Source organism: Theropithecus gelada, chromosome 5 (genome assembly GCF_003255815.1).
Source record: "Theropithecus gelada isolate Dixy chromosome 5, Tgel_1.0, whole genome shotgun sequence".
Lineage (NCBI taxonomy): Eukaryota > Metazoa > Chordata > Mammalia > Primates > Cercopithecidae > Theropithecus > Theropithecus gelada.
Window position 1 is genome coordinate 58,425,272 of NC_037672.1, and position 140,996 is coordinate 58,566,267.

A 140,996-nucleotide genomic window follows, 5' to 3' on the forward strand; every position below is an offset into this window, starting at 1 on the left:
GAGAGACTCGGTCTCGAAAAAATAAAAAATAAAATAAATTCGTATGCCTTTTTCTTCTCTTCATCTTTTCTTTTATTTCACTACAGTGAACCTTCAGAGGGCAGAGCTTTCCCTTCACCGCTACAAAATGAAGGCAAGAAACTCAATTTTAGGGAAAAATATATAATCATTAATTATATACGTATGTACTGTGAGTTATGCAGCCACAGACAACTGCTGGACAACAAAACCCACAAATGTGCCACACTAATTCAGTAGTCTGTTATTACACTTTCAGTCATGTGAAAAACATAGGTTTACGTGTGCGTGTGTGTAAAATATATTTGCTAAGCCCTGGTCCACTCACCTTACCATTTACATTAAATGAAGCAGCACACTATGATTATGTCCATCATTAAACTGTCAGAACATTAAAAATCCATGTATTGTTTAAATTAGGCTTAAGTTTTCTAAAAGCAAGGGACCACACACACGCACGCACACACACACATACACACACAAAGAGCATGGCTTCAGAGTTCTAGCAGAGACAATACCCAAATGGTTATTAGTATTCTAGAAGTTTCAGTGAGTGAAGGGCGCTAAAATGCAGTTTGAAAACCAAAACCGTGGCATATCCAATGTGGTATCGTAATGTTGCTCCTCAACTCTTTAAATCTTGTAATCATTGCTGGTCTTAAAACGATCCTGTCAACCGTGTTCATTTTGATAGCGTTGCGTCTTTGTGAAAAGTCGCTCAGCAGCCGCAGGCCACCAAAAGGCAATTCGCGGCCCTCTGCAGTAGTACCTACACTGAGCGGCCTTCCGGGAGAGGTAGGCAGCAGACTTGAAGGAGGAGCCGAGAGCGCGGCTGGGGACCCGCCCACGCTAGCCCTCAGCCCCCTCGCCCGGCCCCTCCGCGGAGCGTGCAGCAGCCCGTGCGCCGGCGCAGGCCCCGCCTCCTCGCTGGGCCCCGCCTCGCCGCCACCACGGGATCCGGGCCCCGGGCACCCCGCCCTCGTCCTCTCGTGGAGCCGGAGGCGACGGTAGGATGGAGGGGGAGAGTACGTCGGCAGTGCTCTCGGGCTTTGTGCTCGGCGCACTCGCCTTCCAGCACCTCAACACGGACTCGGACACGGTGAGCCGAGGGACGGGGCGGGGTCCGGCGTGGCCTGGGAAGAGCCCTGCGCGCGGCCTGCCTCCCCGCTGTTGCCCCGGTCCCCCGCCCGCTCCCCCGACGCCGCCGCGCCTCCTCCCTGCCGTCGCGGCTCTGCCTTCTCTCCCCCTCAGCGGTCCCTAAGGTGCCTCGTGCCCACGAAGTCTTTTCTCCAGCATTAGCCCTCCCTCTGCTATCCTACGTTGATTTCCCTTTTCCGACCAGTGTCCCACACGCTCCCATCTTTCCTCGGCGCCCCTTTCGCTGTGGAAACTTGGGCGTGAAAAGATGGAAAGTTCACGGAGCGTCTTCCCGCTGCTCTGCGGAGCCTGCGGTAAACTTTCCGTTTCTCGCGACGTCCGAGAGGCGTTTGCAAAGCCAGGCGGACTTTGTCAGGCAGAGCAGCGCCTGTGCGTGTTTGTTGAGATGGTAGGATGGTAAGGGAATAAAAATAGATGTTAGTGGATGAAACAGCTTAATCTGGTATGTCAGATATCTTTTTATTTGCGTTATTAAATTTGTAAAACAGTTTTTAAAAGTACGTTGCCTATTTTCTAAAAGTTCTATGAAATTAAAGAAACACAAGGCCGGGCGCGGTGGCTCAAGCCTGTAATCCCAGCACTTTGGGAGGCCGAGATGGGTGGATCACGAGGTCAGGAGATCGAGACCATCCTGGCTAACACGGTGAAACACCATCTCTACTAAAAAATACAAAAAACTAGCCGGGCGAGGTGGCGGGCGCCTGTAGTCCCAGCTACTCGGGAGGCTGAGGCAGGAGAATGGCGTGAACCTGGGAGGCGGAGCTTGCAGTGAGCCGAGATCCGGCCACTGCACTCCAGCCTGGGCGACAGAGCGAGACTCCGTCTCAAAAAAAAAAAAAAAGAAATTAAAGAAACACTGTAAAACGTTGAGCTCGGAAGTAGTTAATGTCCTGTAGTACTTTGAGTAACTTGCAGAAAGAACGTCTAAGCATCTAAAATAACCTCCCTGCTGTGTGGTACAATTAGGAGAATACCCTGCTGAACAATGCCTAGTAATTTCTGCTAAGTACATTTTAAGATAACAACACCTGTTTTACTCTCAAAATTGCCTTAATATAGGCCGGGCACGGTGGCTCACGCCTGTAATTCCAGCACTTTGGGAGGCCGAGGTGGGTAGATCACCTGAACCCACGAGTTGGAGACCATCCGGGGGACAACCTAGTGAGACCCGGTCTCTACGAAATCTAAACATTACAAAATTGCTTTTTAGCACAATCCTAATAAAGGTTGGAATTGATATGTTTTATGTATATAATTTCAGATAACCTTACACATTAATACCTAATAAAAACAAATATATGACCATTTAAAATATATGTGTAGCCGTGGAAATTATTTTGGAATGTCTTTAGTGTAGATAGAGTGGAAACTTAATTCCTCGGTAGCTGAAAGGATTAGCCCTTGGGAAATACCTGGGTGCTAGGGAGGCCCCTGTTTCTCAGATCTTTTTCCTAAAGTCTTTAAAGGGTGCACTTGGGTTGCCCCTGCTTCCCTTCCCTGAGTTCGTCTTTGGGAGTATCAAAATCAAGTACACTAGATTCTGGATATCCCCCCGCGTGATTCCAGTAAAGACTCACATTATGGAAAAATCCTTTTTTACTTTTAGGGGAAAACATTATTAATTATTAAGAATATAAAATATTCCTGTAATCCCAGCAGTTTGGGAGGTGGAGGTAGGAGGATCATTTGAGCCCAGGAGTTCAAGACCGGCCTGGGCAACATAAGGAGACCTCATGTCTACAAAAATTTTTAAAAATTAGCCCGGTGTGGTGGCACATGCCTGTAGACCCAGCTACTTGGAAGGCTGAGGCGGGAGGATTGCTTTGAGCCCGGAAGGTCAAAGGAGCAGTGAGCAGTGATTGCACCACTGCACTCCAGCCTGGGTGACGACAGAGCTAGACCTCTTCTCAAAAATAAAAAAAAAAAAGATATAAAATCTTCATTGTCAAGCACATTGGGTCTTTAAGTGTACCTAGAGAAACTGAATTCTCCAAAACTCAGATGAATTACCACTGGGGTGGCAGAATACAAGTAGATTAAAAGAATTGGGCTCACAGCACTCCTTTTAGAAAGGAGACTCTGAAATTGAATTTTAATCTTTCATATTGTGCATGAGTTTTAATCAGAAAACACTAATCATGTCATTTCGTACCTTAGAAGCTTTCTGTAACTCCCAGAAGCACATGTGGTTAAATCCAGAGTAGTCATTCAGGGTGTCCCATTATTGGCTCGCTCTGATTTACCTTTGATTTCCTTCTGCTCCAAGGCATAGTGCTTTACTCATTCCTCGGTGTGTGCTCATTTCTGGCTTTAAGTCTTGTATGCTTCCAAGTGTGCCGAGTTCTCCATGCTCTGCTTACACAAATACTGCCCACCGCTTTAGTCTAATCTGTACTTGCCTCCCCAGGGCCAACTCTAATTATTTCAGGCCAGGCTAATCTCTCCCTTCCTCTCCTCTTTATTTCTACTTTTTTTCTTTTGAGGCAGAGTTTCACTCTATGGCCTGGGTTGGAGTGCAGTGGCATGATCACAGCTCACTGCAGCCTCAACCTCCTGGGTTCAGGTGATCCCAAGTAGCTGGGACTACAGGCATGTGGCACCATGCCTAACTAATTTTTCTCGTATTTTTTGTACAAACGGAGTTTTACCCTGTTGCCCAGGCTAGTACTGAACTCCTGGGCTCAAACCATCTGCCCAGCTTAGCCTCCCAGTGCTAGGATTACAGGTGTGAGCCACCGTGCCTGGCCTCTTCTCATTTTTATTTAACTCTTCATCTTTCCCAAGTAAACTAGAAGCATCTCAGATCTTTCATGTGCCCCCGACTGGTAGCACATACTTGTATACATAGTAAAATACTCAGAAAATGCTGGTTAGTTAAGTGTCTGAACAGTAATTCTATCAGTGTATTCTATATACTGCCTCTTTATCTTCATAGGAAGGTTTTCTTCTTGGGGAAGTAAAAGGTGAAGCCAAGAATAGCATTACCGATTCCCAAATGGATGATGTTGAAGTTGTTTATACAATTGGTGAGTTATTTATTTCTCCTATATTTGAGTCATTTGTGTCTCCCATATTTGATAGTGTATGCTGAAAGGGGTCAGCATAAGTTATTGTTTTTAAATTAAGAAATATAGATGCTGGCCAAGGTGGCTCACACCTGTAATCCCAGCACTTTGGGAGGCTGAGGTGGATTACCTGAGGTCGGGAGTTCGAGACCAGCCTCGCCAACATGGTGAAACCCGTCTCTACTAAAAATATAAAAATTAGCCAAGTGTAGTGGTACATGCCTATAATCCCAGTTACTTGGGAGGCTGAGGCCCAAGAATTGCTTGAACCCGAGAGGCAGAAGTTGCAGTGAGCCAAGATCATGCCACTGCACTCCAGCCTGGGCAACAGAGCGAGACTCTGTCTCAAAAAAGAAAAATAAATTAAGAAATATATATTGATTTTAAAATAATTTAAAAGGATATGTTGTACTCATTTTGCAGTTAAAATTATGGCCATGGACTGGTCTAAAGTAAGAAATAGTATGAGAGTTAGGAAGCAGATAAGATTACTGCCAGGGAAACAAGGATGAAACACTTGCTGTTTAGTTGGCAGGAAGATGACCCAGCAATAGGAAGACCAAGGAAAAAGATAAAATGTTAAATGCTGCAGAAAAGCTGGAAGATGAGAACTGAGAAAATGCGGTAATTGGATTATTAGATGACTGAAAACCCTCAGTAATTTCTGGAGTGTAATGGGGAAGAGACCAGGCTGCAAAGGGTTTGAGGGGTGGGTGGTAAAGCAGTTACAGCTGGTGGCAGCTTTTCTGTCAGGGAAAAGCAGGGGAGAACCTTTAAAATGTATAGGGAAAAAATGTTTAAAAGAAATAAAATGTATAGGGAGTTTTCTGATTGTCTAACATAGTTTTTCTCTATATGTGTATATATATTTTTAAACAAAATTGGTAGTGTACCTTATAAAAGGTTTAGCATCATATTGTGTCATGTTCACTTTCCAGTGTTGCATAATGCATAATCCTCTACAATATCATTTTTCTTTTTTTTTTTTTTTTTTTTTGAGGCAGAGTCTCACTCTGTTTCCCAGCCTGGAGTGCAGTGGTGCTATCTCAGCTCACTGCAACCTCTGCCTCCCGGGTTCAAGTGATTCTCCTGCTTCAGCCTCCTGAGTATCTGGGATTACAGACGTGCACCACCATGCCCAGCTAATTTTTTGTATTTTTATTAGAGATGAGGTTTCATCATGTCTCAAATTCCTAGGCTCAAGCAGTCCTCCTGTCATGGCCTCCCAAAGTGTTGGGATTACAGGCATGAGCCACTGTACTGGGCCCATCATTCTTTCTGCTGGCTGCATATATCCTATTGTATAGACGTACCATAATTTATAATTTATTTAACCGTCTAAGAATGATTTTCCGTGTTTTTGTTAAACAGTATTACCATGAACATTTAGTATTGTATGTATCTTTGTGCCTTTGAGTGTATATTTAAAAGTCACATTCCTGGAGGTAGACTAGCTGATTGCCTTTTGGAAAACTTAGGCCATTTTAGGCTTCTCCACAGTATCTAAAAGTGCCTAGGTCCCCATACTCCTTATTTTTTTTGAAATGGAGTCTCACTCTGTCGCCCAGGCTGGAGTGCAGTGGTGGGATCCCAGCTCACTGCAACCTCTGCTTCCCAGGTTCAAGTGATTCTCCCTGCCTCAGCCTCCTGAGTAGCTGGAATTACAGGTGACTGCCACCATACCCAGCTAATGTTTGTATTTTTAGTAGAGACAGGATTTCACCATGTTGGCCAAGCTGGTCTCGAACTCCTGACCTCAGGTGATCCGCCCGCACCGGCCTCCCAAAGTGCTGGGATTACAGGCCTGAGCCACCATGCCCGGCCCCCATGCTCTTGCCAACACTAGGTATTATCAAATTTTTTAATCGTTGCCAATTTGATAAGTGAAAAAGTAGCATTTTAATTTGCGTTTCGTAATTACAAAAGAGGTTAAGTATTTTTTCACACTTTTTACTTTTTTTCTTGGCCTTTTTATTTGAAAAGGATAGGCCTATCCTATTCTTTGGCTGCATTTGTACTATTTTGCTTTTAGTGATTTGTAATCACATTACTTAAGGAAACTGGGCTTTTGTCATATGTTTTATACATATGCTAATGCAGTTATAATTTTTTTTCTGCCAATAAATACTTTAATGAGAACCGAGGTCTATAACATATATAGCAGTAACCACCCTGGCCTATGCCTTCTGCTCTAGCCCAAGTCTGGGTCCCAACCAATTACATTTAACCCACATTTGGAAAGCAGGCCATTTTCAGTGTCATCTGTCAGTATCCATCTTCATAGAACGTACCAGTCTGAGGCTAGAGTCTCAATGTTAACACTTTCTCTCAGGGAAAAGTTAACATGGTAACCCAAACATATAAATAACTTTGAACCATCCTACTGTTCTTCCATCAGGAGGCCCTTAGGAGACCAACAGTTTGGTAAACACTTAAAACTTTGCCAAAATACATTAGAACACAGGAAAAGGGAAAAGCAGTAGAAAGGCTGGCAGGGCTGGGCTCACGTATAATTCAGTCCTTAGAGTTAAAGCCTCTTGAGCTGCTCATATGTAATTTAGAAAATAATGTTCCAGGGTCCAAGCCGAAGCCACTTTGGCCAAAATCCTTTATAGAGTGCAAAAAAGCCCTCATGTTTCCACATCTTTAAAATACCATCCAAAGTACACCTACAGAGATCCATATATCCCACGATTGCCCTCTGGTTCATCATACGAGTGCCTACCACATCACCCGGATTAGAGGCAAGAGGTCCAGCTAAACTACATGTAAAGCTGGAAACAAAGCAAGTTAAAGTTGTGTCTTCCATCATTCCTGACAATATTAAATACTTCTTAGTAATATCATAGACTGTAGCTCTACTCCCACAACGATGGCAGCATGCTGAACAGTTGGAACCACGCCCCTCCACAGACCCCTGGTGCCTTTCTGTTGGTACATATCAATGAAGCTGCCAATCATGTTCCCTTGGAACAAACTTCCTTGAGCCTGCATTCGAATCTTTAGAACATCGGTGGGATTGGCTATAGTGGAAAATACCACTCCTGACACCACCCCATAGATCATGTTAATTGAAAGAGTTTCATCTTCTAAACGTTCTACAAATAATTGCTTCAAGCTTTGGTAAATCCCAATTTTAATGGTGCCATATGATGCTTGTCTTCGCAAACAGAAGCAATTCCTTAATACAGAGCCAATACACCTTCCTCTTTGTAGATCCAAAACAAAGCTTGAAACATCCGTCTATATTTTATTTCTTTGAAACAGACATCAGTGCTTTGGCCTTGAACCTACCTGAAGTGTGTTTTGGTAAGGTCCATGGGGAATGTTCCAAACTCAGCAATGATAGAGGCAAGGCCGCCATATACAAAGGGTTTCCAATTCAGACCAGACATCTGTTGGCTGTGGTACTTTGCTGCTGCTGTTCAGGCTCATCGGGGGACTGGGAAACTGAGGCTCCCACAGTCAGAAATGCCACTGCAGTGCCAACCCGGAAGCATTGAAACCCTGTAGTTTATAATTTTACTGTAGTTTTTTTTTTTTTTGGTTCAGACACTTGAGTTTTAAAAGCAAGCCCTTTATAGCAATACAAGATTATTTTTTAAAAATTAAAAAATAAAAGCAAGCCCTTAGAGCGTATTTTTTTCCCCTAATTGAAATTAGCGTGCCACCCAAAGTATCTAACATAGTTCTAGGCATTCGATTTACTTAAGCAAATGTTTGCTGAGCAACTACATTGTGGTATTAGGTACAGTGCTAAGCTCTAAGGTATTTGCTCAAATTATTTTAAATGTTGGATTATCACAGATGTTTAAACACATAAAATCCAACATCAACATATTATTCCATTGCTTTGGTTAAGAAGATTTTCATCATTTTAAATTCCTTTAACAGGTGATTTTATTAATTGGGTAAATTTAGAGCACAGCGTTTTTAGAACTCAGTGAAAATGTGGCAACTTTGAATTTATCTTTTGTGTTGGACTTGTTAGACCATTATTTAGAGGAAATATAGCATTGTGGTTCCAGGTGAGGTTCTGGGTTTTGAACTCTGGCCCTACCACTGGATTGGGCAAGCCACTTGTCTCTCTTTGCCTGTTATATCATCTTTGAAAGGGGAATAATGATAGTATATGTCTCAGATTTGTTGTGAGGATAAACATCAGATGATCATTGGTAAGATACTTCCTGGCATGAGGTAAAGGTTCAATATACAGTATTCAAATGATTGTGAATTGAATTAATGTAATCATAACTAAAAAATCCTTTTCTTCCAGACATTCAGAAATATATTCCATGCTATCAGCTTTTTAGGTAAGTAGTAGTGCTGGTAAGTAAATGATCCATTGTGAAAATTACTCTCTGCAAGTGAAATAGTTTTTAAAACTAACAGATTATCTTAGTTATCACCTATACATGGTGGTACTGAGTAGAATGGAAAGTTTTTTTTAAATAGCTGAAAAAAATCACTTGTGTATTGTCTACCCTAGTAGTTCTTTCTCTGTATTTATATTACTTTAAGCTGATCTTCTTTACCTTTCCCAAGCACCAGTTTACCTTGAGAATTGCTTTTCCTTCTCACACCCAGTCACCTCATTGCATATTATAAACTCAGTAAATGAAGTGTTATTATACATCATCAATAGCAGCCCTTTTTTCTACCCTTTTATTTCAGCATATTTTAGCAACTGGTTCCTTATTTATATTTTTTAGTGTTATCTTTTATCTGTTAGCTGGTCATGTTCTTTGTTTTTCTTTTTGAGACAGGGTCTCACTCTGTCACTGAGGCTGGAGTGCAGTGGCGTGAACACAACTCACTGTAGCCTTCATCTTCTGCGCTCAGGTGACCCTCTCCACCTCAGCCTCCCAAGTAGCTGGGACCACAGGCACCAGCCACCACACTCGGCTGATTTTTGTATTTTGGTAGAGACAGGGTTTTGTCATGTTGCTCAGGCTGGTCTCAAACTCCTGGACTCAAGCCATCCTCCTTCCTCGGCTTCCCAAAGTACTGGGATTACAGGCGTGAGCCACTGCACTCAGCTGGTTATGTTCTTTAACCTGTTTCCTATTGCTTTTCTAGGATGAACGCTTGCACTCAGTCCTACAGATAGTCATAGTACTGTTAACTCTAATACATTGTGTATTTTTTAGCTTTTTATTGAGTATAGCATACACATAGAAAAGTATACAAATAAATGAATTTTCACAAAGCAAACATATGTAATCATGTAACCATAGCAATGTGTAATTTTAATGAAATAGTTTTATGATTTATATAAACTATGCAAGAAAAATCAGCATAAACAGCCTGGGCAACGTGGTGAAACACTGTCTCCACTAAAAATACAAAAATTAGCCAGGAGTGATGGCATGCGTCTGTAGTCCCAGCTACTGGGGAGGCTGAGGCAGGAGGATCACTTGAACTCAGGAGACAGAGGCTGCAGTGAGCTGAGGTCATGCCACTGCACTTCAGCCTGGGTGACAGAGCAAGACCCTGTCTCCAAAAAAAAAAAAAAAAAGAAAACGATCAGCATAACTATCTTACAGACTACGTACTATACACATCTTTAAAGTTATGTAAGAATTACAGTGGAGCATATGGTTAAGGTGAGAAATAACTGTAGGAGGAGAGCAGAAAAAAGGAGCTTAGCGTGGTCTTAAACTGCTATACCAAGAAAAGGTATAGCTTCTACACTGCCTTATGTGTAATGGATATGCAAAAATATTTGTTAGATAACAGAGGAACTCTTAGTGGAGACTCACAAAAAGGACTTTATTGAAGGATCTTCTGGACCAACAAAGGATTTAGAGGAGGAGCAAAAAGTGATTCAGTACCTTTTTCAACCACATTAATAATTAGACTAACTTAATAGAGGCTGAGACGTGAAGAAACCATCTATTTCAGTGATGAGAAACCAATGCCTGAGTCTTTTAGCTCTTACAGGATTAAAGCAGAGTGGAAAGGCATTAGGAGAGGCACGTGAAATACTTCTCATTCAGAGGGTAACTACATACGTCATTAAACAACACAATAATAGGCCTGAAAAGTTCATGATTTAACCAAGGCCACAGATCTAGTTAATGGCAGGGCAAAAATTAGAAGAATAAGGATTTCTTGAGCTCTAATCCAGCATCATACTATGCAGTTTCTTCCTCTTCCTGCTCTGATACAGAGGTTGCTAAAATAGAGCCCCATGATGTATTTTTATATAGCCCTCAATCTGAGACTGTTTACTACTGTTTTTTTTTTTTTTTTTTTGGGAGACAGAGTCTTGCTCTGTCGCCAGGCTGGAGTGCAGTGGCGCAGTCTTGGCTCACTGCAACCTCTGCCTCCTGGGTCCAAGTGATTCTCCTGCCTCAGCCTCCAAGTAGCTGGGACTATAGGCGGGTGCCACCACGCCTGGCTAATTTTTTTGTATTTTTAGTATAGACAAAGTTTCACCATGTTGGCCAGGATGGTCTTGATCTTTTGACCTCGTGATCTGCCCGCCTCGGCCTCCCAAAGTGCTAGGATTACAGGTGTGAGACACCCATGCCTGGCCTTGTTTACTACATTTTTTAAGGGTTGTAAAAAAAAGGAGGAAAAATATGCAATAGAGACTGGATGTGGCTGTCAAAGCCTGAAATATTTTCTATACAATCCTTTACAGAAAGTGTGTTAACCCTGCACTAAATACATTGTGATGCAGACTTTTCCACTGAAATACACTGATTTGGTTACCTCAGAAATCTGGAGGAAGTACCTCCGAAATAGCCTACTGAAACTTAGTGTATGGATGGATAGATAGAGTTTTTTTTTTTTCTTTCTTTTTTTTTAGACAAGGTCTCTGTTGCCCAGGCTGGAATGCAGTGCCGTGATCTCAGTTCACTGCAACCTCCCAACTCCAAGGTTCAAGCGATTCTCCCACTTCAGCCTCATGAGTAGCTGGGACCACAGGTGTGCACCGCCATGCCTGGCTTTTTTTTTCTTTTTTGTATTTGTAGAGATGGGGGTTTGCCATGTTGGCCAGGCTGGTTTCAAACTCCTGACCTCAAGTGATCCACCCACCTCAGCCTCCCAAAGTGCTGGGATTATAGGCGTGAGCCACTGTGCCCGGCTTCTGAAACTTAAAGTCACTTTTTAAAAAATTATGCAGGTGGGTCACATCTATAATTCCAGCACTTTGGAAGGTGAGGTGGCTGAATCACTTGAGCTCAGGGAGTTGGAGACCAGCCTGGGTAACATGGTGAAACTGCCTCTCTACAAAAAATACAAAACAATTAGCGGGGTGTGTTGGCGTGCCTGTAGTCTCAGTTTCTAGGGAGGGTGAGGTGAAAGGATTGCTTGTGAGCCGAGATCCAGCCCAGGTGACAGAGCGAGACCATGTCTCAAAAAAAATTATGCAGTTTGACGTGACTTCTGCATGATATATCAGTTTCTACATAAAATGCCACCCCATTCATCTTCTCCCCAGAAACTTCACATAAACCTAGTGCTTCCACAGATGATGTGCACTGTTATCCTGTTGCTAATCTTACCCTAATATACTGCTTTATGCTCCGATTTGAGCTCAGAAGTGGACCATTCTAGGGAAATATAGGAATAAATTCTTGTATTTAGAGAATAATTTCTTGTATTTTGATATTGGAACTGTAAGTAGGCAAATACTGGAAATACAACTAGACGACAGAGTCTGCTCTGTTGCCCAGGCTGGAGTGCAGTAGAGCCATCTCATCTCACTGGAAACTCTGCCTCCCAGGCTCAAGTGATCCTCCCACCTCGCTCCCTCTAGAAACTGGGGCTACAGGCACACACCACCACGCCCCAGCTAATTTTTGTATTTTTTTGTAGACAGGGTTTTGCCACATTGCCCAGGTTGGTCTTGAACTTCTGGGCTTGAGCCATCCACCCCCCTCAGCCTCCCAAAGTGCTGGGATTACAAGTGTGAGCCACTGTGCCCTGGCAAAAATTATTTATAAAGGATTTTGTATAACATATTTAACCATCATAGAAAATATTGTTGATCTTAATGAATGGTAAAAAGAAGAAAATATTATTTGCAGTCTCTGTTATTGGGAGAGAAAGAAAGCTGGAAGTAGAATCTTTTAGAATTATCTTTTAATTCTTCCTACATCTTGGATATTCCAACTCCTGAACAAAGACTACTATTCTAAACCAAACAAAACCTATTCCCTTCCCCCAGCCCAAAAAACCCAGCCACCTCCTAAAATACATAGCTTTTGTAACTAGCAGTGAATAATAAATTGACCTTTTGTTATTGTGCTTCATTACTGGTTATACATTCTTTCATATGTATCGATGTTGTAAAAAATATAAATGAGTAAACTGAATGAATTGTGAACCGGCTATGTGAACTTACATTATAATACCTATATTTCATGGATAGTTTATTGTTTTAGGTTCAAAAAAAACGATTCCCAAAACTTGTCTCTTAAGTTACACCTTTTTCCTTTTCATTGCTTTATGGACTTTATGTTTCTACCACTTTAAGTCAGTTAATTTGAGAATTTTCTCTACTATTTGTTTTAAGACTTCATCTGACGAGCAAATAGGTATATGGGCTTTGGGTATTGGGTTAGGAATAACTAAACTTTAAAATACTAATAAAATTATTTATATTTTTAGCATATTTGAAATATCTTTAATTTTGGCTTTTACAGCTTTTATAATTCTTCAGGTGAAGTAAACGAGCAAGCACTGAAGAAAATATTATCAAATGTCAAAAAGGTATTCTCTAATTTATCTTTCCTTTTTTTGGTATTACTTGCATTGTTTTTGGTTCTTAAAAACACACAGTACTTTGACAGAATTTTTAAGCAGTGTTTGACACCATGGTATCCTGTAAAGTAGGTAAGAAAAGGTTTGTTCTTCCCAGAAATTCAAAGCGGTTGCTCTGAAAATAAAATTAGTAATTAAAAATATTAATTTTGTTCTCATCCTTTGACTAATATAATTAACATTTATCTCTTTCTCTTGTGTTTCCACCATACCCCTTCCTGCTACCATTTATTCTGTGACCTAATCAGTTCTGTTATTTTACTTGGCTGTAGTTTTTTGGGTTTTTTGCTTTGTTTTTTTGAGATGGAGTCTTGGCTTTGTCACCCAGGCTGTAGTGCAGTGGCATGATCTCGGCTCACTACAACCTCTGCCTCCTGTGTTCAAGCGATTCTCCTGCCTCAGCCTCCCAAGTAGCTGGGATTACAGGCACCCGCCACCACACACCGTGCCTGGCCTCAGTTATTATTTTTGATAGATGCTGCAGGGATGTTTCCTATATAGCACTGAATTTGGATCCTCTACAACATACTTCGTGTTTGGTTAAAAGTTGTTGAATGATCAAAATGGATTTTTCCCCCAAATACAAAATTTTTTCAAGGCACTACTTTTTCTCTTAAAACTTTGATTTGAAAATAAAAATAGATTAATTGAAAGATGTTTCTTGGCTGGGCACGGTGGCTCACGCCTTTAATCCCAATACTTTGGTTGGCTGAGGAGGGTAGATCACAAGGTCAGGAGTTCCAGACCAGCCTGACCAACGTGGTGAAACCCCGTCTCTACTAAAAATAGAAAAAAAAAAAAAAAGGCTGGGTGTGGTGGCGCATGCCTGTAATCCCAGCTACTCATCGGAGGCAGAGGCAGGAGAATCAGTTGAACCCGGGAGGCAGAGGTTGCAGAGCTGAGATCATGCCATTGCACTCCAGCCTGGGCAACAGAGCCAGACTCTGTCTCAAAAAACGAAAAAAAAAAGATGTTTCTTTCAAAAAATGTGTTTGGCTGAAAATGATTGTTCCCCCCCCAATCAATTTGAGTATTTAAAAATGTACCTATAAAAATACCTTATTTTTAAAAACTAATTTTAATTTCCTCAATTTAAATGTGCAGATATAAAATTTAGTTGCTGAAACCCATAGATCTGTAAGCAAAGTGGTTGGTTTTCTCTTTGTCTTAAGTAAAGGAGAATTATTTTCCGAGTTAAAAAAAGGTCTAGTAATATAAACACATTTGCTTAGTATGTTGTAGTTTACAAAACCCTTTAATCTGATCTTAATCGTGAAACCAATTTTGTCAGGTAGGTGATATCATTCCCATATAAATTTTAGGTAAAAGCTGTAGGGTTCAGTTTAACTTATTTAACAACCAAGTGTCCATACAGGCAATTAATTTGTTTTCAGGGAGTGATTGCCTTTTAAGTGAATCATTGGCATTGATATTTTTTTCATTTAAATTTTGACTAAAGATTAAGATTGCCAGATAGCAAATGCCATAAAAGAAACTACAGGAAGTCAAGAATTTACTTCTCCCTTTTAATCTATATTGATCAAAATTATACGCTTTTAAATGAATGGAAAGTAAGTCAGTTTGTATATTTTTTTAAGCATATGATTAAGTGTATTCTTTGTTTATATATGCCCAAAATCTTTCTAAATATTAAGAAAACCATTTTAAGTTTGTTTATTTTATTTAATTATAGTAGTAAGACATATTGTAACTATTAAGATGTACATTCTTTTTTTTCTGTATTTCAGAATGTGGTAGGTTGGTACAAATTCCGTCGTCATTCAGATCAGATCATGACGTTTAGAGAGAGGCTGCTTCACAAAAACTTGCAGGAGCATTTTTCAAACCAAGACCTTGTTTTTCTGCTATTAACACCAAGTGTAGTAACAGAAAGCTGCTCTACTCATCGACTGGAACATTCCTTATATAAACCTCAAAAAGGGTAAATGTTGGCCAGTCACTGGCTGTATTAAACTAATAGAAAAATACAGTATTTAGTAGTTTTTGCAGCTTACAAAGTGTTCTCATATATTGTCGCATCAGATTGTCACAATAACCCTCAGAAGTAGCTCTTACCATCTGTTACTTTATAGGTGGGAAAATAATGGTCAGATAAGGAAATGAGAAGCCTAGTGTGGAATGATGACTTGTATTCTGGCACTGAAGATTTGCTCTTATTTACTATTTAAGGTGGAAAAAAACTTTATATTGATTGATAAAGGGTATAATTTAGAATTTAAGCCTAGATACTTGAGTAGCTTTTCTATAACTGAGCAAAGAAACAAAGTAGCTTTTGATGGTCCACTAAAATGAGTCTAACCAGGGACTCCCTACAGGTTGTATATAGTAAACTACATTTTCATAGAATATGAGAATTACGTTAAAAGAGTACCAACTAAGAATAATTTTATTGTTCATGGAAGATAGGGTAAATCTCAATGTTAATACTGCCTTATTTACACATGTACTAATCCAAGGAGCCATTAAACTGCTTTTCCACACCATTATACTAAGCACATTTCACAGTTTTACATGTCACGTGGGCCTAGTGTGGTGACTCACACCTGTAATCCCAGCACTTGGGAGGCCAAGGCAGGAGGATCACTGAGCAACATAAGGAGACCTCATCTCTACAAAAAACTTAAAAATTAGTCGGGTGTGGTGATGGGCACCTGTAGTCCCAGCTACTTGGGAGGCTGATGCAAGAGGATTGCTTGAGCCCGGGAGGTTGAAGCTGCATTATTGAGCCATGATTGCACCACTCCATTGCAGCCTGGGAGACAGAGTGAGACGCTGTCTCAAAAAAAAAAAAAAAACAGTTGTCTCAAGTCAGTAAATTCTATTTTGGATAAGCAGTAAAGAATGGGTTTGGGGGAGCATATTTTTTAAATCTTGTAGGGGACAAGTAGTCTATTCTGGCAGGTAGATACTAATCTTTCTTTTCATTCTAAATTTATAAAGTTTTATTTTGTCAGACTTTTTCACAGGGTACCTTTAGTGGTTGCCAATCTGGGCATGTCTGAACAACTAGGTTATAAAACTGTATCAGGTTCCTGTATGTCCACTGGTTTTAGCCGAGCAGTACAAACACACAGGTAAGATTCAACTGCTTTTTCACAAAACTTCTATTCACCTTTGAAATTAATTTTCTTATTTCTCAAACAACAGCAGAATAAAAATGAAAGGGAAAACTAATCCATTACTCAAGTAAACTAGGCGGTTTTTTTTTTTTTTGAGACGGAGTCTCGCTCTGTCGCCCAGGCTGGAGTGCAGTGGCACAATCTCGGCTCACTGCAAGCTCCGCCTCCCGGGCTCACGCCATTCTCCTGCCTCAGCCTCCTGAGTAGCTGGGACTACAGGCGCCCGCCACTACGCCCGGCTAATTTTTATTTATTTTTATTCTTTATTTTTTTTGTATTTTTTTTTAGTAGAGACGGGGTTTCACTGTGTTAGCCAGGATGGTCTTGATCTCCTGACCTCGTGATCCGCCCACCTCGGCCTCCCAAAGTGCTGGGATTACAGGTGTGAGCCACCACACCTGGCCAACTAGGCTGTTTTTACCTTCCTCATCCCCTCCTGTTAGTGCTTGTCTACTTACAAGATACAAAAAAGGTGGTGGTTAGTCCAGGCATGGTGGCTCACACCTGCAATCCCAGCACTTTGGGAGGCTGAGGCAGGAGGATCTCTTGAGCTTAGGAGTTGGAGACTAGCCTGGGCAACACAGCAAAACCCCATCTCTACAAAAGAAATTAAAAAAAAAAAGTACTGGGAGGAGCTTGTTGCATATCCTGTTAATTTTAGCATATCTATTCTAGGTGAGAATAAGTATATAGCCTAAAAATTACAATTTTCTAAGGCAGTGGTTCAGATTAAAGGCTTCGAAATTAGATATTTGTAAAAATCAGACTTTAGCCAAGACTCACTCATACTGTAGGCTGCTTAGATATAACTTTCTTTGTGGCCATTAAGGAAGTAATGTCAAAAACAGCAACACTGGTAGTATAGGATACCTACTAGAGTGTAAACTTTAAGGGGTTAGGTTTTACTTACTTACTTTTGTGTCCCCACAGTGCTACCAGTTTAAAAACTGAATACCATATTTCTTTGATTCTGAGGTGCACATTTTCCTGTTTTTTTTGTTTTTTTTTTAAGACGGAGTTTTGCTCTTGTTGCCCAGGCTGAGGTGTGATGGCATGATTTCAGCTCACTGCAGTCTCTGCCTCCCAGGTTCAAGCGATTCTCCTGCCTCAGCCTCCTGAGTAGCTGGGATTACAGGCATGCACCACCATGCCCAGCTAATTTTGTATTTTTTTAGTAGAGATGGGGTTTCTCCATGTTGGTCAGGCTGGTCTCAAACTCCCGACCTCAGGTGATCCGCCTGCCTCGGCCTCCCAAAGTGTTGGGATTACAGGCGTGAGCCACCACACCTGGCGAGATGCACATTTTTCATATTTATCTCTGACATTGGGATGTCTTACGAGTCATGCCTTCTTAGAATTACTTTTTTCCTTATTTCATGGATAATAAAATAATGATGTCTCTTTCAAGTAAAGGTAACTTGAATTCAGTAAAATATTTAAAAAATTGACTCCAGTTCCCATTGCCAATAGAGACCTTTTTTCCTTCCTTCAATTTTTATCTATTTTTATGCAATCTTCCCCCATCCCCTGCCCATCCTCGCCTTTTTGGGAGACCTGTCAGTAGTACTTAGGAGGCTAAAATGTTTGCTAATGTGAAGATCAATGAAGTAGGTTTTGTGGTTGGTTTTTCTGCATACACATAGATTGACAAAATTATGGTTCCTACAAAACCAGTAAAAAGAATCTTCCATTGCTCTTTGACAATAAGTTTTTCACCTTATCATGAAAATGAGTTTTGTGTATTTGCCTGAGGAAATGGTAATTTTTTACAGCTCTAAATTTTTTGAAGAAGATGGATCCTTAAGGGAAGTACATAAGATAAATGAAATGTATGCTTCATTACAAGAGGAATTAAAGGTAAGTTAACATATCAAACACTTCAACCACTTCTAGATAGAGTTCATATCGAGTTAATGACTGACATTTTTTAGGGATAACCTGACATCTTGATTAGATTTATACAGTTATGCGTTGCTTAATGAGGGCTATACCTTCTGAGAAATGTATCATTAGGCAATTTCATCATTGTGCAAACATATACTTACACAAACCTGTATTTTTACTTTTTAGTTTTCACAGGGAAAACCAAATGTCCCCAAATTATTGAATATCAATCATTTCCCCTATTTGATCTGTAATGCCAATATCACGTGCTGTATATCAGCTTTCTGTATGTGCTCCATTATAATCTCGTGAGACCCCATCATAGATGTTGTCCCTTGTTGAACAAGATGTTGTTATTCCTTTAGCTTCATTGACTGAGACGTATTTCTTTAGCTGTAGTAACAAAGATTGCAATCTCAGTGCTTACAACAACCATGGTGTGGTCTTGCTCACATTATATTTTGGCTGTAGCTCTATTCCTTTTCTGAATGTCACCTTCATCCAGGATCCAGGCTGAAGGAGCAGCCCTTATTTGGGACATGTTCTCATGGCATAAGGCAAACAGTAAGAAAGGTAGTGGAGCCAGGCATGGTGGCTGACGCTTGTAATCCCAGCACTTTGGGAGGCTGAGGTGGGCAGATCACGAGGTCAGGAGATCAAGAGCATCCTGGCTAACACAGTGAAACCCCATCTCTATTAAAAATACAAAAAAAATTAACCGTGCATGGCGGCGGGCGCCTGTAGTCCCAGCTACTCGGGAGGCTGAGGCAGGAGAATGGTGTGAACCCGGGAGGTGGAGCTTGCAGTGAGCCAAGATCGTGCCACTGCACTCCAGCCTGGGTGATAGAGCGAGACTCCATCTCAAAAAAAAAAAAAAAAAAAAAGCTAATGGAAATTCACAACAGCTCTGAAAACTTTGCTTAAAATGGCCATGTCACTTCCACTCACATTTCATTGACCTGAACACATCACATGGTAATAGGCAGGGATATATAATCCTTCTTACAGAATAGAGGGACGTATATTTGATAACAGTATATACTTCCCTCTACTTCATGTGTCAGTTCTACTTCATGTGTCAGTTCAGGTCCTTTGAGAACTAGATGTCAAGATGGGATTATAAGTGCAGGAGATTTACTGGACCTGAGAAGGATAAAGAAGAGGAAGCAATAACAGGCATGAAGAGCCTTCAGACAACACTGCAAGTCTGACCCCTGCGAAAGGAGAGGGGGTAAGAGGACAAGTGGTTAGGAAGAGCCTCAGACTGCAGTGCCATTTTAAGGAAGTTCCACTAGGCTGATGGGGAGTGTTTGAGCAAAGTTGCCCAAAAATTGTTCTATAGGCATGGACTTGCACTAATATCTGCACTGTGCTTAGTCAATGGCTAGGAACAGCCCAGGGGAAGTGTGGCTTAAGAGCAAACACACTGGTAGATCCAAAGCTGGGGCTGTTAAGTCAACTATGCTTTCCCCAGTTGGAAATCTTAGTAAGGAGTATATTTCCATGGCCACCATACTCATCAGTAGAGCACACTAACAGAAAAGCAGTTAAAATATTTTGATTCGTATTACACTACTTTTTTCATATGAAACAGGAATTTTAGATGGTGAAAACATCCAGAATCTCACCCTTTTATTTATTTTTTAGAGACAGTGTCTTGCTCTGTTACCCAGGCTGGAGTGCAATGGCATGATCTCAGCTCACTACAACCGCCACCTCTTGGGCTCAAGTGATCCTCCTCTCTCAGCCTCCAGAGTAGCTGAGACCACAGGTGTGCACCACTATGCCCAGCTTTTTTTTGTATTTTGTGTAGAGACAGGGTTTCACTATGTTTACAGGCTGGTCTCCAACCCCTGAGCTCAAGCAAGCCACCCTCCTTGGCCTCCCAAGGTACTGAAGTACTGGGATTACAGGTGTGAGCCACCACATCCAGCCTGGACTCTCACTATTTTAACATAACTATTTTCACTCTGCCATGTGCTCCAGTTTTTCCTTAATATATGTATACTTTGATATAGTTGATAGTCACAGTGACATAAATTTGTGTCATGATTTTTAAAAAATTTGATACATCAAACATTGTTCCTGTTGCTACATATTCTTTAGCTGTTTTGTTTTTGCATTTGTTTTTTTGTTTTTTTTGAGACGGAGTGTCAGTATGTTGCCTGGACTGGAGTGCAATGGCGCGATCTTGGCTCACTGCAACCTCTGCCTCCCAGGTTCAAGCGATTCTCTTGCCTCAGCTTCCCAAGTAGCTGAGATTACACACACCCACCACTATGCCAGGCTAATTTTTGCATTTTTAGTAGAGACGGGGTTTTGCCATGTTGCCCGGGCTGGTCTCTAACCCCAGACCTCAGGTGATCCACCTGCCTCGGCCTCCCAAAGTACACAGGTGTGAGCCACCGCGCCTGGCCTCTTTATTTTTAATGGCAATATATTTCATAGAGCAATGTTATGGAAAAATATCAACTTGGGCTAAAATAGGGAATGTAACGTAGAGGTATATCATAAGAACTGTAGGCAGAAAGCAGCTGAACTTTAGGAAGGAATTGTAACCAGGAGCTAGAAAGCCAATAGAACTTTCTCTGTCTGCACATTGTTATCCTTCCAGACCTTTTTGTTTCTTCATCCACTGGCAGGCCAGAAAACAGCCAACCTATAGCTCCTGCATTTAGATGTCTTCTAGAGCATAAGATTTGCCAATTGGCTATGTAATACCTCCAGATTGCCAGGCAAGAATCTAATTGGTTCTGTTTGGGTCAGCTCGGGTGAAAGATGGGTACAGGGGTAACCGGCAAAACTCTTATGTCAGGGCGAAAAGTTTGTAAAAAGTAGGCTTGGCAGACATCCTAAAAAGTGTCCACTAAAACTGGCAAAACAACTATTAGCCTACAATTGGAAATTAGTTTTTTTTTTTTAAATGTTCTCCCCTCCCCCAGTTGTTTTATGTTATACTAAGAAACATCATCTTATATTTTTGTTGTTATTAAGATATATTCCCAAATGGAATTATGGCATCAAAAGTTATTGGTATTCATACTTTTAAAACTAAAGACACACAGAACTGATCTGCTTTTCAAAAGTAGTGTGTCTTACAGGAAAAACTCTTCAATAGTATCCTTTCATAATAGTAAAAGTCACTTTGTTTTCACTTATTGTGAGTTTCTTAGTGTTAAATGTATGCAGTAACTCTGCATCTGTATTTTTTGTTTCAAAGTTTTTTTTTTTTTTTTTTTTTTTGAGACAGGGTCTCACTGTATTGCCCAGGCTGGAGTACAGTGGTGTGATTTCGGCTCGCTGCAACCTCTGCTTCCTGGGCTCAAGCAATTCACGTGCCTCAGCCTCCCGAGTAGCTGGGACTACAGGCATGCATCACCACACCTGGATAATTTTTTATATTTTTAGTAGAGACGGGGTTTCACCATGTTGCCCAGGCTGGTCTCAAACTCATGAGCTCAGGTAGTCTGCCCGCCTCACCCTCCCAAAGTGTTAGGATTACAGGCGTGAGCCACTGCAGCCTGGCCCATGAGTTCATATTTATTTCTGTGTATTTTCAATGAAATTAACTGGCATGATAAAAACTGTATAAATGAGTACTTACTACCTCTGAAAAAGCATTTTATAACATATAAGGCTTATTTATAACCTACAAGTGCTTGTTACTGAGGTCCTCCAGAAAATAAATAAAATGCATATAAAAGGCAAATAGTTTTCGGTATTATATACCACCAATGATTTTATATTATTTGTGAATCCAGGCTATATTAGTACCGAGCTTGAAATCTTAACCTATGCCCTTAAATTATTTTATTTTGCAGAGTATATGCAAAAAGGTAGAAGACAGTGAACAAGCAGTAGATAAACTAGTAAAGGATGTAAACAGATTAAAACGAGAAATTGAGAAAAGGAAACGAGCACAGATTCAGGCAGCACGTAAGTAAACAACATGTCTCTACTTTCTGTGCTAAAAATTTTTATTTTTTATTTTTTTGAGATAGAGTGTCGCTCTGTCACCCAGGTTGGAGTACAGTGGTGTGATCTCAGCTCACTGCAACCTCTGCCTCCTGGGTTCAAGCAATTCTTCTGCCTCAGCCTCCCAAAAAGCTGGGATTCCAGGTGCCTGCCACCATGCCTAGCTAATTTTTTTGTATTTTTAATAGAGACAGGGTTTCACCATGTTGGCCAGGCTGATCTTCAACTGCTGACCTCAAGTGATCCACCCGCCTCAGCCTCCCAAAGTGCTGGGATTATAGGCGTGAGCCACTACGCTCGGCCCTTCCTGTGCTTTTAAAGAACATAATACTACAGTAGCTATATTGCTGACATGAAAGAACACAACTTTAATTTTGTCTTAGAATACTGTGGCATATAAATTAGAATTCAGAATTATGTATGTTATTCTCACTTTAGATAATAAAACTGTTAAAATCTTTTTGACTTAATTTTACAATAGTTAATTATAAAAGCTTTGTAGAAGAAATGTTGTATGTTGAACTGTTACTCTATTTTGTTTAGGAGAGAAGAACATCCAAAAAGACCCTCAGGAGAATATTTTTCTTTGCCAAGCATTACGGACCTTTTTTCCAAATTCTGAATTTCTTCATTCATGTGTTATGTCTTTAAAAAGTAGACATGTTTCTAAAAGTAGCTGTAACATCAACCACCACCTCGACATAGTAGACAATCTGACCTTAATGGTAGAACACACTGACATTCCTGAAGCTAGTTCAGCTAGTACACCACAAATCATTAAGCATAAAGCCTTAGACTTAGATGACAGATGGCAATTTAAGAGATCACGGTTGTTAGATACACAAGATAAACGATCTAAAGCAGATACTGATAGTAGTAACGAAGATAAAGCGTCCAAAATGAGCAGCCCAGAAACGGATGAAGAAATTGAGAAGATGAAGGGTTTTGGTGAATGTTCACGGTCTCCTACATTTTGATCCTTTTAACCTTAAAAGGAGATTTTTTTTATTTGGCTGATGGGTAAAGCCAAACATTTCTATTGTTTTTACTATGTTGAGCTACTTGCAGTAAGTTCATTTGTTTTTACTGTGTTCACCTGTTTGCAGTAGTACACAGATAAGTCTTAGTGCATTTATTTCACAAAGTGCTTTTTCAAACATGAGATGCTTTTATTTCCAAACCTTTTTTTCACCTTTCACTAAGTTGTTGAGGGGAAGGCTTACACAGAAACATCCTTTAGAATTGGAAAAGTGAGACCAGGCACAGTGGCTCACACCTGTAATCCCAGCACTTAGGGAAGACAAGGCAGGAGGATTGAGGCCAGGAGTTAGAGACCAGCCTGGGCAACGTATTGAGACCCATCTCTATTAAAAAAGAAAAAATTGGAAAATCAAGAATAGCTTTATTTTCACAATATGGAAGGAAATTTATATGAAAAAAGTACGTTATGGCTAGAGTTGCCAGATAAAATGCTGGATACCATGCAATAAATTTGCAAAACATCATCTAAAATTTAAATTTGTCCTACATTTGTACTTGCTAAATCTGGCGGCCTTAATTATTACACAACTATAATGCAACACAAACAGTAATCTCTCCCCTAGAGTCCTTTGCACGAAATTTAGCAAATCCATCATTTTGAATACAGTACAAGCCTGGTAATCCAGTGTATTTGGGATAGGCCAGTGGAACTCAGAATTGGTACATATATACATACATGTCTATCATATTCAATGTCTATTAGGTGTAAATCATCTTTATGTAAAAGACACTACTGGTTTGAGGATAGACTTGTCTAGGAATATTTTGTCCTCCTGTGACAACACCACTATCCATCCCAATGTAACATTTCTACAAAGGGAAGATACCTTAACCAGGCATACTTACATTTGCTAGTTGGAAAATCATTCTGAGCAGTTTTAATTCCATTCAATTGAATGGATTATTGTATGAGCTATTTGGGAATCAGATATAAATGAAAATCACACAGAACCACTTTTATTCAACATATGTAAAATGTGATGAGTGTTAACATTTTAAATAAGCAATCTGCTTAATGGACATTGGTATGAAGGGAAGTGTCATTCTTTACCTCACTCCTCAAACACTTTTCTATCCAAAGTTTGGTTTGAGTCAATATTGGCATCATACAACCACTTACTGTAAAATAAGTTTATTGGTGGAAATGTGATATAATTTATTCTCCATATCTGATGTTACAAACTTTAGGGTCCTTGAGATATGCAGGATCCTTGTATGTAACTGGCATAAACCCTGTAAAGAGATAATTAAAGTTCTTGAGAAAACATAATGAACAAAACTTCAGCTAGCTCAATTCAGTTGTTGAGGTGTTCTTTCTTACCCAGTATTTGAGCTCTCTTAATTGCTTTTGTGATTTCTTTCTGTTTCTTCCCACAAAGACCTGTAAAATAAAAAGCTTTCTTATTCATAAAAAATGTCAATATTTAAAGTTTGCAATTTTTTTTTTTGAGACAGAGTCTCGCTGGAGTACAGTGAGGCGCACTCTCGCCTCACTGCAACCTCTGCCACCCAGACTCAAGCAATTATCTTGCCTCAGCCTCCTCAGTAACTGGGATTACAGGTGTGCACCACCACACCCGGCTAATTTTTTTGTATTTGTAGTAGAGACAGGGTTTCACCATATTGGCCAGGCTAGTCCTGAACTCCTCACCTCAGGTGTTCCGCCCACCTCAGCCTCCCAAAGTGCTGGGATTACAGGCATGAACCACCACACCCAGCCTCAACAAGTTTTTAAGTCAAGGGTTGGTAAATCATTTTTGTCAAGTGCTAGAATAATAATATTCTAGGATTTCTGGGCCATAGTCTCCATCACCACCACTCAACTCTGCTGTTGTAGCTCGAAAACAACCATATGGCACTATGTAAACAAAACTGCAAAAACAAGTGGGGCTGGGCACAGTGGCTCATGCCTGTAATCTCAGCACTTTGGGAGGCCTAGGTGGGCGGATCACCTGAGGTCAGGAGTTCAAGACCAGCCTGGCCAACATGGAGAAACCCCATCTCTACTAAAAATACAAAAATTAGCCAGGCATGGTGGTGCATGCCTGTAATCCCAGCTACTCGGGGAGGCTGAGGCATGAGAATCGCTGCAACCCAGGAGGCAGAGGTTGCAGTGAGCCGAGATTGTGCCAGTGCACTCCAGCCTAGGTGACAGAGTGAGATTCCATCTCAAAAAAAAAAAGTGGCATTTGTATATGATGAACCTGATCAAGATAAAAAGGGGGCAGGTCGGATTTGACCTATGGGCCATAGTTTGCTGACAGCAAGTTTAAGTATCAATCTAGGAATGATTATAGGATCTTCCAAAACACCAACAACAGTTTTATAAAGCCCAAGTTTTCTATATAGTCAACTCTGCATAAGACAGCAAAATAATAATCCCCTTGGCCTAGGAGGCTTTTTCATTGTAACTAGCTCTAGTCCCTGTAGTATCTGATCTAGTAGTAATTTATAGCACAATTTGAAAATTTGACAGTTTTCTTAAATGACAGAAATACATTGATATAATTCTTATCTACATATATATTCCCATGATAAAAAACAAAATACCTGTAATGTGCCTTCCATAAATGCATCCAGTAAATGGAGAAACAAACTGGGACAAAAGCTGTTTTGGAGTTTTATTCGGAGGGGGAAAAAAAGTATTTGTTATTTATTTCTGAATATGTAAATTTCAAAAAACAACCTTCAAGTTATATAAAGCTTTACTACATTTCAGACATTTCATGAAATATGAGAAAAAATATTGTTATCCATCCTGTTACCTTTTAAATATTTTCTAGTGTGTCAAAAGTCTATATATAATTAAATAGCAGATTAATCAGCATATTCATTCAATGTTAAATCTGTTTTCTTGACCTCCACAGATACTTTTCTAAAATATTGCTTGAAACAAGCTACTAAAAAACTTCATCTATCATGACAAGCTATCACATTACCCTCTGATAATAATCATTAAGATAAATTATCAGAGGGTAATGAGATTTTCCAGAGGTACAAGTACACCAGGCATTTGCTATAATTTATGCTTTATTTAAATACTTATTTAGAACTTTCTAGGTGCCAGTCATTATTCTTGGCACTTTGCATAATCTTCCTAGTATGTGTGTTTCTGTAATTTCTTGGTTCTCTCTCAAAGGCAGCTATCACCTTATACTATTGTCAATATACAGAATTTTTTTTTTTTTTTTTGACAGTTTCGCTCTTGTCACCCAGGCTGGAGTGCAACGGCACGATCTCGGCTCACTGCAACCTCCGCCTTCTGGGTTCAAGCAATTCTCCTGCCTCAGCCTCCCAAGTAGCTGGGATTACAGGCATGCACCACCACACTCAGCTAATTTTTGTATTTTTAATAGAGACGGGGTTTCACCATGTTGGCCAGGCTGGTCTCAAAATCCTGACCTCAGGTGATCCGCCCGCCTTGGTCTCCCAAAGTGCTAGGATTACAGGCGTAAGCCACCGCGCCCGGCCAACATACAGAACTGTAGCGCTATTCATTTGCCCCAAATTTGCAACTTCTAACTTGCTGAGAGTTAGACAAGAGATAAGTAACATGTGAATCAGTGATATGGGTGGTGAGGTAAAGAGATCAGCTTCACCAGATGAGCTTTTTCCAAAGTTCTGACTCTCCCCAATTGAGAATTTTGACAGAATTTTAACTGTCAAAAAAAAAAAAAAATTACAGTGAGCTATTATGTTTGGTGTAGTGAAAAAAACAGAGTGGAAATAATAGTAAGTGGGGAGAGCCAAGGTGCTTTTACTTGAATAAAACAGAGATATGCTTATACATAGAATTATAACCAAATTTGAAATTATGAAGTTGCTAAAACAGTTACCTCTACAAAAGCCTGCTATAAACTGACTTCTCTTTAAGCAGATCTATCAGAAGAAAAACCTTAAAATATAGTGAAGTAAAACCAGATCTCACCTGTACATTCTTATAATCTACACGCTTTCCACACAAGATACATTTCTTAAGAGGTTCTTTATAAGGATTTTCCATTGTAATGGGCTAGGGAAAAAAACGAAAAGTGTGATAATAGGATGTGTTAATTCTGAATTTTAAAAGGTTACTATTCTACATTCAAATCCATTCAAAGGATTAGTTATACCTTTCTTACTGTGTACATATTTTATATAAGCACTTTATTTTGTTTCAGTTTAGCCTACAAATGAACTCATGGGAAGATTCTGGAATAAAGTACAATCTTTGTAGAATAAGAGAGTTTATGGCAGAACAAAAATGATGTCTGATAAGAAAGTGATTGCTGCAATGCTTTGCTCAGATTGTAGATAATGAAAAAATTTTTAGATTTAAGAAAACTTGTAACACAATAGATAACATACGGCATTCTTAAATGAGTGCAATCCCTAATTTATCCATCTCCATGTCTCTATCAAGTATTTTTTCACTATTTTTATACATAATGGCCCATGACTTACTGTAATAAAAGGTTGTTTGACTTTATCACCCCAGGCTACTATATAAGTTTGCATTAGCCTTTTTGGCTTTTCTGTTACCACCATTGCCCTAATGCTTCTGCCACAGTGCCTCCCTCCTACCGTCAGTATGGCTGTCTCCAGGATAGAGGTTCTTAATCTAGAAATGGCTCTGAAGCCCATGACTCCCTGTAATCGTATGCAAAACTTCAAATGAATGGAACTTTGTGCCTTTTTCTGTGGAGAGGGTCCATAACTTTGATTAGAGACAAAGTGGGATTTATGAACTAAAAAAGGAATAATGTCCCTTTACTTTCTTAAAGTGTGGTGCATGGATTAGATTACCAAGACAGATGCTCAGAGAAACTAGACAAGTTCTTTTGTTTTTTCCAATTCTTCAAACTTTCCATTTTACATTCAGCTCACGTGACTACTCTTCAGCTCTGTGCCAAGTGCTTTGTATGTTCTGATTAGTGTCAAAGTACCTTTGCATGTAGTAAGAACCTGTGCTTTCAAGTCCATGCTAATACTATAGCCAACCTATAGCTAAGCTTTGTACAGTCTCTTTTCAGTTATCTAAAATTCTACTCACCCAAACTACCTTTTAAAATTGCCAAATCATTTGCTTATAAAGGGCTATGTAAAAAAACCGATTCCCAAATCACATATCCTGAAATTTAAGATCTAGGAAGAAAAATATGGTATTATAGCAGCTTTGCTTCTAATCTAGGAATTCCCCTAGTTCAAAACTCAACTGACTACAATCAATTCATCATCATTTCTGAACTCAGAGTAATTATCTAATTGTTTTGTCCTACAGCAGAACTCTATTCAAGTAGCTAAAATAAAAGATGTTAGAGTCTAATACCAGTTCTCGTTTTAAAAAGAAAAAAACATTTGGTCATATTTGCAAATGCCTTACTAATAGAAAAAAAAATTCTTACCAGGTCCTCGTTGCTGGATACCTGTTTATATTGTGAACAACCTCTTCTCCAAAGCACTGTGATTAAACAGAAACAGCAATTAACTATTTATTTTTCATAGCTGAATAGCTAAATATTTTTGTTTTTATGGAGACAGGATGAACTAAGGGACACGATATTAAAGGTTTTGTATTCATTATATTCAGAATGACTGGTTAAAAACCTTTATATTTGGGACAGAGTAAGACTCAACATGGGTGTGCTTTCCAGGGCTTTGGGGGGAAAGCACGTATTTTCCCACCCATACCTGCTCTCTTTCTGACATTGATTTTCCCTTCATTCCATGGTTAGAGAAAATTCTTAATGCAAATTCTTACAGGAGAAGCAACAGGCACTATCATACAAAAAGAAAATGAGTAACAGACCCGTCCCAGAGAGAATTTATAGAGAAACACAGAGGAGATAAAATGGCAAAAATTACACAATTTTGTTCTGTTTGGGGACCTTAGACAACTGGAATTTGCTGCTGGGCGACTCTGGAAATGCCCCTTCCTCACTAAGATTATCCGGAGATCTTAGGAAAGTCTCTGCTTTTTAATTAAGAACCACTCTAGCTTCCTCATAGGTTTAAAGAAAGGTGTGGATTAGACGACTCTAAAACAGTCAAAGGCGATTACAGATTCCCAACCATCTTGGAGAAACTTAATTGCTTAGAAACTAGAGTCGTTTTGCTAACAGGGACGACTCCACCAACCATTAGGACTAAGGTTAATGCCTGCAACGCTACAACGCAGCATAGAATATGGAGACTTTACCCGTGTGAGTCCCGGGATGTGTAAGGCTGACAGCAGCCGTTACCAAGCGTGTCAACTTCTTCCTCCCTAGACCACCGCAAACAGCAACCATAGCGGCCATGGTTCCGCGTTTGTTCCACTTCCTTTCGCTCCGAATCGTTCCGAAAGGCCCCTTCCGCTGCTTTTCCCCTGTGGGCTCGAGTACGCGGTTCAAAGGTTCCGCAGGAGAACGCTGAGGACCCGCGAGAGTAGGTGAGGTTTTTCAATACGCATGCGCAGCACCTTTCTGTTCTAGCCCTCGCTACGCTGCAGGTCACGTGAGGCTTATGATTGGAGAAGGAGAGCGTAGAAGTTTATGCTTGCTTCCGGTCCGCGAGCCCAGAGCACTAACTTGGGGTCTTTTCCGAAGGTGGATGTAGAAGCGGGCGCTGGCCTCCCACTCTCTTTTCCATTTGGGCTTAGCGTCTGGGTCACTGAGAACGACGTCTGAATAGGGCCCTGGATCCTTGCCATGGATGAAGGTGGTTCCCGCATCCGCCGGCGGGTGTCTCTCCCCAAAAGGAACCGTCCAAGCCTGGGGTGCATTTTTGTCGCTCCCACCGCGGCCGAGCTCGAGCCCGGAGATGAGGGGAAAGAGGAGGAGGAAATGGTGGCTGAGAACAGGAGGCGGAAAACCGCGGGCGTACTGCCGGTCGAGGTACAGCCCCTTCTACTCTCAGATTCCCCCGAATGTCTCGTCCTTGGAGGTGGTGATACAAACCCGGACCTCCTACGTCGCATGCCCACTGACAGAGGGGTGGGAGACCAGGTACGAAGGGCTTGGAACTTGGAACTGCAAAGTTTTGGCATCCTTCCCAGATGCAAAGGGTTGACCAGTTTTATCGCCTTCGTTTATTTTTCTCTTCTTTACCACTGTTAATCGGCACTTAGGAGGTATTGATTGCCTCTATATAAATATGAAATGTAAACCCCGAGACATAAAAGTTGTACACGCAGCAAATAAGTGGCTGACGGAAACACAAATCTAGGCTTCCAAATAACTGCAGCTCCTACTGTACAAATAAAATCTGCTGTTTATTGAAGACCCATTATGTTAAACTAGTTACATTGTCTAGATTTTACAACAGTAATCAGGCCCTGAAAAGTTGAGATACTACAGTTCTTGCTCCAAATCCTGTTGTCGTAATCACTTTACTATATTGCTGCCTCCAGGTTTGTTTTTCTAATGTGTAGTAGACCACTCCAAGTCAGTATTCAGATTATCAGTCTCAATTCCAAATTCCTAGGAACTCCTTGGAGTGTCTAGGGGTACAACCATGTTTCTGTTACAGGCCAGTTTCTGTAGATTGTAGTCTGGGAGGGAAGCACTGCAGTTATCAGAAACTTCGAATGCGCTGACATTTCAGTAGATGTCTACCAGTCTTCCTGCTGTTTTAGTATAGCTTTAACAATTAGAATCTGGCCAAGTGCGGTGTCTCATGCCTATAATCCCAGTGCTTTAGGAGGCCGAGATAGGAGGATCACTTAAGCCCAGAAGTTCGAGTTCAAAACCAGCCTAGGCAACAGAGACCCAGTCTCTGTTTAAAAAAAAAAAAAAAAAAAAATTTTTTTTAATTAGCCGGGTGTGGTGGCCTGCACCTGTAGTCCTAGCCTTGGGAGGCTGAGGCAGGAGGATCGCTTGAGCCCAGGATGTCAAGGCTGCAGTGAGCTGTGATCGTGCAGTGGCTGCCACTGCACTCCAGCCTGGGTGACAGAGCCAGACCCTGTCTCAAAAATTAGAATCTCAGTGTCATTGTAACACTCGTAAACCTGCTGTTTAGCCAAGTAGTTTAACCTCTTTGGGCCTCCATTTCGTCAGCTGTAAATTGGTGATATCTGTTTACATATAGGTCTGTGATCCATATGTGACCATATAATTATATACTTGGTACAGCCCTAGGCTGAAGTGTTTTTGGGTTTTTTTTTTTTTTTTTTTGAGAAAGAGTCCCACTCTGTTGCCCAGGCTGGAGTACAGTGGCGCAATCTCGGCTCACCGCAACCTCCGCTTCCCAGCAATTCTCATGCCTCAGCCTCCAAGTGGCTGGGGCTACTGGAGCGTGCCACTGTGCCCAGCTAGTTTTTGTATTTTCTGTAGAGACTAAGTTTGACCATGTTGGCCAGGCTGGTGAAGCTTTTCTTCTTAATGAAACTGGAATTGACCATAAGCGTTTTTGTTCTCTTTGCAGCATAATGACAGTGAAGAGGACATGTTTGGTGACTATGATAGCTTTACTGAAAACTCTTTTATAGCTCAAGTTGACGACCTGGAACAAAAATATATGCAACTTCCTGAACATAAGAAACATGCTACAGACTTTGCCACTGAAAATCTTTACTCAGAAAGTATCAAAAACAAACTCAGCATTACTACCATAGGCAACCTTACTGAATTACAAACTGATAAGCACACAGAGAACCAGAGTGGATATGAAGGTGTCACTGTTGAACCTGGAGCTGATCTTTTGTATGATGTACCTTCCTCACAGGCTATATACTTTGAAAATTTACAGAAGTCTTCAAATGATTTGGGCAATTGTTCTATGAAAGAAAGGGATTGGAAGTCATCCTCTCACAACACTGTGAATGAGGAACTGCCCCATAATTGCATAGAGCAACCCCAGCAAAATGATGAGACCTCTTCCAAAGTCAGAATTAGTTCAGATATGAACAGGAGAAAAAGTATTAAAGATCATCTAAAAAGTGCCATGACTGGAAATGCCAAGGCCCAGACACCAATATTTTCTAGAAGTAAACAGCTCAAAGACACTCTCCTATCTGAGGAAATTAATGTTGCTAAGAAAACAATTGAGTCATCATCAAATGACCTTGGTCCTTTTTATTCATTACCCAGCAAAGTGAGAGACCTTTATGCCCAGTTCAAGGGAATTGAAAAATTATATGGTAATGCTTTTTGCTGGAATAAAATTTTTTTTCCTATCATTACCATAATATTAGTGCAAGTCAATGGAAGCGAATGCTTTCATGGTCCATACTAGTTCTCATTTTGAAAACAAAATATTAGTGATCTCTCAACCCCTTCCGTTCCTACCTATCCTGCTACCACTGAACCTCTTTCCTTCCCTCACAGTCACGCTTACCAAACCAGTTATCCTTTCTGTCTGTTTCCTTACCTCACATAATTCCTCTAATTCCTCATCTATAAGATAGGGATAGTAAATTGTTAGGCAAGTTAGATTCTGGTTCAAAGACATGCCAAATTAGATATTGGTAATGATTTTCAATAATTATATTGGTAGCCTCTAAGTAAGAACTTTAGTAAATTACCCCACTCTAATTCTGGGTTCTGTGCTCTCACTTAAGATCTGATGACTAAGATCTGACGTCTAAACACAATGTTACTTTTAATATTTACCTTACCTGACTTCTCAATAACTTACCTGATGCTGTGACTACACCCTTCGTGAAATTCTTGTTTCTGGATGTCCTTACACCCACTCCTGTTTTTTGACTCTGATTGTCTAGTAGATCCTCAGTTTTCTTAGCTTGTATTTCCTTGGCTGGCTCTGTCTTCTCTACTAAAACTTAGCTGTTGCAGTATGTCTTGGACACTCACATGTCTTGAGTGAAAGAAATCCATATTAGTAATACTGTTGATTAAACCAAACATCTTTCCCCCCTCACCAGCAGCCGCAGCCACCTCTCTCCACGGGCACATCCCCACCACCACCCAGGTGCTCTGCTTTGTGCTGCCTCTCCCAAAACTAGACATCTTTAAAGACAGCTGCAATTAAGTTTTAAGTCAGTGATGTCCAATCTTTTGGCTTCCTTGGGCCACATTGGAAAAAGTATTGTCTTGAGCCACAGTAAAATACACTAACGATAGCTGATGAGCTAAGAAAAAAAAATTGGAAAAATAAAATCTCATAATGTTTTACAAAAGTTTACAAATTTGTGTTGGGACACATTCAAAGCCATTCTGGGCCTCATGAGGGCTGTGGGTTGGACAGGCTTGTATTAAGTGCAAAGAAACAGTAATATTAAGAAGGTATCTTGTAATGTTTTTAAAAAATCCAGGGTCCTTGCATGTATTTCAGAAACGTGTCATTTCAGACAAATAAGGGACAGTTGCTGCCATACTGGAAAGTCAGCCCATCAACCTTCCACTTCATGAGTTTTCTGGAACTCCTGTTGGGATCTTATGAATGATATGAAAACTTGGGTTCTTAGGGAGAAGACAGTCAGGTTGGAGCAGAACTACAGGAAACAAAGTCTGATAAAAGACTCTACAAGAATCTAAATTGTGAGGTTCATGGTTTAAGAGCTAATGGTGTGTATTACCCTGGAAGTAGATGTTAACTTTCTTCTCTGCTTTTCTCCTAGCACCTTGCTTTTTGTTTAGTCTGCCAGAATGAACACCCTGAGGACAGGGCTCTATCTAACTCACCTTTTTCTTAACTAGCACTGTGCCTGGTACACTCTGGTAGGTTCTCAGCTGCTGGGGGTTGTCACTTAACAATGCAACTTTAGCACTCTGGGCCTAGTTCCTTGTCTATAAAAAGGGATAAATTTTTTGCAAGTTAGAGGCTGTGTTAAGGACATGCCAAATTAGATGCTGGTAATGATTGTCAGTAATTATATTGGTAGCTTCTAAGTAAGAACTTCAGTAAATAACAACTTTTAAAATCTTTTTACCTTTAAATCTGGCTTAATAACATGACAGATTAAAGCATAAATACATGTGCTGCTTTTTATTAAGCTAAAGCAGTGGTTCTCAAGTGTGGTTCCTGGAGTGCAGCATCAGTGTCACCTGGAAATTTGTTGAAGCGCGTGTTCTCAGACACTTCCCCAGACCTACTGCATCAGAACCTCTAGGAGTACGACCTCGCAGTCTATGATCATGGCTCACTACAGCGTCAACCTCCCAGGCTCAAGCAATCCTCCCACTTCAGCCTCCGAAGTTGTGGGGACTATAGGCATGTGCCATCCTAGCCGGCTAATTTTTTTGTATTTTGTAGAGATAGGGTATCATTTTGTTGCCTAGGCTGGCCCTGAACTCCTCTCAGCCTCCCAAAGCGTTGGAATTACAGATATGAGCCATTGTACCTGGCTAATTTATTTTTTTGATGTGAAGATTATATTCATATATATTATTTTGTCATGTTATACTTAAAAATCTGAATTGGATAAAATGTGGCTATGGTTACATTATATTTTGGCATAAACATCTAATTTGATAACTCGGGTGATACCAATCGGAAGTATTTTTCAATATTTATTCAGTATTAAATTTAAGTATTTTTGAAATATTTTTAAAGAAAACATATTCACAGTCACTTGTAGTATTTGGGAATCACCAAAAGCACAATAAGTTAAAGTCACTTGTAACTGTCTTTCAGATATAACTTTTTTTTTTTTTTTTTAATAGAGATGGGCTCATCTTGAAATCCTGGTTGCAAGTGATCCTCCTGCCTTAGGTTCCCAAAGTGCTGGGATTACAGACGTGATCCACCACTCCGGGCCAATGATCTGCTTTTTTTTTTATATATATATACTTACCTGTATATTGAACATACATAGATCCATCTACAGTTCATTTTTAAACTGCAAAGAATCACATTGGATGATTGTACAATAATTTATTCAGCCTTTACCCCTGCCACCATGGCACTTTGTCACCTACCAACAATGCTGTGTGAACATCCTGCAAATAATCTTTATATGCTTTGGCTTCCGTTCTGTAGATGTAGAATCCCAAAAGTAATACTGCCAGATCAAAGGCAATGTGCAGTTCTATTTTTAATACTAGGTTACTTTCCACAAGGATTCTAGCAGTTTGTGTTCTCACAACCACACATGAGATTGGCTGTTTTTCCCCCACGTTAGTCAGCTCTGGATTTTACATGTGTGGGGCTTTTTCTTTTTTGGTAGTTACTTGTTTTTTATTTTAAAAATTAATTTTGCCAACCCAGTAGAGAACAGTTGAGCATCTTCTCATGTATTTATTGGCCACTTGCATTTCTGCTGTTTATTGACCATCTATTTATTGGCCATTTGCCATCTGCTGTGAAATGTCTTAAATTTTTTGCTCATTTTTCTAGTGATAAAACACTGAAGCACATCTTTAAAGACTTTTGATGATTTTTATTGTCAAATTATCCTACAGAGTAATTAATACTAGTTTTCACATAATATCTTGGATCTGATCTATTTTCATGAATCCCGCCTTGCCTAATTGTGGGAATCCTAGATGTGCCAGTTAATAATTCTAGTCTTTTGTGGTTTAAACAGTCTTAACCGTTTAAAATGGTTTTGGACCCATTCAAAATTCAGGTCTCCATGAGAGCTAGTTAAAGTTTTTATTGGTTTGTGTAAAACCTAATAGGTTTGTTTCCCTCTTCCCCCTACACTTCTCTCTGAGATGGCTTTTGGCTGAATGAGGAAGGGAAGCTTACATAATCTCCTTGCAGAACATAAGAGGAAGACATTAGAATTCACATAGGTCCTTGTACTGTCCCTTTGTTCCTCTGATATCCCAGATGGCACTCCTTGTCCACAAGGCTGCTACCTGCCCTGCTGTAATATTGGACCCATGTCTGCAGCTGGTGAATAAATGGGCTGGTTGCCCACCTTGTTGCCTAGGCCTGAACTAGGCTCACTGGCTGTACTACTTGCACATTTGGGATTTTTGACATGTGCCATTGGTTATAATTACATTTATCTTTATGAGAAGATTGCCCCACAGGAAGGGATTTTATTTTTTTCTTAGAAAACTTTTGAGTTTCAAAGGTTGGAAGGAGAAAATAATGCCTTTTTTTTTAAATTCCACAGAATGGCAACATACTTGTTTAACATTGAATTCTGTGCAAGAAAGAAAAAATTTAATATATTCATTGCCAACAAGTGGTGGAAAAACCCTCGTAGCTGAGATTTTAATGCTACAAGAACTGCTTTGCTGTCGGAAAGATGTTTTAATGATTCTTCCATATGTGGCAATTGTCCAAGAAAAGGTGTGTGTGTGTGTGTGTGTGCGCGTGTGTGTTTTAAAACAAATGTTATTTGCTGATACTTTGACATTAAGATCTGAAAACTAGCCTAAATGTAGTAATTTTGTATTGTTGGGAAGTACCTCTTTTTTAAAAATTTTATTTATTTATTTATTTATTTATTTATTTATTTATTTATTTATTTTTTGGGATGGAGTCTTGCTGTGTCACCCAGGCTGGAGTGCAGTGGCACGATCTTGGCTCACTGCAACCTCCGCCTCCCAAGTTCAAGCAATTCTCCTGCCTCAGCCTCCCGAGTAACTGGGATTACAGGCCTGTGCCACCATGCCCAGCTAATTTTTGTATTTTTAGTACAGATGGGGTTTCACCATGTTGGCCAGGCTGGTCTCAAACTCCTCATCTCCAGTGATCCGCCCACCTCAGCCTCCCAAAGTGCTAGGATTACAGGCATGAGCCACTGCGCCTGGTGAGAAGTATCTCTTGATGGAGAATTAATATTTTTAGGATACATAAAAGTAGTATACACTACTTAAAATCTCTTCAAATACTAATTACCTGTTGCTGAAAGTTTTACATTTTCTGAACTATTGGATTAAACATCATCTTAAATGTTCTATTACTATTTACCCTGCTTTTTCTTTTTTGAGATGGAGTCTCCCTTTGTTGCCCCAGCTGGAGTGCAGTGGCACAATCTCTGCTCACTGTAACCTCTGCCTCTTGGGTTCAAGTGATTCTCCTGCCTCAGCCTCCCAGGTAGCTGGGATTGCAGACGTGCGCCACCGCACTGGGCTACTTTTTGTATTTTTAGTAGAGATGGGGTTTCATCATGTTGAATGGGCTGGTCTCGAACTTCTGACCTGAAGTGATCCTCCCACTCTGGCCTCCCAAAGTGCTGGGATTACAGGTGTGAGCCACTGTGCCCGGCCTTACCTTGCTTTTTCAAGCAGAAACTATTATTAAAATGAGTTATTCTGATCTTTTTTTTTTTTTTTTTTTTTTTTTTTTCAGAACGGAGTTTTGCTCTGCCCCCCAGGCTGCAGTACAATGGTGTGATCTAAGCTTACTGCAACCTCTGCCTTCCAGACTCAAGCAATTCTCATGCCCCACCCCCCACCCAGCAGCCAGAATCGCAGGCACACGCCACCACACCCGGCTAATTTTTATATTTTTAGTTGAGATGGTGTCTCACCATGTTAGCCAGGCTGATCTAAAACTCCTGACCTCAAGTGATCCACCTGTCTCAGCCTCCTAAAATGCTGAGATTACAGGCATGAGCCACCATGCCCCTGATGCTTTTTGACATCAAAGGAGACAGTTGAAATTTATTTTCACATGTATTTTAGGAGTTGCATTTGTTTTGCAAAGATCAAGACATTACAGCATTTCTTATGTATGTCTTACCTGTGACCTTGTTCCTGTTGATGGCTATTAAACATTATTTGATGGGTATTAAACACTACAAGCTTTTTTGAACCCCATGAACATCTAATGGAGTTTTTATCTGTGTTTTTTGGTTTTGTTTATTTATTTATTTATTTATTTATTTATTTATTTTTGAGTCAGGGTCTTGCTCTGTCACCCAGGCTGGAGTGCAGTGGCATGACCAAGGCTTACTGCAACCTCAATTCCATGGGCTCAAGGAATCCTCCCACCTCAGCTTCCCGAGTAGCTGAGACTACAGGCCTGTGCCACGATGGCCAGCAAATTTTTTATTTTTTATAGAGATGAGTTCTCACTGCATTGCCCAGGCTAGTCTCACCCTCCTGGGCTCAAGTGATCTTCCCACCTCAGCCTCCCAAGTTGCTGGGATGACAGGCATTGGCCACAATGCCTGGCCTGTTTTTCTTTATTGTAACTAATATTCTAGATTTCAGGTTTGTCAAGTTTTGGTGTAGAACTTGGTTTCTTTGTTGAAGAATATGCTGGAAGCAAAGGAAGATTTCCTCCAACGAAAAGAAGGGAAAAGAAATCGCTATATATTGCCACTATTGAAAAAGGACATAGCTTGGTGAACTCCTTGATTGAAACTGGAAGAATTGACAGTCTGGGTCTGGTTGTTGTAGATGAGGTTGGTTAATACTTTTGTAATTTGTCAACATTTTTATTATACTAAATATTTATTATTCTGGTTATTGTGTGGATCTGCTTAGTACCTTAGGACCTCTATAAAAATAAATTTATTTTAACATATAGACAATATAGGTGAAGACATTCTATGCTTGATAATCTTAAATTTGGTTTTGTGTCAAGTGTTTCTTAAAGTGTGAACACATATGTGTGCAGTATACAATTTTATAGGCCGGGCGTGGTGGCTCACACCTGTAATCCTAGCACTTTGGGAGGCCGAGGCAGGTGAATCACTTGAGGTCAGGAGTTCAAGACCAGCCTGGCCAACAGATGAAACCCTGTCTCTACTAAAAATACAAAAATTAGCTGGGCGTGGTGGTGGGCGCCTGTAATCCCAGCCGCTCGGGAGGCTGAGGCAGGAGAATCACTTTAACCCAGGAGGTGGATGTTGCAGTGAGCCAAGATTGCACCATTGCACTCCAGCCTGGGGGTCAAGAGCCAAACTCCATTTCAAAAAAAAAATTTTTTTAATAGTACTTATGAATCCCAGATTTATAAGGATTTTGTATAAAAAGCTCATTATCCTAAATACCAGTGAAATAATATACATGTATTATAGTTATATTCAAAATACTTGAGAGTTATAAGCAACTCTTTACAAACAAATTTCATATGAATATATCCATGTTTTATATGAGCATTATATGAAGATTTACTTCTTTGCCTTTTTTAAAAAAATCTCGAAGTTGCACATGATTGGTGAAGGAAGCCGTGGAGCTACACTGGAAATGACCCTAGCAAAAATCCTCTACACTAGCAGTAAGTATTTTTTAAATGAGGTCATGAATTGATTTATAATCAAGAGACTTATAAAACACTTAATTCTATCACTAGCTGCATTATGTAACCTAAAGCAAGATACTTAAGCTTTTTGCCTTTGTTTTAAAATTTCTAATGTATAGAATTTTGAAGGTAAATGAAATTGGTATTTGAAGAAGTCCTCTATTATTATCCGCCACTTAACAGCTATGTGTGCCCAGGCACATCTCTCAACCCCAGTGTTTCTTTATTTGTAAAACAAGGATAATAATGGTACCAGCCTGATGGAATTGTTGTAAGGATTGTGTGAGTTAACACATGTATTGCATTCAGCAGTGCTTAGCACACTGCATTCAGTAAGGGTTTGCCGCTGCTACTGCGGCTATCTTCATCACCACCATAATAATATATATAATATAAATATAATAATAATATTGTAAAGCACTACATTTAAATAGGTCACTTTAAGGAGCTATTTTACAGCATCAGGTAGTCTTTAAAGTATATGAAAAATTTATTCTAAATGTCATAACCTACTATTGATATGCTATTGCAATATTTACCATATATATGGAAAATTTAACTATAAAGGTCAAATCTTAAAAAGTATTTAAAAAATTTCAACAGCAATAATATTTAAGCAGGTTATAGCATTTTGTAATTGTTCATTCAAAAAAATATTGATCACCTACTGTGTGCTAGGCACTATTTTAAGTGCTAGGGATACAGCAGTGAATAAAACAGTCCCTGCTTTCATCAAGCCTGTATTTTAGAGCATTCCTATTTGACTATTCTATGAACAGCTAAGCCTAACTAAGGCTTAGTCTGAGCCCAACTCATTGCCTTCAAAGCCATTCTTCAGCCTGAATTCTCAACCAGCACTCTCCAGCCAGCCAAGCCAGGATCCTACATATTCTATCAGCAACCAAATCCTATCTGGTTTACCTCATAAATATATTTTTACTTCTCTCTCTCCTATCCCTCATTACCACTAAGTCTTTAGTTCAGTACCTCATCCTTTCTACCTGAATTGCCACAGAAATCACCAAGTTCTTCTGTCTACCCACTGCCCTTCATCCACCAAATCCATCTTTCTTTAGCGCAAGTAGAATGATCTTTCCCAAAATATAAATCCTATTAGTTTATTTTACTGTTTACCATTCTTTAATAGCTTCCCTTTGCTTTCTGCATAAATCCCTAATTTCTTAGTACAGCCTTTCTTGATTTGGCCCCATGCCCACCTCTTCAGCTTCATAGTCTATCCTTATAGAATGAGAAGGATACTCCCAATTATTTCTCTTTCAGCCAGTTTCTTGAATGACTATTTCAAGACATAGGAGCAATGAAGAAACATTTGCAAGGAAGGCCTATTTGGGTTTTCATTCAATAGCTAAGTCTATAGAAAGTATCCATTTTGTATTGCCCAGGATGTCATATGGCTTCATAAGCTTCACTCCACCTTTATTTAAAGCAATAACATCACCAAAAACTGTAGTCCCAGCTACTCGGGAAGCTGGGGCAGGAGAATCGCTTGAACCCAGGAGGTGGAGGTTGCAGTGAGCCGAGATCATGCCACTGCACTCCAGCCTGGGCAACAGAGCAAGACTCTGTCTCAATAAATAAATAAATAAATAAAATTAAAAGTTAGCTTGATAGCAAGATCTCATAAAGGACTTTTCATGGGCCAAGAGTTGGAGACTCATTTAGCCCTCTATCCTACTAACTGTACGTCTGTCTATAGCCATACCTGTGGAACATATCATGCTTTTCGTAAAGGGGATCCAGATAGACAGTTAAAAGCAAATTTATACTCATTATTATTGTTTAGAAGCCTTAATATCCTACTTCTTGCCAAATTTAAAACTCGATAAACTTCTAAGTAGTAACTTTCAGGATACCTGAAAAATTTCATTCTTCAAATGCCAGATTAATACTCTGGTAATATATTTGTAGTTTTCTTTTTTTAAGAGGTCAGGTCTCACTGTTGCCCAAGCTACAGTGCAGTGACACGATCATGGCTCACTGCAGCCTTGACCTCCTGGGCTCAAGCGATCCTCCTACCTCAGTCTCATAAGTAGCTGGGACTACAGATGTGCACTACCATGCCCAGGTAATTTTTAAGTTTTTTGTAGAGATGAGGTCTTACTGTGTTGCCCAGGCTAGTGTTGAAGTCCTGGCCTCAAGCGATCTTCCCAGCTCAGCCTCCCAAAGTTGGCACCCAGCTATTTGTATTTTTCTTACTTACTTCTCCCACCCCTTTCCCAGATCACTCAGGAAGAATTCAGAGCACAAAAGATTTGCTAAAATTACTTTATGATATATTACATAATATATTTTCCTTAACACTTTGGCTTTTGTTTGTTTGTGTTTTAGGAACAACTCAAATTATTGGTATGAGTGCAACATTAAACAATGTTGAAGACCTACAAAAGTTTCTTCAAGCAGAATATTATACCAGTCAATTTAGACCAGTATGTACCTAAGGTTTGCACTGTATTGATTTGTTTTGTATTCATCTAACTTAGAAATGAAAGTAGTAAACATAGGATTTAAATAATTCTATAGAGTACCAAAGGGGCAAATTTTACTCACCATGACGATATACCAATAAGAGGTTGTGTATAGAGAATTTAAGAGTTTGTGTCTAGGTCAGGGATCTTGGGTTGGGTCACTAATGTATCTATAGCCTGGCCCACAGGCCCTCAGTGAACATTCATTGAATGAGTTTTCCCAGACCCCCATTTTATTTTTTCACTCCTTATTCTTTAAACTACATTTTTTTATTTGGCAAAATTTTAGTGAGACATGTTTTGAGTTATTGGCACATTAAAAAATTTATCTTAAAATTTAAATATTTTAAAATATTTATATGTTAGTAGTTATAATACTTTTTTTAAAAGTAAAGGCTTCACATGGATTTACGTGTAAACTCCTCAATAGCAGCATTCTCAAAATGCTCGAAGAAAGTAAACAAATGTAATTTGTAGTTATTTGAAAATAGTTTGTAATGTGTATATATTTGTGTGCAGTACTAATGTGTATGTTTTGTATCTAAATAGGTTTTCAGTGTCTAAGTCGGTTTTCAGAAAATAATTTTTTTTAATTGCCAAATTTTAATTTGAAATTTGATGTTTTAGCCGGGTGCAGTGGCTCAGACCTGCAATGCCAACACTTAAAGAGGCAGGGGCAGGAGGATTGCTTGAGTCCAGGAGTTTTAAGACCAATCTGGGCAACATGGCAAGACTCCCATCTCTACAAAAAATTAAAAAATTAGGGCAGTTGGGTGCAGTGGCTCACACCTGTAATCCCAGTACTTTGGGAGGCCAAGGCGGGCGGATCATGAGGTCAAGAGATCGAGACTATCCTGGCCAACATGGTGAAACCCTGTCTCTACTAAAAAGTACAAAAATTAGCTGGGCATGGTGGCGCATGCCTGTAGTCCCAGCTACTTGGGAGAGTGAGGCAGGAGAATCGCTTGAACCTAGTAGGGTGGAGGTTGCAGTGAGCCAAGATTGCGCCACTGCACTCCAGCCTTGCGACAGAGAAAAAAAAAATTAGGGAATAGTAGTGCTCACATATAGTCCCAGCTACTTGAGAGGCTGAGGTGGGAGGATCACTTGAGCCCAGAAGGTCTAGGATACAGTAAGTTGTGTTTGTGCCACAACACCCCAGCCTGGACTACAGAGTGATGACGCTATCTCCAAAAAACAAAAAGAAAAAAAAGGTGTTTTTACATTTGTACCAGATATGAACATTTTCGAGAGAGATTTTTTGAAGTTAATTGCCACATTAGACATTGTTATTGTTATTAATAAAATGCAATGAGCTGTGTTTACAAACTGTTTTTGTCTACAAATACTGAAAATGATGTGGTGGTATTTAGAATTAAAACTGATTTTAGAATTAAAACTGATGAGTAATAAGTAATCCTAGCACTTTGAAAGGCTGTGGTGTGAGGATTGCTCAAGCCCAGGAGTTCAAGACCCGCCTGAGTAACATAGAGGCACCCTATCTCTATAAAAATTAGCCTGGTGTGGTAGTGCATGCCTGTCATCCGAGCCACTCGGGAGGCTGTGGGAGGATAGCGTGAGCCCTGGAGGTTGAGGCTGCAGTGGGCTGTGATCATGCTACTGCACTCCAGCCTGGGTGATAGAGTGAGACTCTGTCTCAAAAGAAAAAAAGAAAAAAGACAAAGTTTTAGATCTTGAGACATAAGACAGGTAACACCTTAGTAAAAGATAAGAACACCAAGACTGACACTTTTCGTGACAAATACAGAAGTGTGTGGTTTCTTTTTGGATATGATGTTTACTTAATTCAAACATATTTCTTCAAGGATATTGATCCCTATTTTGATTTAAAGGGAAAAAGAGACCAAAAAAGAAGAAGAACAAGAAATGGTAAAGCAAGAACTTTTAAGTTGAAGCATGTTTTATATATCTTAGAAAAGCTAAAATCTTTTATAGCTGTCCTTTTTTAACCTATTTTATAACATTTAAAACTCTGGAAAGAGGAATTTATATGTGGTATTAATTGCAAATGTCCTTTTAATTCAAGGTTGAATTAAAAGAATATCTGAAAATAAATGATACAATATATGAAATTGACAGCAAAGCTGAGAATGGCATGACTTTTTCACGCCTCCTTAATTATAAGGTAACGTTGATAACCTTTAAATTCCAGGTTACCAGACTTTGTGTCTGGGGCACCACAGAAGTTTCCAGTGGGTTCCGTAGAATAGTTTACATTCTTGCGAGACACAGCTGATGCTTGACATTTGTTGGACACCATGCAGACTACCAGTTCAAGATAGCTCATTTCCAATTTTAACATTAGATCACACCATATTCTTTTCTATGACATCATATCTTTGTGAAGTTGGGGTTTTTGCGGTTGCTGTAAGTACTGTGTGAAAATCAATCTGGAACAGAAAAGAATAGCTGTGTCCAGTCTTATTCCAGAGTTTGAAAGACAGTACCAAGTGGTACACACATCCCATTAGTGAGCTGTTGTGGTTATTTAAAAATGAAATAAAAATATTTTTTCATTCAACTGATATGTATTATTTATTCTAACAGCTACTAAGTTGTGATGAAGTACATATTTATTAAGTTGTTTGGACCTCACTATTTAATTAACAAAACTGTTAAGTATTTCTTTTGGCATTGGGGCTGTGAACCAAGAAAATTTGGAAACCTCTTCTGTAAATGCTTATTCATTTAACAACAACAGAAGAATAATTTATGGACCATGTGGTTCAGATATTGGTGTATTAAAATGTTAATGTCTACTATGTAAATTTTAGTGTTTTATGACGACAGGGTTTCATGTTTACTAACCACCTTGTTCCTACATCCTGTTGTTTTGCAGTATTCTGATACCCTAAAAAAGATGGATCCTGATCACTTGGTAGCATTGGTTACAGAAGTTATTCCCAATTATTCCTGCTTAGTTTTTTGTCCTAGTAAGAAGAACTGTGAAAATGTAGCAGAAATGATATGCAAATTTTTAAGCAAGTATGTTAATTTTTTTAAATATCCTGTTTTATTTTTATTATGAATTACAGACTGTGTATTATGTTGATTGGGCAAACACTAATTATGCCTCGCAAAACATCATATTGAGTTGTTACAGTATACTAAAGGCCTTGACCTTGAAGAAAGAAATTTTAACTGTGAAAATCACATGTGAAATAGCCAGAGAAATGGGTTCTAAGGTAGCTGGGTGCTGTGGCTCATGCCTGTAATCCCAGCACTTTGGGAGGTTGAGGTGGGCGGATCACTTGAGGTCAGGAGTTCAAGACCAGCCTGGCCAACATAATGAAACCCCATCTCTCCTAAAAATACAAAAAATTAGTTGGGTGCGGTGCCTTGCACGTGTAATCCCAGCTATTGGGGAGGCCGAGGCATGAAAATCTCTTGAACCTGGCAGGCGGAGGTTGCAGTGAGCTGAGATCGCACCACTACACTCCAGCCTGTGTGACAGAGCAAGACTCCATCAAAAAAAAAAAAAGGAAAGAAAAAGAAAACTCTAAGGTAACATGTAAGAGAATGTTAAGTAATATAATGGCTTAGGTCAGTGATTCAAAACCTTGGCTGCATAGTGAATCATCATGGAGGCTTTTAAAAATTCCAAAGCCCAGGCTACATCTTAGATAAATCAGAATTTCTGGGAGTGATACCCAGATATCATTTTGTAAAGCTCCCCAGGCAAGTCCAACATATAGCCAAAGACAGGAACCACTGGTTTAGTCAGTCAAAGGACTAATCGCTGTTTACCACTGTGGAGATGAATTGTATCTTCCATTGCCTTTTTTTTTTCTTTTCCTTTTTTTTTTTTTCCTGAGACAGGGTTTCACTCTGTCACCTATGCTAGAATGCAGTGACACAAACACAGCTCACTGCAGCCTCCATTTCCTGGGCTCAAGTGATCCTCCCACCTCAGCCTCCCAAGTAGCTGGGACTACAGGCACACACCACTACTCCCAACTAATTTTTTGTAATTTTGGTAGAGATAGCATTTCACCATGTTGCCCAGGCTGGTTTTGAACTCCTGAGCTCAAGCAATCCGCCCCCCATAGTCTCCCAAAGTGCTGGAATTACTGGCGTGAGCCACTGTACCTGGCCTGCCTTTGTTTTCTTAGTAAACTTCACACTTAAGTTGTATGGACATTTGGATATAATTTCCTGAGTAAGAAATGTGTTGGCTTGTAATTTTGTAGTGTCTTAATATTGGCTCTGTCATATTCATAGAGATAAGTATGAAGTTACTTTAAGTACTAACAGTTCAGTTTTTTATGCACCTGTTTGTCTCATGTGTGGTTTTATCATCTTCTGAAATTTCTTTCATCTCCTTAGCTAATGCTGTATCACTATTCATAGTCTATTAACCTGAATGCTAATCTTGTCAACCCCTACCTCCTCTTTCAATCCTACTGTCATGGATTGGTCTAAGATAGACTTAAATTTATTGAATAGCAAAAGATAAAAATGTTTGGGATAACAGGAAGGAGTCACTCATTTTGGTAACAGTCTGCTTTTACAACGATTTTGATTATAAAAGCTTAAGGACATTAAATTATTGAAAAAAAGTATTCTCAGTAAATCATTCATTTTCTTAGAATAATTCAAGGTAGTAAGATGGAGACACTGGCTAAGTGATGGAAACATTGCAGGATATGAATGAAGTTTCTAAAGTGCTAGTGTTTAGACAGTGTTTTACCATAGAAGTATGATTTAATAATATATATGTTTCCATCTTCAGAGAAGAAAATTTATGTCTTAAAAAAACTATTCCCTATAAAGACATATATTATAAAGAAAAAACAGCTATAACATCCAGAGCAAAGGTCTACACCTGGTGTCCATGGATTCAAAGGAAGTACAGGAATGAATTTCGGGAAATCCACAAACCCTCTGAAATTATATGTAAAGTGTTATATTTATGTAAATTGTTGTATTTTTCCTTTTTTTTTTGGACGGGGCTTTGGCTTTGCTCTGTCACCCAGGCTGGTAAGTTCATAGCTCATTGCAACCTCGAACTCCTGGGTTCAAGCAATCATCCCACCTCATCCTCCCCTGTAACCTGGGACTACAGGTGCACGCACCACCATGCCTGGCTAATTTTTGTTGTTTTTTGTTGGTCGGTGGTCTCACTTCGTTACCCACACTGATCTCGAACTCCTGGGCTCAAGCAATCCTTCTGCCTCCACCTCCCAAAGTGCTGGGATTACAGGCGTGAGCCATCGCACCCCACCTTTCCTTAGTTTTGATAAGATTTTCACAAGGTTCTGTAATCCACAGAAAGATTGAGAGACTGCCTAATAGTTAATGAAGTCAGAATCAAAATTCTAAGAACATTTAATGTACTTAACTCAATGAAAATAGTACATTAAAGAATGTTTACATTAGCATCTACTAAAATGAAAATGGTAGGAATTTTGTCACTAAAAGATCAAGGGTTCATATTTCTAACAGATCTTTTTCATAGGGAATATCTGAAGCACAAGGAGAAAGAAAAATGTGAGGTAATTAAGAACTTGAAGAATATTGGCAATGGCAACCTGTGTCCTGTTTTAAAGCGCACTATCCCATTTGGAGTTGCCTATCACCATAGTGGCTTAACAAGTGATGAAAGGAAACTCTTGGAGGAGGCCTACTCCACAGGAGTGCTCTGTCTTTTTACCTGCACATCTACCCTAGCAGCAGGTGTCAACCTACCAGCTCGAAGGTAAGAGATAAGTAAATGTTGACCAGGCTCAGAACTTTTCCATCTCTAGCTTGCAAGGAGTTTTGTTGTTTTATGCTTTCTCCATAGTGGCTGAGAATTTAGCAAATGTTCTTTTAGCATATGCTGAGTTGATTGGTTGGTTTATTTTCTTTAATATTTTAATGAATATTTAATGAAATATAGTAGATTTCTTGATTTAGAATTCCATCCTTTTATGCTCTTTATATCTGGTTTTGATGTTAGGGTTTATTAATTTGGTTGTGTAGAAATAGTTGGCAAATGTTTCACCTTTTTTATGATCTGAAAGAGTTTATTTAATGTAGAGATTTCCTTGAAATCTTGGAGAGCTGATCCATAAGGCAATTTGAGTCTAATATATATATTTTAAAGCAGATCCTTGATTACCTTTTCAGTTATTACCAAAGGTATGGGCCTGTGTAATTGACTTATACCCTTTATAATTTATGATCCTGGGGTATTTTGCTAATAAATGATCAACTTTTATAAACTTTCCATGAGTGTTTAAAAAATATGTATTTTCGGTTGAATATGCAGTTTTATACATCTCATTGAGATCACAGTTGTTCATTGTGTTTTCAGCTTCTCTATTTTCCTACTATATTTGATTCCTTGGTCTATCAATTTCAGAGAAGTGTGTTAGTTTCCTACTTAAATTATGTAGTTGTCAGTTTCTCCTTTTTGCATTTCTAGAAGTCATTACTTTTTATATTTCAAAACTATTTAGATATACAAAGGTTTACTTCAAATATCTTATTGCTGAATTATACCTTTTATCAATACAATAAGTACTCATTTTGCTCATTTAATAATTTTGCTTTGAATACCAGGACTTATTTTTTTTTTTGCCAAGTATGTACCCTTTTCCATTCTTTTATTTTCAATTTCTGTCTCTGATTAAGTTTTCCATTTTTCAGACAATCGAATAAAAAAATGAAAGTTACATATCCTATTTCTGTTATTCCAGTGGTTACTCTTAAAATTTTAAGTTGTAATCAAACATTTGTTATTACTTTAGAATTAATCAATAACTATCCTCTCCTGGACATAACAAGAGGCTTAGCATGTCCTTAATGTGTTCTACTCTGCCCCATGAATGTTGCAATTACCTGGAATTTTAGTGCCAGGTTTTAAAATTTTCTTTCATCTTATATAGTAATTCTTTAAACTTACCTGTAAATCATACTTGTTTTTTGCTTACCACTGCCTCTTATATCCCACATCTTTTTTCTCTGATTTTTTTTTTTTTTAATTTTGCCTTCCTTGAGTAATCCTTTTTAGAATGCTGCTTTGGGGTAAAACATTTTGACTCTCTGCATAGTTGAAGATATCTGTATTTTGGCCTCACACTTTAACACACACTTCACTAGGAAAAGAATTCTAGATTGAATTTTTTTCCTTTAGGGACTTTGTAAATATTGTTCCATATTTTCTAGAGGCCAATGTTGCTCATTTTTGTCTCTGCATGGATTTGCTGTTTTTCTTTTCCAGAAGCTTTTAGGCTTTTCTCTTTAACCTTCCAATTTCCTCATGGTGTATAATAATAGTTGTAGTTACTACATTCCCCTCCCCTTCATGTAGTAACAACTTTACATGCATTGACTTCAGGGAGCTTCACAACAACTCTGTGAGGAAGGTCATATTTTATTACATACCTATTATAGAAGGGGAAACTGAGGCACTGAATAGTTAAATAACTTTCCCAACTTTATATGCAACAAATGAGTTTTAAAGCCAAGGTTTGAACCCAGGAAGTTTGATTTTACAATCCCAACATTACTACTTTTCATTCACAGGGCTTAGCACTTGGGTGGATGCTTTTAATCTAAGCTTTTTGCCTTTCCTCTTTGAGTAATTTTTTTCAATTATTTCTTTTTCTTCCCATTATCTCTGTTCCTTGCTTTTATAATTTCACTTAGACAGGATCGAGGCCTCTTAGATTCAGCTTTCATATCTTTTCTTACACATTTTTCATAGTGTGTGAGAATGTAAGCACATGTTTGTGCCATGTGATTTTTTTCAACTTTACCTTCCATATTAAAAAATCAGTTTTTTGTAATCCCAGCATTTTGGGAGGCAAAGGTGGGAGGATCACTTGAGCCCAGGAGTTTGAGACCAGCCTGAACAACATAGCAAGAACCTCATCTCTATTAAAAAATTAAAAAAATTAGCTGGGTATGGTAGCATACACTTGTGATCCCAGCTGCTCGAGAGGCTGAGGTGGGAAGATTGCTTGAACCCAGGAGATTGAGGCTGCAATTAGCTGTGATTGTACCACTGCACTCCACCCTGGGCGACAGAGAGACCTTGTCTCAAAAAAAGAAAATCAGTATTTACCTGTATCCATGAACTATTCTCATTCATTATTCAATTCTTCAATATAATTTTCTTTTTTCTTTTCTTTCTTTTTTTTTTTTTTTTGAGACAAAGTCTCGCTCGGTTGCCCGGTGCCCAGGCTGGAGTGCAGTGGTGCGGTCTCGGCTTACTGTAACTTCCACCTCCTGGGTTCAAGCGATTCTCCTGCCTCAGCCTCCCAAGCAGCTGGGATTACTGGTGCCCACCACCACACCTGGCTAATTTGTGTGTTTTTAGTGGAGACAGGTTTCACCATGTTGACCAGGCTGGTCTCGAACTCCTGACCTCAGGTGATCCACCCGCCTCAGCCTCCCAAAGTGCTAGATTTACAGGTGTGAGCCACCACACCCGGCCCTTCAAATTTTTTATGAATTTTTAAATTAATTTTTTTATTGCTAAGAACTCTCTTTTGTTCTTTCCTTATAATAGTCTACTTGGTTTTTTTTTTTTTGGATTTTTTGAGACAAAGTCTCACTCTGTCACCAGGCTGGAGTGCAGTGGCATGATCTCAGCTCACTGCAACCTCCGCCTCCTGGCTTCAAGCGATTCTCCTGCCTCAACCTCCCAAGTAGCTGGGATTACAGGTGTGCACCACCTCTCCCAGCTAATTTTTGTATTTTTAGTAGAAACGGGATTTCACCATGTTGGCCAGGATGATCTCGATCTCTTGACCTTGTGATCCACCCGTCTCAGCCTCCCAAAGTGCTGGGATTACAGGTGTGAGCTACCGTGCCCAGCCAATAGTCTACTCTTATATTGTGGATATAATACTCTTTGGAATTTTCTATGAATGCTAATTAGGATTCTTTTTTTTTTTTTTTTTGAGATGGAGTCTCACTCTGTCGCCCAGGCTGGAGTGCAGTGGCCGGATCTCAGCTCACTGCAAGTTCCGCCTCCCGAGTTCACGCCATTTTCCTGCCTCAGCCTCCCCAGTAGCTGGGACTACAGGCGCCTGCCACCTTGCCCAGCTAGTTTTTTGTATTTTTTAGTAGAGATGGGGTTTCACCATGTTAGCCAGGATGGTCTCGATCTCCTGACCTCGTGATCTGCCCACCTCGGCCTCCCAAAGTGCTGGGAAGGATTTTTAAAAGTTCTCTTCTGTTCCCTATAGTATCTGGTTTTTGTGGTCATTTATTCTGTATATTCATGTTATGTTTCTTTTATGTTATTAGTTTTCTTCAAGTATTTGGTAATCTTTTCTGCATATTGAGATTTATAAATAAAGAGGAAGTTGATTAGTATAGGTAAACAATAGATATTTTTTCTTCCCTTTGGATAGGAAAGCTGACTAGCTGACTATAGACTTCTGTATATATGAACATAATTGAAATCACGCTTTTTTTTTTTTTAAGAGATGGGGTTTCACTCTGTTGCCCAAGCTGGAGTGCAGTGATGTAATCACAACTCACTACAGCCTCAACCTCCTTGGCTCAAGTGATCCCCCCACCTCAGCCTCCCAAGTAGCTGGGACTACAGGGGCACACCACCATGCCCAACCAGTTTTTTTGTTTTGGTTTGGTTTTGGTAGAAACTGCATCTCACTGTATTGCCCAAGCTGGTCTCAAACTCCTGGACTCAAGCGAACCTCCCACCTCAGCCCTCCAAAGTGCTGGGATTACAGGCATAAGCCACTGAGCCTGGCTGAAATCACCATTTTTGTAGGTCAAAACCAGCTGAAATCTGCAATTTTATACGGTTCTAAATAACAAGAATTCATAAATAGTTATGTATAGGTTAATGGTGTATGGTCACTTTTTTTATTTATGAAGTATAAAGTCAAAACACTTTGAAGACTACTGCTACAGATTGATCGTAGGCATTGCAACTAGGCAGACTTGAGGTCAAACGATAGCTCTGGTAATTACTGATTTTTTAGTTTAGGTTAAGTCACTTAACTGAGTTTCATTTTATGTAATTAAAAAGTATATTATTACTATGAGTTTTGTAAGAATTATAGATAATATATGTAAAAACCTGAGAAATCATAGATTCTTCATAAACACTAATTATCTATTATTTTGTGTTAGTATGTCATTAAATTTAATATCACAAATATATAATGAAATTAAGAATTTTTTAAATTGGTGCTGTTTATTTATTTATTTTTTTTTTATTTTTTATTTTTTGAGACGGAGTCTCGCGCTGTGTCACCCAGGCTGGAGTGCAGTGGCGCGATCTCGGCTCACTGCAAGCTCCGCCTCCCAGGTTCAGGCCATTCTCCTGCCTCAGCCTCCGAGTAGCTGGGACTACAGGCGCCCGCCACCACGCCCGGCTAGTTTTTTGTATTTTTAGTAGAGACGGGGTTTCACCATGTTAGCCAGGATGGTCTCGATCTCCTGACCTCGTGATCCGCCCGCCTCGGCCTCCCAAAGTGCTGGGATTACAGGCTTGAGCCACCGCGCCCGGCCTGGTGCTGTTTATTGTAGAGTGTTACTTTTAATTAATTTTATTAATTCCACAGAGTTATTTTAAGAGCTCCCTATGTTGCTAAGGAATTTTTAAAGAGGAATCAATATAAACAGATGATTGGCAGAGCTGGTCGTGCTGGAATAGATACTATTGGGGAGAGTATCCTCATACTGCAAGAAAAAGACAAACAACAGGTAATACTCAGTTTGGTTGGTTGGTTGTTTTTGTCTTTTTCTTGGTCTTTGGTCTAGCCCTTTTATGAAATAATCTTTTAAAAATTAATTACTAATTTTCTTTAAATGATGCTTTCTTTCCTATATGGTTAAGAATTAGAAAGAGTGGTTTGAAAATGTATATATTTTAGACAATGAAAAAATATTTTTCCTATTTGTTTTTCATCCTTTTTTATGAGGACAAATGTTAAATTCTTTTGTCTTTATTTTTTTGGTCGTCTTCTGGCTCCACAAGATTTATGTAAAGTATAAAATATTTATATTAAATGCCATTTATTTTTAATAATAACACAAAGCATGGTGTTGCTTTGACCTTTATAGGTATTGGAGTTAATAACTAGACCATTGGAAAACTGTTACAGCCATCTTGTTCAGGAATTCACCAAGGGAATCCAAACATTATTTCTCTCTTTGATTGGTTTGAAGGTATTTTTTAAAATTTTTTTGTCTTATTACTGTTATCTGAGATAATCGAAGTGAAAAAGTTATACAGTAACTTTATATGTGCAGCTGCGTAGATTTTACACTAATTTTTTATTTAATCTTTTTCTTTTAATTTTGTTTGTTTTCTCATCCACTTCAGTGATTAAGGTAAATAATTTTGAAAAGATCATGGAATGGTCAGGTGTGGTGACTCACACCTGTAATCCCACCACTTTGGGAGGCTGAAACAGGAGGATTCTTTGCGCCCAGGAGTTTGAGACCAACCTGGGCAACACAGCAAGACCCCATCTCAAAAAAAAAAAGATCACTGAATCCTAGTGCTTGGCATGTGGTTGGCACTTAATAAATACTTGAATTAATGAAATTGGCTTTTTTTTCTTAGCAATGGGGTCTTGCCATGTTGATTAGATTGGTCTTGAACTCTTGGCCTCAAGCAGTCCTCCCACCTTAGCTTCCCAAAGTGCTAGGATTATAGGCATGAGCCACTGCACCTGGCCTGTTTTTGTTTGTTTGTTCTTTAACCTGGGATATGGTGATGAAATTAACTTTGGACTGAGCGTGGGTGAACTTACAAGTTGGGGCATCAGTGGAGATCTGGCTTTGAGAAGCCAAAAGCAGAGGCTGGCCCAGTGGGTTTCAATTACTATGTCAAAAACTTTATCAGGGAGGGATAGAAAGATGACATGATGGTAGATAGAGGGATCAAGTAAAGGTTCCTCTGCCCTCCTGCACTCTTCCAGTGTTAAATCTAATCATTTAGGTAGGAAATAGTACAAAAACTAAGTACATTAATAATCCAAAAACCAAGTATCACTTCTTAAATATCTTAAAAGTATAATTTTAGCTTAATTGAATACTATATTAAGAATGATTTTTTATTAAAGTGAGAAGAAGAAATAGAAAATGTCTGTGCCGCATAATATTTTTCTTACCCCTTATATTGGTTTAACATGAAATTATGACTTAAATTTTCCAGCTGAAATAGCATCAGAATTGTAAGAGAGAGAAATATACTTATTGATTGACTATATTTTAGTATAACATGCTGATTTCATTGAAATTGGCTAATAAAAATTATTCTAATTCAGAGCCAACTCTACATCTGAATACTAAATGGAGGGTTAAGTATTCCTTATGATTGCCATTGTAAGTTGTAAATAGCGAATAACAGCGGGAGAGAAAAAGGCAGTGAAAGAACAAGAAATGGAGATAGGAATATGAGAGACAAAATTAGGTAGAGATCAACTATTTTTAGGTAACATTTTAGGCAAAGTATTGTCTGACCCTGTTTTAGTGGAAATTGTTGTATTTTCCATGCTTTTTTTTTTTTAATGCAACTTTTAGAGCTAAAGGATGTTTTCACAGGTGGGTGGAAAGCAGTGCAGGGAAGAGGCTGAGTAAGAATTAGTGAAAATTGGTTGGGGAGTAAATAGCACAGTTTTGGAGATATTGTGAAAAATTATTTAAAGACTTATTCAAAGGAGTTTTGGAAAGAAAAATGTGTACATATTTTCATAAAAAGCATGAATATAATAACTATCATCCCCCTATATTTTTTGTTAATTTTAAATTGCTATTATCAATTTATATATGCAACTGTGTAGATTTAATACTAATTTTTTATTTAAATAGCTTTGAGGTATGGAAATGAGTTATCACTTGATTAATATGCATTCAAGGTGATGCCTTGAGTTAAGGAAAATGCTCCAGTGACGTCCTGAATTGTTTCAGATTGCAACGAATCTTGATGACATCTATCACTTCATGAATGGTACATTTTTTGGTGTTCAGCAAAAGATTTTATTGAAAGAAAAAAGTCTTTGGGAAATAACTGTTGAATCACTTAGATACCTGACAGAAAAAGGACTCCTACAAAAAGACACTATTTGTAAGTCTGAAGAGGAGGTCCAATATAATTTTCATATTACAAAGTTGGGACGAGCTTCATTTAAGGGTAAGAGTTTACCTAAATCTTATTGATCACAGGAAACACATTGGAAAAAATGAAAATTAAATTATACTTTCTTTAGGCTGGGCAGAGTGGCTCACGCCTGTAATCTCAGCACTCTGGGAGGCCGAGGCAGGCAGATCACCTGAAGTCAGGAGTTTGAGACCAGCCTGGCCAATATAGTGAAACCCTGTCTCTACTAAAATACAGAAATAAAATTAGCCAGACATAGTGGTACATGCCTGTAGTCTCAGCTGCTCGGGAGGCTGAGGCATGGGAATCGTTTGAACCTGGGAGGCAGAGGTTGCATTAAGCTGAGATCATGCCAGTACACTGCAGCCTGAGCAACAGAGTGAGACTCCGTCTCAAAAATAAAAAAATAAAAAATTATACTTTCTTTAAGTTGCGTTTATAATTTTATATTAATTGCAGTAATCTTATTTTGTAAGCTGATAAACTCCTTCAACTTTCAAAAGTTGAAAAATGTTTTGAATTATAAGTAATTAAAGTACTGCAGAAGTATATAGAGAATAAGGTGGGCATCCCTCCTTCATGCTCCCCTGCCCAGCAACCATACAACATGCTCTGTTGCCAAGGCTCAAGTGCAGTGGCGCACTCTCAGCTCACTGCAACCTCTGTCTCCTGGGCTCAAATGATTCTCCCACCTCAGCCCCCCGAGTAGCTGGGACTACAGGCGCATGCCACCATGCCTGGCTAATTTTTGTCTTTTTAGTAGAGGTGGGGTTTCACTATGTTGTCTAGGCTGAGGCTCTTTTTTAATGAAAAATAATACATGTCTGCTGGTAAAAAAAAAAAAAAAACCTAAGAACTCAGAATTATGCTAAGGAAAATGCCATACTCCTCTCCCATTTCTACTCTCTCAGGAGCTACTACTACCAGTTTGATATGTATTCTTCCAAATATTTTTATGCATGTATTTTTCAAATGGAATCATCATTTAAATATTTTTTTCCAAATTGCTTTTCTCATGTATAAAATATCATGAACATCTTATCAGATGAATCTCTTTAAATCTATCTCATTTTTCTTTTAATACTGTAGTTATCTGTAGTGTGGATGTACCATTATTTAACCATTCAATGTTGATGGACATTTGCATTCTTTCTGATTTTTGTTTGTTATAAACAAGGCTGCATGGACATCTCTATGTATGTTGGGGTACATATGGAAATGTTTCTCTGGGTTAGAGTCCCCAAAATAGTTGGATCAGAAGGTATGTACATATTAAATGTTGATGAGTGCTATGAAAATGACCTCCAAAATAGTTATATAATAAGATGTTATAAGAGATTTTGAAGACTTTTTGCTATATTTAAGCAATTTCTACACAATACTTTATTTAAAACCATGTCTTTGCCCCTCTGGTAATTGTGAAAGATTGAGTATTTGTATCTTTCTTTTAGGAACTATAGATTTAGCTTATTGTGACATTCTCTACAGAGACTTGAAGAAAGGTCTTGAAGGACTTGTGCTTGAAAGCCTTCTTCATCTAATCTACCTAACAACCCCCTATGATCTGGTTTCACAGAGTAACCCTGATTGGATGATATACTTCAGGCAGGTGAGAATATAACGTTTTTCAACTTAGGCTACTTCGTTTGTTAGTTATTACATGCTGTTTTGTTTTGTTTTGTAGAGATGAGGCTTTGCCATGTTGCCCAGGCTGGTCTCAAACTCCTAGGCTCAAGCGATCCTCCCACGTTGGCCTCCCAAAGTGCTAGGATTACAAGTGTAAGCCATTGTGCCCGGCCTATTATATGCTTTTTATCAAGTGATTATTCACTTTTTTTCTCTCTTAAAATATATTTGGAACTGGATATTTTTTCTTTCAGTTTTTAAAAATTGTAATCTGGCAACAGCATTTATGGTTTGTTTAACTGAAATGTTACTTTTCTCAAATATAAACATATTTGTTATTGAAAAAATAAAGGTTAAGAAAAAAGGATTATCGATGGTCCTGTTTCCCCACAGAAAGTTAATGTTATGATCACTGCTTTTTATAAAGCCTAGAATGCAAAGAAAACAGTGAAAACCATCTCTGATGATTGAGAGTTTAATTATATGAGAGCTCAGTCAGAGCCAGGTATGATAATACATTAAACCCAATGATATTAATAACTGAAAAGGAATATTTATTTTACAACCCATCACAAAGTAGAACTGTCCATACTTATTATAAAGCCAAGTGGTAACATACAGTATATTATTATTTTACTGTGAACAGGCTATTTGTATAAATGTACATTAGGGCTGGGTGTGGTGGCTTATGCCTGTAATCCCAGTACTTTGGAAGGCCAAGGTGGGAGGATCACTTGAGGTCTGGAGTTCGAGACCAGCCTGGCCAACACGGTGAAACCCCGTCTCTACTAAAAGAATACAGAAATTAGCTGGCCATGGTGTTGCACACCAGTAGTCCCAGCTACTCAGGAGGCTGAGGCAGGAGAATTGGCTTGAACCCATGAGGTGGAGGTTGCAGTAAGCTGAGATCACGCCATTGCACTCCAGCCTGGGTGACAGAATGAGACTGTCTCAAAAAAAAAGCAAAAACAGAAACAAAAACATTTATTAGGCAGAGGTAATGTACATCTTTTAATTGCAGGAAATTAACTTTATTTGTAATGTCATATTTTTAAATCATTACTGTTTTTTTTTTTTCCTTCATCTCTTCTCAACTTGCTGAGTTTACATTATTCAGGAAGTAAGTTGTTTTTAAGTGGTACTATATAATGCAATTACTCTCAAAACCTTTCCTTCTCCTTCCCCTCAGCCATCCGTTATTAAACATAATCACATAGTCCATGGAAACCAGTAGTTGTGGCCATGCCTTTAAGTAATTCTAGAGTATGTTATATTCTAATGATACAACTTTAAAACCTGCAATATTTACAAATATATTTATCTTGTTTTTTTGTGTCCTGAATCATGAGAATGTGATATCAAAAGAAATACTGGATTTGGTTCACATGATGGATTTTTTTATGTTTCCATCTATTTGCTCTTTTTCCATGTAGTTTAGCCAACTCAGTCCAGCAGAACAAAATGTAGCTGCCATTCTTGGAGTCTCCGAAAGCTTTCTTGGGAAGAAAGCATCAGGTCAAGCCATCAGAAAGGTACCACATTCTTTTTTTCTTTCTACATAGTAAGTTCAATCAACACTTAGTTCACTCACTAAGTTCACTTCAACAAAATTAGTACCATGATATTGATCTTTTTTGGTTTACATTTTTTCCTTTAAATTAGTATAATTCTCATTTTACTACTTAAAACATACCTGAGCACCCAAAATGTATGAATATTTTTAAACAACATTTATTTCTGGGTGGTGTGATGGCCTTTTTTTGGGTAGCATGAAATGTTTTCATAATATTACACAATCCTGATATAAGTTCATTTCAAAGGAGGAAATACATTTTCTAGAAACTTCATATTAGGCTTTCTATTTGGTATCAAGGATTCTAAGATATGGCAGGTCTGGGTTTTTTGTTATTGCTTTTGTCATCCTCAAAGAACTCCTAGTCTAGTACTTATATTACATAAAGCATTTTAGAAGGTTAAAGGGGATAAGCTAATACTTATATATTTTGGTGTTTTGAAATTCAGCCAGCAGGCATGAAGCAAGTTATCAAATGCATACACTAACTTTAAGAGAAGTTGAAGTAATTCTTTGGTAATCATATCTTCAATTTCCTTAAGAGAATGTTTTTTTCTCCCTTGTAATACACCTTTTTTTTTTTCATTTAAAATTTTATTTGGCAGTTCAACTTACATTGAAACCTAATTAGCTACCATTTTCCCCCACACCTGGTTTTTTTTTTTGAGATGCAGTCTCACTCTGTCACCCAGGCTGCAGTGCAGCAGCGTGATCTTGGCTCACTGCAACCTCTGCCTTCCAGGTTCAAGCGATTCTCCTGCCTCAGCGTGTTGAGTCACTGGGATTACAGGCGCCCGCCACCACACCTGGCTAAGTTTTGTATTTTTAGTAGAGACAGGGTTTCACCATGTTGGCCAGGCTGGTCTCAAACTCCTGACCTCAGGTGATCCACCCACCTCGGCCTCCCAAAGTACTGGGATTACAGGTATGTGCCACTGCGCCCAGCCTCCCCTATACCTTTTAAATTTGCGTAGACAGTACAGATTTCATTTTGTAAAATGGGAAGATGACGTTTACTTACACTTAAATTGATGGTGCGGTGTCCCATGCATCACTGTGTCATAAAATCAAAAATATCCTGCCGGGCGCAGTGGCTCACGCCTGTAATCCCAGCACTTTGGGAGGCTGAGGCGGGTGATCACAAGGTCAGGAGTTTGAGACCAGCCTGACCAACATGGTAAAACCCCATCTGTACCAAAAATATAAAAAATAGCTGTGTGTGGTGTTGGGTGCCTGTAATTCCAGCTACTCGGGAGGCTGAGGCAGGAGAATCACTTGCACCTGGGAGGCAGAGGTTGCAGTGAGCCGAGATTGTGCCATTGCACTCCAGCTTGGGCAACAGAGAGAGACTCTGTCTAAAAAAAAAAAGGAAAAAACCCCACAAGCCCAGCACAGTGGCACACACCTATACTCCTAGCTTCTCAGGAAGCTGAGGCAAAAGATTTACTTGTACTCAGGAGTTTGAGGCTAACCTGGGCAACATAGTGAGACCCTGTCTCAAAAATAAAAATAAAAGTATCTGTAGTACTTAAGCATTCACATTATCACAATTTTTAGATTGAGTCTTTTACTTTGGAAATGGCTGTGTTGTTTAGACCTTCAAAATACTGAATAAAAATATTTCTTAAAACAAACCTTTTATATCAAACTCTAAAATGTAAAATAAAAACAATATTATTAATTTGGAACTCATTATCAAATAATAAACATGCAAAAATCTTATTAGAATAATGCATCTTTTTAAGCTTGAATCCAGAGTTTATGTTACATTTAATGTAATATAGTCAACAAATATTTGTCAAATTGATACATATTTAAAATAGTATGAACATGAATTTATCTTTATTACAAATGGATTAATTACTAGTTTAATGTTTTGGAGGTATAATTTTTTAAAACTCTACAGAACATATTTAAACGCTTAAAATCTAATTGATTTCTCCACATTGAAAAAGAGCCCCCCCCATCCACCTTTTTTGAACATTTCTTGATTTCTTGCAAAAGTTTTTTTTTTTTTTTGAGATGAAGTCTTGCTCTTGTCGCCCAGGCCAGAGTACAATGGCACGATCTCAGCTCACTGCAACCTCCGCCTCCCAAGTTCAAGCAATTCTCCTGCCTCAGCTTCCCAAGTAGTTGGGAGTACAGGTGCCCACCACCACACACAGCTAATTTTTGTATTTTTAGGAGAGACGGGGTTTCACCATGTTGGTCAGGCTGATCTTAAACTCCTACCTCGGCCTCCTAAAGTGCTGGGATTATAGGCGTGAGCCACCTATAATGCTCTGCCACAAAAGATCTTGAAATTGGCATAAATCATTATGTTTTGCCATATAATATATCATTTTTCTTGGCTTAGGAAATACATTCTAAGTAAAAACCTACATTGAGTCAATTTATAGTTAGTACTGAATATGCACTAAAATCGGGAAATTAAATAGCTTTCTTTTCCTACTTGATATTCAACTGTCATACTTTTTCAGCTTAATGCTTTTAAAAAAGTGATCCAGTATCAACCTGCAGAATCTGTAACTCATACATCCTTCAATATGTCACCGTAAGTTCTCATCTCATTCTTTTACTATGATGGAGGATATAATTTTATATTTTATTTTATTTTTTATTATTTTACAATTTTTTAAAAAATATAGACAGGGTTTCACCATGTTGCCCAGGCTGGTCTTGAACTCCTGAACTCAAGACATCCTCCTGCCTTGGCCTTCCAAAGTGCTGGGATTACAGGTGTGAGCTACCACTCCCAGCCTCTAATTTTATTTTTTATATCTACTTTTTCTTTTTTAAGTTCATCGTTTTTTCCTCAGTTTTAAGAATTAATTAGTTTCTAAGCTTGATACTAGCTATGAAATCCTTTATGCACAAATATGGTCATTAGGCACCACAGGCAAAAGCAGGTACACAGAATCAAAATCATCAACTACAGGAAGCATTTTTCTATCTCTTTCAGGTGTTTTAGCTTGGACCATGTGGAAATAATAGGATCTAATATTTACTCTTAGTTTATAATATAGACAAGCTTATTAACATATTTATCTAAAGTGCATTTGTCTAGTTTATAATGATAGTCACACACATATACAATTTACAAATACCAAATAACTGTAAAGGTCTCTGTCCCCAACTCCCTCCTTTCCTGTATTCATTTTCTACAACTGCCATAACAAATTACCACGAATGGTTGGCTTAAAACAACAGAAATTTATTCTCCCACACTTCAGGAGACAAGAAGTCCAAAATCAAGGTATTAGCAATGTTGATTCCTTCAGGAGCCTCTGAGAAAAAAGCCATCCGTGCCTCTCTCCTGGCTTCTGGTGGTTACTGGCAGTCCTTGGTGTTCTTTAGCTTATAGATGTGTCCCTCCAATCTCAGCCTCCATCTTCACATTGCTGCCTTCTCTGTGTCTCTCTGTGTCTTCTCCTCTTATAAGGACACTAATCATTGAATTTAGAGCCCACTGTAAATCCAGGATGATTTCATCTAGAGATACTTAACTAATTGTATCTGCAAATATCTTGTTTCCAAGTAAGATCACATTCACAGGTACCAGGGGTTAGGATTTGTACATTTCTTTTTGTGGAGTGATGGAGAGGGGGTACAATTCCTTCCCTGTAGAAGGAAGTTTAATTTATATTGGAAATAATTTGGTTTATCTTTTAACTTTTATTTATTTTTATTTTTTTGAGACAAGATCTCACTCTGTCGCCCAGGCTGGAGTGCAGTGGTGCTATCTCAGCTCCCTGCAACCTCTGTCTCCTGGGCTCAGGTGATCCCTTAGCCTCCCAAGTAGCCAGGACTACAGGTGCGCACCGCCACACCTGGCCACATTTTTTGTTAGTTTGTCTTTTTGTAGAGACGGATTTTTGCCATGTTACCCAGGCTGATCTCAAACTCCTGGGCTCTTGCAATCCATCTGCCACAGCCTCCCAAAGTGCTGGAATTACAGGCATGAGCCACTCTGCCTGGCCTTATCTTTTTTTTATAGTTGGAAAAATGATAATAAATTTGAATTAATCTGAAGTACATCTGTTAGAAATTAGTTTTGTTTCTATGGAATTATTCTATCCTTGCTATTCTGTAATACAAGTTTTCCTTTTGTCCAATTTTAATAACATACATTTTTAGCAGGTCTAGTAAATGAATTTATTTGATTGTGTCTTTCTAGAAGGTGGACAAGGACATTGTCAACAGGCTATATCTGTCTTTTGTTCTTTATACCTTGCTCAAAGAGACCAACATTTGGACTGTATCTGAAAAATTTAATATGCCTCGAGGATATATACAAAATCTTCTCACTGGAGCTGCCTCATTCTCGTCTTGTGTGTTACATTTCTGTGAGGTAATTTCATTGAATATATGATATGTACTTTGTGCATCTTCTGGTTTTAACTGTTACTAAACTAATAAGCCAGTTAGTATGTCAGCATTTTCTCCTTGTTGACATATTCTGTTATTACGGAGCACTAAAAAACTATTTAAAATGTACCTTTGTCTTTATCTGTTTATGAAAGTACTATTATGTACTTCTGGTAACAATACAAAAATTACTGAGTCCACTAAAATACGTAATGAAAAGTGTATTTTTAACCCAGCTGTTAAAGCCACCATTAATAGTTTCAGGTATTTGGAATTAACTGTTAAAAACAACCTATTGATGTAGATTCTGTGTGAATGTCTTTCATCTGAGCAATAAAAATGTCAGGTGTTTGGTTACTAAGTTACCTATATCCAACAGCTACCTGCGACTATGTAGTACCATATTCTCTTTTTAAAAAAATTTAGGCTGGGCGCAGTGGCTCACGCCTGTAATCCCAGCACTTTGGGAGGCCGAGGCAAGCAGATCACAAGGTCAGGAGATGAAGACCACCCTGGCTAACACGGTGAAACCCCGTCTCTACTAAAAATACAAAAAATTAGCCAGGCGAGGTGATGGGTGCCTGTAGTCCCAGCTACTCGGGAGGCTGAGGCAGGAGAATGGTGTGAACCTGGGAGGCGGAGCTTGCAGCGAGAGGAGATCGCGCCACTGCACTCCAGCCTGGGCAACAGAGCGAGACTCCGTCTCAAAAAAATAAAATAAAAATAAAAAAATTTAATTTTGACTGGATGCCATGGCTCCCACCTGTAGTCCTAGCACTTTGGGAGGCTGAGGCAGGTGGATCACTTAAACCCGTGGTTCGAGACCAGCCGCTTGAGCAATGTGGCAAAGCCCTGTCTCTACAAAAAATAACAAAAATTAGCCAGGCATGGTGGCACACACCTGTGGTCCCAGCTACTTGAGTCTCACTCTGTTGCCCAGGCTGGAGTGTAATGGAGCGATCCAGGCTCACTGCAGATTTGACCTCTGGGGCTCAGGCGATCCTTCTGCCTCAGCCTCCCGAGTAGCTGGGATTACAGACATGTGCCACCACACCTGGCTAATTTTTTTTTGTTTTTTTGAGATGGAGCCTCAGGCTGGAGTGCAGTCGTGCAATCTTGGCTCACTGCAACCCCCGCCTCCCGGATTCACGCAATTCTCCTGCCTCAGCCTCTAGAGTAGCTGGGATTACAGTCACACACCACCACTCCCAGCTAACTTATTTACTTTTCGTAGAGATAGGGTTTCACCATATTGGCCAGACTAATCTGCTCAAGCGATCCGCCCACCTGGGCTTCCCAAAGTTTTGGGATTACAGACATGAGCAACAGCGCCCAGCCAGTTTTTAAAATTTTTTTGTACAAATGGGGAGTTCTCACTATGATGCCCAAACTGGTCATGAACTTCTAGGCTGACATGATCCTCCAGGTTGGCCTTCCAAAGTGCTAGGATTACAGGCATGAGCCACCACGCCTGGCCCCATATTCTCTTGATTGCCACTGTAATTTATTATATTTGCTTCCAGTGTCAGGCAACTATTTAAAGTTTTTACATCAAATGTGTATTTTATAGAACAGTTTAAGAAGAAAACCTTATTCTGGCCATATGCATTTGCGATGGATTTAAGACTTTATTAAAATAAGCTTTCAGAATTCCTTTAAATAGCACAATAAAGCTTACCAGACATTTACATCCAGATAATTTTTTGTGTGTTTATAATATAAGCCATTTTTGCTGCATTTAAATTTCTTCTTATTGGATGGCATAATAATCCTTTCCATATTTGTTTCCAAGTCAATTTTTTAAAACTTTTTCCCATGAATTGTTTTCTAAACTTAAAATTTACTTCATTTTCCCTTTCTTAAACTTTCATATTCTGTATATGCATATGGCAATTAATTCTATCATATGTGCTAATGAAGGGAGTAAATAATTCAAAAATACTTGACTTTGGATTAAATGACAATTGTTCTAACAAATTTAGCTTTCTAAATGTCTTTTACTTGTGCTGATTTTTAAATGTTGGTTTATACCCCCTGAGCACATGCTAGTTAAACAGAAGACAAAAATTATTGGTAATAAGAAGAAACTAGCCTTTAAAATGTATTTTCTTAGGTTTTCTCTGTGTGCGGTTTTTTTATATTTAAAGATACTCTCCCTAATATTTTTTCCCTTTGTTTTCATTGTGACTATGAGGACTTGAGCCTTATAGAATTGTTCAAGTAAAAAACTCTATAAAGCATCAAGAAACACAGCAATAATTTGATGGCTAATCCTAAGAAAAATCTAGCTGACAATTTGTGCTCTAATTAATTTACTTCATTTTTATATATCATAATTATAGAATTACATATAGTGTAAATATTATATAATTATATGATATATATTACATGTATATAATTTTTCAAATTATTATCAATAGAGACAGGGGTCTTGCTGTGTTGCCCAGGCTGGCCTCAAACTCCTGGACTCAAGTGGTCCTCCCACCTTGGCCTCCCAGAGTGCTAGGATTACAGGCATGAGCCACCACATCTGGTCTACTTTCAGTATTTCAAGACAGAGGTGTTCAATCTTTTGGCTTCCCTGGGCCACATTGGCAGAAGAATCGTCTTGAGCCACCCATAAAATACACTAAAAATAGCTTATGAGCTAAAAAAAGAAAAACTCATGATGTTGTAAGAAAGTTTACAAATTTGTTTTGGGTGACATTCAAAGCCATCCTGTGCTGCATGTGCTCTGTGGGCCACAGGTTGGACAAGCTTGTTTTAAGGTATTTTTTATTTTAAAAAGTTATAAATGCTGTGAAATGGTACATTAATTGTCTTAGCTAAGATGCTTTTAATTACAAGTTACAGAAAAACCCATCAAGGTTTAAACAATAAGAAAAAATAATTATTTTATATAATAGGCATGCCAGAACTAAGGCAGCTTCAGGGTTGATTGATTCAATAGTTCTGTTCAAGGTTTTCTTCTTTTTACTCTACCATCTTCATTACGTTGATTTCTTTCTTTTTATTTTTTATTTTTTTGAGACAGAGTCTTGCTCAGTCGCCCGGGCTGGAGTGCAATGGCACGATCTTGGCTCACCGCAAGTTCTGCCTCCCGGGTTCACACTATTCTTCTGCCTCAGCCTCCTGAGTAGCTGGGACTACAGGCGCCCGCCACTACGCCCAGCTAATTTTTTTTGTATTTTTAGTAGAGACGGAGTTTCACCATGTTGGCCAGGATGGTCTCGATCTCCTGACCTCGTAATCCACCTGTCTCGGCCTCCCAAAGTGCTGGGATTACAGGCGTGAGCCACCGCACCCGGCCATGTTGATTTCTTTCTTAGTGGTCACAAGAGGCTAGCTAATGCTGTTCCATTCATCATGTACTCTCACAGTGATATCCAAAGGCTAGAAAGGGATCTTTAAAATAAAATAAATTACTATAATAGAATATTGCAAATATATTTGACAAAATACTATATTGAATTCTCATTTATCCATCTAACTTGAACAGTTACTGACTCATGACTTCCAGTATTTTTATTATTGTATTGTTGCATTGAACATCATGTTATATTTGAATATTTCCATATTTAATATTCATCTTCAGGATAAATTCCCAGACGTAGGAATTGTTTTTAGTCACTTGGGAAAGAAAAACTGTGCGTTTGCTTCCAGGTATTTCGATTAAGATGACCAGAACTTTTTATTGACTTATTCTTCAATTTTCAGTCTTGTCCTCATCCTAAAACCAGTTCCTCAGATTCCTTAGGGTTCTCACCATGTTTCTTCACATCCATTCTGCTTAGAATCATCTTTCATCTGTGGCTTAACTCAAGTTCCAGAACTTATATAAGGAACATTCTCTCAGCCCCCTATCACACAAACCAAACTTTGAAATAACTTATAAAATTTAAATTTTGTGTATTTCTTTGTGTTCTATAGGAGCTTGAGGAGTTTTGGGTTTACAGAGCCCTTTTGGTAGAACTTACCAAGAAGCTGACTTACTGTGTAAAGGCAGAACTAATCCCTCTCATGGAAGTTACTGGAGTTTTAGAGGTCAGTAGCTTGCGGTTTCCCAATTGAAATTATGTCAATTAATACAGAAGCCAGGTTTTATTATTTTGTGAAGTCTTATTACAGGGGAAGTGACAGCAAGAGCCTTATTGCTCATTTGTCATGGGAGTCTTTTATTTAAAACAAATAGCTGCTATGGCCTTCCAGAAATCCACTGTTATTAGATGGCATACCTGATGAAAAATCTCAGTTGTAAAAAAAAAAAAAAAAAAAAACATAACAGGAAGGGTGGGGGTGACTGTCTCCAAGTATGTTGTGCTACCAATTGTCCTTAACACTTGTTCCTTCCTCCAATCCTTTGAAGAATTACCTTCTGTCAGTTTGGACTCAGTGCTTGTTTAAGGTAATGGTGATTCAGTGGCAGCAAGGGTCATTTGTATTTTTTCTAAGAGAGTAAGAAGAAAGGGTTCGCAACTGGTTTTCTGGCTTTCTATTTTCAGCCAACCCTCAACTTCAGTTTATTCTCTGTTATTCAGTTCTTGAGTCAGAGGAGTTCTACTTAGGATATACACACACACACACACACACACACACACAGACACCAGTGGTCCCCTGAGTAGATGGTGAGAACATTGAAAGATATTGGACTTGGCCTGATGAGGTGGCTCCTGCTGTAATCCCAGCACTTTGGAAGGATCACTTGAGGTCAGGAGTTCAAAACCAACCTGGCCCACATGGTGAAACCCCATCTTTACTAAAAATACAAAAATTAGCCAGGTGTGGTGTCATGCGCCTGTAATCCCAGCTACTTGGGAGGCTGAGGCAAGAAAATTTCGTGAACGTGGGAGGTGGAGGTTGCCATAAGCCAAGATTGTACCATTGCACTCCAGCCTGGGCAACAGAGCAAGACTCTGTCTCAAAAAAAAAAAAAAAAAGAGAAAAGAAAAAAGAAAGAAAGAAAGATACTGGACTGGAACATTTTACTTGAGAATATGAGATGATGCCACCAACCTAAGTGCCTTAATGGGCTTCTATTGTTGATTGCAGCACATATCAGTTGACTCAAGCTGGATAGAACTATAGTTATCTTGTGGTCAGTTTGGAACCACCCAAATGCATTTTTTAAAATTCCTCAGAATTCTCATGTCTTATCTCTTCATATTTACTTTATTATCTTAGTTTATCCTGGTCTCTTACATGCAGTTTTTGTTCTTTTCAGTAAAGTGCTTGCTTTTCTTTTTTCTAATCCCAAATTATTATCCTACTGATTTTTGCAACACTTTTCAGGGTCGAGCAAGACAGTTATACAGTGCAGGTTACAAAAGTCTAATGCACTTAGCTAATGCAAATCCTGAAGTGCTCATAAAGACAATTGATCATTTATCAAGACGTCAAGCCAAGCAAATTATTGCGTCAGCAAAGGTAAGCAAACCATTTTTTAACCTTAATAATCTTGTGTATTGTTATTTGCTTGTGTTGTAGACATCAGAACAAAAACATTTAACATTGCATAACTGTTTATTTCTATAGATACAAAAGTACATACTCATATTTGTGAGTAAAAATAGTGCATCTGTTATGACACAAACCTTGCTAAACAGAGAAACGACTTGCTAAAAAATAAAGAAAATTTCAATGGTGGCTCATGCCTGTAATCCCAGCTCTTTGGGAGGTCAAGATGGGAGAATGGCTTGAAATCAGGAGTTTGAGACCAGCCTGGGCAACATGAGACTCTGTTTCTGCAAAAAAATGTAAAAACTAACTGGGCATGGTAGTTTGTGCTGTAGTTCTAGCTATTCAGGAGACTGAGGCAGGAGGATCGCTTGAGCCCAGGAGTTCAAGGCTGCAGTGAGCTAGGGTGACAGAGTGAGACCCTGTCCCGCCCCTCCTCTCCAAAAAAAAAAAAAAAGGCTGGGCATGGTGCCTCATGCCTGTGATCCCAGCACTTTGGGAGGCTGAGGCGGGTGGATTATCTGAGGTCAGGAGTTCGAGACCAGCCTGGCCAACATGGTGAAACCCCATCTTTACTGAAAATACAACAATTAGCTAGGCTTGGTGGCACATGTCTGTAATCCCAGCTACTCAGGAGGCTGAGGCAGGAGAATTGCTTGAGCCCAGGAGACGGAGGTGGCAGTGAGCCAAGGCCATACCACTGCACTCCAGCCTGGCCGACAAAGTGAGACTCTGTCTTAAAAAAAAAAAAATGGCTGGGTGCAGTGGCTCATGCCTGTAATCCCAGCACTTTGGGAGGCCAAGGGGCAGGTGGATCACTTGAAGCCAGAAATTTGAGACTAGCTTGGCCAACATGGTAAAACCCTGTCTCTACTAAAAATATAAAAATTAGCCAGGCGTGGTGGTCCACACCTGTAATCCCAGCTACTTGGGAAGCTGAGGCACGAGAATCACTTGAACCCAGGCGGTGGAGGTTGTAGTGAGCTGAGATTATGCCACTGCACTCTAGCCTGAGTGACAGGGTGAGAGTCTATCTTAAAGAAAAAAAAAAAAGACAATTTCAAGGGTTCATTGAAGTACAAAGAACCCTGGAAGTCACTGAGCTCTGCCTCCCAAAGTTCTCATCACAGGAATCCTTCCCTCAGCATCCCAACATCTGGTCTCTCCACCTTTGAGCACCATCATTGACAAGGAGCTTGTTCATCAAAAATTAGGTGGTTCTATTTTTGTATGCTCTTAGTGTTACAAAAATGATCCTGATATACCGAGGCTAAATTTTGCCTTCTTAAAATTTTTACCATTGCATCAGAGTACTACGTCTGGAACTGGACTCTTTTTTTGTTTGTATGCTGTTTTTCACATATTCAAAAACAGCTCTTATTGTCCCCAAGGGTTTTTCTTTTCTGTTGCTTTTATCTGTATTAAATAATCGAGTTTTAGGCCATTCACTGTCCTAGTTACCCTTTGCTAGATACAACCCAGTTTGTCATTGCCTTCTGCTCCCTGTGGGTAAAGCTATTCCACAGCAATTTGAGATTATTTCCTTCTTGATCTCAACTATAGTTCTAAGTCTGAAATTGCTTGGCTTCTTTGAAACTTCATTGTTTTGCTATTTTCATATATAAATCAGAATTAGCTAAAAAGCAAATTTCCATCATCTTTTAATGGTGCTCACATTGCTTACATTACCTTAATCATTCTTTACAACAAACCTATGAGGTGGACAAAGTCAGTGTTACCCTGAGTTTATAGATGAAACCACTAAGACTGACCTTGTCCTGTTAAATTAGGAGTTCTTGGGGTTGGTAGGGATGAAGTTATAGTCATTTCCTTTGCTGTAGCACCTAAAAAAAAAAAGTTCATTAAACTTTGACACGCTTGTTTCGGCATTTACTAGTGATGTTTGTCTAACTCCATTATTTCCATGTTTATCAAGTGGTGATTTTCTAACTTCATTATTCCTTCTGGATTTATTTACTGATGTTTTACTATGAGGAAAAGCTTTTACTTTATTTATTCATTTATCAGTACATGCTTATAGGTTCAGACATATTCAATGGGTTATAACCCATTAATAACGTTACTTATTTTGGTGCTCAAATGGCCTCAGATTTGGCCAGTGGAAGCCCCTGAAAACTGGTTTGTGTGGCTTTTTGACCTTCATCATCATTCTTGAAGTATTTTCTTACTTTCTGGCTGTGTCTGTCAGCATCTAATCATTAGGAGGCATAAACCACATAGTAATTTCAACAGGCCTCTAAGGGGTCAACAGAACATTGAAGAATTCAGGAAGGAATACATTTGAGAGGTGGTCCACCCCCACCCCACAGCACCCCTATGGATGGGATTCAGACTTCATTGCCACTGGATGCTGGGAAGTTTGTTGTGGTTCTACAGCCAAGGCTAATAAGCAGAAACTGCCCACTGGAGTGCTGACAAAACTGCCAGGAAGCTGCCTACAATGTACTGTTGAACTTGCCCAGAAGCCAGCTCTAAGGCCCGTGGAACTAGGGCACTAGCTAGGAACACCCTAGCTGATGTATGTCTATGCATTTTTCTATACTTACGTGTAAATTACTGAAGGCCATGAGCTCATACTGATAACCCTAATTCTGATTTTTCCAGGCACATATGCTGTATAACAGAGTCTAGCTCCAAAACTTAGTGGCTTAAAACAGCCATCTTATTTTGCTCATGTCTTTGTAGATTAGGAATTCTGGAGGGGTGCAGCTGGGTGCTTCTCACTTGGGTCCCATGCAGCTGTAGTCAGAAGTTGACTGGCGCTATAGTCATAAGGCCCAGCCAAGCTGGATGACTCAGGTGACTCACTCACATGACCAACAGCTGATAATGAGAGGCAACTGGGGCTTTTCAGTCAACTGGAGCAACTACATATGGCCTTTCCATGTGGCTTCAGTCTTTATGGCGTAGAAACTAGGTTTTCAGAGGGAATGTCCAGAAAGTGAGCATTCTAAGATATCCAGGCAGAAAATGCAAGAAGTCTTCGAAGCCAACCTCAGAAGTCAGACAGTGTCATTTCCACTGCATACTGTTGGTTACTAGAAAACCATTAAGACCTAGATTGAAAGGAAAGGGGATCAGACCACCTCCTCATGAGAAGAGTGTCAAACAATTTGCAGTTATCTTTAAAATCTGCCCTCTGCTCACAAATTGTTTCTGTTCCTCCCACATGCAAAATATATTAACCCCCAAAAGGCCTTTCCATTATAGCTTCTATTAGGAAAAACTCAGTCTTTTTTGTTGTTGTTGTTCCCCCACTGAACACTCAACAAACACAACACAGACAGAAAATTTCTGTGACCAAATGTGAGGGATTTCTTCCCAAAAAACAAGCAATCATTTCTGCAGCAGACATCAGCTGGGTGTCCTGACACTATCTAGCTGGAGTCTGGGCTTCTAAAACTTCTTACCAACCACCTTCAAGTTGGGGTTCCCACAGCCTCTTCTCTGGGTTCAGTCAGCTCACGAAACTCAGGAAAACATGTATGTAATAAAGGATATCACAAAGATACAGATGAAGAGATTCATGAGGCAGCGTATGGGGGAAGTGGCACAGAGCTTTCATGTCCTCGCTGGGCACATCACCCTCCATGTGCTCAGCTGTCTGGAGGCTCTGTGAACCCCATACTCTTAGACCTCTTATGGAAACTTTATTGGGTTGGCATGATTGACAATCATGTAGAAATGTGACTGGACTGAAAGGGTATGATTTATTAATAATACTAACAGACCGAGTGGGGAAACCCAGCAAGACCTGTCTGTTCAGATGCTTCTGGCCTCTCTGTGCAGCATTCCTTTCTCCAGAGTATGGGGTGGGACACTCTGGGATGAGGGTCTTTTTACTTTTTTTTGGAGACAGGGTCTTGCTCTGTTGCCCAGGCTGGAGTGCAATGGCACAATCATAGATCACTGCAGCCATCCCCTCCCAGGCTCAAGCAATACTCCCATCTCAGCCTCAGGAGTAGCTAGGAATACAGACAGGTGCCATGCCTGGCTAATGTTTTAAATTTTTAATTAGTCTTTGCTCTATTTAATAGAGACAAGGCTTTGCTATGTTGCGCAGGCTGGTCTTGAACTCCTGGCCTCAAGCAATCCTTCCACCTTGGCTTCCCAAAGTGTTGGGATTACAGCATGAGCCACTGCACCCAGCCTGGAATGAGGGTTTTAAGACCCAATGATCAGAATAGAGTTCTGCCTTAGGCGAAAGGAGGGCAGAAGGTCAGAGACAGAAATTCTGTTTCCTGAGGTCTAAAGTGCCCCAACATTGTAACAAGGGCTGTGGGAGTTATGAGCCAGAAACCGTGGATGAAAACCAATATATGTATATCATAATATCACAGCATCAGACTCAGATCCAGTATTCCAGATCAAGTCCGGGTGTGAGTGATGCACCTTCAGTACAGTTTCACAAGTTACAGTTCTTACTCTGAAGACCAGTGACCTAAAGAGATACTACATAAAATAGTGAAACCAGAAATAGGATAACCATAGTACACTCTCATTCATAAAGAAGGAAAATCGGTGGTGCATAATAGCAGTTCTGAAATCCAGCCAGCCACATGTGGCCAGTTCTTTAATTATGTCGCAGTTCTTCTCTCGGAATGATTTTTCTTGGCTTTGGGTTCCCTCATTTGAGTCATTCTCCCTTTTCCATAAACAATAAGCCCATGTTTGCTGCTAGGTAGCTTTCTCAGTGTGCTTCCTATATACAATTCAAGAATACTGAAGTTCAAGAGTTCATCAGGGTCAGGTGTAGTGGCTCACACCTGTAATCCCAGCACTTTGGGAGACCAGGGTGGGAGAATCACGTAAGGCCGGGAGTTTGAGATCAGCCTGGGCAACATAGCAAGACCCTGTTCCTACAAAAGAAATTTTTTTTTTTAAATTAGCCACGCATGATGATGTGCGCCTGTGGTCCCAGCTACTCGTGAGGCTGCAATGGGAGGATCACTTGAGCCTGGGAGATAAAAGCTGCAGTCAGCTATGCTCAGGCCACTGCACTCCAGCCTGGGCGACAAAGCAATGTTATCTCTATTTTAATTTAATTTCATTAATTAATGTTATTTATTTATTTATTTATTTATTTATTTATTTATTTTGAGACAGGGTCTCACTTTGTCACCCAGGCTGGAGTGCAGTAGCATGATCTTGGCTTGCTGCAGCCTCGACCTCCCAGGCTCAAGCAGTCCTCCCACTTCAGCCTCCCAAGTAACTGGGACCACAGGCAGGCACCACCATGCCCAACTAAATTACCTTTTTAAATTTTTTTTTTCACCATGCTGCCCAGGCTGGTCTCCATCTCCTGAGCTCAAGCGATCCACCCGCCTCAGCCTCCCAAAATGCTGGGATTACAGGAGTGAGCCACCATGCCTGGGGGAGACCCTATCTCTAAATTTAAAATATATATATATGTTCAGAGGCACTTGATGTTTTGTATTGTCTCTGTTTCTTTTTAGTCAATCTGGTATAATATCTTTTAAAATATTGCAGTTTCTTATTTATCTATTTATAATCTCTATGTTGCTTGACTTTCTCTTTTTTTTTTTTTTGAGACAAGGTCTCCCTCTCACCCCATCTGGAATGCAGTGGCACAGTCTTGCCTCACTGCAACCTTAGCCTCCCAAGCTCAGGTGATCCTCCCACTTCAGCCTCCCAAGTAGCTGGGACCACAGGCATGCACCACCACACCCAGCTAATTTACATTTTTTTTTTTTTTTTTTTTTTTAAGAGAAGGGGTTTCTTCATGTTGCCCAGTTTGGTCTTGAACTCCTGGGCTCAAGCAATCTGCCCACCTTGGCCTCCCAAAGTGCTGGGATTACAAGTGTGAGCCACCTTGCCTGTCCTAGGCTTGGCTTTCTTACAGTGTGGATGCTAGGGTCTGAGAGGGAGGATTCACATGACCTTGGATTGATCTCATTTCAAGACCCTAAGGCCTTTTTAAAACTGAGCCCTGTCATGCGGCATCATTTCTTCTGCATTCTATTAGTTACAAGTGAATCACAAAGGCTAGCACAGATTCAAGAGTAGAATTAGATCCCATCTCTCAATGAAGGTGTCAAAGAATTTCCAATCATTAATTTGCCACACTAATCCCATACAGGACTTGCTATAGTCTTCCTCTTTTTCATATTTGTACTTCCTTTCTCCAATAATGAGAAACCTCATCCCTGTGTTTATTAATATATTTCTCTGTTTTCCTCAATCTTAGAATGCACTGAAAGTAACTGCAGAATTGTTAACTTATACCACTCCAAAAAAAAACAAACAAATTCAGTATTTATTTACAGCACTTTTTGTCTTCATTCTGAGAGTATATAATTAAAACAATGTGTTAAAATGTTATTTGGTTTGGGGTTTAAAAAGAAAATCTGCTTCAGTGTGGCTGCTACACATTTGAAACACAAATTCTACTGGTATTCCATTTTACTTCTTCTCCTTCCCTCACAGATATTTTTTTAGGAGGAGGGGGAGGAACTAGGTCTCTGTTACCCAGGCTAGAGTGCAGTGGCACCATCATAGCTCACTGCAGCCTTGAACTCCCAGGCTCAAGCGATCCCACCTTAGCCTCCTGAGTAGCTGGGACTATAGGTATAGACCATTCCTGGCTAATTTGTTATTGTTGTAGAGGCTTGGTCTCACTATGTTGCCCAGGCTGGTCTCTAACTTCTGGCCTCAAACAATCCTCCCACCTCAACCTTCCAAAGTGCTGGGATTATAGCTGTGAGCCACCATGCTCGGCCTGTCTCATTTTTATTCTCTTTATTGTTTTCCTGCTTTTTAAATTTTTTCAGTAGCCCTAATTAGGTTATTTAAATCTGTTTTTCTTTGGACACCCAATTATTTAGTTATAGTTATTAGTTTTTATTTCTAATGTGATTTTGCCTTTTTCTTTTATTTCATTCCTGAGCTCAGTCAACTTTTGTATCATTTCTTCCAGTTTTTGTCCATGTCGGTTCTTAGTTTTTTAACTTCTTATTCAGTGAGCATTTCCACTCCTCCTCATATCTCAAGATTTTTATTTGAGAATATTTAATCTTGTTTGGAGTGTTGTGTTACAGTTTTTCTGCTTCATGGTTTGCTTTCAGGGAGGGAAATTTTTATGAGCTGAAGAGTTTGGGTTATTTGTATTCTTTTTTTTTTTGAGACAGAGTCTCACTCTCTTGCCCAGGCTGGAGTGCAGTGGCGTGATCTCCACTCACTGCAAGCTCTGCCTCCCAGGTTCACACCATTCTCCTGCCTCAGCCTCCCGAGTAGCTGGGACTAAAAGGGTGTGCCACCACGCCCAGCTAATTTTTTTGTGTGTGTGTATTTTTAGTAGAGATGGGGTTTCACTGTGTTAGTCAGGATGGTCTCGATCTGACCTCGTGATCCGCCCGCCTCGGCCTCCCAAAGTGCTGGGATTACAGGCGTGAGCCATCACACCCGGCCTTGTTTTCTTTTTATATAGTAGTTTTGTATAGATGAGAACTGCTTGTACCTCTGCATATGTTGGACAACACAGTCATTTGGAATGGTTTATGAGATCCCATTTCAAGAGTGTTCTCTTCTGTCAGAGTAGCAAAGTATTTTTCTTTAATGGATGACTTGGGGTGGGAGAGGAATGCAAGGAGGGTTTGTATCCTTTGTTGTCTTTTTTTTTTTTTTTAATTTCCTTTTGCCATACAAGATTATCCATTTTTTCCTTTTTTCCTCTTCCCCTCATGTCTGAGCTTCCAAAAGGCACCTCCCTTTTCACCCATTCTCTCCCCTAAAAGCATTGTCTTTTGAAGACTGCCTCCTAGAGTCCCACATGCATGTTAAATATCTTCCTATAAACAATGCTTTAATCAACCAACATTCTTTTTTCAGCATTTTTATATTTGGGTAGGCTTTTTCTCTCTGGAGGTGATTTTATTTCATTTTAGACCCTCTATTTCCCTCTTGTCTTGTGCTTTTTTTCTCAACCCCATCTAGATCTCTGCAAACACTTGGGTGGGAGCTCAAGAAACTGGTTTTGGCTGAGTGTAGTGGCTCATACTTACAATCCCAGCACTTTGGGAGGCCAAGGCAGGAGGATCATTTGAGCCTAAGAGTTTGAGAACAGCCTGGACACATAGGGAGATCCAGTCTCTACGAAAAAAGCCTTTAAAATTTTTTTTAATTAAAAAAAAAAAAAAGAGGCTGGGCACGGTGGTTCACACCTGTAATCCCAGCACTTTGGGAGGCCAAGGCAGGCAGATCATAAGGTCAAGCAATGGAGACCATCCTAGCCAACATGGGGAAACCCCATCTCTACTAAAAATACAAAAATTAGCTGGGCATGGTGATGCATGCCTGTAGTTTCAGCTACTCGGGAGGCTGAGGCAGGAGAATTGCTTGAACTCAGGAGGCGGAGGTTGCAGTGAGCTGAGATCGCACCACTGCACTCCAGCCTGGTGACAGAGTAAGACTCCGTCTTAAAAAAAAAAGTGGAGGGGCGGGATTTGTTCTTCCAGAAATTGGTGGGCTTTTTTAAACAACAAGTAATTTGAGGTTGTTGATACTCTCTGTGTTATAATAATACCGACACAAGGGTTTGTGTAGTTTACTTATTATTCTTATTGATCTATATAGCTTGTTATTTGGCAAAAATTCGTTGACATCTTTTATATGCCATGTTTGGAAATACTTTTTTTGCTCATTATGTTGCTTTTGAAATTAACAGTTTTAAGTTTAGGAACTTGAATAAAACTTTTATTTGAAATACTGGTAGCTTTTTAAAAGCATACTAAATTTTGAGGAATAATAAAGTGCATATATATAAAGGATAACATTTTCAGGAGCTAATTAAATTTTTGCAAAATTGTCTTAGATTTTATAGATTAAAAGTTAATTTTTAAGTGGCTGAGTCTTCAATAAAACAAATCTTTGGGAGAATTAAAGCTTTATTTTTGGTATACTAAAAGGCAGTGATCAGCTAAAATGGTTTTAACTAAATGCGTCCTCTTCATTGACTGTAATCGTTTATTCTTAAGTGGCCATTTTTCAATCTCATTATAGTTTTAATGTCTAGATTTCTGATGTGTAAGGATTCAGGTGTTCCATGGACAGTGGTAAAATTGTTGGCAATTCTCTAGCAATGCATATTTTGGCCTCACGTCTTAATTTTTTAATGTAGATGCTGTTGCATGAAAAAGCAGAGGCCCTGCAAGAAGAAGTAGAAGAGCTACTAAGATTACCTTCTGATTTCCCTGGTGCTGTGGCTTCTTCCACTGACAAAGCATGAAGCTATCTGATGAGCATTTTCACATATGAATTATTTATTGTACATGTGTTTTATTAAAAATAACTTATACTTTATAAATGAAAAAATACATTTTAAGTATGCATTAAGAACTATGAATAATTGAATATACCTCTTCTCACTAACAATTCATAATTTGGAATACTTATTTCTCTGCTGAACAGTCTATAGTGTCCACCACAAAATGAAATTCAATTTCATCAACATTATGCTCAACCTTTGTATCCCAATCTTTCATTATTCTCTTACCCATTTCTTTCATCAAATTGGACTATTTGAAATCCCCAGAATTTTCCTTAGGATTTCCAAACCCTCCATTTCCTAACTGCTTTTTGTTATTTCCAGTGCATGAAAATTATCTTTAAAATGTACTAATACTTCAAGGAGTAACTAAAAAATGCTAGAATTCTGTCTCCTCTATGAAATTATTCCAGGTTCATCCTCACCCCTACCCCACACCTAGGTGCTCTTTCCCTCCTATAAGCATCATAGACCCCGCATTTATGCCCAGGTCTTTTTGCTGCCACTACTTTATAATCTGGATGTCCAAGTCCTCCATGTGTGTATGCGACCAACACCCACACACTTAAGAAGTAGGAATCTCAGTGAAGAATGAATACTACCCACAATTAACAATTGGAAGCTTTTCTTTAAACACAATTTAAATATTGCCGCTCCCTTTTCACAATCATAGCTCAAATGTAGATGACACTAGTGCAAGAAAAAAGTGTTAACTAGCAATATTTATGAGTACTGAACTTGCTTGATTAACGATCAACCCACCTGTCTAAGAAACATCCTTTGGAAACTTTGCAAATAAATCCATAGTCTAAGTTATTTGTGCCTTAACATTTTAGGCCATTATAATCTAGTAGTCATTTACCTAGAGTACTAGGCAAATGCATAGAAAATATCTATGTGCCAGGAACTCTTGTAAGTGCTTTATATGAATTAACTAATTTAATTTTTATACAATAGTATCTGTAAGACAGCTACTATTATTATCCTCATTTTACAGATGAATAAACTGACACACAGAGAAACTAAAGTAACTTTCCCAAGGCCATGAACTCGTCAGTCACAGAGCAAGGATTCAGACCCATGCAGCCCCAGTGTAACATCCACACACTTAATCATTATACAATAATGTCTTGGTAAATTTGTCCATTTTATTCCTTCCTAAGTGTTCCTTATACCTGTCCTTGATTTTATCTTTAGTATTACATTCCATCATCCTTGCCCCACTCCCATCCCTGCATTTCCTTACACAAGTCAAAGTACGGCATCCTGATGTCCTAGCAGAATTCTGGGCTTCACCGCACATGTTCCATTTGTTGCAGTTAAAAAGATTTGTAAAACAGCAGCTGGCTAGCCTGCTGGCTGTTTGAACCAGCCTCTGAATTGCATTCACAATGGGCCATAGTCCAGTCTTAAGGATTTTTTTTTAAGTCTAGAAACCCCAGGTTTACTAGTTGGCCCAATTAAGTAAAGCTCTGTCTTTTTTTTTTTCTTGAGATGATGGGGTCTCGCTCTGTCACCTAGTTCAAGGCTTACTCCTGGGCTCAAGTGATTCTCCCACCTCAGCCTTCCAAGATGCTGGGACTACAGGTGCATGTCACTGCCCAGCTAATTTTTGTAGAGAAGGCATTTTGCCATGTTGCCCATGCTGGTCTCGAACTCCTGGGCTCAAGTGATCTGCCCGTCTTGGCCTCCCAAAGTGCTGGAATTATGGACATGAGCCACTGTGCCAGGCCAAAGCTCTAATTCTTGCTAACCAATTTGTGAAAGACTGATTTATAATCCAAGATTAATTTATTAATTTAAGATTAGAGGTGAGGGGGCGGGGAGAAGGGTACCTTTACAGTAACTTGAATACCTGTATCTGCAGTTTAGGACGATCTTCACACACACACACACACACACCCCCTCACTCTTCTATCAATGTTTCTCCAAGTCAATCTCAATGGAAGGTTGTATCAAGTGTAATGGTGGATGATTAGCCCTAAAAGATACTCAAATATAAAGAAACTGAAACAGTTTAGTTCTAGAGAAGCAGACAAGTGGGAAGGAACAAAGTAGGGAATAGAAATAGACCTAAGGCCGGGCGCGGTGGCTCAAGCCTGTAATCCCAGCACTTTGGGAGGCCGAGACGGGCGGATCACAAGGTCAGGAGATCGAGACCATCCTGGCTAACACGGTGAAACCCCGTCTCTACTAAAAAAAAATACAAAAACCTAGCCGGGCGAGGTGGCGGGCGTCTGTAGTCCCAGCTACTCGGGAGGCTGAGGCAGGAGAATGGCGTAAACCCGGGAGGCGGAGCTTGCAGTGAGCTGAGATCCGGCCACTGCACTCCAATCTGGGTGACAAAGCAAGACTCTGTCTCAACAAAAAAAAAAAAAAAAAAAAAAAAGAAATAGACCTAAATACGTTTAAGAATTTAATGTAATAGACTGGGTGCAGTGGCTGATGCCTGTAATCCCAGCAATTTGGGAGGCCGAGGTGGGAAGATTGCCTGAGTTCAGTAGTTTGAGACCAGCCTGGGCAACATGACAAAACCCCATCTCTACTAAAAATACAAAAAAATTAGCCGGGTATGGTGGCACATTCCTGTAGTCCCAGCTACTCAGGAGACTGAGGCATGAGAATCACTTGAACCCAGGAGGCAGAGGAGGCAGCGAGCCAAGATCGCACCACTGCACTCCAGCCTGGGTGACAGAACAAGACTCCATCTCAAAAAAAAAAGAATTTAATAAACATGGTTTTTCAGTTTTGAGTAATAGAAATGCAAGCATATGTAGCTTAAGCAAAAGGGACATTTAGTGGCCAGGCTCTCAAACAGTAGGCAGCAATAGAATTGGCCTTAGGGCAGCTAGAACCAGAGAATCCTAACACCATCCATACTCACCATCTCTTGTCGGGCAGCACCAGACTTGCTTCCTTATGGCTTCAAGATGAAAGCAAAAAGAGCTCTCTGCTGCCAACTCTAGTTAGAAGTCTCCAGGAAGGGTTCCCATTAGTCCTTTGTGGGTCCATTTCCCACCCCTGTGAGCAGGATATAGGGTTTAGGTTTGGGTTTTGGTTTTTCAGAAGACAGAGAAGTGGGGGTAAGCAGAGAAAACAGCTAGTACAGATGACACTTCAAGTCACAGTGGAAAAGATGGATAACTCAGTGAATAGAATTGAGACAAATGGCTACCATGCCATTTAGAAAAATATTAAGCTTAGCCTGGGCAACATGGCGAGACCCCGTCTCTACAAAAAATTAAAAAATTAGCTAGGCTTGGTGGCGCATATTTCTGGTCCCAGCTCCTTAGGAGGCTGAGGTGGGAGGATCGCTTGAGCCTGGGAGTATGAGGCTAGAGGGAGCTGCACTCCAACCTGGGCAACAGAGCAAGACCCTCTCTCTCCTTTCTCTCTTTCTACATACATATATTTAGCACTCTATAAAATATATTTTATATTATAAATAGCTGATTTCTACCTATTGGTTTAAACCAAATTAAACTTTAGGCAAATCAAAGATTCAAATGTGGAATTTTTGAAGGTGTCATCTATGCTGAAGCATCAAAGAACGTATCTGCAGTTCCTCCTTCTAAGGCTTCAAAACAGTAAAATGTCAGTAGTTCCAGTGTGGTGTCAGGTTTTATTTTGTTTTCTTTATAGATTCTTTTCAAGCTATGAGCCAGCTGGCCCATTTCTAAGATGCTTAACTTCAAGATCTTTCTAACATCCAAGTCTCTTCTGCTTTGCATTATACCTTTAAACAACTACCCAAAAGAGGCTTTTCTGTTGGAGCACACCCATGTTTTGGTGAAGTGTGAGCCTTTTCAAACCTAGCCACCCTCTCCTCCAATCTCCACACTGGTATTTTTTCAGAAAGCCCTCCCTGACCTCATGCTTTCATTTGTGAGAGCCTTTCCACACAAGCATCACTGCAGCTTTTGAACTCCATCTCACTGTGACAGGAAGTAACACCAAAAATATATAAGCATTGTTACACTTGGTTTTATTTAACAATTTCTAGTAATTTATAATCATGTTGATAAGTGTGCTTTTTTTTTTTTTTTTTTTTGAGACAGGAGCACAGAGTTTCCCCTCTTGTTGCCCAGGCTGGAGTACAATGGCACAATCTTGGCTCACCACAACCTCCACCTCCCAGGTTCAAGCCCTTCTTCTGCCTCAGCCTCCCGAGTAGCTGGGATTACAGGCATGCGCCACCACACCCGGCTAATTTTGTATTTTTAGTAGAGATGGGGTTTCTCCATGTTGGTCAGGCTGGTCTCAAACCCCCGACCTCAGGTGATCCATCTGCCTTGGCCTTTCAAAGTGCTGGAATTACAGGTGTGAGCCACCGCGCCTGGCCTTTTTTTTCTTTTTTTTTTTTTGAGATGGAGTCTCACTCTGTTGCCCAGGCTAGAGTGCAGTGGCGCAATCTCAGCTCGCTGCAACCTTCATCTCCCGGGTTCAAGCGATTCTCCTGCCTCAGCCTTCCCAGTCACTGGGACTACAGGCATGTGCCGCCACACCTGGCTAATTTTTGTATTTTTAGTAGAGACAGGGTTTCACCATGTTGTCTAGGCTAGTCTCGAACTCCTCACCTCAGGTTATCCGCTCACTTCAGCCTTCCAAAGTGCTGGGATTACAGGGGTGAGCCACTGCACCCAGCCAAAAGTGTAATATTTTCTTTTGTTATATTCAATGACAATAATAAGGGTGACAATAAACTACCATGTTTTGAAGGTTTGCCAAGTGCTGGCACTATGCTGAACACTTTCATGCTTTGTCTAGATGATTCCTTGCAGCCATTTTTCACCTCACGTTACCAGTGTGAAAGTGTGGCTTGCCAGGATCACCCCCATTATCAAGTGACAGAGCCTAGACCCATCCCTGATCACACTGATAATTCTATTTTTGATTGTGTTCATTTGCAGCACAAGCTACTCTACACGTGTTTGGAAAGGAGTGGATCAAGATGGCAGACTGAGCATATGTGTTTGCCTTTCGTCTTGCCTAAAATCCCATGAAATGATTTCAAATAGAGATTTGGGCCAGGCGTGGTGGCTCATGCCTGTAATCCCAGTACTTTGGGGGGCTGAGGTGGGTGGATCACTTGAGGTCAGGAGTTTGAGACCAGCCTGGCCCACACGGGGAAACCCTTTCTCTAATAAAAATACAAAAGTTAGCCAGGCGTGGTGGTGGACGCCTGTAATCCCAGCCACTTGGGTGTCTGAGGCAGGAGAATCACTTGAACCCTGGAAGCAGAGGTTGCAGTGAGCCAAGATCACACCATTGTACTCCAGCCTGGGCAACAGAGCGAAACTCTATCTCGAAATAATAAATAAATAAATAAAATAGAGATTTGAAAATAGCCTAAGTATATAACAGCACAGAAAAACAGTGAAGACTGGCACTAACACAGAGGATCATGATGATTAAAAAGCCAAATGGAGCATCCTAGGCCAGCAGGCTTTTCCTACTCCCTCACTGATGCAGAATACTACACACTAGTGGCATTTCCCACAAAGCTAAAACAGTATCCTACAGGATCCAGCAAGGAGTAAAAGATAGAAGATAACCTCCATACACCCACAAGAAAAGCTACTGGCTCAAACCCTCAGCATGTTACCACAGTCTGATAACAGAAAACGCAGAAAACAAGGATTCTCAGGTACTAAGTTGCTCAGAGAACCAAGAATGCCAAATGTTTGTGAGTAAGTCAACACCATAAAATAGAGACAGCAATTCAGCGAACAGAAGAATTACAATCGAAGGAGGCAATTAATAAGCAACAGATCAAGATTTCAGAAAACCATAATTAATATTTTAGGGTGGATGCTAGATAGAAGGCAAAGATCAAATTAACATATCAGAAATTAATATTTTGATCAAAATGAAAAACTCAATAGCTGGCTAGGCACAGTGACTCACGCCTATAATCCCAGCACTTTGGGAGGCAAAGGCAGGTAGATTGCTTGGGTCCAGGAATTCAAGGCCAGCCTGGCCAACATGGCGAAACCCCATCTCTACTAAAAATACACACACACAAACACACACAAAAATTAGCCAGGCATGATAGTGCATGCCCGTAGTCCTAGCTACTCAAGTTGCTGAGGCAGGAGAATTACTTAAACCCAGGAGGTGGAGGTTACAGTGAGCCTTGACTGCACCACTGTACTCCAGCCTGGAAGACAGAGTGAGACTCTGTGTTTAAAAAAAAAAAAAAAAAAAAAAAGGTGGATTAGATAGTAGGAATAGTCAGACCTGGAGAGCCAATTTGTGATTTCCAAGTTTGAGTTGAAGAATCTTTCTGAGCTGCATAACCATAGAACAAAAAAATTGCTAACTATGAAAGAAAACAATGAAAGGCATGGAGGAGAGATTCAGACATCTGTATGTCTAAAAAGCATACCAGAGGGAAAGAACAAACAAATACAAGATAAATTTCCCTGGAGCTGATGAAAAACAGATTGAAAGGGCCCCACCAGGTCCTGGCCAATACCTAGACACATGGCAATGAAAAATCAGAACACTCAGGATAAAGCCTCTAGAGAGAAAAAAATAAGAACAGATTACAGTCCAAAGGTATGAGAATTCTATTAATACCTATTTACTGCTGTGCTGAAAGACAATAAAGCCATATCCTCAGAGGTATAGAGAAAAGACCCTAGTAATCCATGCCCATCCTAGTGTAGAGACAAAATAAACATCTTGAGACATGCAAGAAATTACAGAATTAGACATTCTCTCTAAGACTTCAGGCTTTTTGTGAGAGAGAATTTAATTTATTTAAGCCATTTAAATTTGAGGCACACAGTTTATCCTTTTTTCAAAGGATGTAACCTATTAGAACCCTGTGCCTTATTCTTCATTGACTGTAGATGTCAACACAGCGAGAGCTATTTTAGCACAATTCAGAAAGATCAGATTCAAAGGAAAATATCTAATGTATGACTCCACCTTTCATACCTAACCTGGAATAGGAAGATGTCAGTCTCTTAGAAAGGTTCTGATGTTAGCTTTGTATCTGTGAAGCAGTCTTCACTCTCTAAATACAATGGAAAATGTCCAGGTTGAGGCAAGGTCAAGAGATAAATTAGTATTTCTCTTCTACTTTTAAAACATGTAGGTAGGTGTGAAGATTACAAGAAATGCAATATTGATAAGCAACAGTGATTTTTAATGTTCCTTTTGTGAAAATGTAGGATCTATCAGGATATTATATGATGGATTTACTCAAATGTTCTTGAAAGACATTAATACATATGAAAAAGGACAGTAGGTTAAAGCTGTATTGCACCAGACTAAATAAAATGAGTGGATAGTTTTCTGAGAGCCATACCCTCCAGACAGCTGGAACAATCACACCAAAATATTGGGCAGTTGTTTCTGCCACTGACTGCACACCAACAAGGGACTCTGCACTGCATAGTAGGGAGGTATGATCTGCCTTCCCCACTGAGTTGGTGGCTTTGAGTTCTCTGTTGTCCCTTATGATTATGTTTAGAATGTTCTAAAGCAAACTTGGAGGAGAAAACTGAGTATTATGAATTAGTGGGCTTCATTTCCTTCATTTTTCATTGTTAAAATAGTCCTTCAATCCTTGCCTTCAGAAGCTATGGAAGTGATATGTGACCACTGGAAGTACTTCTTGAAGACGTGATAAATGTCTTTCAAGATAACACAGGTATGCAATATATAAAAATTTTGCTATTCAGAATAAGTCTTACTCTGGAGGAAATAACTGGATTTTGCTTTAACTGAACCACATGTATTAGATGATCAAACTCCCTGCCAAAATGAGGTATCTGCACATCGATGGCAGCAGAAGTTTTCGTCTAAGGTTTGTGCTCAAAGAAACAAGTGACCTAGCAGCACAAGTTAATACACTGGTAGACTCTGGTGTTTAAAATTCAGTACATTGCCTAGGCACAGTGGCTCATGCCTGTAATCCCAACACTTTAGAAGGCCAAGGCTGGAGGATCGCTTGAAGCCAGGAGTTCAAGATCAGCCTGGGCAACATAGTGAGACTCCCCTTCTCCACAAAATATAAGAAAATTAGCTGGGTGTGCTGTTGCACACCTGTAGTCCCTGCTACTCATGAGGCTGAGGGAGGAGGATTGCTTGAGCCCAGGAGCTCGATGTTACAGTGGACTGTGATTGCACCACTGAACTCCAGCCTGGACAACAAAGTGAGACCCTGTCTCCAGAAATAAAATAAAATAGAAAGCTGTACATTTTTAATTTGAGTGTGTGTTTTGTTTCTTCTAAATATTTTAAATAACCTGTTTTTGCTGTTTTAGAATTTGAACTCAAATCTGTGAGATACCTGAGGTAGTAGGCAGTAGAATGGCCAACCATAGAAGTTCAATTCCTAATGACTGGAACGTATAAACATGTTTTGTTACATGGCAAGAGGAAATTAGAATTGTGGATGGAATTAAGTTTGCTAGTCAGCTGACCTTGAGATGAAGAGATTGACCTGAATCATCTGGGTGGGCCTAATGTAATCACAAAGGTTCTTGTAAGTGAAAGCAGGAGACAGGCAAGTTAGTCAGAGTGATCTGACCTGAGGAAGACGCAGCCAGCCGTTGCTAGCTTTGAAGATGGAAAAGGCCTCAAGCCAAGGAATGCAGGTGGCCTCCAGCAGCTGGAAAAGGCAAGGAAGCAGTTTCTCCTCTAGAGTTTCCAAGAAGGACACAGCCCTCCTGATCCCTGTTGTTAGCCTAGAAAGACCTTTTTCAGACTTTTGACCTCCAGAACTGTAAGGTAAATAAAGCCGTGTTGTTTTAAGCCACTACATTTTTTACATTTGTTACAGCAGTAATAGAAAACCAATATACCTGAAAGTAACTACTCAGCATCCTGGGGTTCTGTGGAACACAAATGGAAAACCACTATTCTGGAAGGTTCCTTCTGGATCTTAGCACATGAGTAATCTAAGTTAAATACCCATGACAGGTTTATTTTATATTCCTGAAAACTATATAGAAGTTAACTGTGGCCAGGCGTGGTGGCTCACGCCTGTAATCCCAGCACTTTGGGAGGCTGAAGCAGGCAGATCACAAGGTCAGGAGTTCGAGATCAGCCTGAGCAACATAGTGAAACGCCATCTCTACTAAAAAATACAAAAAATTAGCGTGGTGGCGGGCACCTGTAATCCCAGTGACTAGGGAGGCTGAGGCAGGAGAATAGCTTGAACCCCAGAGGCAGAGGTTGCAATGACCCGAGATCATGCCACTGCACTCCAGCCTGGGCAACAGAGCAAGACTCCATCTCAAAAAAAGAAAAAAAACAAACAAACATTACTGTGATGGATACCTCACATTTTTATTGATTGCACTTTTCTCTAGTGAAAATATTTTATTTATGGTATTAGTATTATTTATTTATAGTATTATAACAGTTTAAGTAAAATGTAAAAGTCCTATCCTTAGTTGATTAAAACAGAACAACAAAGATCCAATTAACACAGATAACCGGAAGTCTGAATCGCTAACTGCAGAGGAGTTTTTATGAGCCATTTAGTTAGTCTATAACATTTTCCCAAACCTTTCTTCTCTTTTTAAAATGGGCAGAAAGTATACTATCATAAGAAAGAGATATGCATAAAGTTATGAAAATGTAGGCTAACAGCAATGAGAGTGTAAAGAACTAGCTATTATAATGCCAAATGCTAAACGTTTTTCCTTTGTGGTAAAATATAATATTAGTGTATGATCACACATAAAATTGGAAAAAAATCCATAGGCAATAGACTACCTACTCCATACAAAGTGCGACAACACTAGTTTGATTTTTCATAACTTTGTAAGCATTTTGAGAGTTGTAATAAAAGTTTATAGTCCATCCTAGAAATGATGAAGGAATTCAACGTCATTTTACTGAAATTTGTCAAAGCTATTGAAAGCTCATTGAAAATATTTAAGTGTATTTTACTGAATAGTTTCAATATACTGGCCTGATACTGGTAGAAGGCAGGAGGTGGAATACTTAGTCCTTATTTCTTTTAGGAGTAGCGAAATTTTGTTACCCATGGTAACAAAATGAGATATTGAGTATGCAAGATAAATATTGTAGGCACCAGAGTGAGCAAAGTGGTAGGTAGAGTCTGGGAAGGACCTGTGGTAGACGGGGACCATGAACTAGATGCTAAAAGGACGGGAGAATTGGGGATGTCAGAGAGAAGGCATTTGGGGGAGCAAGAGCACAGGTACTCTTCCAGCTGAGGTGTACAAAGAAGAGGCTGTGAGCTGCACCATCTGTATGCTGGAGCTCTTAAGGCAGTAACGAGAAACGAAATGGGCAGCAGCATGCGGTTTGTGCTGAGCCAGCACTACTTTCTCATCTGGTCTCCCTTGTGATCAATGGAAAGCATGTGTGAAACGCCTGACAGAGGTGCGCGCATGCCACCACAATATGGGCAGAGCCATCTGGAGGTCAAGTTCATAATAACCTTCGTCTCGTTAGCTCCATGGTCTGTCTGTCTAAACTAATCCGTGCTCCCTACGACAAAAAGAAAATGTATCTGACCTTTGTCAAAACAAAGTCAGACACTAGTAAAGTGCTAAAATAGACATTATTCTGTCATAACCACTGCAATAGGGAAGAGATCCAGTGTGAACTGAGCTTACTTTGATTGTGCAGAGGTGACTGGGTGTCTTAAAGGGAGAATGAGGAAGTAGCTTGAGCAGGGACTGGGTTTGTTCATTGGTGCTTATGTGGAAGAAAAGCAGATTTCCCCTCACATCTTTGTGACAGGAGATAGTGCTGCTGCTAGTTAGAGCGCAGTGGTCACCCTGCTGGGAGATCTGGTAAGGAAAGCAGAGTTATTTCCCTGAATTTTTGCATTTCAAAGAGATGGCCGGCAGGCGCAGTGGCTCATGCCCAGTAATCCCAGCACTTTGGGAGTTCTGGGCGACCAGATCACTGGAGGTCAGGAGTTTGAGATCAGCCTGGCCAACATGGTAAAACCCCGTCTCTACTGAAAATACAAAAATTAGCCCGATATGATGGTGGGAGCCTGTAATCCCAGCTACTCAGGAGTCTGAGGCAGGAGAATCATTTCAACCATCTCAAAAAGAAAAAAAAAACAAGATGGCCCTCAGGTTCTTGAGGAGGCAGTTCTGGATGGTGGAAGATCAACATCACAAAGACGGAGAGAAAGCATCTACACCTGCAAATCTAAAGGTACTGCTCAAAGGCAGGCAGGTGAAGGGGCCTATCTGCCTATTACTAGGTTTGGGCTGGAACAAACAGTAATTCTCCAGCAGCCTTGAGCATTCCCAGGCAGGCACTTTAAGGGGAGTGAGGGGTCATCCTAGGGGTTCAGCCTTAACTGTTAGAGACTATGTTACCGGTGGTTCAAGTCTTTTAGTGGGGAAGAGAGAGTGTGAATGAAATCATTTGTTCTGAGAGTCTGTAGTTTTTATAGGCCAAAGTTGAGGCCTCATCAAAAAGAGGGCTCAGAGGAGTCTTTCTGAAGTTTGAGCCAGGCGTGGTAGCTCACGTCTATAATCCCAGCACATTGGGAGGGTGAGGTGGGAGGACCACTTGAGCTCAGAAGATTCAGACTGCAGTGAGATATGATCATGCCATTGCACTCCAGCCTGGGCAACAGACTGAGGCCCTGTATCTATTTTTAAAACAAAGTAATAAATAAAGTTTGGTCAAGAAGAGAGTTTTTGTCACCCTCCAATATTTGTTCAAAATGCTCCACTTAGCTCGTTTTTAAAAATACCATCACTAAGCTTGACATTTGGTTGTTATAAAACCTGGGTCTTGGTCTTTAACTTAATTTTAGTTCTTGGGTTTTTTCTCAGTATGATCACAGGGTAGTAGAAAGAGGGTTTTTACATAAGTTATTTCAGCCCTTTGCATAGCTCTTAAGTTCGTCTTTCAAGACTCCTGCTGCAGGAGGAAGCCTTTAGAAACTGGAATGACCTTGAAAAGCTTCTTCCATCCATCGGTTAGACCTGAGCAGGTGCAATTCAAAATGACCTCAAGGGGAGAGTTGAGCTTTTATAGGCAACAGGCTGCACTTTAGTTGTCCCAGCCTGTGCAGACATACTAAATCAAAATTAACTGTTAATGATGGTGGTGTCGGTACCACTCTGCTGGGGAAACTAAAAGGCAGAGAAACGAGGCTCTAACAGCTGTCAGTAATTGGGTCACTGCCTTCCCCTGAGACCCGGCTGCCTACATTTTTGCCAGCACCTACTATCATTAATGGCCCTGCTGCCAAAAAAACTTGCCTTTGCCAAGATGTTGGGCTGGATGAACACGTGTTCTTTCAGGAGAAGCCGAAAGTCCTTGAGAGAAGCACAAAAGTAGGACACGAGTCCACGCACAGAAAAATGTGCAAATGGTCTGATGCATGGTCTGATGCCTCACTGAATAGTACCATGGGCAGAACACACTAACGGTGGCTGCATCCGCACTTCTGTTACTGTGGACAGAGTGAACGGCAGGTGCAGGCTGGCTTCCCTACAAGTTTCATGTGTCCTTTTTTGTTGGCTTTTCCTGAAAAATCAGCAGACACTGTCAAAACTTCTTCATTATCAATTCAGCAATGAGAAAAAGTATTTCCCATTATTTATTCCAAATGCACAATTGGCACGTTACTGGTTCATAATGGCGAATGGTTTCATCCATAAATAATGATCAATCAAGTTCCTGTGTCTGACACAGACCACTAAGCAGACTGAGATCAGAGAAACCCACTCAAGAGTTCGCTTTTCCTTAGTGAACGTCAATGATCTGTTGAATGAGAAACTTGAGTCCCACCTTTGGTAACAGATGTCCTAGCTGGTCTCTGCTAGAATTGCAGATAAATTGTTCCACAGGTAATTCAAGTGGCTTGGAAGGAAATTAGTTCCAGTCCTTATCCCTGGGAACACTTGCCACATCTATATTGTGAATTAAGAAGGTTCAGAGTGTTATTGGGGTGTTTTATTTAAGCACTTCAGTTTGATGTTACTTAACAAACCAATGTAAGTTAGTAGTTACATGTAGGTGACTGTGGAGGGCGGTGGAGGTCTCTGAGATTAAAAGCTCTTCTTGCTTTTCAGGCAGTACCATCAAGGTGGCAATTCAAGGAAAGCCGGAAGTGAACTGCTGGGCTTCCTGTCTGGGGGTGGGCAGTGTTTCCTGCATGGTGGAGTACTCCAAAAGGGGCAATGGTGGAGCTACATCACCACTGACCACAGAAAAAGAAATGGGATGGCTGTTTATTTGTTCTCAGAACAATTCCCTGCTGTTTTCTTCTCTGAATTGTAGGGCCCAGAGGCCTGGACATTTCCATTTCCCAGTCTTCCTTGTTGACCTGGTGCCCAGTTAGGTTTAGTCTGTGAGAGCCCACTTGGAGCTCCAGAGCTGGTATTGTGAAAGATGTCAGAGTCAAAATGGAGTCACGGATGTTAAGAAAACCCTGACAACAGAGCCCGGGAAGGCCATGAAGAGGGGGCTTTCATGCTTGTATGCCTGATCATGAAAAAGACTCTACAACTAAACACAACTTTGCATATAAAATACTTCTGCAAGGACTTCTGCCCAGCAACTGCCAGTCCAACCTTGGACTGGTGCCACCATTATTATTGATCTTCATAGCCAAGGATAATTATTTCACAACAATTACATAATCCTCATTTTTTCCTTTAAAAACCTTTGTCTTCCTTTACCTCCCTAAATATGCACATAGTTTACTATGGTATGTGCATTCCTATTGCAATGTTCTATTCCCAAATAAACATCTTTTCTTTAGAGAGCCTCTCTCTGTTATTTAAGTTGACAATATAAAGATTATTTTAAGCTGAAGACATCTGAGATTCAACAGATACAAAAAGGAGCCCTCTCAGAGCTTCCTTTCTCTGATAAAAAGCAGAAACTTCTAAATGAGGGTGCCATAAATTTCCTCTTTGGAGCAGATTTCCTCCCATGAGAGAGACCAAGAGTTAGCCTACAATAAATCCCCCCTCCAGTGTGGTTTCATGGCCAGGAAGAAGACAGAAAGACTACTAACAGACAAACATTATTACAAACTTTCTTGTCTCCTGTTTTTTGTTTTTTGTTTTTTCCCCTAAAAACCGATTTGTCTTTCCTAAAGAAATCTATTTGTTTTTTCATGAGGAAACTGTTCTCCTTTCTCCCTTTCCCCTACGAAGTTAGGAATGTAAGCCCCAAATTCTAACCACCACACCACACCCAGTGACTCCTCACTGAGCACTCATGTGTGCATTGCACACACAAACTGTCTTTTCTCCTGTGACTCTGTGTTTTGTCTGTTAAATTCACAGGCCCTGAGCTACTGAATGTAAGATAGTAAAGGAAAAGTTTTTCCTTCTCAATAGGCCAGTGGGAGGCACTGGCAGGAGGTATGGCAGCATCTCTGGCTATATCTCCTCTAAGGTCCCAGCTTCTGTGAGGCAGCCCCTCTGCAGCCTCAGTTCCTTGGGCAGGCTCCAAAGTGGTTAGCTCCCCCCAGTGGTGGTGGTTCTGGCTCCTGGCTTCCCAGTACCACCTTTTCTCTTGCTCTTTCTAGTCCTATGGGTAGTAGCAGCCTCCTGCTGTTGCTAATATTTGGCTTGCCTCCTTGTCCTTTGTTTGACTTTCCAATTCTCTCAACACTTTTCTATTTGGTTCCCTACATCAAATTCCCTCAACAAAATTATCTGAGATGGGCTCTGTTTTCCAAATAGGACACTCTCTGATAAAAGAGAGAGCCATGGCTTGGTCTTCCTCATCACCGTCAGGGCCTTTCCAGTGCCAGTCTTCCTTAAATTCTTTATAGGAACAGGAAATTAGTTAGTGTTTGGGGGATATAGAGAAGAAAATCTTTTTCCTTCTCTTCTCCTAGCTTCAAGGGCTGAGGCCCGCAAATCAAACTGATAAAGGCAGATAAACAAGGAAGAAAAAACAGTTTAATTTATATATGTACAAATGAGAGAAAATGTGACTCAAGGAGGTAGCCAGATGCTTGACGCTTATATACAGACTAAACTACACAAATAAAAGGGGGCTTTGGGCTCCTGAGCAGAGGAAGCAAGTTATGGGAAGGGGAGGGGGGAAATGTAAGGTAAAGACTTGTCCTGTTATGCAGATAACACTCTCTGGGGGCGGGAGGGGGGTGGAGGGGATAGGGCTGATCTCCCTGGAGTAGCTCTGTCCTTGGTACAGAGACATCTTTAGAAATGGAAGTGTCCTTCAAAAATATAAAATTTTTTACAAACAAAATTTACTTACTTTGTGGTATGGTTTGGATTTGTGTCCCCTCCCAAATCTCGTTGAATTGGAGGAGGGTCCTGGTGGGAGGTGATTGGATCATGGGGGCAGATTTCCCCCTTGCTGGTCTTGTGATAGTGAGTTCTCAGGAGATCTGATTGCTTAAAAGTGATGTGGCACCTCCGCTCTTTCTCCTGCCACCATGTGAAGAAGGTGCTTGCTTCCCTTTCCAACATGATGGTACATTTCTTGAGGCCTCCCAGTCATGCTTCCTGTTAAGCCTGCGGAACTGTGTGTCAATTAAACCTCTTTTCTTTATAAATTATCCAGCCTCAGGTAGTTCTTTATAGCAGTGTGAAGACAGACTAACACAGAAAATTGGTACCAGGAGTGACACACTGCTATAAAGATACCTGAAAATGTAGAAACAATGGCGGAACTGGGTAATGGGCAGAGGTTGGCACAGTTTGGAGGGCTCAGAAGAAGACAGGACGATATGGGAAAGTTTGGAGCTTCCTAGAGACTTGTTGAATGGTTTTTGACAGAAATGCTGATGGTGATATGGGCAATGTAGTCCAGGCTGAGGTGGTCTCAAATGGAGATGAGGAACTTACTGAAAACTGAAGTAAAGGTCACTCTTGCTATGCTTTAGCAAAAAGTCTGGTGGCATTTTGCCCTGCCTTAGAGATTTGTGGAAATTTGAACTTAAGAAAGATGATTTAGGGTATCTGGCAGGAGAAATTTTTAAGCAGCAGAGCATTCAAGATATGACCTGGCTGTTGGTAAAAGTGTATGTTCATATGGACGAACAAAGAAATTATCTGAAACTGTAAGCAGAGCATAAAAGTTTGGAAAATTTGCAGCCCAGCCATGTGGTAGCCAGCCATTTTCTGGGGAGAAATTCCAGCCTGTTGTGGAAATTTTGATAAGTAAAGAGGAGCCAAGTTTTAATAGCCTTTTAAAACTTTTTTAGGAGAAAAAGTCTATAGGGCAATTCAGAGACCTCCATGGCAGCACCTCCCATCACAGACCTGGAAGCCTAGTAGGAAAAAATGGTTTAGTGGGCCAGGCCCAGGGCCCTGCTGCTCTGTGCAGCCTCAGGACATGGCATCCTGCATCCCAGCTGCTCCAGTTCCAGCTGTGGCTAAAAGGGGCCAAAGTACAACTCTGGTCATGGCTTCAGAGGGTGCAAGCCCTAAGCCTTGGCAGCTTCCACATAGTATTGGCCTGTGGGTGCACAGATTTGGGAATTGAGGCTTGGGAATCTCCACCTAGATTTCAGAGGATGGATGGAAATGCCTGGATGTCCAGGGCAGACGTCTACTGCAGGTGGGGGGGTGCCCTCATGGAGAACCTCTTCTAGGGCAGTGCAGAGGGGAAATGTGGTGTTGGAGCCCCCACACAGAGTCCCCACTGGGGCACTGCCTAGTGGAGCCGTGAGAAGAGGGCCACTGTCCTTCACACCCCAGAATGGTAGATCTACTGACCGCTTGCACCGTGTGCCTGGAAAAACCACAGGCACTAAACTCCAGCCCTGAAAGCAGCCATGCAGGATGTACCATGCAGAGCCACAGGGGCGGAGCTGCCCAAGGCCTTGGGAGCCCACCTCTTGCATCAGTATGACCTGGATGTGAGACATGGAGTCAAAGGAGATTATTCTGGAGCTGTAAGATCTAATGACTGCCCTGCTAGGTTTCAGACTTGCATGGGGCCTGTAGCCCATTTGTTTTGGCTAATTTCTCCCATTTGGAATGGCAGCATTTACCCAATACCTGTACCCCCAATGTATCTTGGAAGTAACTGTTTGATTTTACAGGCTGATAGATGGAAGGGACTTACCTTGTCTCAGGTAAGACTTTGGACCGTGGACTTTTGAGTTAATGCTGAAATGAGTAAAGAATGGGGGACTGTTGAGAACAGATAATTGTATTTTGCAATGTGAAAAGGACATGAGATTTGGGAGGGGACGGGGCAGAATGATATGGTTTGGATTTGTGTTCCCACCCAAATCTCATGTCACATTGGAGGAGGAGCCTGGTGGGAGGTGATTGGATCATGGTGGCGGATTTCCCCCTTGCTCCTCTCATGATAGTGAGTGAGTTCTCATGAGATCTGATGGTTTAAAAAGTGCGAGGCACTTCCACCCCACTCTCCTGCTGTCATTTAAGATGTGCCTGTCTTCCCCTTTGCCTTCCACCATGATTGGAAGATTCCTTAGTCCTCCCCAGCCATGTGGAACTGAGTCAATTAAACCTCTATTCTTTATAAATTACCCAGTCTCAGGTAGTTCTTTATAGCAGTGCGAAAACAGACTAATACACTTTGTTTTCAGGCAGTCATCAGAAGATAAAAAACTTTTCCTGTATCTGCTGGCTCTTAATTGTCTTTAGCTCAAAATAATTCATAAGCCAAAAAGGCACATTCTGGGGTGAGACATTCTGGTACCCTTTAAGGACAATGGGAACTGGAGAAACAGTTGTTGGCCAGCAAAGGAAGGAACAATAGAGCTGTTTGGCCATGGTGTGTTTCCATAAATATGAGCAAGAAATGATACAGAGAAGGGAAAGATGAAGTCCGTAGAGCTAAGGGCCTCGCTTCCAGAATCTGAACGCTGCAGAAAACCTTTCTCTCATTTTACTGCGGAAACCAGAAAGCCATCAATTTAAGACACAGGTGGATTACAGTTTGGTTCCTGTTTGAAGTTGTTTCATGACACCCATACTTTCTATTGAGAGTTTGTTGTGTGCTACAGAGGATATAAAGGTGAATCTAACAGGATGCAGTCCTAAGGAAACATGCAGCTTAGCAGCAGAGATAAGGCATCCTCATAAATAACTGTATCAAAAGTGTTAAGAAGAGGAATTGAAGAGGAGAGGTAGGAACATAGTGCTGGGGGAGATTAGAAGAGGATGTTAAAGGCGTGTGCTTCCACCTCCACCTCACTGACCCATTCGGGAAAAAGGACGGCATGGGTGTCAGAGGCGATTGAACCAGAGTGACTTTATCTTGAATAGGGGATGGATAAAATAAGGCTGAGACATACTCTGCTGCATTCCAATAGGTCAGGCATTCTTAGTCACAGGATGAGATAGGAGATTGGCAGAAGATACAGGTCACAGAGACCTTGCTGATAAAACAAGCCATGGTAAAGAAGGCAGCTAAAATCCACCAAAACCAAGATGATGATGAAAGTTACCTCTGGTCATCCTTACTGCTCATTATATGCTAATTACAATGTATTACCATGCTAGAAGACACTCCCACCAGTGCCATGACACTTTACAAATGCCATGGCAACATCAGGAAGTTATCCCATATGGTCTTAAAAGGCGAGGAACCCTCAGTTCCAGGAATTGCCCACCTCTTTCCCAGAAAACTCATGAATAATCCATCCCTGTTTAGCATAAAATCAAGAAATACCTATAAGTAAACTCAGTTGAGCAGCCCATGTCACTGCTCTGCCTATAGAGTAGCCATTCTTTTTTTTTTATTATTTTATTTTTATTTTTATTTTTATTTTTGAGACAGAGTCTTGCTCTGTCGCCCAGGCTGGAGTGCAGTGGCACAATCTTGGCTCACTGCAAGCTCCGCCTCCCGGGTTCATGCTATTCTCCTGCCTCAGCCTCCTGAGTAGCTGGGACTACAGGCGCCCGCCACCGTGCCCGGCTAATTTTTTGTATTTTTAGTAGAGATGGGGTTTCACCGTGGTCTCGATCTCCTGACCTTGTGATCCACCCGCCTCGGCCTCCCAAAGTGCTGGGATTACAGGCGTGAGCCACCACGCCCGGCCTAGAGTAGCCATTCTTTTACTCTTTTACTTTCTTAAAAAACTTGCTTTCACTTTACTGTATGAACTTGTCCTGAATTCTTTCTTGCAGGAGGTCCAAGAACTCTCTGTTGGGGTCTAGATTGGGACCCCTTTCCGGTAACAAGGGAACCTGTGAGTGCTGTATACCAGTGGCACACTAAGTTCTGCTACATAAAAAATCATCTGATGATCCTTGTTAAAATACAGTAAGTGACAGGGCTCAGGACATACCACTCCAAAATATGACTGCCAGAGTCCAGAATATGCCACCCCAAAATAGGCCTCTTTGGCATAAGGTTTATTTTGAGCTGGTTATTTTGAGAAACTGCAGACACAGGAGAAGTTCTGGAAAGTTATCCTTTTGTGTAAGAGAAATTTGAAGCTATAAAGGCAGTCTCCGTTTTTAAGTGTGCCTCCCTCTCTACACCAGGAAGAGAAGGAAGACTAAGTCTCTAGAGATGCTTAATCAATAAAGAAGGAAGGCATCAACTTAAATCTGCATAACAAATGTACCTTTGTTTAAGATGCTTTTTCTGGCCATCTTATCTTAGCTGGCCATTCTCTCCATCCTTATTTCTTTGTTTCAGAGAATAATGACATTCAAGCCTGAGGTTTTAAAATCTTTCATTGAGATCTACTCTAGAGATTTACTCATTTCTCTGGTTATCACCCATGTTACAGGAGGTACACATGTTATTAAACTTCCATTTGTTTCTCTCTTGTTAATCTGTCTTTTGTTACAGGGAGCGCCAGCTAAGAGCTCATGAAGGTTGGAGGAGAGCATTATTTTTCCTCCCCTACATAAAGAGAGGCAAAATGCCCTCAGGATTTGTTTTTTTCACCCCACAAGCTGAGAACTAAATTGACATAAGAGGGATCAACAGGAGAAAAGCATACAAAAAATTTAGTACAGTTTTACATGGCACAGGGGACTTCATAAGGAAATGAAAATCCAAAGACATTGCTAGAGATGAACACTTATATAAAGAATTAAACAAAGAGTAAATTGTGAAAATGTGACGCAGCAAAGGGTATTGGGTAGTGCAGTGGCTAGGAAGATTGGTCTATGAGATTGGTTTGTTCAGATTCCCCTCAGCTTCAACTTCCCATCCTTGATGATAAGAATGATACTTTCCTTCTGGAATAGGCAGAATATCCCACATGTGGGAACTTCATCTCCTGCTTTTAGGAAACAGAAGGAAGGTCAGAGTGATCTTCTTGCATCTGCCATTTTTTGAGTGCCTCTAACTCAAAAATACTCAATCTGCCAGAGCATATTGTGGGATGGCATGTTCTTAACCCCTTCATAAGGCAGACTTTATTCAGGACCATTCATATACATTTAGGGACCACCGTAATGGGATTTTTCAGTAGGGGAGAGATATTGGGCTCAACTCCAAATATACCATGGGCAAGTGGGAATTTAGAGCCAAGGAGCAGGGTATGGGTCAGCGGATGGAAAATTATTGAAAGAAAACATGCAGGGTAAAGGGGGGTTCTGGCTAAACCAGTCTAACAGGATTCTTGCTGAAGTCAGGCCAGGGTCATCAGACATCATCTGGGGGTGTTACAGAACCCAACTGGGGTTGCCTGGCACAGCAAAGCCAATCACTGAAATTAGTAGAATGGCATAGGGGAGAAAAAGTAATTCTCCTCACTTGTCATAAGGTTCACTGTTGACACCCCTATAGCAAAAACAGGCCAGGCATGGTGGCTCCTAGCACAGAGGTGTAATCCTAGCACTTTGGGAGGCTGAAGTGGGTGAATCGCTTGGGCCCAGGAATTCGATTTCAGCCTGGGCAATATAGCAAGATCCTGCAAGAAAGAAGAAAGAAATGAGAAGGGAAGGGAAAGGAAGGGTAAGGAAAGGAAAAGAAGCAGAGGGGAGGGGAGAGGAGGGGAGGGGAGAGAAGGGGAGGAGCAAGGGAGGGGAGGGGAGGAGAGGAGAGGAAAAGGGGAAGGAAAGTAGAAGGAAAAGGAAAGGCACCTGGAAAGGATTTTCTGAACTTCCCCTGAAGCAGATCATAAGACCTTATATATGAGAGGTACTCTCCGTACACCAAGAGAAATGGAACATCCTTATTTTCAAAGACAAAGAGACACAGAGAAGAATCTGAAAAGCAAGACTTGCTGTTTCCCCTAGTTTACTACCATTAGATCATACTCTTTGCTCTATTATATTTCTCTATGACTGTCCACTCTTCATCAAACCTACCATAAAAATACTCAGATTTACTCCATTTCTTTAGGTCTTCATTTCCTTGTGAAGGCTCCTCTGTCATGTAAAACTTATATGAAGTAAATTTGGATGCTTTTCTCTTGTTAATCTATCTGTTGCTACAGGGCCCCCCAGCCAAGGAACCTAAGATGAGGGGAAGGAAAGATATTTTTTCCCCTTTACAGTGCTAAGGTTGAAAAACCCTGGCCTAGGCAATTAGGAAAGTGAGTATGTTTCTGCTGCTTTGCCAAAAAGGAAAACTGTATCCTTGACATTTGCTGAATTACCTTTTATCCCTCATTATCTAACACGAATTCAGTTGATTAACTAACCCCAGAGTGTGTGTAAGGGTGAATAAGAAACTTAATTCTTCCTGTTGAAAATAAGAGACCCACCTCTCTACTTTGCCCTATCTTTTTTTTTTTTTTTAAGAATTTCTCTCAGCCCTTTTCAAAGGTATGTAAGTCTTTTAAATAGCTAAATAAGCCTCTTTCCAGGCTCATGATTCAGGAATGTTTTCTCAAGGACCTGGGAGTCATTTCTTTGAAAGGTAGTCATCAAGGAAGATAACACCCTATCTTCCCAGTCTCCTGGGAGGAGATGGGCTAACTGGCTATCACCTGACTCCAATTTGCAAATCACCTGCTAATGTGATGGGTTATGTCCAGCTAGCTGTATGTCTGTGGATTTCTTTCTGTCTTGCAATCTCTTTAGCAGATTGTCTGAGCTGAGCATCACATTCTGGTTTAATGCTTATTTAATCATAGCACTGTTTTCTTTCTTCTCTTTGTAGAGAAGTTTTCTGAATTGGGAGATTTTTTAAATTTTATTTTTACTTATATTGCCCAAACAAATGCCATTTTACTTACAATGGTTAAAGTGCAGGCCGGGCGCGGTGGCTCAAGCCTGTAATCCCAGCACTTTGGGAGGCCGAGATGGGCGGATCACGAGGTCAGGAGATCGAGACCATCCTGGCTAACACGGTGAAACCCCGTCTCTACTAAAAATACAAAAAACTAGCCAGGCGAGGTGGCAGGTGCCTGTAGTCCCAGCTACTCGGGAGGCTGAGGCAGGAGAATGGCGTGAACCCGGGAGGCGGAGCTTGCAGTGAGCTGAGATCCGGCCACTGCACTCCAGCCTGGGCGGCAGAGCAAGACTCCGTCTCAAAAAAAAAAAAAAAAAAAAAAAAAAATAAAGTGCAAGATCTGTCAGAGATGTGGACACACACATTTCTTTATGGTTTCATGATGGGCTCTTTGACCAAATTATTATTATTTTTTCTTTTTCTTTTCATTTAACAGATGAGGAAACTGAACACAAAGTTATTCTTATTTTCTTATTTAATCTTGATTGGTTTAAGATCAAGTTCTCTGTTGTTTAAATGTTCTTAGAAAGCTATTATATTATGTAAATGTTCTTAAAGAACTATTATATATAAGAAATGAAATGTACATATAAATGAACATATATATAAATGTTCTTAGAAAGCTATTATATACTAGCTCAGAAAGCTACTATATCTATTATAATTTGGTTAAAGACCAAATTATAATATATATTAGTATTATTTTCAAATAAATTATATGTGATCTTAAAATCACCTTTGTTTCAAAAAAAGTGGCAACTGAAGAATGATGAGGTTCATAAGTATGGAAAGAAGAGCTTTATTTTTCATAAACGGTTGCACCCTGCAAGTGGCCATTCTGATAGGCTGAAAAGCATAATCTCCCACCAGAAGCCAGGAACAAGCACTTCAAGGGTGAGAAGAATAAGACAGGAATTTATGCTGAAGTGGGTGGCCACATATACATATTCAATAAGCTATAGGAGGAGTCATGAATATTTATAAAATGAGAAACGCATGTGCAATTGACCTTCATGCCTCTTGTCACACCAAGTGTCAGGTTCCAGCCCATGCTGAGGTCCAAGGGGAGTGGGTGGATGGGTGGCAGATAGCTGAAAGAACACTCAGGGGGCTGTAGGCAGGTAAAATATGATTTTATTCAGCAGCTCTCTTACACTGTTCCTTTGTCTTAACTGTCTGCTCCAGCTGCATCCCTTTTCAGCAGCCAGTTCTGCAGCTCTTGTCACTCCCGCACTTACAGCTGCATTCCATGGCACACTTGCTGGTTTCTGGCTCCCCTCATGTCCATCTGCAAGATGGCTGGCTCTCCCTACAGGGTCAGGAGCTTCACTCTCTCCCTCTGAGTGTATGCCCCATGTACAGCGTCTGCAGGGCAGCTGTAGCTTTTACAAACAATAGTGGCTTTAAGCCAAGTATAAGCTTACGCACATGCGTTATACAACAAGTGGAGTTGTGTGCCTGTGCTCCAAACTTGCTGAGTCACGCTGGCCTGCATGTCTGCCTCGGCCTATTCTTGACCAAAGCACATCCATTTACCTTACACCTCTCCATGAGACCCATGTTCAAAAATGGTGGCCTTAGCATGATCCCAGGGTGAAGTTTTTGGGCCTCTGATGTCAAAAGGTGAAACAGGCCAAGTGTGTTGGCTCAAACCTGTAGTACCAACACTTTGGGAGGCCAAGATGGGCAGATCACTTAAGCCTAGGAATTTAAGACCAGCCTGGGGAACATGACAAAACCCCATTTCTACAAAAAATACAAAAATTAGCTGGGGAAACTGCAGTGAGCTGTGATCATGCCACTACACTATAACCTGGGAAACAGAGTGAATGAGAACAACAAGAAAACAAAAAACAAAAAAAAAAAATGTGAAGCTGAGACATGAAAATCCTCACTGCACATCCTCCTTAGGCTGGCAAGAACCACCCCATGGTGGAAGCCAACTTCTGGTGCCGTGTTTTCTCACCAGGTCCCTGTGACAAGGAAGTGGCAGTGACGGCCATGACACAGAAGCACTACCTTGAAGCTTCAGAGCAGGAACTGCACAACAGCTGCCAGGGCCAAGCCTGCTATCTCCTATGATAACAGCACTTTTGAAGAAACATGTCCATACTGTTTGCAGTTGTTGATTCTGGATAACTTTTGAGTGTGTCTCAAACCCAAAGCCACATTGACACCCAAAATACAGAAACTGATTAATCTAGAAGGATGAAATTATACACTCAGTTTTAAAGAAGCAAAAATTGTGAAAAAGTTCAGAGACTCCAAAAGTGTATTGTTGATTACTTGTAAAACATGCCACAGAACAGTGAAACATCATGGTAAGAGCAGAAGCTTTCTATTAGCATTGAGGAGCAATCCTAGTACTCCTACAAGTAAACTCAGCCTGAAGACACCAAAGAGAAGGACTGCAAACCCAAATCATGAGATGTCTGATTCCAAAGGCAAGCGCCCAATATTGATTTCAGAACACCTACATCTGGAGAGTTAGTATCTTCTTGCTCCTCAAAGAATGTGAGCAAAACAAAGAAACGTTTCTCTCAATGAAATATTGGCTCCCTCTTGGCTCCCTCCCATTTTGGGGAAATGCTTTTCTACATAATTCCAGGTTTTTCTTGTAAAAAATATTCCTTAGTCAGAATGAATCCCAAAAGAATCCGTAGGTAGACTTCAGAAATTTCTTATCTTCTCTGAAGGGTGGACTTTGATAATAAGAAATGCCTCATGTCAGTCAGTTCTAAAACTAAAGTTAGTGAGACAACTTTTTAAACTTTTATTTATTTTTTGAATATATGGAAACTTGATCTGAGTGAAAAACAACAACAAAAAAGAACCAGCCCATGGTTGGTGATCTCTTATCATGAAGGAATGCTGGTTTGTTGTTTTGTGGAAACTGCAAAAGGGACGGTCAGTGTCAGGGTGCTGGTTAAACGAAGGGTGGAGTGAATCTTTCCAAAGGGCTGGTTTCTGTTTACTCCTTAGGGAAAAAATTCTAATGGTGGTTAGCGAGGGAGGGGGTATAATGAGGCATGATATGGTTTGGCTGTGTCTCCCCACCAAATCTCAACTTCAATTGTATCTCCCAGAATTCCCAGATGTTGTGGGAGGGACCCAGGAGGAGGTAATCGAATCATGGGGGCCAGTCTTTCCCATGCTATGCTATTCTTGTGATAGTGAATACGTCTCACAAGATCTGATGGGTTAATCAGGGGTTCCACTTTAGCTTTTTTTTTTTTTTTTTTTTTTTGAGATGGAGTCTAGCTTTGTCACCCAGGCTGGAGTGCAGTGGCACAATCTCGGCTCACTGCAACCTCCACCTTCTGGGTTCAAGCAATTCTCCTGCATCAGCCTCCCGAGTAGCTGGCATTACAGGCACCCACCACCACGCCCAGCTAATTTTTGTATTTTTAGTAGAGATGGGGTTTCACTATGTTGACCAGGCTGGTCTTGAACTCCTGACCTCATGATCTGCCCACCTTGGCCTCCCAAAGTGCTGGGATTACAAGCATGAGCCACTGCGCCCAGCCCCGCTTTAGCTTCTTCCTCATTTTTCTCTTGCCACCACCATGTAAGAAGTAACTTTCACCCGCTGCCATTATTCTGGAGCCTCTCCAGCCATGTGGAACTGTAAGTCCAATTAAAGCTTTTTTTGTTCCCAGTTTTGGGTATGTCTTAATCTGCAGAATGAAAACAAACTAATACAGTAAATTGGTACTAGTAGAGTGAGTGGGGCATCACTGAAAAGATACCTGAAAATGTGGAAGCAACTTTGGAACTGGGTAACAAGCAGAGGTTGGAGCAGTTTGGAGGGCTCAGAAGAAGATGGGAAAATGTGGGAAAGTTTGGAACTTCCCAGAGACTTGTTGAATGGCTTTGCCCAAAATGTTGACAGCAATATGGAGAGTAAGGTCCAGGCTGAAGTGGGCTCAGATGGAGATGAGGAACTTGTTGGGAATTTGAGCAAAGATGACTCCTGTTATGTTTTAGCAAAGAGACTGGCAGCATTTTGCCCCTGCCCTAGAGATTTGTGGAACTTTGAACTTGAGAAAGATGATTTAGGGTATCTGGTGGAAGAAATTTCTAAGCAGCAAAGCATTCAAGAGGTGACTTGGATACTGTTATAGGCATTCAGTTTTTTAAGGGAAGCAGAGCATAAAAGTTTGGAAAATTTGCAGGCTGACTATACAACAGAAAAGAAAAACCCTTTTTCTGGGGAGAAATTCAAGCCGGCAGAAATCTGCATAAGTAGTAGGGAGCCTAATGTTAATCCCCAAGACCTTGGGTAAAATGTCTCCAGGCCAGGTCAGAGACCTTCACACAGCCCCTCCCATCACAGGCCTGGAGGCCCAGGAGGAAAAAATGGTTTCGTGGGCCAGGCCCAGGGTCCCTGTGCTGTGTGCACCCTATGGACTAGGTGCCCTGTGTCCCAGCCATTTTAGCTGTGGCTGAAAGGGGCCAACATAGAGCTCAGGCTGTGGCTTCAGAGGGCAGAAGCCCCAATTCTTGGCGGCTTCCACATGGTGTTGAGCCTGCAGGTGCACAGAAGTTGTGAATTGAGGTTTGGGAACCTCCGCCTAGATTTCAGAAGATGTATGGAAATGCCTGGATGTGCGGGCAAAAGTTTGCTGCAAGGATGGGGCCCTCATGGAGAACCTCTGCTAGGGCAGTGCAGAAAGGAAATGTGGGGTCAAAGCCCCCATGCAGAGTCCCTACTGAGGCACTGCCTAGTGGAGCTGTTAGAAGAGGGCCACCATCCTCCAAACCCCAGAATGGTAGATCCACCAACAGCTTGCACAATGCACCTGAAAAAGCTGCAGACACTCAGTACCAGCCTGTGAAAGCAGCCAGAAGGGAGGCTGCACACTGCAAAGCCACAAGGGTGGAGCTTCCCAAGACCATAGGAACCCACCTCTTGCGGCAGTATGACCTGGATGTTACTTGGAATCAAAGGAGATCATTTTGGAGCTTTAAAATTTGACTTCCCTGCTGGATTTCAGACTTGCATGGGCCCTGTAACCCCTTTGTTTTGGCCAACTTCTCCCATTTTGAACAGCTGTATTTACCCAATACCTGTACCCCCATTGTATCTAGGAAATAACTAGCTTGCTTTTGATTTTACAGGCTTATAGGCAGAAAGGACTCACCTTGTCTCAGGTGAGACTTTGGACTGTTGACTTTGGGGTTAATGCTGAAATGAGTTAAGACTTTGGGGGACTGTTGGGAAGGCATGATTGGTTTTGAAATGTGAGGACATGAGGTTTGGAGGGGCCAGGGGTGGATTGATATGGTTTGGCTGTCTCCCCACCCAAATCTCAACTTGAATTGTATCTCCCAGAATTCCCATGTATTGTGGGAGGGACCCAGGGGGAGGTAACTGAATCATGGGGGCCAGTCTTTCCCATGCTATTCTTGTGATAGTGAATAAGTCTCACAAGATCTGATGGGTTTATCAGGGATTTCTGCTTTAGCTTCGTCCTCATTTTTATCTTGCCACTGCCGTGTAAGAAGTTCCTTTCACCTGCCACTGTGATTCTGAGGCCTCCCCAGCTATGTGGAACTGTAAGTCCAATTAAACTTCTTTTGGTTCCCAGTTTTGGGTATGTCTTTTTTAGCCACATGAAAATGATCTAATACAAGGTGTGTCTGACTTTCCATCCTGTCATGTCCAGGAACTCAATGTTCAAGGTTTCTCTTGGGTCCTCTTGGCCAAAAGAGTGTCCATTCAGTCAGTTGGGGGACTTAGGATTTCTTTTTTGTTTCTCAGTTATAAGACCTTCATGTGACAGCCAGAGAAATGGAATGAAGACACGGAGACACCAAGATAAATCTGAATACAAAGCCCTTGTTAAGTCCCCCAGTTTATTACTGTTAGATCATACCCCTTATCCAATCATGTTTCTCCCTAAGTATCCACTTTTCATCAAACCTAAACATAAAAATACACAGTTTCCTCCATTCTGGGGGTCTTCATTTCTGAAGGCTGCATGTCACATAAAACTTTGGTTAAATAAATTTGTTACACTTTTCTCTTGTTAATTTGTTTTTTGTTATGGGGTGTAAGCCATGAACCTTGCAACAAGCAAGGAAAAAATATTACTCTTTCTTCCCTACACCATTGTACTAATTTCTTTTTAAAAAAATTATTCTATCCTTCATGAATAGGAGCTATGCCTAATACAAATTCCCATAGCTGAGCTTACATAACAAGTAGTGATTAGCTGTGCAGATGCAAAACACTAAAATAAAATAAGCTCTGATTCAGGTTGGGAAGCAAATGTTGGACCCCTGCAGAGACTGCAAAATCCCAAAGAAAGACCTTCCCTTCTGCTACCTACATAGCCATCCAAAGAGCAAGGAATGCTGAACACGTGTAAGTGCTTCAACAGCAATGTCAAATCTGAACTGAAGGTTAAAAAAAGACAAAAATACTAGCAAAAGAGTGATCTAGAGGATATTGCTGTCTTGTAACTTTTAATTTTTTTGTTTTAAAATTAATATTTACTGGGAGGAAAGAGCTTTCTTATCATAAAACTAATATTCACTGCCGAAAAACTAGAAAAGAAAGAAAAGCCAAAAAAAGGTTCATTAAAACGTTTCCTCATCAGGAAATAATTCATGCTAACCTTTTGGGATGCATTCTTCCCACAGACACATTTTAATTGTAGTGTGATGGATTCCACACCAGGTTACTGAAGGGTGCACGCCTGCTTCTTGAACCTTGAAGACCAGATGGTGAGTCAAGGCCATGGTGTGCAGCTGAGGAACAGGTATCCCTGAGAACCTAAGCATCTTGGGGAGTGTCTGAGAACCTACCAAGAAAAACAGTCTCATCACTCAAACACAGTAGGCAAAGAGCCAGAAAATTAGCTTACAAATAGTTTAGAGATGGGAGGTGGCACAGATCTCTAGAGCAGTCCTGCTGCTGTCCAGGAGTGCCCTGTATGTAAATCTTAACAAACACATCTACTTGCCAAGCTGGACTTTTCCAAATAAAATTCTTTTATCTCTTGGCTTCCTCCCACTTTGAGGGAACATTTTTCTAAACAATTCCAGGTTTTTCTTGTAATATTAATGCACTTGAATATGCTGTTTGTTAGTCATATGTAAAGGAGACAGGGTCACTGTGGACTCCTGTGGTTCAGACATAGCACAGAAGTTGCTAGAAGCTGATGAGAGTAATAATGATCATACCATTCTTGGCATGATTAGCAGGGGAAAAAGCGGCCGGGTACAGTGGCTCACACCTGTAATCCCAGCACTTTGGGAGGCCGAGGCAGACGGATCACTTGAGGTCAGAAGTTCGAGATCAGCCAGGCCAACATGGTGAAACCCTGTCTCTACTAAAAATGCACAAATTAGCTGGGTGTGGTGGTGGGCACCTATAATCCCAGCTACTCGGTAGGCTGAGGCAGGAGAATCGCTTGAACCCGGGAGGTGGAGGTTGCAGTAAGCTGAGATTGTGCCACTGCACTCTAGCCTGGGTGACAGAGCAAGATGACTCTGTCTAAAATAAACAGGAGAAAAAGGTTTATTTGTATGCACCCAGAAGCCAATAAAAGGAGTAGTTGGCTTATCAAATGGTTAAAGTTAAAGGCTTATATACCTAAATTAGCAGGGGAAAAGGAGGGAGGCGAAAAGGCTTCTATGGGAAAAAACAATTAGGTTTCTTTAGGAAAGACAAATGAAGTTTTAGGAGAACAAATAGGAGATAAGAAAATGTGTGATAATGTTGCCTATACAGGCAAGCGGTGTTTCCAGTTTCTTTGGGGCCATAAAACTCCCCAGAAGAGGTAATTTATAGTAGATTTACTCTTTCTCTCTCTCCTGGGAGTGGAAGCCACCTCATGAGGGAATTTATGGCAGTCCTCATTTCTCAGAGGTTTCTGCTTGAAGTCAGATAAGAGAAGCTCCAAGTAAGTTTCTTTCTGCATCTGTTGAATCTCAAATGCCTTCAGCTCAAAATAATCTTTGTATCAAATCTGGGGTTCCAAATGGGTCTCACACCTTCAAAGGGGAAAAGCCACCAAGGCATGGAAGCTAATGCTTTTCGAATCATGCCAGTGGGCTGGGCTCTTGACTCACCACAGTTCCATGAAAGTGTGACAGGAAATGGGTCCTGATCCAGACCCCAAGAGAGGGTTCTTTGATCTTGCACAAGAAAGAATTCAGGCCAAGTCCATAAAGTGAAAGCAAGTTTATTAAGAAAGTAAAGGAACAAAAGAATGGCTACCCCATAGACAGAGCAGCCCTGAAGTCCGAAGACCGCTGGTTGCCCATTTTTATGGTTATTTCTTGATGATATGCTAAACAAGGGGTGGAATATTTATGCTTCCCCTTTTAGACCATATAGGGTAACTTCCTGCCATTGCCATGGCATTTGTAAACTGTCATGGTGCTGGTGGGAGTGCAGCAGTGAGGATAACCAGAGGCCACTCTCGTGGCCATATTGGTTTCGGTAGGTTTTAGCCAGCCTGTTTACTGCAACCTGTTTTATCAGCAAGGTGTTTATGACCTGTATCTTATGCCAACCTCCTATCTCATCCTGTAAGTTAGAATGCCTTAACCATCTCGGAATACAGTCCAGTTGGTCGCAGCCTCATTTTACCTAGCCCCTATTTAAGATGGAGTTGCTCTGGTTCACACGTCTCTGACAAAAGTGGAAGCATTCTACTTTTATTCCACAAGCATTTAGTGAGTGAACCCTAAGTGGAAGATTTTACAACCAGGCATTGAGGATGCAGAACCAAATAATCTCAGCTGTAATCTGAGCTACTCGGGAGGCTGAGGCAGGAGAATCGCTTGACCTGGGAGGTAGTAGTTACAGTGAGCCGAGATCGCATCACGGCACTCCAGCCTGGGTGACAGAGCGAGACTCTATCTTAAAAAAAAAAAGTTAAAATTTCAGGATCCTCTAAATTTATTACGCCTAGGGGAAAGTTAAGCCCTGGAGACTGAGACACAAAACATGTTTACAACTTCTGTTTCTTAGATTATAGATTAACTCTTTTCCATAAATGTTGTTCCACCAATGACTAGAAAAGACCAGAAACCAGGCCCCTCCCCTTCCAATCACTGGTTTTTGTTACAGATTAACTGCTTCCTTCATTGTCCCATATCTAACACAGACCAAATGACGCAGAAGACCCCGTGACTGTTCCCTCTTCAGTGTGGAATGTTAAATATACCTTTCCTGAGAAAAAAGACCACCTCAACGAATCCAATCATTGTAACTATGCGCTAAGCCTCATGTAGAAAGATACTGAAATTCTGTTACGCTTCTCTATCTTTTGTCTAAATAAACGATCCTAAACTTCTACACTTCAGAACCGTGACTTTCATTCTTTGGAATCTGTTTTCCGAGTAGCTGTCCTCAAACTTTGCATTTGAACAAACTCTTTTTTCTTGAAGGCATTGCAGTCTAAGGGAAATCAAAGTGGGTTGATGATTGCTGTACACTGTGGCTGGTGCTGTGATAGAGATGGGTATTCTGCACACAAACAGGTGCCACAGAAACAGAGAGGAGGAACACCTGCATCTGCTGGCTGCAGCCCTCTGGCTGAATCTGAACCTGAGAGGTATCTTATTTGACCTATGCAATTGTTATGGGTTGAATTGTGTCCCCAAAAAGATATGATGGAAACTTAACCCCCTGTACCTCAGAATATGATCTTATTTGGAAATAAGTAATTGCAGATGAAATTAGTAAAGATTCATACTGGAGTAGGGTTGGCCCCTACTCCAATATGACTGATGTCCTTATAAAAAGACTGTAAGCTGGGCATGGTGGCTCATGCCTGTAATCCCAGCACTTTGGGAAGCTGAGGTGGGCGGATCATGAGGTCAAGAGATCGAGACCATCCTGGCCAATATGGTGAAGCCCCATCTCTACTAAAAGGTACAAAAACTAGCTGGGTGTGGTGGCGTGAGCCTGTAGTCCCAGCTACTCGGGAGGCTGAGGCAGGAGAATTGCTTGAACTAGGGATGCGGAGGTTGCAGTGAGCCCAGATCATGCCATTGCATTCTAGCCTGGCAACAGAATGAGACTCCATCAAATAAATAAATAAATAAATACTGTAGGCCAGGCACAGTGGCTCATACCTATAATCCCAGCACTTTGGGAGGCTGAGGCAGGCGGATCATTTGAGGTCAGGAGTTTGAGACCAGCCTGGCCAACATGATGAAACCCTGTCTCTACTAAAAATATTTTAAAAATTAGCTGGGCGTGGTGGTGCATGCCTGTAATCTCAGCTACTCGGGAGGCTGAGGCAGGAGAATTGCTTGACCTGAGATGGTTACACCTCAGCCTCTTGAGTAGCTAGGACTGCAAGTGTGCACCACCACGCCCAGCTAATTTTTGTATTTTTGGTGGAGACAGGGTTTCACCATGTTGCCCAGGCTGGTCTCGAACTCCTGAGCTCAAGTGATCCTCCCACTACGGCCTCCCAAAGTGCTGGGCTTATAGAACCACTATACCGGGCCTGCGCAAACTTTTTAAACTAGATTCTGACCCTTTGGATGATTTTTAGGTTGACAAGATGATGTGAAGACACAGAGGGAGAACATCATGTGATCACAGAGGAAGAGACTGGAGTGATGTGACTGAGAGTCAACGATGTCCCCACTGACACTTCAGTTTTGGAATTCTAACCTCCAGAATTGTGAGAGAATACATTTCCATGGTTTTAAGCCATCCAGTTGGTGACACTTCATTACAGTCACCCTAGGAAATGAATACATCAGTGTCACATTGTTAGACATTGTGATCCTTCGTCCCCCTTCCTGATGTTCTCTTTCGTGCAGCTGAGGTGAGCTCCACAATCATAACACCCCTGCCTCTCCCTCTCACTGTACCCACTCTTCCACAGCAGGGGAGAAGTAAATTGTGATTGCTGAGTTTGGGATACAGGAACAGGGCTCTTGTCCTAGCTCTGTCATTTCTTTGTTCTCTTTGCTCCTGCCCTGAGGGTCTCCCTTCTTTCTGCTCAGTTCTGCCATGCTCTGAGTTAGAGCTCTAAATGTAATTGGGTTCCCAAGAACCAGAGCCTGAGATCAAAGTTCTTGTTTCAGTGCTTCACTGGTGGATGCTCTCAGGAGAAGCAGAGTGAGGAGTGCAGGATGGCATGGAGGATAAAGCTAAGTGAGGAAGTGGTCACAACTGCAGCATGTCTTCAGTCTAATCCTGTGTCCAGAATTGGTGGGTTCTTGGTCTCACTGACTTCAAGAATGAAGCCATGGACCCTCGCGGTGAGTGTTACAGTTCTTAAAGATGGGTGTCTGCAGTTTGTTCCTTCAGACGTTCAGATGTGTCTGGAGCTTCTTCCTTCTGGTGGGTTTGTGGTCTCGCTGTCAGGAGTGAAGTTGCAGACCTTTGTGGTGAGTGTTACAGCTCTTAAAGGCAGAGCATCTGGAGTTGTTCATTCTTCCCGGTGGGTTCATGGTCTCGCTGGCTTCAGGAGTGAAGCTGCAGACCTTCGCAGTGAGTGTTACAGCTCATAAAGGCAGTGTGGACCCAAAGAATGAGCAGCTGCAAGATTTATTGCAAAGGACGGAAGAACAAAGCTTCCACAGTGTGGAAGGGGACCCCAGCAGGTTGCCGCTGGCTAGCTTGGGCAGCCTGCTTTTATTCCCTTATCTGACCCCACCTATATCCTGCTGACTGGTCCATTTTACAGAGAGCCGATTGGTCCATTTTGACGGAGTGCTGATTGGTGCATTTACAATCCTTGCACTAGAGACAGAGTGCTAGACAGAAAAGTTCTCCAAGTCCCCACTAGGTTAGCTAGACACGGAGTTAGCTAGATACAGAGTACCAATTGGTGTATTTACAAACCTTGAGCTAGACACAGAGTACTGACTGGTGTATTTACAAACCCTGAGCTAGACACAGAGTGCTGATTGGTGAGTCTACAATCCCTCAGCCAGACATAAAATCTCTCCAAGTCCCCACCAGACTCAGGAGCCCAGTTGGCTTCACCCAGTGGATTTCTCACCCGGGCTGCAGGTGGAGCTGCCTGCCAGTCCCGCACCTCTCCCGGCAAGCAGAGGGAGGCGGCTCCGGCCTCAGACAGCCCAGAGAGGGGCTCCCACAGTGCCATAGCAAGCTGAAGGGCTCCTCAAGAGCCACCGGAGTGGACGCCGAGGCTGAGGAGGTGCCGAGAGGGAGGGCTGCTAGCACATTGTCACCTCTCAATCCCATGAAGGTGCTCTGGAACAAAAATGGCCACACAGAGTTAGTCCCTTTGAGGAGAGGGGGATGGCCTTTTTTTCCTTCCCTGTGAGTCAGTCATCAGACCAGGGACAGATGGATGAGAACGTGGCAGAGCCTCCTGGGCAGGGCAGGTCCAAGGCAGCTCCTATGTAGCTGAGGGCAGTTCTCCAGCAACAGGGCAGCTGTGGAGTCCATCAGCCCAGAGTCACAGCAGCTGGGAGGCAAGGGTGACGGGAGCACCTGATGGCAAAGGGGATCTGGGCCTGCAGGTACCTCATACCTCCACCACAGAGAAGCTGTTATATTGTTCAGTGCTTCTCCTGCCTGGGGGTCACATGAATGGAAGAATCAGAGCCAGAAGTCCCTTCTTCTTGCAGTGTCCTTCTTGCACCCTCTATCGACAAAACCTAACAAAGTGCTTGCTGCAAAGGAGAACTGCTTATAGGGTCCAGCGGGTTAACATAGAGCAAATAGCAAAGTAGCTTTTAAGCTGAGCAGTAATACACTGATAAGTGGCACACTCATTAAGATCGCATTTATGAAACCCATCTAATTGTCCCATAGAACTGATGTTTAATAGTTTCTTTTGAATAAACAGAAATTTACCCTCCCAGTCTTGAAACTTAGGAAAGTTACATTTCTCTTATGTGAGTTCCTTTCTCAGGAAACCAACCATCAGATCTCCCACATACTATCCAGGAAGTGAAACTTACCAGATCACTACATCTGGACAGTGAGATACCAGACCCCTCATCTATCACGATTGCATAAGTGACCACCTACTTCCTATGGATGAACTCTTCCTTAGCCCTCCGTAATTCCTGTTTTTTTTTGCATGAAGTTACATTTCTTCTCTGCTATATAAACCCTTAATTTTAGTTGGTCAGAGAGATGGATTTGAGACTGATCTCTCATTTCTTCAGCTGAAGCACCTGATTAAAGCCTTCCTCCTTGGCAATACTCATTGTCTCAGTGATTGGCTTTCTGTGTGGCAAGCAGCAAAACCTAGACTAAACCCCTGGTGTTTCCGTGACATTTAGACACTAAACCTTCCTTTGTGTTTCTTCTTTTTCTTCCTTTTTAAAATCTTTTTGTGTGTTTATAATAGCAATACAAAAATTAGCAAAAGAGCCTCTCCTGTCTTGTTCCTTTGCTCAGGCCTGCAGGTGGGCAAGTGTCAGGGTCTTTGAACTACCAGGACTGAGTGCTATAGTTATTAATGGGATGAGAAATGTCATGGTAAGCATACAAGGAGATCCATCTGGGCACAGCCCTTAAGGCCAACCCCTTTGGAGGCACTTCCCATGCAAAGGGAATTGTGCTGGTAAAGTAGGAATTAAAGCCAAGCAGCCTAATTCAGCAATGCATCTGTTCAGGCAGTGATGGCTGCTCAAACTTCAATGAGAAAAATGATGAAGGCTGTTGGATGTGGCTACAGAGAAGTCCCCAGTATTCAAAGACACCACAATGTTACCCAAATTACTTACCTACACCTTACCTCTGGTGGCTAGATTCGGTCACAAAGATCATGTTGTTGGTGACTTTCCTGGAGTCAGCCTTTGCCAAAGGAGCCAGTGCTTCTCTTTTGAGAGACAAGAAAAGGCCAAGATCATAAGTTTTGATGATGTTAACACGGCAGTAGTACATTTTCATAAAATGTACTTATCATATTATATTTATATTTTATATATTTTTATATTAAAATATATTTTAAGACAAGCCTGGGCAACATAGTGAGACCTCACTTTTACCAAAATTTTTTTAAAATTAGCCTGGCATGGTGGCACACACCTGCGGTCCCAGCTACTTGGGAGGTTAAGGTGGGAGGATCATTTGAGCCTGGGAGGTTGAGGCTGCAGTGAGCCATGATTGTGCCACTGCGCTCCAGCCTGGGCAACACTTTGTCTCTAACATATATATATATATTTTTTTCCAAATGAAATAGCCAAAGAAAATAGAATCACATTGTATTTTTCATATTTTTTCCATTATAGAACACATTGTCATTATTATACTGAGAAGAGATAGAGAGGAGACCATGCAAAGCACCATAAAAAGTTTTTTCATGTTCTCTTGTCCGTGTTGATTGACCTCCAAAGTTAATTTCAAATAATGTGCTCAGCATTTACATGTGACTTTAGAACTGAGCGAACCCATCAGGCACAGAGCTTATTTATACTCCTGAACCTTGCAAAAAAAAAAAAAAGAGTCTGAACCACTCGCTATATTATACACTTCCTGTTCCCATATACTAGGAAATAGTTTTACATTACTTGTATTGCAGGATTTATTTTTTTTTGGTGTTTTAATTGTGCACTTACATGTATTAGAAAAGCTATTTTTCTAGTGATCAATAGAAAAATGTTCTAAAAATCATCAGTTGCCTTCATCTTTATGGGGTGATTTTAGAAATTATTATTATTATGTTCTTCCATTTCTGGGAACATTACCATTTAGAGGATTAATGGTAATTAGTGAAAAGCATAATACAGTATATTTAATGAAAGATACCATTAATGTTATTCTATTTATGTCAACTTTTGTGAACGAAAGAAATGCTTTAAAATATTTGTCAATTTGATGATCGGATAAGTATAAGTAAGTAGATTGGGGAACACTGTGGTGTCTTTGAATACTGGGGACGTCTCTGTAGCCGCATCCAATGGCCTATTCTCAGTCCTCGTTCTCTCTGACCTCTTTGAAACGGTGAATTCTGTCCATCGGGCCCACACTCTTTATTCTTTGGGGCCTAAAAGGCACTGAGCCGCCTCTTCTCTGTCCACTACTCCATACCTCTGTTTGCTCTTCTTTCCCTCTGACTGGGGGGTACATCAGACAGTCCTCATTCTCCTCCTCTTCACTGTAATTATAGGATTAAAAGACATCTTGCTGGTCATACATTCCAAATTCTTTCCCCCAAATTACCTGTCTTTAAAGTTTTCCATGAAAAAAACATGAAACTCTCATATCCATCTACATGCTCACAGCTAGGTCTCTAGAAGAGCAGAACCATGAATCAGAAAATCTGGATTCAAACCCCATATTTATTCACTCCTTGTGTGAACCTGAGGGTGCCACTTTGCCTCCATGAACCTCAGATTCCATATCTGTAAAATGGAGATCTCTGCAGTACCTTGCTGTGGAGGTCACATGGGAAGATAGACACGAAAGTGCTTTGTAAGGAATAACTCCTTCAGCAAGACCTTACAAAAATGCAGGCATGACTGAGGCAATCTTACACTTACTATTTCATTTGATTATAACAACAATCCTGTAAGTATATATTATTATTATTATTATTTTACAAAATGAGAGAAATTGGGGCTTAGAATGCTTGAGTATCTTGTCAAGGTCACAAAGCTAGTATGAGAGCTGAGATTAGAACCTTCTGTGTTTAATTCCAAAGCTCCCCCAAAAGCATCAGTCAAGGTTCTTGGTTGCAGGTGACAGAAACTGACTCTGACAATTCTAATAGGAGGAAAGTGGAGGTTTACAATATTGGCCAGAGACCTGAGGACCAGACTTGGAAAATTAGCTGGAACAAAGGCAGCTCCAGAGAACAAGGGAGGAGGAAGTATATAAAGTCTTCTTTAAACCATGAGAGTCGAGAGGGACACTTTGACAACAGACACTGCTGTCATCTCAGTAGTGTCACTACAGTGGTCATGAACAAATCCTTGGTGTCATGTGGTCCAGATTCAAAGTGCCAAATGAGCATCAGATTGGTAGAACTTGGAGCATACAACCCGACCCTGGCCACAAAGGGAGGCGAGAGAGGTGTCCTCGCAATTCCCCTTCCATAATAAGGAGGACGACACTGTGACATGCTAGGCAAGGCCCTTTCCAGTTTCTGAACATGCCCCTCTGCCCCCCACATATACCCTCACACACTCACACACACTCTTTCTTTCCTACCCCCTCAGAAGATGAAGTATTTTCTCTCTTGTTGAAAGCTAATATTTTTTAAAATCTCTTTTTGAAGCAGATATCTTCCCTCTTTCTTCATCTCTCCCCTGATTTTAACCTCTCTACTTGTCTTCAATTCATGAACAAAGGAGACTGAGTCTCTCCAACAGCTACCAACGAGATTCACACAATGAAGCTGCTGGGTTCCACCATAAATTCTTAATCCCCAACCTCAAATGGGCCTCAGTCCTGCCCAGAGATCACACACGTTTCTCACATCACCTCCCTCTTCCACTCACCAGAACAACGGCTTCACGTCTCCATACCTGTCAGATCCCTGAGGATGTGAGTTCGGTTGCCCTCCAGGGTGGAGGGGGGAAATCTATCTTCCCTCTCTTAGAAGTGAACGGTAAATGACTTCACAGCCTCAACTAGGAGTGGAAGCAAAGTGGAGTGTGGACTCTGGGGCACAGGAGAGGAGATCAGAGCAAGGAAGGAAGTAGATTTGCCTAAGACCCTCCTAAGCTGCTTCTAGATGGGCTGAGACATGACCCAGCTGAGAATGTAAAGAAATGTTTTGCAGTTCTTTCTGGTAATGGTCTGAATCTATATCTTTTTCCTGGGGGCAAAGTCACAAAGTTAAAGAATACAGTTTCTATAAAGGATGTATCATCACATGTCAGATGAAGAAAGGAGGGCACGTTCAGAAGGTGGTGTTGGAATAATTAGTTTAAAATTCAGATAAATAAAAACTGTTTAGGTTCTTACCTCAATAATACCAAAATAAGCTCAAGATACTTTAAAGATACGTAAATTACAAGAACAAAAATTAATAAACTAAACTATAATTCAAAAAATGAGAAACTGTAAGTTGAAGCAAAGTTGATAAACTTTAGGGCATACTTAACTACATTAAAAAAATTTAACTCCCATTTATAAAAATATAACTAGAGCTGGGGACAGTGGTGTGTGCTTGTAATCCCAGCTACTTGGAAGGCTGAGGGGGGAGGCTTGCTTGAGCCCAGAGTTCAAGGCCAGCCTGGGAAACATAGCAAGGCTCACTGCAACCTCCACCTCCTGGGTTCAAGTGATTCTCCTGCCTCAGTCTCCCAAGTAACAGGGATTACAGGCATGTGCCACTATGCCTGCCTAATTTTTGTATTTTTAGTAGAGATGAGGTTTCGCCATGTTGCCCAGGCTGGTCTTGAACTCCTGAGCTCAGGTGATCCACCCATCTCGGCCTCCCAAAGTGCTGGGATTACAGGTGTGAGCCACCACGCCCAGCCGGTTAAGTGTATTTTTACCAAAATTGCCACGTAAGTATGGTATGAAAAATGCTGAGAGCAAAATAGTTTCGTTGGCAAAGGACACTGTTGCAGGCTGAATTAGGTCTCCCCACAAATTCATTTGTTGAAATCCTAACCCCCATTACCTCAGAAGGTGACTGTATTTTGAGATATGGTCTTTAAATAGGTAACTGAGGTTAAAAGAAGTCACGAGAGTTGACTTCAACACCAGTCACGTTGACTAATCCAACATGACTGACGTCACTCTAAGAAGAGACTAGGGCACAGACACACACAGGGAAGACTGTGTGAAAGTGCAGGGAGAAGATGACCATTTACAAGCCAAGGAGAGGAAATCACACCTGCCCGACACCTTAATCTTGGATTTCTAGCCTCCAGAATTGTGAAGATTTTCTGTTGGTTAAGCTCCTCAGTCTGTGGCACTTTGTTATAGCAGCCCTAGCAAAGTAATACAGACATAAATGATAGTTTACAGACGAGAATACAATTAATAAATAAAAGTAGGTATTCAACAAGCCAGGAGGGAAATCTTCATAAACGTGGTGACATTTGAGCTTGATCCTGAAAAATAAAGAACTGTTGACAACCAATCCTCCTGTAATTATTATTCTGTGTTGGTTTGCTTGTTTTTAAAGAAAATACTGCTGGGCACGGTGGTTCATGCCTGTAATCCCAGCACTTTAGGAGGCCAAGGCAGGCAGATCACCTGCCGTCAGGAGTTTGAGACCAGCCTGGCCAACATGGTGAAGCCCTGTCTCTACTAAAAATACAAAAATTAGCTGGGCATGGTGGCGGGTCCCTGTAATCCCAGCTACTCAGGAGGCTGAGGCAGAAGAATCATTTGAACCCAGGAGGCGGAGGTTGCAGTGAGCCAAGATCATGCCATTGCACTCCAGGGTGAGACTCCATGTCAAAAACAAAACAAAAAACAAAACAAAACAAAAAAACAAAAAAAAAAAAAAAAACAAGCAAAAAAAAACTTCACATTTTGCCAAAGATGAGTACATTTGAAACACGAAACTTAATTTTGTAATTTTGTATATACAAAATGATCACAGGCAAGAAACTCATTTCAGGCTTGTTCAAATAGGAATGTGTGCCAGATACAATCTAAAAGTCATCTGCATTGCTTTGATAGGGTTTTGTGGTGAGCTAATCTTAGGGCAAGAGATGACAAATAGATTAGATGCTTTGAATGACCATTCGCTGTTGCTGTGGCATTTTGGCCATAGTCAGCGCTGGGTCTGCAGCTGCCCCATGGGGGTGGATGTGGCGGACAGCCACACAGCTGCCATCCTAACTTCCTTCTAGTGTGCCCTCATGAACTGCAGAGTTGGGAAGATCAAAACCCACACTTTGCTTCCCTGACTTCCTTGCAGCCAGGTTCTAGACATGAAACGGATTAAGCAATGAGCCGCATGCACCACCCTGCGGCTTCTGACCACCCAGATCACCTGGGGATGCTTGAATTTGCCTCACCTCAGCTTCCATGTCTGCAAAACGGGGATAAATAACAGTATCTACCTCATCTTTTTTTTTTTTTTTTTTTTTTTTTTTTCCAGATGGAGTCTCACTCTGTCAACCAGGCTGGAGTGCAGTGGCGCGATCTCAGCTCACTGCAACCTCTACCTCCCAGGTTCAAGCAATTCTCCTGCCTCAGCCTCCCAAGTAGCTGGGACTACAGGTGCCCACCACAACTCCCAGCTAATTTTTTTATAGTTTTAGTAGAGATGGGGTTCCACCATGTTGGTCAGGCTGGTCTTGAACTCCTGACCTCAAATGACCTGCCTGCCTTGGCCTCCTAAAGTGCTGAGATTATAGGTGTGAGCCACCGCACCTGGCCTTCATTGGGTTTGTATGAGAACTGAGTGAGTTAAGCATACAAATTGATTACCCTGGTACATAGTTAATATCAATAAATGTTAGCTCTATTATAATTGTTATCGTTGTTGTTTTGAGGGTGGGAGTGAGGCAGAGGCTATCTTTCCTGTGTGCTGTCTTCCTCTGGCAAGCACCGCTCTCAATCTCCAGTGACTTTCTACAGCAGGGTTCCAGTGTCTACCATTAGCTTCATGGGTGTCCAGCAGCAGCTGTCCTGGATCAACGTTGTGGAGTTGTATCCTTGAAGTTAACACACCCTCTTCTGCCTCTAATTCCCTGTTGGGCCAATTCTGCAGTGTGTTCCTGAGAATCATCTCAGAGGCCTGGCCTAGAGCCCTTTCTCCTGGCCCCTTCAATAATTTTATAAGTGCTTAATTAGCTTTCAAAAAAATTCTTTTCTGCTTAAAACACATGGAGTGGTGTCTATTTCCTATAACTAAATCTTGAATGATCTACCTATGTGAGCCTCTTTCTCAGTTTCTCTTTGCCCCATTTCTAGTTGTGAAGACACACAGGAAGATTAGTTTAGGAAAAGGATTCGGCATGCTAGATACAGGAACCACAGAGCTGTGTCAGTGTTGGCAAAGCCCAGCCTGGAACACATGTCTCCATTCTTCTTTTTTGTTAGCTCAAACTCCAAAGAAGGTGGCTTATCCAGATCTGCTAGCTGATCCTATGATCACTTCCATCTCCCCATGGAGCCCAACTGCAGAGAATGGGAGGAAAGTAACGTACACTTAATTTATTGACTTAGTTCAGGCTGCTGTAACAAGTACAAAGTACCACTGACTGGGAGGCTTATAAACAATAGTTGTTGCTCCCAGCTCTGGAGGTTGGAAGTCTAAGATCTAGGTGCTGGCAGAGTCAATGTCTGGTGAATGGATGGATAGATGACACCTTCTCACTGCATCCTCACATGGTGGAAGGAGTAAGAGAGCTCTCTGGGTCCCTTTTATAAGGGCACTCATCCCATTCATGAGGGCTCTGCCCCCATGACCTAATCATTTTCCAATGTCCCCACCTTCTAATATTGTCCCCTTGGGCATTGGGTTTCAGCATATGATTTTTAGAGGGTCACAAACATTCAGTCGATGGCACTGGCATTCTCTATTTATGTGAGGGACACTCCCTCTAGAGGCCAGAGACCATTCTTAGTCATTTCGTATCCCCACTATTGGCGCAATCTATTACATGCTCATTAAATGCCAAACCGAGCTGTTAAGCAGAGTCTATTATGTTATAGAATTCATGGATCTCCATGGGAAAGTAAAAGTTTCTGAGTATATGAAAGGAAAATTGCAATGTGGTTATTTCTATACAGGTTCAGTTTGGTTTTTTTGACTGAACACTTTATTTGCTTTGAGCTGGGAAAGGAAACCATAATCTGGTAAAACTTAATGAAACTATTTGGTCCATAATCCTTATTGCACTATTTTTCTCCTACATAAGTTAATTTTTTAAATATTCAGATTCTGTGACTAATATTTAGTAAATTGCCTTTACTTCCTAGTCAGAGTTCTTTGAATCACAAGTAAGAGAAACCCAAGCGAAGTAACCTAGGATGAAACAGAGGCTTTATTGTAAAACGCAGGGCTATTTCATAGATCCCGGGGCAGAATATACACTCAGGTTCACAAGCGACTGGCACCAGGAACCAGAAATCTACCAGAAACTAACTGCTTCGTCTCCCCCAGGCTGCTAGGCCATTATCTACCTTTGATTTTCTAGGCCTAGCTGCTTCCCTTTCTCTCTCTGCAAATGGGCTCCTTGGCCTCTACAGATATGTCATGTGAGGGGATGATGACCACACCAAAATAGTAGCCTCAGAAACCCATTTATAGGGCCATGCATTTGCATATCAATAGGTACTCTGCCGGGTCTGTCTCTATTTCCCAGAAAAGAGCAACCGAGCTTAAATTAGATTCCCATTCTTGGTCCATCAGCTGTGACCAGGAAACAGTGGCTATCACATAGAACAAATGCACAGAATCAACCGCACAGAAATCAACTCTGTGGACAGGTGGGAGGAGCAGTTCTTGGAGGCAGGAAGTGGAGGCAAACATACTAGAGCATTTGGGTGACAATATCCCAGAGAACAAAGACTTTGTAACTTTAATGTGAAATTAATGTAACTGTTAAATCGCATATAGGAATATCATGGCCTTCACATTTACAAAGTGGTGCCCTTTGCATGTGAATATGGACACTTGGCCCTCCACATCAACCAACCAGCTGATCTAATTCAACCAACTGCAGATCAAAAATATTAAGAAAAAGGCCAGGTGTGGTGGCTCATGCCACCTTTGGGAGGCCGAGGCAAGTGGATCACTTCAGGTCAGGAGTTCGAGACCAGCCTGGCCAACATGGTGAAAACCCACCTCTACTAAAAATACAAAAATTAGCTGGGAGTAGTGGCATGCACCTGTAATCCTAGCTACCAGAAAGACTGAGGCACAGGAATCACTTGAACCTAGGAGGCAGAGGTTACAGTGCAGACCACGCCACTGCACTCCAGCCTGGGCAACAGAGCAAGACTCTGTCTCAAAAAAAAAAAAAAAATTCAAAATAACAATATATCAGTTAAAAAAATACAAACACAAATATAGTATAACAACTATTTACATAGAATTCAGATTGCATTAGGTATTATCTTTTTCCTTTCTTTATTTTTTTAAAATTTCTTTATTTTTGAGACAGGGTCTCTCTCAATCACCCAGTCTGGAGTATAGTGGTACAATCATGGCTCATGGCAGCCTCGAACTCCTAGGCTCAAGGGATCCTCCAACCTCAGCCTCCTGAGAAGCTAGGACTACAGGTGCAAGCCAACACACACAGCTAATTTTTAAATGTTTTTGTAGACACAGGATCTGGCTTTGTTGCCCAGGTTGGTCTTGAACTCCTTGTCTGAAGTGATCCTCCTGCTTCGGCCTCCCAAAGTGCTGGGATTACAGGCATGAGCCATGGTGCCTGGCCTGTATTAGGCATTATAAGTAATTTAGAGACAATTTAAAGTATGCAGAAGGATGTAGATAGGTTAAATGCAAATACTACACCATTTTATATTAGGGACTTAAGCATCAGGGATTTGGGTATCCATGGGGGTCCTGGAACCAGTCCCCCATGGATACTATATTAGTCAGGGTTCTCTAGAGGGACAGAACTAATAGAACACATATATAGAGAGGAATTTATTAAGTATTAACTCACATGATCACAATGTCCCACAATAGGCCATCTGCATGCTGAGGAACAAGGAGAGCCAGTCCAAGTCCCCAAACTGAAGAACTTGGAGTCCAATGTTCGAGGGCAAGAAGCATCCAGCACGGGAGAAAGATGTAGGCTGGGAGGCTAGGCCAGTCTCGCTTCTTCACATTTTTCTGCCTGCTTTATATTCTAGCCATGCTGGTGACTGATTAGATGGTGCCCACCCAGATTAAAGGTGGGTCTGCCTTTCCCAGCTCACTAATTCAAATCTTCTTCGGCAACACCCTCACAGACACACCCAGGATCAATGCTTTGCATCCTTCATTCCAATCAAGTTGACACTCAGTATTAACCATTACAGATACCGAGGGAACAACTTCTCATATTCTCATATAGCAACTTAAAATAGCCCACATTAGCTCAGTGGTTTTCGTGTTTCCCTTATGCAAGCAAGATGATATGGCTACTCTGAGAATGGTTATCAAAGTAACTAGAAAGTTAATTAATGAGATAAATAAAAACAGAACTTAGATTTTGCTTGGTGGCTAAATCGTGCTCAGCATGCAAATTAGGCCATTTGAAAGGGGCATCCATTTATTCAGGCCACTAGGGCACCATTTAAGAAATTATTATTCTGGTAAATGAGGGTAAATAGGACCCTAGTGACCGAAAAATTTGAGGTTGTTTCCAAAAGCACTAATTTGTACCCAGGGAGTACAAAGAAGAATCTGGGTGGAATAAATAGCTGGATAAATAATGCAAAAGCAGAGAGTTTGGGCCAAAGTGGAACCCTATTTGAAAGATCAGGTACTGATGGTAAGTTTTAAAGTGTCTTTTACAGAAAGATGATAATAGCAAATTGATTGAGACAGCGCTTTGACATTTGGGTGTCACTATTTAGGTCATGTACCACATGAATTCACAGATAAATTCACAGCTCAAGCTAAGTTTGGGACTGAAAGCAAAACATGGCAATGTGAGCTTTGGGCAAGAGGAGCAGGCTCCTATTCTCACACGGTTCCTGGTATCGATGCTTTCGGCAATGTGCCCTCCTCACTGCTTATCTAAAGCTGATCCTTCCACTGTGGCACATCTATTGTTAGTGAAAGGGTTTTGTTTCTGCTTTTGTTTTTGTTTTTCCTGTGTCCACATGGGTGATTTTTGTACACAGAAAGTTATTTTTATTTAAAAATTAACATTCAAATTGTTCAAAATCTAGTTATTTCTTTAGTTTTCAAGAAGTCACAGTTGTTTTTTGTTTTCTGTTTTTAGATGGGGTCTCACTCTGCCGCCCAGGCTGGAGTGCAGTGGTACGATCATAGATTACTGCAGTCTTGACCTCAGGGACCCAAGTGACTCTCCCACCTCAGCCTCCAAGTAGCTGGGACCACAGGCATGTACTACCATGCCCAACTAATTACTTATTTTTTCATTTTTTTGTAAAGATAGAGTTTTCCTATGTTGCCTAGGCTGGTCTTGAACCCCTGGGCTCAAACAGTCCTCCTACCTTGGCCTTCCAAAGTGCTAGGATTTCAGGCATGAGTCATTGCATTCAGTCAGAAGTCATGGTTTTAAAAGCATATAATACTCTTTATAAATATAGACAATTTCAACACTTACTTTAAAGAAAAAAGGTTAATTTAATTGGGTAAATTTCCTGAAATATTTCCAACTATATTTATACATTTAACATACTTGATTTTCCTTTCAAGTACTGCCTAAACAAACAAAACTTTCCCATTTTCTTAGGTAAGTTAATATCTAATAAGCTAAAACAATAATATTTCAACTTAAAATCATGAGCTAAATCAATTGCTCAATTACACACTTGACTGAGAATTACAAAGCTAAAGTATTACTCTAATAGGCCAAATTCTCTTAAATGTTTCCATATCACATATGTACAGTTTCTTTAACCCCAAAATATTCATGTATAGGTGTAATTTCTCTTAAACATTCTTATACTTAATGCTCTCTGAGGTTGACAGATGCTTACTCACCAAGGAAAAGATTATGTCATTCCACATTCTTTGCAGAACAACCAGAGGTTTTAGCCAGGACATTAGGCCTAACTGCAGACCTCCAGGATGGCATTCCTCACAACCCTGACCTTGGTCGAAATCCCTTTTGCAATTCCTATAGTTTTTCATGCCATACCTTAAAAAGGGCATGGTCACTTACAGGGCTGACTTATTCAGAATTAGGCAGAAGGTCATAGTGTCTAGAGCCTATGATACTTTCAGATGCCCACAAATGTGTTTTAATTTTCATTTCTTTTAAAATCAGGACAAAAATTAATAAAATAATAATGCACACATAACATTGAATCCATTTGGATTATGTTTATCTGTATACTAATGCAGTGGTGAAATATAATTTCTAATTTATTTTCCCACAAAGGCAAAAGTGCCCAGAGCCCATGAGAGTCATAATGTGGCCCTGGTCACTTAGCCCACATCCCTGAGTGTGAATCCTATCACGACCTAATTCTTAAAGCAACTTACAGAACTCTGATACCCCACTTAGACTGGCCCATTGTGCCAATGCACTTTGCATTTCTTTGGCTCTATAGATACTTACGTATCTGAATTCATAGAATTCTGAATTCCTTTAAAATGTTTGCTATTTGAAGGGCATACAATCCTATGTATGTTAAGATGCTATCCAATTAGCAAAAAATTCAACAGTCATTTCATAAAGGAACCTATTTAAATGGCAAATAAGCACATAAAGAACATTATTAGTCATCGTAGAAATGAAAATTAAAACCACAGTGAGGTGGATTATACACCCACCTGAATGGCTAAAATTTTAAAAACTGGCAACACGAAGTGTTGGTCTAATGGAACCACGAGATCTCTCATACATTGTTCATGGGAGTGTAAAATGATACAACCACTTTGGAAAAATTTTTGGCAGTTTCATACCAATCCTATGACCCAGAAGTTCCACTCCTGGTTATTTACCCTTGAGAAATGAAAACATAGCTCTACACAAAGAGTGAGATAAGAATGTTCTTAGCAGCTTTATTCATAACACCGCAAGTTGGCAACAACCTCACACGCCCATCAATGGGAAAACAGATAAACAAGCTATGATATATTCATGCAATGGAAACCACTTAGAAAAAAAATGAATGAACTCAGATACATGCAATAGCCTGAATTAATTTCAAAACACATTGTACTGAGTAAAAAGAACTTAACACAAAGAGTATGTAACCTGCGATTCTTCTTCCTCTTCAAGTTCTAGAGCAAGCTAAACTAATTTATGATGGACAAAGTCAGAGCAGTGCTTGCCTCTGGGTATGGGGTGGGGATTTACTGGGAAAGGGCTCGAAGGGACTTTCTGGAGTGATAGACGTTTGGGTTTATGAATTTGTCAAAACTCATCCAATGTTACACTCAAGATTTGTGCATTTTATTGTAGGTAAATATTACCTAAAAGCAAAAAAAGCCATACACAAATGTTGAACTCTAGTTAATAACATGAATGTTGAAGTTGGTTTTTTTTTTTTTTCTTTTCTTAGAGATAGGGTCTCACTCTGTCACCCAGGCTGGAGTGCAGTGGTGCAATCATAGCTCACTCTAACCTTGAACTCCTAGGCTCAAGCAATCCTCCCACCTCAACCTCCCAAAGGGCTGGGATTATGATTACAGTCAAATGGAGCAAGAACCCTCTCTTAAGAGCCTGTGAGCTTCCAAACATAGAAATAAAGGAAAATCCTGAGTTCCTTCAAAGGAAATTCCAGTCACCTAGCTAGCCCTGAGAAGGAAATAAGCAACTTGACAAGCAGAAGGTAACAGTAGCCTAAAACAATAGACAAGGAAGTTAGAGTCAGATGCTTGGTTCCTGTATAGAAACTAAAGATAGCAACTTTTTTCTTTTTCTTTTTCTTTTTTTCTTTTTTTTTGAGACAGGGTCTCATGCTGTTGCTGAGGCTGGAGTGTAGTGGCACAATCTCAGCTCACTGCAGCCTCTGCTTCCCGGGCTCAAGCGATTCTCCTGCCTCAGCCTCCCAAGTAGCTGGGATTACAGGTGTGCACCACCAGGCCTGGCTAGTTTTTGCATTTTTAGTAGAGATGGGATTTTGCCATGTTGCCCAGGCTGGTCTTAAACTCCTGAGCTCAGGCAATCCACCCACCTCAGCCTCCCAAAGTGCTGGGCCCGGCCCTAAATATGACGTCTTAACTTACCCCTGAGTTGTTTTTCAAAAACCTGGATCTCCACCGAATGGATCCACTGACACATCGACCTCAGATAAGCAGGAACTGAAGACTGAATTCTGAGCACCGTTCTTTGCTCTAAATTTCTTCCTGAGGGGCCTGGAGGGAGTTGCACCCATAAGCCAGAGCTAACATTATTTTCTGCTGATCCCAAAATTTTAAAGAAAGCTTCCCTTCCGGCCAGGTGTGCTGGCTCACGCCTGTAATCCCAGCACTTTGGGAGGCCGAGGAGGGCAGATTGCCTGAGCTCAGGAATTCGAGACCAACCTGGGCAACATGGCAAAATCCCATCTGTACCAAAAAATACAAAAATTAGCTGGGCATGGTGGCACACGCCTGTAATCCCAGCTACTCAGGAGGCTGAGGCAGGAGAATTGCTTCAACCCAGGGGGTGGAGGCTGCTGTGAGACCAGAACGTGCCACTGCATTCCAGCCTGGGTGACACAGTGAGACTTCGTCCACCACTCCCACCCTGCCCCCCCAAAAAAGCTTCCCTTCCTCAACCAATTGCAAATCAGAAAATCTTTGAATCTACCTCTGACCTCTAAGCCCCATCCACCCTTCAAGATATCCCACCCTTTTAAGGCAAAACCAGTGTGTGACCTTCATGTATTGAGTTACAATTTTGCCTATAACTTCTGCTTTCCTGAAATTTACCCTGTCTTTAAAAACCCTTACCTTCAAGCCATCCAGGAGGTCAGGATTTAAGCATTAGCTGCCTGATCCTCCCTGAAAATAAATGTCTTCCTTACTTTTTCTAAATTTATTTTTTTAATATAGAGATAGAGGTCTTGCTGTGTTGTCCAGGGTAGTCTCAAATTCCCGGCCTCAAGCCATCCTCCCACCTCAGCTTCCCAAAGTCCTAGGATTACAGGCATGAGCCACCACACCTGGCCCACATCTTCCTTTCTACAGCTGTAAAACCTCAGTGTGGATATATGGTTTTACTGCTCCAAGCAAGTGAACTCCCTTTGGTTCTCTTTTTTTTCACCCTTTTTTGAGATAGGGTCCCATTCTGTCACCCAAGCTGGAGTGCAGTGGCTCACTGCAGCCTCAACCTCCTGGGCTCAAGTGATCCTCCCCCCTCAGCCTCACAAGTAGCTGGGACTACAATCACATGCCATCATGACCAGCTTTTTTTTTTTTTTCCTGTAGAGACAGGGTCTTGCTATGTTGCCCAGACTTGTCTCAAACTCCTAGGCTCAAATGATCCTGCTGCCTTGGCCTCCCAAAGTGTTGATTACAGGTGTGAGGCACCACACCTGCCCCAGTTCAGTTGTGTAACAACAGACATGAGCCACTGCACCTGGCCTGAATGTTGTGGTCTTTAAGGGTAAAGTATACTAAGGTCTACAGCTTATACATATTGCAATGTTTCAAAAAATAAGATAGTCGACAAATAATTTAAATAGGTAGTTCCCCCAAAGAAGAATGGCCAATAAACACATGAAAAGATCAGCATCATTTGTCGTTAGGGAAATGTACATCAAAACCACAATAAGATATCAACTTGGTAAAACAGTTCCGTACGTAATGCACCAAAATATACCACTTTTGCATACTGATTATTTTGAACTAAACACACTTGAGTAACAGCAGATGTAGGAATTCTCTGATCTCCCCTTTTTTCACCAAATAGCAGATCCTAAAGTTTCCTATGAGAAAGGTGCCCTCCTTGTTACCAGGAAGTAAAGAACATTCTTATGACCAGAAACTAAGAGTTACCCTGAAAAGGATCTGTACAACTCTGAATATACTAAAGTAGCTTTTATTTTCCACTATTTTACCCATGTTTCCTAGTCTCTATACCACAATTTACTGCTCTAGCCTGAGCCCCCTTGTCTGGTTACATCCCCACTAATTTAGTACTCTTTGTGGACAAAGGCATGTAAGCTTTAGGGCCCAATGGCTTCTTTGGGTCTTCAATATCCTTGTGAAGACTCCCATGTACATGTAAACATATTGAATGAATTTATATGCTTTTCTCCTATTGATCTATCTTATGTCAGTTTAATTATTAGGCCCGGTCACAGAACCTAAGTGGGTAGAAGAAAATTTTTCCTTCCCTACAATGGCTATAATTAAAAAAGACACATGATAATAAGTGTTGGTGAGGATGTGGAGAAAATAGAACCCTCATATATTGCTGATGGGATTGCAGTATGGTATAGTCACTGTAGAAAACAGGTTGATAGGGCTGATAGTTCTTCAAAATGGTAAATGTAGTTATCATATGACTCAGCAATTCCACTCCTAGGTATATATCCAAAAGAACTGAAAATCTTGAAAAAAATCCTATTTGTTCATAGGATTATTACACGTAATAGCCAAAGAGCAGAGGCAGCACAAATTTCCATCAACTGATAAACTGACAAATACAAGTGGTATATCCATATAAATGGAATATTATTCAGCCACAAAAAGGAATAAAGTACTAGTTTATGCTATAACATAGAAGAACCTTGAAAACGTTGTGCAAAGTGAAAGAAGCCAGACACAAAAGGATACATATTGTATGAAATGTCCATAATGGCAAATCCATAAAGACAGAAGGTAGATAGCAAGTAAGAGTTACTTCTAATGGATATGGAGTTTCTCTCTGGAGTGATGAGAGTGTTCCGAAATTAGATAGTATTGATGGTTGCACAACCTTGTGAATATACTAAAACCCCTGAATTGTACACTTTAAAAGGGTGAATTTATGATATGAAAATTGTATCTCAATTAAAAAATAAGATAGATTGATGAATAGAGAGAGGGATGAATAGAAAGAGAATTGTACACCTTAAAAGGGTGAATTTATGATATGAAAATTGTATCTCAATTAAAAAATAAGATAGATTGATGAATAGAGAGAGGGATGATTGAATGGATAGACACATAGTTAATTGTGGAATCTAGGTGGTGGTTACAAACTTTTATGTATGTTTGTAATATTTATTATAATAAGAGGATGGAAATGATAGAAAAATTAAAATGTTTCCCTGTTCCATGGGGTTGTGTCTGAGTTCTGGGGCACTTGCACAGTGCTGAGGTGTGAGTTCTGGGGCACTTGCACAGTGCTGAGGTGTGATGCACGTCAGGAGTGAGGCCAGGAGCAGGCAGATGACAGGAGGAAGTGATCTTGCACTCATCTGTCCATCCAGGTATTACCTGGAACATCTATTGGTCCACCTGCCCCTGGGTCATCGGCAAGTTCTTTCTGTCAATTGCAGCTTCATCACTATTTTACAATATGTAATGTGAAAATGTTGGATTGTATCTAAACTTCGTTTACTTTATCACAGAAAATTTCATCATTGTCTTTTTTATGGTTTGATTCTGGGTCAACACTATCTTTCTCATGAAAGAAAGGAATTGCTGTGAGATTCTTTTAATAAATACAACTGTTAAAATTTTTAAATTGTTTATTACCTACTGGCATGAGCAAAGTTTTTATTAGGAATTTGAAGAGATTATTGAAAGTCATTAATTAAGATGGTGGACAGACATTTCAAATACACTGGATATTAAAAAGTTATGTTCTAGCCAGACGTGGTGGCTCACACTTGTAATCCCAATACTTTGAGATGCTGAGACGAGAATTGCTTCAGCCCGGGAGTTGGAGACCCTGTCTCTACAAAATATTTTTAAACTTAGCAGGGCATGATGATGTGCACCTGTAGTCCCAGTTACTTGGGAGGCTGAGGCAGAAGGATTGATTGAGCCCGGGAGATTGAGGCTGCAGTGAGCCATGATTGCACCTCTGCACTCCAGCTTGGGTGACACAGTGAGACTTTGTCTCCAAAAAAAAAAAAAAAAAAAAGGTTGTGTTCATGAACTCAGGTTTTTATTAAGAAAATGTATGAAACAGCATTTGGAGGTTGTTGACAAATAAAATATTTTGCAAATGTGTGGTCTGTATTTTATGTTTCTTATCATAATTATGTAACATACAAAATGTAATGTATTTTACACCAAGGGTGTACGGATTTCCTCAAAAGCATCAGTTTTCCCAGAGTGCTCTACAAATGCTGTCATTTTCTATGTCATTTGCCCTTTGGAAGGGCAAAGCAGGAGAATCACTTGAGGCCAGGAGTTCGAGACCAGCCTTGGCAACATAGCAAGACCCCCATTTTTACAAAAAATGTTTTTAAAAAATTTTCCAGGAGGAACAGAAAACCAAACATGGCATGTTCTCATTTATAAGTGGGAGTTGAACAATGAGGATACATGGACACAGAGAGACATCACACACCGGTGCCTGGCAGGGGGTGGAGGGCTAGGGGAGGGAGAGCATTAGGACAAATACTTAATGCATACGAAGCTTAAAACCTAGATGATAGGTTGATAGATGCAGCAAACCACCATGGCACATGTATATCTATGTAACAAACCTGCATGTTCTGCACATGTATCCCAGAACTTAAAGTAAAATAATAAATACATAAATAAGCCAGGTGTGATGGTACTTGACAGTAGTTCTAGCTACTTAGAAGGCCGAGGTGAGAGGATTGCTTGAGCCCAAGAGTTTGAGGTTACAGTGAGCTATGATCATGCCACTGAACTTCAGCCTGGGTAACAGAACAAGATCCTGTCTCTAAAAAAAAAAGTATTTGTTATAATTACTTTTAATTATTTAACAAATATATTTTAAATGTTTCAGTTTTAATTTTTAGTGCATCAAATATGGCAGATGTAACCCATGTGAAAAAAAAAATTCTTTGGAATCCCCAATACTTTGTAATAGTGTAAATGGTTCCTGGGATCGGAAATTTTGAGAACTGCTGCCAAAGTTTTACTCTGACACACATCTAATATGTGAAAAACTCTGCAGCCATCAAAATGGAGCATGAAAACATTTATTACAATGAAAAGATATCCTTTTCTATTGTTAAGTGAGTATAGTGTGATCCCATATTTAATTGTAATAAATGTGTGTGTTTGTGTATGTATGTGTCTATTCATAGGGAAAAAGTATGGAAGAACACATACCAATAATGCTAATTATTTCTAGCCTGTAAGATTATGACAATAGTATTTTATTTTCTATTCCTTTGCTATGTATACTAAATTTTAAAGCTTCTAAAAATCGTGGTTAAAAAAACACATACAATTCACCATCTTAACCATTTCCAAATGAACAGTCTAGTAGTGCTAAGTATATTCACATTACTGTGAAACAGATCTACAAAACTTTTTTATCTCGTAAAACTGAAACTATAACCATTGAAAAACAACTCCCCTTTTTGCCCTCCCCCTCATGCCTGGAAATCACCATTTTACTTTCTGTTTCTATGTATTTGACTACTTTAGATATCTCATATACATGGACTTACAATACTGGTCTTTTTGTGACTAGCTTATTTCATTTAGCATAATATCCTCAGGGTAGTAGCATGTCAGAATTTCCTTCCTTTTTAAGGCTGAATAATATTTTGTTGTGTGCACAAGAGGACTTCAGAAAGTTCTTGGGACCATGTGTGGTGGCTCATGCCTATAATCCCAGCACTTTGGGAGGCCAAGGCAGGCACTTGAGGTCAGAAGTTCGAGACAAGCCTGACCAACATGGTGAAACCCCATCTCTACTAAAAATACAAAAATTAGCTGGGTGTAGTGGCGTGCACCTGTACTCCCAGCTATCTGGGAGGCTGAGGCAGGAGAGTGTTTTGAATTCAGGAGGAGGAGGTTGCAGTGAGCCGAGATTCTTGGGAAACGTAATTAAAAGACCAAAAAAAAAAAAAAAAGTAAACTTTGGCCGGGAATGGTGGCTCATGCCTGTAACCCCAGCACTCTGGGAGGCCGAGGCAGGAAGATCACTTCAGGTCAGGAGTTCAAAACCAGCCTGGTCAACATTGTGAAATCCCATCTCTACTAAAAATACAAAAATGAGCCAAGCATGGTGGCACACACCTATAATCCCAGCTACTCGGGAGGCTGAGGCAGGAGAATTGCTTGAACCCAGGAGGTGGAGCATGAGCTGAGATTACGCCACTGCACTCCAGCCTGGGTGACAAAGTGAGACTGTCTGTCTGTCTATCTATCTATCTATCTATCTATCTATCAAAACTTTATTTCTCAACATAAGCTCCAGCAAAGATATCCATCATTTAGTTTATCCCTAAAGAACGGAGGGTCCTGGGAATGTAACCATGTCAATGCAGTCTTTTTAAAATTATTGACTGAAGAAAAATGGGTGCCCTTTAAAGATTTTTTAAGATTAGGAAACAAAAAGAAGTTAAAAGGTGCCAAACCGGGATTTTAAGATGGATGGCTAATGATTTCCCATAGAAACTCTCACAAAATGACCCTTGTTTGATGAGAAAAATGAGTAGGAGGATGATTATGGTAGAGAAGGACTCTGTGCTGAAGCTATCCCAGGCATTTTTCTGCTAAAGTTTGGCTAATGTTCTCAAAACACTCTTATAATATGTAGATGTTACTGTTCTTTGGGTCTCCAGAAAGTCAATAAGCAAAATGTCTTGAGCATCCCCAGAAAAATGTTGCCATGACCTTCGCTCTGGCCCAGTTCACTGTAGTTTGACTGGACCACTTCATCTCTTAGCCATTGCTTTGATTGTGCTTTGTCTTCAGTCATGTTCCATATCCTGTTACAATTTTTTTGAAGAAATGCCTCAGGATCTTGATCCCACTTGTTTACAATTTCCATGGAAAGCTCCGCTCTTGCCTGCAGCTGGTTTATGTACACATCATGTGGGAAGTTTGCTCAACTTTAATTTTTCAGTCAGAATTTTGTAAGCTGAACCAATTGAGATGTTTAATGGTGTTGGTTATTTCTTCTGCTGTTAATCGTCAGTCCTTTTCAATCAAGACATGAACAAGGTTAATTTTCTTTTTTTGCAAATTGATGTGGATGGGCTGCTACTGTGGACTTTATATTCAACATTGTCTCAACCCTTCTTACAACAAGTAGTCCACTTGCAAACTGTTGATTTCTTTGGGGCATTGTCCTCATAAATATTTTGTAAAGCATCAATGATTTCACCATTCTTTTATCCAAGCTTCATCATAATTTTTTTTTCTTTTTTTTTTTTTTTTTTTGAGACAGAGTCTTGCTCTGTCACCCAGGATGGAGTGCAGTGGTACAATCTCAGGTCACTGCAACCTCCACCTCCGGGGTTCAAGCAATTCTCCTGCTTCAGCCTCACAAGTAGCTGGGACTATAGGCATGTGCCACTGTGCCCGGCTACCGTTTGTATTTTTAGTAGAGATGGGTTTTTGCCATGTTGGCCAGGCTGGTCTCAGATGCCTGACCTGAAGTGATCCATCCGCCTCAGCCTTCCAAAGTGCTAGGATTACAGGTGTGAGCCACTACACCTGAGTCATACATTTTGTGTTTGTTCTTGTTTCAATTTTTGCAGAATTCATGTTGCTCTGATAGGACTTGATATGGTCTAACTCTGTGTCCCCACCCAAATCTCATCTTGAATTGTAAACTGAATTGTAATCCTCATGTGTTAAGGGAGGGACCTCATGGGGGGTGATTTGATCATGGGGTGGGCCCCTCATGCTGCTCTTGTGATAGTGAGTGATTTCTCATGAGATCCAGTGGTTTTATAAGGGGCTTTTCCCCTCTTTGCTCTGCACTTCTTTCTTTTGTCACCACATGAAGAAGGATGTTTGTTTCCCCTTCTTCCATGATTGTAAGTTTCTTGAGGCCTCCCTGGTCATGCAGAACTGTGAGTGAATTAAACTACTTTGCTTTATAAATTACCTAGTCTCAGGTATGTCCTTATAGCAGCATGAGAATGGACTAATACAGTAAATTGATACCAAGGTAGTGTGGTGCTGCTGTAAAGATACCAAAAAATGTGGAAGCTACTTTGGTAACAGACAGAGGTTGGAACAGTTCGGAAGGCTCAGAAGAAGACAGGAAAATGTGGCAAAGTTTGGAAATTTCCAGAGACTTGGAGGGCTCAGAAGACAGGAAGTTGTGGGAAAGTGGAACTTCCTAGAGACTAGTTAAATGGCTTTGACCAAAATGCTGATATGGACAATGAAGTCCAGGCTGAGGTGGTCTCAGATAGAGATGAGGAACTTGTTGGGAACTGGAATACAAGTCTTCTTGCTATGCTTTAGCAAAGAGACTGGCAGCATTTTGACCCTGCCCTAGAGATCTGTGAAACTTTGAACTTGAAAGAGATGATTTAGGGTATCTGGAGGAAGAAATTTCTAAGTGGCAAAGCATTCAAGAGGAAGCAGAGCATAAAAGTTTGGAAAATTTGCAGCTTGACAATGCAATAGAAAAGAAAAACCCATTTTCTGGAAAGAAATGTAAGCCTGCTGCAGGAATTTGCGTAAGTAACAAGGAATTGAATGTTAATCACCAGGATAATGGGGAAAATGTCTCTAGAGCATGTCAGAGACCTTCAAGGCAGCTCCTCCCATCACAGGCCTGCAGGACCAGGAGGGAAAAGTGGTTTCATGGGCTGGGCCCAGGGGCCTCTTGCTGTGTGAAGCCTAGGGACTTGGTGTCCTGCATCCCAGCAGCTCCAGCTGTGGCTAAAAGTGCTCAAGGTACAGCTCAAGCTGTGGCTTCAGAAGGTGCAAGTCCCAAGCCTTAGCAGCTTCCACATGGTGTTGAGCCTGCAGGTGCACAGAAGGCAAGAATTGAGGTTTGGAAACCTCTGCCTAGATTTTAGAGGATGTGTGGAAATGCCTAGATGTCCAGGCAGAGGTTTGCTGCAGCAGCAGAGCCCTCATGGAGAGCCTCTTCTAGGGCAGTGTAGAAGGGAAATATGGGGTTGTAGCCCCTACACAGAGTCCCCACTGGGGCACTGCCTAGTGGAGCTGTAAGAAGAGTGCCACTGTCCTCCAGACCCCAGAATGGTAGATCCACCAACAGCTTGCACTATGAACCTGAAAAAGCAGCAGGCACTCAACACTAACCCGTGAAAGCAGCCAGGAGCAGGGCTGTACACTGCAAAGCCACAGGGGTGGAGATGCCCAAGGCTGTGGGAGCCCACCTCTTGCATCAGCATGATCTGGATTTGAGACATGGAGTCAAAAGAGATCATTTTGGAACTTTAGGGTTCAATGACTTCCCCATTAAATTTCAGATTTGCATAGGGCCTATAGCCTCTCTGCTTTGGTCAATTTCTCCCATTTGGGATGGATGTATTTATTCAGTGCCTGTACCCCTAGTTTATCTAGGAAGTAACTTACTTGCTTTTGATTTTACAAGCTCAGAGGTAGAAGGGTCTTACCTTGTCTCAGATCAGACTTTGGATTTTGACTTTTGGGTTAATGCTGAAATGAGTTAAGACTTTGGAGAACTGTTGGGAAGGCATAGTTGTGTTTTGAAATGTGAAAAAGATGAGATTTGGGAGATCGGGGTGGAATGATATAGCCTGGCTCTGTGTCTCCACCTAAATCTCATTTTGAATTGTAATCCCCACATGTTGGGGAAGCTACCTCATGGGAGGTGATTTGATCATGGGGACAGTCCCCCATGCCATTCTCATGACAGGGAGTGAGTTCTCACAGGATCTGATGGTTTTATAAGGCACTTTTCCCAACTTCATTCTGCACTTCTCCCTCCTGCCACCATGTGAAGAAGGACATGTTTGCTTCCCCTTCCACTATGATTGTAAGTTTCCTGAGGCCTCCCCAGTCATGCAGAACTGGGAATCAATTAAACCACTGTTTTTAAAAAATAAATTACCCAGTCTCAGGTATGTCCTTATAGCAGCATGAGAATGGACTAATACAGGGCTCTTTTCAAACTGATGTCTTATCCTTCTTAGTGCATCATACTAGATTCTGTTCAGACATGTTATAACAAGTTAGTAGGAGTTTATTTTGGCACAAAAAATTCAAAATCCATGCATAGTTTTTTCATAATACATATTTTCCATGAATGTTTTGAAGACCCTTTATATATACCACATTTTCTTTATTCATTCATCCATCTATAGACTGTTGGGTGGTTTCTAAATATACTAACTTTTTTTTTTTTTGAGATGGAGTCTCGCTCTGTCACCCAGGTTGCAGTGCAATGGTGCAATCTTGGCTCACTGCAACCTCCGCCTCCCAGGTTCAAGCGATTCTCCTGCCTTAGCCTCCCAAGTAGCTGGGATTACAGGCACCCACCACCACACCTGGCTAATTTTTTGTATTTTTAGTAGAGAGGGGGTTTCACCATGTTAGCTAGGATGGTCTTGATCTCCTGACCTCATGATCTGCTCACCTCAGCTTCCCAAAGTGCTGGGATTACAGGTGTGAGCCACCACACCTGGCCTAAATATACTAACTTTTTAAAAAGAACATGTAGTCACTTTATAAACAGAAATAAAACAAAGCTATTTCCTTTTTGGAAAAAGATAAAACATACTCCCTCACAAAGCACAGGTAACAAAGGGAAAAAAAACCAGAAGTACATAGGTATTTAACTTCATTGATCAGCCCCTTCTGCAGGACTCCTGGGAAGTTAACCTACCATGGTGGGTTGAGGAGGAAAGACTGTCCCGAATCCCAAAATCCATGAAGAAATAAGGATTTGGACTAGTTTTCTAATATAAAATCTAGCAAACCACCTGGAAGCTGAAACTTATTCTAATTTGACCCTTTCACTTTGAATATTGTATTCTGCCTGCTGGCTACTCACCATACTCTCTTCTCTCTCATTTGACACAAACAAACCCATCCAGACAGTCACTGACTTTCACACATGCTGCAATGTGTATGACTAAGGAGTCTGTGAAAGTTTTCCATGCTGTAAGGAGGACTCTGTCTCCAAAGAGCTAACACCATTGTAAAATTCCCAGTCACATCTCACCTTTTAGATAAATCTGATGGTGTATTTCTACCATTTTTTTCAATGGCCATACAAGTTTTTAAAAAATGTTTTATTACAGACAATTTCAAATATATACAAAAGTAATAAGCAGAATGGCATAACACAGCCCAATTTCATTTATATTTTACTATGTAACAAGTTACTCCAAATCCATGATATAAATCAAGAGCCATTATGCTCATAGATTCTGAAGATCAGGATTTGAACAGTACATGGTAGAGATGGCTTCTTTATGCTCCATGATGTCTGGGCTTCCACTGGAAAGACTAGAAATGCTAGTGTAACTTGAATCACTGGGACCAGAATCATCTGGAAGTTTCTTCAGTCTTATGTCTGGTTCCTGGGTGGGATAACTTGAAGTCTGGGCTTGGTTGGGACTATGGGCTGGAACATCCACACATGGTTTGTCCATTTGACTTGAGCTTCTCTCTTCCTTAAATAACTTTTTTCTTTAAAATAACTTTTTCAAAGTTTCTTTAAAATAACTTTTTTCTTTTTTCCCTTTTTTTCTTTTCTTTTTTTCTTTTTTTTTCAAGACATGTGGTCTTGCTATGTTGCCCAGGCTGCTCTTGAACTCCTGGGCTCAAGTGATCTTCCTGCCTTGGCCTCTCAAAGTGTTGGGATTATAGGCATGAGCCACTACGCTCAGCACGATTTGAGCTTCTCATAATATGGCAGCTGGGTTCCCAGACAGAGTATCCTAAAAAGAAGTGTCTGGATAATAACCATGCCAAGAGAATCAAGGTGGGAGCTGCGTGGCCTTTTATAGACTGGCCTCAGATGTCACATTGTGTTATTTGTTTTACTTTATTGATTAAAGCCTGCCTAATATTCAGAGGGAAAGGGCATAGATCCTTGCCTTTCTATGGGATGATGGAAAAGTCAAATTACAGACTAACATGGATGGAAAACATTATTGCTACATTTAAAAAATAAAATCTGCCACACCCATCATGTACCCATCACCCAGCTTCAATAACTGTTCACTCAGAGTCAATCTTGTTTTATCCATATCTGTACCTACTCCCTTTCTCCCTTGGAAGTTATGTTGAAGCCAATCCTAAACATCATGTCGGTTTACCTATAAATACTTCAGCAGATATCTCTGAAAGACAAGCATATTCGAATAGCCACAATGCCAATTTTCTATCCTTAAAAAATTAACAATAACTTGTTTAATATCATTCAGTATCCAGTCCATGTTTCTTTGATTGCCTCATAAATGGTTTTTAATAAGGTTTATTTGTTTGAGTTGGTATTGAAATAAGGTTATTTCTAGCGTTCTTCAATAGGTTCTTTAGTATGAATTTTTCTTCAGAAGTGAAAACACATTTCACTTCTGTTTTAAACCTCGAGTATCAGACTGAGGATAAAGATTTGTCTCTCCTAGCACACCTAATGCTTTTCCACCTGGTTGCAAATGAAGTAAGTTAATGAGACTCACGTTTCTTATCAATAGCATTTTCCATTTTCTATTCATTTTATAAAATAATGACAAAGTCTAATACGATAATCAAACAATTGAACAATCACGCCTATCTTAGTCTGTTTTATGCTGCTATAACAGCATACCCAAGATTGAGTAATTTATAATGAATAGAAATTGATTTCTCACAATTCTGGGGTTGAGTAGTTCAAGATTGAGAAGCCCACATCTGGCGAGGGCATTTTTTGTTGCATCATCCTATGGCGGGAGGTAGAAGGAGAGGGTGAGAGAATGATTAAAGGAGTTACACTTGTTCTTTTATAACAAGTCCACTCCTACAATAACAGTATTAATCAATTAATAGTCTAATTGCCTCTTAAAGGCCCCACCTCCTAATAGTTACAATGGTGATTAAATTTCAACGTATGTTTTTTTGAGGACACGTTCAAACCATAGCAATGCCTGGATCAACTATTCAATTAAAGTTGTAAAAACAATTGCCTATCCAGTTCTTTGGCCATTCCGACATGCACCTTGGCTGAATCTGGATGCTAAGGGTAGCCACTACAAGGCCTTAGTCACCAGTGATAAAGGAGATCTTTCACAAGGAGTGTTTCCTACACAGTCTACTTCCCTTATTAACTCCTTATTTGGAGTCCACAAAATCGAAGGTATTTTTGCCCTACTTCAAAGCACATATTTCTTGAGAGGGCCAAAAAACTGACATCTGGCCAAAAGCCAAGCACACAGCAGAAATATAGTCTACACATAGGCCGGGCGCGGTGGCTCAAGCCTGTAATCCCAGCACTTTGGGAGGCCAAGATGGGCGGATCACGAGGTCAGGAGATCGAGACCATCCTGGCTAACACGGTGAAACCCCGTCTCTACTAAGAAATACAAAAAAAATAGCCGGGCGAGGTGGCGGGCGCCTGTAGTCCCAGCTACTCGGGAGGCTGAGGCAGGAGAATGGCGTAAACCCGGGAGGCAGAGCTTGCAGTGAGCTGAGATCCGGCCACTGCACTCCAGCCTGGGCTACAGAGTGAGACTCCATCTCAAAAAAAAAAAAAAAAAAGAAATATAGTCTACACATAATATCAGGATAGGACACTTTCTCCTAATCTACCCACCCCAACCACTTCTTTATGTTCAACGCACTTGGTAGAATTCTTCCATCTATGCTGTGATGTTATGATATATATTGGTTTTCATTCAGGGTTCCTGGCTTATAACTCTGATAGCCCCTCTTAGAGTCTTTTGTTGTAATGTTGGGTGCGTTAGGCTTCAGGGGCAGGCCTCTGACCTCCTGCCCTCCTTTCACCTGCCCCAAGGAAGGACTCTAATGTTTCGTAATATAGTGTGGATCTATGTCCCCACCCAAATCTCAGGTCGGATTGTAATCCCCAGTGTTGAAGGTGGTGGCTGGTGGGAGGTGATTGGATCATGGGGCAGTTTCTTATGAATGGGTTATCACGATCCCTTCAGTGCTGTTCTCATGATAGTGAGTGAGTTCTCCTGAGATCTTGTTATTTAAAAGTCTGTAACTCCTCACCAATCTCTCTCTTCCTCCTACTCTAGCCATGTGAAGTGCCTGGCTCCCCCTTTGCCTTCTGCCATGATTGTAAGTTCCCTGAGTCCTCCCCGGAAGCTGATGCTGCTGTTTCCTGTACAGCCTACAGAACCACGAGACCATCAAACCTCTTTTCTTTATAAATTACTGAGTCTCAGGTGTTTCTTTTTCCCTTTATTTTCTTTTTCATTCTTAGGTATTTCTTTATAGCAGTGTAAGAATGGACTAATGCATTCTGCCTTTCTGATTGTGGGTGTTAAGACCCTCTCCAGAGAGACTCCTGCAGTATACCTTAGGGGAGGGAATGCTGACATCATGAAGTTTCCATAAACACCCAAGAGGACTGCATTCGGGGAGCTTTCAGATAGCTAAATATGTGAGGGTTCCTCAAGGGTGGCGCCCAGGGAGGGCGTGGAAGCTCTGACCCCTTCCCCGGACCTCACCCTACACATTCCTTCACCTGTATCCTTTGTAATATCCTTTATAATAAACCAATAAATGTAAGTAAGTATCTTTCTGAGCCCTGTGAGCCACTTCAGCAAATTAGTCAAACCCATAAAGAGGGCCATGGAAACTCCAACTTGAAGCTGGTTGGTGAGAAGTTTCAGAGGCCCAGACCTGGGACTCGTGTGGAAGGGTGAGGCAGTCTTGGGGACTGAGCTCTCAACTTGTGGAATCTGACGCTATCGCCAGGTAGATAGCGTCAGAACCGAATTAAAGAACACCCAGCTGGTGTCTGCTGCTTGGTGTGGGGAGGAAAACCACACACACCTGTGGTCACAGAAGTGGTCTTATGTCGATGATTGTTGTGGTTTGAGAGTAGAAGAAAAAGCACAGTTAGAGAGAGAGTTTTCCCTACACACATATGCCCTGTGTTTATACTGTATATACCATTTACAGAGCCTGAGGGCAACATAAATAATGTACCCCTCAATTCACTTTATTATGCTTTTTTTGAAATGAGTATAATTAACATCTTGCAGGGCCTTCATATGCCAGAGACAGGTGACCAAACTCGGGCAGTCAGCTCTTTAGGGACTTTCGAATGACCCCTCAGCCTACAGGATAATAATCTAGCTGGTTAGAGTGTATGGTCACTGAGTTTATTTGCTCTTGCTCTAGGGACACTTCCTGCTTTCTCTGGCATCCTCTAGTTCACTTGCTATACCCAGTACCCAATTGCCCATAGGCACAGAGAGAAATATATATTAATTGTGTGTGTATGTATAAGCTTGTGTGTATAAGCTTATGTGTATATACATGTATGTAGGCATATATATAAGTGTAATTTAAAAAATAGAAACTCTATATCTATAGAGAAATGCACATCCATGTTCTACAACAGGC

The 140,996-nt window shown here is 40.7% G+C and overlaps 3 protein-coding genes and 2 pseudogenes across 8 annotated transcripts; 3 read left to right on the plus strand and 2 right to left on the minus strand.

The window, feature by feature from the left end:
* Positions 1-930: 930 nt before the first annotated feature.
* Positions 931-24,474, plus strand: ABRAXAS1 (abraxas 1, BRCA1 A complex subunit). The gene is made up of 9 exons (XM_025386014.1): positions 931-1,117; positions 4,112-4,202; positions 8,518-8,554; positions 12,902-12,968; positions 14,768-14,961; positions 15,995-16,114; positions 17,932-18,016; positions 21,865-21,979; positions 22,562-24,474. Exons 1-9 carry the CDS (start codon positions 1,031-1,033, stop codon positions 22,993-22,995), a joined length of 1,230 nt encoding a protein of 409 aa, XP_025241799.1. The 5' UTR covers positions 931-1,030; the 3' UTR covers positions 22,996-24,474.
* Positions 6,769-7,636, minus strand: LOC112624919 (annotated as a pseudogene).
* Positions 23,167-29,477, minus strand: MRPS18C (mitochondrial ribosomal protein S18C). 3 transcript variants are annotated; one of them, XM_025386016.1, is made up of 6 exons: positions 29,238-29,477; positions 28,444-28,499; positions 26,988-27,071; positions 25,610-25,667; positions 24,381-24,440; positions 23,167-24,292 (listed from the first exon to the last, which is right to left on the minus strand). In XM_025386016.1, the coding sequence occupies exons 1-6, from the start codon at positions 29,335-29,337 to the stop codon at positions 24,216-24,218; spliced, it is 435 nt and encodes a 144-aa protein (XP_025241801.1). In that variant the 5' UTR covers positions 29,338-29,477; the 3' UTR covers positions 23,167-24,215. The 3 variants fall into 3 exon arrangements, with proteins under 3 accessions (XP_025241801.1, XP_025241802.1, XP_025241803.1); XM_025386017.1 differs by lacking the exon at positions 26,988-27,071; XM_025386018.1 differs by lacking the exons at positions 25,610-25,667; positions 26,988-27,071.
* A 54-nt stretch (positions 29,478-29,531) lies between these two features.
* Positions 29,532-77,111, plus strand: HELQ (helicase, POLQ like). 4 transcript variants are annotated; one of them, XM_025386012.1, is made up of 18 exons: positions 29,532-30,024; positions 31,442-32,156; positions 36,045-36,223; positions 38,088-38,288; positions 39,034-39,106; positions 41,480-41,590; positions 43,664-43,762; positions 44,477-44,622; positions 47,096-47,335; positions 52,170-52,311; positions 52,672-52,776; positions 54,526-54,748; positions 56,167-56,324; positions 57,775-57,873; positions 62,092-62,265; positions 66,213-66,326; positions 67,572-67,706; positions 76,894-77,111. In XM_025386012.1, exons 6-18 carry the CDS (start codon positions 41,519-41,521, stop codon positions 76,999-77,001), a joined length of 1,815 nt encoding a protein of 604 aa, XP_025241797.1. In that variant the 5' UTR covers positions 29,532-30,024; positions 31,442-32,156; positions 36,045-36,223; positions 38,088-38,288; positions 39,034-39,106; positions 41,480-41,518; the 3' UTR covers positions 77,002-77,111. The 4 variants fall into 4 exon arrangements, with proteins under 4 accessions (XP_025241797.1, XP_025241795.1, XP_025241798.1 ...); XM_025386010.1 differs by having other exon boundaries at positions 41,480-41,577; XM_025386013.1 differs by lacking the exon at positions 41,480-41,590.
* Positions 77,112-101,127: 24,016 nt separating this feature from the next.
* On the plus strand, positions 101,128-101,834 carry LOC112625450 (annotated as a pseudogene).
* The last annotated feature ends 39,162 nt before the right edge of the window (positions 101,835-140,996 follow it).

Bases quoted from the DNA above. Each gene is read 5' to 3' on its own strand.
- ABRAXAS1 (XM_025386014.1), top strand. From the start codon at position 1,031: ATGGAGGGGGAGAGTACGTCGGCAGTGCTCTCGGGCTTTGTGCTCGGC. The intron at 16,115-17,931 runs GTAAGATTCAAC...AATTTTTTACAG, and splicing joins CGAGCAGTACAAACACACAG to CTCTAAATTTTTTGAAGAAG. The intron at 18,017-21,864 runs GTAAGTTAACAT...TTTATTTTGCAG, and splicing joins CATTACAAGAGGAATTAAAG to AGTATATGCAAAAAGGTAGA.
- MRPS18C (XM_025386016.1), bottom strand. From the start codon at position 29,337: ATGGCCGCTATGGTTGCTGTTTGCGGTGGTCTAGGGAGGAAGAAGTTG. The intron at 27,072-28,443 runs GTAAGAATTTTT...TTTTTTCCCTAG, and splicing joins TATCCAGCAACGAGGACCTG to CCCATTACAATGGAAAATCC. The intron at 24,441-25,609 runs GTATTTTGTTTT...TTTATTTTACAG, and splicing joins TTATGGAAGGCACATTACAG to GTCTTTGTGGGAAGAAACAG.
- HELQ (XM_025386010.1), top strand. From the start codon at position 29,728: ATGGATGAAGGTGGTTCCCGCATCCGCCGGCGGGTGTCTCTCCCCAAA. The intron at 39,107-41,479 runs GTAAGTATTTTT...TTTGTGTTTTAG, and splicing joins AAAAATCCTCTACACTAGCA to GAACAACTCAAATTATTGGT. The intron at 43,763-44,476 runs GTAACGTTGATA...GTTGTTTTGCAG, and splicing joins CACGCCTCCTTAATTATAAG to TATTCTGATACCCTAAAAAA.